The sequence below is a fragment of the Benincasa hispida genome, chromosome 9, assembly GCF_027475165.1.
Source record: "Benincasa hispida cultivar pf3 chromosome 9, pf3_genome.v1.1, whole genome shotgun sequence".
NCBI classification, from domain to species: domain Eukaryota; kingdom Viridiplantae; phylum Streptophyta; class Magnoliopsida; order Cucurbitales; family Cucurbitaceae; genus Benincasa; species Benincasa hispida.
Window position 1 is genome coordinate 98,499,372 of NC_143486.1, and position 144,179 is coordinate 98,643,550.

Here is a 144,179-nt window from a genome sequence, read left to right on the forward strand (position 1 = left end):
AAGTTAATTATCAAATAATTAATAAATCATAAATAAATATGATAACTAACTTATCATATTATATTTATAACCTATAGTTTTAATATTGCATCATATATAACACATAAACCAAAGTTCTTTTTCTCTATTTTATGGCATTTAATATAAAGCATATTTATATTAAATTTAATAATTATGAATCTTATTCATAAAAAATATATTTGAATCATATTCAAATATTTGTTCATCCAATTAAACAATAATGTATCAAATACTTATATCAATTATATCATATATAATTGAATTAATTGAATTATATCATATATAATTAAATTTCCTTTTATTAATTTGAACATTTTAAATTAACCCAAAAATCGATTCTCAACTTAAATCCATTGAGCTACCAAGGGGATTTTATGGACCTGTAGCTTGAAGCTCCAATGGTACGTGAATAACTGATTAAATTCTTTAATCACATTATCCACCATTCGTTAACTGTCGAGCACTTCACTAAAGACCAGCAGTTGCACTCTTTGCACTACAGATATATTTCTATGTCCATTGGATATAACCAATCAACAGCATGATGAACCTTCACAAATTATTCATAAGTATAGTTGGGCCAATTTACCGTTTTGCCCCTATAATTACATCTAACTCCTTAAGTACCACTGATCCCTCTAATGAACAATAGATCATATGAAGGAAATCGGACATGAGGATTTCTATGAGCAACGGAAGGATCGTTTCAAATTTAATTCGTACATGAACAACACAATTACAATCATAAAACGGAAACAGCAGGTAGAATTATCATTATCTACCAAACACGTCTCCAAAGAAAATAAATCAGATTTACTATCTTTAGAAATCCTCCTCTTATGGAGAGTAGTGGGATCTATATCAGAACCTAAATAAGCTCAAAGTTTCATTTCAGAGAACACTTCTCTTCCAAGAACCTTAACAGAGTCGGCAACAATTGCTTCCTCTTTCTGGAGTTTAACTTGGGAACTAACACTACTGGTTTTTATCATCCATCCCTTTTTGCTCGAAAAGTAAGAGTTGACGTTCAAACAAATCTTGTAACGAGTCCATGATCTCGCATGCAATGACCATGTTCTCAACCCTTTTGGCCAAAACATTAGATATGCTAGCCAAAATGTGAACTCGGGCAAATGAATTAGCCTTCATCCGCACCTCATATGTATTACGAATGTTTCGCGGTGCATCAAGGGTTAGGACTTGAGGACAATCCTCAACCATGACAAATTCGAGGTCGTTTACCACAAAATACGTTTTACAAGACTATTTCCACTGTATGTAATCGGTCAAATTCGAGGCACTAAACAGAAATACTATCAAGTTGTTGAAAACAAAAAGACATTAACCTACGTTAGGTTTTAAGCAAACACTCGTTGAAAAACATACAACACCCAATAAGGTTTAGCAAAACTAACATGAACCCCGTGTGACATCTAGTTTCGCAATGACGCTTCAAAGGTTTAGGACAAAAGTCTCCGAGGGAAGGTCAATTATCCCTCCTCTAAATTGAGAAATTCTCAACAAGTCATTAACACCAGAACAACTCTTGCTCCTATAACGACTAACCATCATTGATTTGGTCAAGAGATCATTAACTTACTTAAAAATCTCCCGTAAGTGTGATCTGCCATTTTAAGCCCTAGAGATCCATCCCAAGCAGCTAATCCGAATGGAAAAAATCCGATTGGGGAAAAACCTAAAATGACCCTATCGATTTTTGGAGTTCACCTTGATTTTGACCAACTGCACAAAACCCATCCGAAGGCGGACGCACCTAAGGCGCCACGAGGGAGTACAGAATGATCTCATGATGTGAACTTATGACAGAGACCGTAGGACGTGTTGACAGACACCCTTCACCCACTTACTGTAAACACTCTCTCCGTCCACCTTGATAATGACTCATGCAAACACCATCCAAAGGGGGATACTTCTAGGGCACCACAAGGCCAAGCATGAATCTCACAGTGTGAACATTCAGGGAGAAACTTGAGTGGAATCATTAACATATCAAATACATCTCTTCTTCCCACTGAGTATTTTATAACCTAGGGTTTAGTTTACTTAAAAAAACATGGCTAAAAATTTAAACTAAGTGACTTTTTAGGTTTGCCCAAGAGTAACTTTTACCTTGGATAGTTGAAACAATTTTTTATCATCATCCATTAAACTCTTTAACAGAGTCTTTGATCAATTATCGCATGCTTGCAAAAAATCTATCTAATTCACCTTTCCAGATAGGTTTCCAGGTAGGGATGTTCCGTATCTGTCAGCTTAAGTACCCCAGCCTAGACAGAACCCGCGTTAGACAAAAGGTCCCTTATAGATTGATTTAATACAATTTTAATCTTTTATGCCAATCAATTTAATCATATTAAACCGATTTAAAAGATTAAACTAGGTCTATCTCAATCCAATTTTAAAACCCTTTTAAAAACATGAGTTCACCCTAAGTCCGCATGCAACTCTTTCTTATCGATTTTAGTTCTAATTTCCTTTATAACACTTATAAATGGAAACAACCAAAATCAACCACAACGCCAAGCAAACACATAAAAGGCATTCATAACGCTTATAAACAACCAAAGTGTCATACTTCATGCATTGTTCATTCATTGCTACCTTTTATATAACTCTTATACAAACAAGCAATGGACCAAGTAAAACATGCTTTCATACACCCTTATACTATAACACTTATAATATAAAGGTGCATGAATATGCTCACTGCATGCCAAAAATGTAACTCTTATATTTCATGATGCATGCGCATACTTTCAAGTAATTTCGTCATGCAATATTATAACACTTATTGTTGGGTTTTATGTCCTACAACTCGTGGTTTGTAAATAGTAGAACTTATTCTGAAAATTCAATAAGTTGTTATTGAATATATTGTTTTTTTAGAAATCCAATAAACCAAAGTCCCTTGACTATTACATGAGTACTTGAACTTTATATGGAGACATACAAGTGGATCAGGTTCGAGTAAATAGTCAGAATGATCTATAGTATATGAATAAGGTTAGGTGCCTTATTCTGGTAACACTATTGGATATGGCCTACTATGTAGTTGTTACAAAGAGTTGTAAAGTGCTACAAACGAAGTGATCCTAATTCGTTCATGTTGGGACATGGGGAGTGGAGGGGTCCTGTGCATATGAGTTTTCTGTAAGATCGGACCACAAAACCAGTCACTCTTACTTTATAACATTGTTTACTGTTTAAGACTGATTATTTCAAAGCGATGACCTAGGTAACTTGACCTTAATCCTGAGCTAACTATGAACTCTTGTTTGTTCAGGATTATCCTTTGATCTACAAACGGTGAGAGTAGACCAACTATCTTTATTTAATAAGCTTACCATTTTGGGGATAAGACCAGATGAATAGCTGGGGACATAGGTGCAAGATGGAATTGACTCCTACTCGATTAGGGTTAGTAGAGAGGTTGTTCCCTTCAAATGCTAATTCTGAGTTTTGAACAAGAGGCCTCACCCTCTCATTGGCTCGATAGGAATTCAATTTGTTAATTGGATCACAAATCAATTGTTCATTAGGGGATCGATGGAACTTAAGGAACAACCTGTGAAGGGTTAACAGAGATTCGACCTAGCCGTTATTGCGAACAACCTGTGAAGGGTTAACTTACTAATTATGGTTATATCGAGTGGACATAATATATCTATAGTGGGGGGAGTTCAGCTATGAGCTTTAGTGGAATCACCCATTAGTTAACGAATGGGGGTTAGATCGGTCTAATGAGTTTAGCTGATTAATCTCGGATCGTTGGAGCCCATGATCTGTAGGTCCGTGAGATCCCCCTGCTAACTCGCAAATGGATTAGCTCTAGAATAGCATGATAAGTTAATTTAAAGTGTTCAAACTAGAATTAAATGAAATTGGAGAAATAATATTTAAATATGATTTAAATATTTGAAGATGGTATTGTGTAAAATTAATTTAATATTTGATATTAAATTAATTAGAATTATTTAAATTGTTTAAATAATTATTTATTAATTTTATTAAGAAAATTAATTTATGAAATTAATTTTGTAAAATCAATAATATTTTCAATATTAAATAAAATTGATTTATGAAATCAATTTTGATAAAATAGAAAAAAAAAAAGAAAGAAATCACAAAATGGAAAAAATTGGATTTTTATTGTCTTCATATAGTAGCTCACTAACAACCCACTTCTTCAACCTTCATTAACTCCAAGCATGAGTTGCATCTCATGCAGCAAATCTATTTATATGAATGTCTGCAATATATCGAAGAGATTGGAGTGTTTCGAAAGAAGGCAACCGATCAATTTTTCTGAAAAATTCGTGTGAAAAGAAGTTGTTCTTCTGCTGGGTTGCTGCTGTGAGTATTCTCCAATTTCCCTTAATTTAAGCTTATTTTGAGTCCCACTACTCAATCTAGAGCACTAAGAAGATAGTAGGAAAGATCTTGAAGTGGTCTACAATAAGATTCAGAGGAGATTTGCAGTTGGTTTCAAGCTTAGAGGAAATTCTTCAAAGGTATGTCTTGAAACCCATTTATTTCTACTGAAGCATGTTTTCTTTTCTGCCAAAATTAATGAATTAGAGTGCTTATGGATCCTGGTTTATTCCGCTACGCATTGGTATGTTCCAACACTTATAATACATTATGCATGAATAATTGCACAACCTAAGGTGGGTTTCAAACTATATGTCAAACACTTTGCCATATAAACACCATACAACACATGTATAATAAAAAAATGTTGATGAACGGGGAAAAATTGCCTCAAATCCTCAAAACTAAAATCTAACTATTACAAAACAAGGAGTCTCCGATTCAAACAGGCAAACCGTGTCTTGAACCGTCCGGGCGAAGCAATGCGTCTCCACTGATTGTGTATCAAATAACTCGCGATCTTCTACACAAAAGAACAAATGCTTTGCTCGATCGTTTACCAACGCTCCCAGAGTTAAACGATCGTTTAGCAACGATCGTGTACCTTTTATTATGCGATGAAGCACGAGGTACGCGATCGTCTAGTGCGCCATGCACAACGCAAGCCCTATCGATCGTCTAAATGACTACGATGTGATGAAGCACGATCGTCTAAATGATCGTTGAGGGAGCACCTTTGTATCGTATACCGCGTGATCGTGTTGTCTGTGACTATGCAATGAGCATGCTAACTACACGATCATTTAGCGCGCACCTTTTTCTAAACGATAAACATCATATACTCTCACTACGATTGTCTACCTCCAGCATCTACGCGATCGAGAAACCAACGCTAAATGATAGAGTAAACGATTTACCCCATCATTTAGCATTAGTTAAACGATAGTAAATACTACACAATCGTATAGAAAAATCTACACAATCATTTAGTTAAATCCCAACGATCGTTTGCGTGCAGCTACACGACACGACCAATTCTTGGTCTTCTTCTTCGTTAAGAATCGCATCTCCATGCTTTAAAACTTCATCATGAACGACTCGACTAATTCAAACACTTTGAATTACAGACTTGATAGCATGTTAATTACGTCCAAAAACATAGGAGCCCTTAAAAATTAACACTTTGTAATTTAAAGAAAGCTTTAACAGAGGCAATTAATCCGTAAACATTCATCAACGCCATCCACAAATTCATTTAACAATTAAACGCAATGAAGAAAACCCACCATGACTATAAAAAAAGTTTAAAACAATAGTGAAATTTGGAATATCAGAACAACCTGGCTTTGATACCAATTGAAGGAAATCGGACATGCGGATTTCCATGAGCAGCGGAAGGATTATTCCAAATTTCAATTGTATATGAACATTAACAATTACAATCACAAACGAAAACATACGATTATGCATAAAGCGAAATTACAGCATACTTTACTAAACGATCAAGGGAAGAATTCACATACCTTTGAAGACTCATGTTCAAGATCCCTCGATCATGAACACTTGATCACAGCAACACGACAACACACGAACGTTCATACACTACGACCGCTACACTGCACGATCAACACGACCATGAACACAACGATCACCAAGCTCACGAACACAACGAACGCAACGAACGGCCTCCATAGAATCTCGAATAGTGTCTAGTTGAGTATGACACCACCACAAAGGATACCTTGGTATTCTCGATGTGAGAATTCAGAGTTTGGGCTCTGTGTGGACTTGGTTAGAGGATGAGACTGGAGAAGAACAATCTTTTAAATGATTGAGCAAGTGGGAGATGTCAAAGTCTATCGTATAGGACGATGCCCAATCGTTTAACAAAAGTTATGCGATCGTCTAGCTAAAGCTATGCGATCGTTTAGATCATCGGCCAACTGAGTATCTATCGTGTAGAAATACTCCATGATCGTCTAGTCTCTCCAAGCTGTCGTTTAGTAAATCTAATTTACTTGACAACATTTTTGTGAGTAATTTCCGAGAATGGAATTCCCAATTCAACCACTACAAAATTTAGGAAAATATTTTTCCTTTTATCTTACGGTTACCATGAAACAACCAATAACCTCCCACTCAATTAGTTATTAGAGAAAAAGAGATAATTATCCAATAATTAATATTATTATAAATATACATGATAACCAACTTACCATAGTATATTTATAACCTACAATTTTAATATTTCATCTCATGAATCATATAAACCATAGCTCTTTTTCTATTCCATGACACTTAATGTAAATCTCATTTACATTAACCCTCCACTTGATGTATCTCATACACCACACCGATCATATCATATATATAAATGAATTACCTCTTGTCAATTTGAACATTTCAAATCAACATCAAGAACTGATTCTCAACTTGAATCCATTAAGCTACCAATGGGACCTTATGGACCTGTAGCTCGAAGCTCCAACGGTAGTCAATTTCTCCCTTCACTGAATTGGGACACTCTCAGCTAATCATTACACCAGAATAACTCGTATTCCTATAATGATCAGTAATCATTGATTTGGTAAAAAAATCATTAACTTGCTTAACAATTTCCCATAAGTGTGACCCTTCATTTTAGATCCTAAAGTTCTGCCCCAATTAGCCAACCGAAGGGAAAAACTGATTGAGGGAAAAACTAAAGCGACTCTATCCATTTCTAGAGTTCACCTTGATATTGACCAACTGCACAAACTATCCGAAGGGGGACTCTCCCAGAGCGCCTTGAGACCTTGCAAGAAGGTCTCACGGTGAAACCAATGAAAGAGACCACAGGACATGTTGACATACATCCTTCTCCCACTTACTATAAATACTCCCTCCATTCACCTTGATATTGACCCATGCAAACACCATCCAAAGGGGGGCGCTCCCAGGGCACCACGAGGCCAAGCATGAATCTCACAATATGAATATTAAGGGAGAAACGTGAGTGGAAAAATGACATATCATATATATCTTTTCCTCCCACTAAGTATTTTAACAACCTAGGTTTAATTTACTTAGGAAAAATACGGCTAATTATTTTTACTAAGTGATTGTTTAAGTCTGCCTAAAAGTAACATTTACTTTGAAAAGTTAAACAATTTTGATTAACATTCATTAAACACTTTAACAAATATTAATCAACAATTGCATGCTTGTGGCAGAGTTATCTAATTCACCTTGTTAGGTAGGTTCTCAGGTAGGGGTGTTCCGTTTCTGTCAGCTTAAATACCCCGGCCTAAACACAATCCGCCTTAGACAAAAGGTCCCTTATAGATAGATTTGTTACAAATTTAATCTTTTATTGAAATCAATTTAATCCTATTAAACCGATCTAAAAGATTAATCTAATTTCTAATCTCAGTAGAAATTTGTGAGCTTAGGTCTATCTCAATCATATTTTAAAACTATTTTAAAATTGATTTTACTTGAGTTTGCATGCAACTCTTGGTTATTGATTTTAATTTCTAATTTCATTTATTTATATCACTTATAAAGTAAATGAAACAAATTAAAACCGACATTGCAAGCAAGACATACATGAGTTATTTATAACAATTATAAATTAACCTAAGGTAGAGTCATGCGTCATGCAATGTTTATTCATTACTAATATATAACTTTTATATAACTAAGTAATGAACTATGCTATAGCCTACATACCATACATTCATTCAATCCTTATATTATAACACTTATAATATATATGATGCATGGATATGCTATAATGCATGCATACAAATACTATAACTCTTATATTATATGATGCATGAGTATGCTTCATGTAATTTAGATCATGCATACTAATATATTATAACACTTATAATATAAAATGATGCATGAAAATAAATGCATAACCTATTGTGGGTTTTAAAACTATATGACATACATTATGGCATATAATAAACATACAACACATGTATATTTAATTAAAGTTGATGGACTGGGATAGTGTATCTCAAAACCAAAAAACAAAATCTAAACTATTACAAAGGTTGGAGTTAACTGGTTCGAACAGGTGAATGGGTCTTCAACCACCGGCCTTTGAAGCCTCATCACTTGATCGTGTAGTAAATCCTTTGATCGTCGAGTAACACATGTCGAGTGTAAACGATCGTGTAGCAATGATCGCGTGGCTTAGGACTATGCGATAAGCATGAAAGTCCATGCAATGTGCAACGTGTTTCGAGTAACGCATGTCATGCGATCGTGTAGCTAACGACTATACGATGAGCATGATTATCTACACGATCGAGTAGCAAGTGTCGAGTATCGTATACCATGCGATCGTGTAGCTAACGACTATGCGCTGAGCATGATAGCCTACATGATCGTTTAGCGCGTATGCCTTTCATCGAGTATCAAAATACCACGTGATCGTTTACCCTCGAACGTTTACCCGATCGTGTAGCCAATGCAACACGATCGAGTAAGCTCTTTACACGATCGTGTAGCATTAGCTATGCGATCGTTTAGCAAATGCTACACGATCGAGTAGAACAGTTCTACACGAACGCATAGCCAAATCTAAACGATCATCTAACTTGAGCTACACGATGCGACCATGGTTTCATCTTCTCCATCGAAGCGAACTGCAACTTTTTGCGTTTGAATCTTCTTCACAAACGACTCAAAAACACAAATTAATACAAAATCGATTGAAAGCATAATGCCTAAAAACACAGAGGCCCTTACAATTAACTTTTTTAAATTAAAAAGAAAGTCATAAACAGAGATAACTATCCCAAAACATCGATCAACAAGCATCCACATACATTTAACAATTAAATGTAGAACTTAAAACCCACCAGAATCTGTAAACAAATTTCAATACAACAAATGGAATTTGGAAATCAGAACACAACCTGTCTCTGATACTAATTAAAGGTAAACTCAACATAAGGAGTTCCTTGAGCGGAAGCAGATCGTCCAAATTCCATTGTGATTGAACGCATACATTTATAGCCATATAAGAAGATTATGCAATCAAAGTAAATTACAACATGCTTTTGAAATAAAACAACGGTTGAGAGATTATACCTTTGAAGAACCATTCTTCAAGTAATCCCTCGATCCAACTCGTTAACGAATGCTTCGAACAAGTCACAAACACCCTTCTCGAACAAGCAGCAAACAGCAACTCGATCCTCAAACCATCAGGGACACTACCACTCGAATTTCTTGGTACACTTAGGGTGAGAACCAAGGAGTTGTGGGCTTTGACTATTTCGAGAAGTTTGCTATGCAATAGTGCTTCTTCTTCGATCGTCTTCTCCTCCAAACTTACAAATATTCTTTTAACCAAAATAGACTCGATCGTTTAGGCTATCACATAGCAAACTTTCTATCGCATAGGCTATCGAATAGACAAAGAGAACCTATCGTATATGCTTTGTGTTTGTCATGTAGATTATCACATAGTCTCACTTTGCGCTCTCGTTGTAATTTTGATTTCTTAGAAATCTTAGAAGAAAAGAAAAAATAAATTCCTTTTATTCAAATTGCTATGAAATTTTCATAACCATCAACTAAGGTAGTTTTTGAGAAAAAGGGATTATTATTCAAGATAATAAATAATATAAATAAATATGATAACCAACTTATCATATTATATTTATATATAGTTTTAATATTACATCACATACAATATAAACTATAGTTCTTTTTCTCTATTTTATGACATTTAATATAAATCATATTTATATTAAATTAACACCTATTTGAATCTTTTTCAAATATTTTTTCCTCCAAATAATGTATCAAGTACATTATATCAATTATATCATATATAATTGAATGAATTTAATTATATCAATATAATTAAATTCCCTCTTATTAATTTGAACAATTCAAATTACCCAAAAATTGATTCTCAATATAATCCTTTTGGGCTACCAAGGAGACCTTATAGATCTGTAGCTTGAAGCTCCAACGGTACATGAATAATTAATTAAACTCTTTAATTACGTTTTCCACCATCCGTTAATTGTCGGACACCTTATGGACAGTTGCACTCTTCGTACTACAGATATAGTTTTGTGTCCATTGGATATAACCAATCAAAAGTATAATGACCTTTTACAAGTTGCTCGTAAGTACAGTTGCGCCAAATACTGTTTTGTCCCTGTAGTTACATCTAACTCCTTAAGTACCACTGATTCCTCTAATGAACAATAAGTCATAGTCCCACTATGACTAAGTCCTCTCTAGCCAGGAGAGGGTGTGATCACTATGTTCAAGACCCAGAATCAACCCTTAAGGGAGCAATTTATCAACTTACCCTTGCATCGGAGAATGAGTGAATTCCGTCTTGTGAAGCTGAGTTCTCAGCTCCCCAATCAGACGAATCTCCCAAAATGGTAGGCTTGTTGAGTTGGCAGTATAGCTACTCTCACGCATACAAATCAAAGAACCGCCTTCATGAGCAGGAGTTCACAACTCATTTTAGATTCAGGTCATGTCATCTATGGTCATCTTAGTGAAATGTAAGTCTCTATTATCTACGGTGTTATATAAAGAGACTAATCATTTTGTGGTCTGGTCTTATACAAACTCTTTGTATAGGATACCCTCGCTCGCATGTCTCCACATGAATGATCAGGATCAGATCATTTATAACACCTACAAAACGGGCCGTATCAGTAGTGTCACCAGGATAAGGTACCCAACTTTATTCATTTACTACAGACCATTTACGTTATCATTTAAACAAGATCCACTTGTATGTCTCTATATACTTGTTTAAATTTACATAAAATAACCTTGAATCTTCGTTTATTGGATTGAGTATATGCTTATAAAATAACACTTATTTTATTAATAATAATATGTTTATACTATTGGGGATGATGCCCTAAACTCTCGTTGGGTCCTGTAGTTTGTAAACACATGTATTGAACAAACGCTTGTGATGTAACAATATGAGATATTTTCTTCACTATTTCTATGAAATATGATATGTTTTATTTGCTTTACCACAAACCAATAAACTAAGATCCCTGGTTGTCATTATAACTTAAGCATGTATGTGGAAACATACAGGTAGATCATGTCTTAAGTGATAACCAAAATGGTCTATAGTATATGGATAAAGGAGGGAAATCTTATCTTGGTGACACTACGGATGCAGCCCCCTTTGTAGATTATTACATGTGTTGTGACATGCTACAGATGGTCTGATCCTGATCATTCATATGAAGACATGCGAGCGGGGGCATCCTATACAATGGAGTTTGTATAAGACCGGACCATAAAGTGTTTAATCTCATTATATAACGTCGTTCATGACAGAGACTTCATTTCACTATAATGACCATAGGTGACATGACATTAATCCTGAGTGAGTTGGGAACTCTACCTTTGAGGGTGGTCCTTTGATTTGCATGGGTGCGAGTGGCCAGATTGTCGACTCAAACCTACCACTTTGGGGATTCATCTGATTGGGGAGCTAGGAACTCAGCTACACAAGATGAAATTCAATCTTTCCCCGAAGAAAAGGGTAAGTAGATAGATTGCTCCCTTAAGAACTGATTCTGGGACTTGAACGATGTGGCACCACACACCTTCTCATAGCTCGAGAGGTTTCCACTCATAGTAAAACTATGAGATATTGTTCATTAGTGGGATCAGTGGTACTTAAGGAGTTAGATGTAACTACAGTGGCACAACGGTAAATTGGCCTAGCTGTACTTACGAGCATCTGTAAAGGGTTATCGTACTGTTGATTGGTTATATTCGATGGACACAGAAATATATCTATGGTGAGAAGAGTGCAGATGTCAGTATTTAATGGGGTGCCCGATAGTTAACGGATGGTAGATCTCGTGGCTAAAGAGTTTATCAGCTATTCACATATCGTTAGAGCTTCAAGCTACAGGTTCATAAGGTCCCCTTGGTAGCTCAAGGGATTCAAGTTGAGAATCAGTTTTTGGGTCAGTTTGAAGTGTTCAAATTGACAAGAGAGAGTTTGATTATATATGATATGGTTAAACTGGTCAATTATATATGATATAGTTGACATGATGTATGAGATACGTTAATTGGAGGAAAATGATATAAATATAATCTATATCAAATAAAGGAGAAAAGGAATATGGTTTAAATGTTGCATATGATGTGATATTAAAACTATAGGTTATAAATATAATATGATAAATTAGTTATTATATTTATTTATAATTAAAACAATTATGAGATAATTGTTGTTGGTTTTCTCCATAATCGTGCGTGAAAGTGTGAGGTTGCATTCAGTTTTCATAACTGAAAGGATAAAATGAAAATAGTTTTCATTTTGGAATAGTATCAGAGTATCGCTTCTTAAGTTGTACACTGCTTATCGTTTAGCTAACGAGCGTTTACACGACAACCTCAAAGTGTTTCCTAAACGATCGTACGCGTATTTACCTAAATGATTGTATAGCTTTTACTAAGCGATCTTGTGCCCGAGCAAGATTCATTAGATGATCGTGTAAATGATCAAGCCACATTACCTAAATGATCGTGCACCTTTACTAAACTATCAAGCATAAGTCTATACGATAGACACAAACCTCTCCCACTTGCTTGGTTGTTGAATACGATCATTCTTTCCTCTTTCCCTCTACCAAATTCAACAGAGCCCACACCTCCTAGATTCTCACTCCGAGAATACCAAGGTCACTGAATGGTGGTGTCCAATTAGTTGCTTGTTCGTGTAGAAATTTGTTCGTTTGCTGAGCTACAACGAGAGATTTGGGTAGACGATTTGTTTGGCATTGCAGCGACAACGAGAGGTGCTTATCCAAGCGAGAACGAGAGATAAACAGAAGAAAAGTTCTTCAAAGGTGAGTATTTTGTTCCTTTGTGTTTAATTTGTTGAAAGCATGTCGTAATTTGTTCTGAAATGCATAACTTGTATGTATATTTATTAATGCTTGTTTTTCTGTCACAATAAATTTGGAACGATCTTGCTTCCGCTCATAGGTTCTCTTTGATAAGAGTTCCTTCACATACATAGTTTACAAACTACAAGATTACAAGGAGATTTAGGACACCATTCCCAACAGATCCTAAATCTTACCAAGAAGTCTTAAGTTCTGTAGACTCTAGCTTATGGAAGGAAGCTATTAAGAGTGGATTGGATTCTCTAATCATGAACCAAACTTGGAACTTAGTAGATCTTCCAAAAGGAAATAAACCTATTAAGTGTAAGTGGATTTTCAAAAGGAAAATGATGTCAAATGGTTCAATCAAAAGATACAAGGCTAGATTGGTAGTAGTAAGGTATACACAAAAACAAGGTGTTGATTTTTTTGACATGTATTCCCTTGTAACAAAAATAGCTACTATTAGGGCCTTGATTGCATTGGCTACTATCCATGGGCTTCTAATTCACCAAATGGATGTAAAAGTAGCATTCCTCAATGGTGATCTAGAAGAAAAAATCTATATGGTACAACCTGAAGGCTATATAGTAGTCGGTCAGGAAAACAAAGTATGTAAACTAAAAAAATCTCTTTATGGTCTTAAACAAACTCCCAAACAATGGTATGAAAAATTCAATGATACTTTGATAAACAATGGTTTTAAGATGAACTCTTCAAATACGTGTGTTTATTCAATGTTGTTGGAGCTGAGTGTGTGATTATATATTTGTAAGTTGATGATATGTTCATCTTTGGAACAAACATAGAGATGATACGGAATACCAAATTGTCATTATCTTCCCATTTCGAAATGAAAGATTTAGGGGATGCTGACGTAATACTTGGTGTTAAGATAAGAAAAACTGAAAATGGTTTTTCTCTGTGCCAATCATACTACATTGAAAAAATATTAAAGAAGTTTGATTGTTTTGATGGTCCTCCTGCAAGAACTCCTTATGATGCTAGTATAAGTCTTAAGAAAAATAAATGTGATTGTGTATCTCAGTCTGAATATGCAAACATTATAGGTAGCATTGTGTTTTTAATGAACTATACTAGACCTGATATTGCATATGTTGTTAGTAGATTAAGTAGATATACACATAATCTTGATAAGGATTATTGGAGTGCTCTTCGTCACCTGTTAAGATATACACGTAACCGTGAACTATTGTTTACATTTTAACAAATTTTCTGTTGTATTAAAAGGTTATTATGATGCTATGGGTATCTGATAATAACGAAGTCAGTTCTACAAGTGATTATGTTTTTTTACTCGGAGGAGGAGCAATATCATGGAAGTCTGCAAAACAGACTTGCATAGCTAGATCCACTATGGAATTAGAATTTATTGCTCTAGAACTAGCTGGACAGGAGGTTTAATGGCTTAGAAGCCTACTAAGGGATGTACGATTGTGGGGGGCATCGGTACCAGTATCTGTGCATTGTGATTCACAAGCTGCCATAGGTATTGCTGAGAATAATATATATAACGACAAAATGAGACATATACGTCTTAGACATGGACCTGTGAAACAATTGTTAAAGAGAGGAATTATTTCCTTGGATTTTGTGAGATCTGAGCAAAATTTGGTTGACCCTTTGACCAAAGGCCTAACAAGGAAAATAATTTTAGAATCATCCGTAAACATGGGGCTTAAACCCTTATAGGATTCTATAGCCCTTTATCTAGGTAGTAGGGGTATTCAAAAAACCCGATGACCCAAAAAAATCGATCAATCCAACCCAACCCATGCGGTTTAGGTTAGGTTATCAACTCATTTGGATCGGGTTGGGTTGAAATAAATGAAAATTTTATGGGTTGGATTGGTTCATGAGTTCATCTAATGTAACCCAAACCAACCCGAATTTGTTATTAACTTTAAAATATATTTTTTATTACATATAACACAATTATTTATACATATATTGATTTTAATTTAATTTAATTTCATATTTTTTCAATAATTTATTCTTCAACAACTCTCAAAAGTAGTTTCTTTGCACTTTAGAAAGAAACTTTTCACTACATAAATTGAAATTGAGTTGTTAATCTTAATTCAATATATGAAAATAATTAAATAAGACTTTTATATATTTACGTTGTGCTTCTTGTTAGAACAAAATTTTAAACAAATGATCCGATTAACCCGAACCAATCCAAGCCAAATATTTCATAGTTGGGTTGGGTTAGGTTCATTTTTAATAAGAGTTATTTAAGTTAAAAAATTTACCCTCGAATAATTGGGTTTTGTTTAAAAAGTCTTTCAGCTCAATCCAATCCAACCCATGAATACACCTACTGGATAGTCTTTCATAGTCCTTCATTTAGTAGGATTTGATGGAAAGAACTAAAACCTTTTAAAATTTTCATATAAATATGCATTTCGCATTAAATTAAATTTCCACATATTTTTTGCTGCAACAACCAAATCTAGAACTAATTAAGATGTGAGGGACTAGAACAAAATATTTTAAAACTTTTTGTATTAAATTGGAAATAACTTAAAATTTTAACACACAAATTATGTTCTAAGTTTTCTAAGATTTAATTTATGCATTTATGGCACAAATGTACTTGCGTTACGTACACTCATATATATAGAACACTTACCCAAATTTGCAACTTTTCTCTTCGTCTCATTTTCTTCAAGCTTAAGCTTGGCTAAGCTGTGTTTGGGTGCCGGGAAAGGATCGTACAGAAACTGGAGAATTCGATCGCTCCGTTTCTCGTTGCTGAATTTATGTCAAGTTGAAGGATTAGTCCAGATTTGATTGTCATATTTTTTGCGATAATTCATCGCCGGAGTTTGAGCTTAGAACCCCATTGATTTTCTCAGCAGCAAATCGACTCGATCTCACTTTAATTGCTTCCGGTTTCAATTTTAGGTATTCTGTGGTAACCCTCGGTTAAGATATTTTGATTTTGTTTACCATCTAGTTTTAATTGTTGTCGTAGCTTGCTCTGATTGGTGAGAAAATTTTGTCGCATTTTAGAATAGTGAAATATGTGGTGCATTCGATCTACTGTTATTAGATTGATAACTGATATAAGAATTTTAGTTGCGATTTCTCTTCTGATCTATCTCGATATTTGATAACTGATATGAGAAGTGAAGTTTGATTTCCGGATGCATACTCTCCTTTTCTAAATTTCTTGCAGCATTCGCAGAAAATGTGGTTTAAAGTAGTGGCATCTGTTTGAAGCGTCAATTTTTAAGTCTTTTCTTAAATAATTTGTGATATTACTAGACTAGAATCATCTGGATGACTTTGGTCTTTCCCAGTTTCCATTTTTGATAGTTTGGGAAAGTTAGGAATTTAAAGTTTAAGTAACTTTAGGATGGGGGATTGATGAGGCCTGGGATTTGGTAATGTCTTTGGTCTTCCTTTGTCTTGGGTTGAGAAAATTATATAAATTTCTGTCCGTTCCTAAGAAAATTTACGGCTCCATCCTTGTGATGAGCTTATTCTAATCTCATCTCTTTACCTTACAAGTCTGATAAAATTTCCACCCCTCTTTCTCTGTAATTATGTAATACAATTGTTCTTTTCAGAAAGAAAAGAAAAGAAACACCTTTTATAGTGAGGTTGGATAAGTTTTACATTGATTTATTTCTCTAATCCACATTATTTTCTTATATTCTCTAGCAACTTGTGGCTGTCAAGGTAATATGACTGATAACTACAGCAACGTAAGTGTAAGCTCAAGCTCAAGTTTGAATAGCAGCTTTCAAGACACTGAGGATGATCATACAATTGCCAGAATCTTGGCAGAGGAAGAAAACTTGAAGTTTGATAACAAGCTCGGGAAGAGACTCTCCCATCTGGATTCCATCCCTGTACTAACTTCTTTCTACTTCGTTAATTGCTACAATAATTGGATTTTTTACTCTTGTTAAATGTTATCCATGTTGTGAATGCAATGTTCTACTGAATTTAAATGGCCCATTGAATTTAAACTGTAAATACCAGTTTTAGTTAGGTAATTAACTAATTGGGTAAACTGTTCTTGAACATGAAAGCTGCTAGGTCATTGAATGTAGTACTCAAGACTTGTTCTTTTCTCAAAAAATAATGAAAAACAATTTCATTGATTGAATGAAATTGTAAAAAAATAGAATAATAATTTTTGGATTATAAACAATTTCATTGATAGAATGAAAATATCCAAGGTATACAAAAGGATCCCAGGTTATAGCCTTGTAGGGAATACAAAAGATGTTTCCAATTGTCAACAAAAAAGAGAAACTATGGCTTTGTAGTGCTGGTAAAGATTTACACCAAAAGAAAACATTGAAAACAACAAAATGGAGTACTTCTTTGGTGGATTTGGCTTTGTCGTTGAAAATCCTAGCATTTCTTTTGTCCCATATTTTCCATAAGATAGCAGGAACAATGTTGGTCCATATAATTTCTTTATCATAGTTAAAAGTGCTGATCTGTTATGATCATGGCAGCATACTCCTCGGGTTAATGGGGAGATACCAAACGTGAATGATGCAACCTTAGACCATGAACGGCTGTCAGGAAGGTATTGATTTATCTGGTGCTACATCCAAGAACATTAACTTCAAGGAACAGTCTAATGCTAAAAAAATGACTTGCTCTCATTATATTGGCTGAAGATTTGACAATCAAATTTTGACTTACTGTGCTTTGTTCTTTAGCGAGCATACAAGGTAGCTTTTATTGATCATAGTGAGTCCTTTTTTTAACAGACTTGTCACATATGGTTTAGCGGAGCTACAGATGGAAGGTGATGGGAATTGCCAGGTTTTAATAAGTTCTTTCCAATATCTTTTTGTATTGAAATTTATAATTATCCTGCATTTTATTGTTTATTCATCTCATGATATTTCAAATAACATATCTTTTTAATGTATTAATAGTTTCGGGCATTAGCAGATCAATTATTTCGAAATCCTGATTACCACAAGCATGTAAGAAAGGCAGTCATCAAACAGGTGCTGTAAATTAAACTCCACTCATGCGTCTAATCATTTAAGTTGTTCTATCGCTGTTACTTGGTCATAGATTGCTTAATGAATGTTGGTTAAAATAAATGTATATAGAATTTGATAAATGACTATTAAGTCCCCAAGGGATTGACTGACGACTGTAATATGTGAGATAGGGGTTATTGGTACTGGAGGTCTGGAAAATTTCAATTTTGTTTGAATCTTTCTTTATATCTAGCACAATAGTTTGTGGGAGGAAATCAAGTCACCTTTAGCAAATTATTTTTCACAGTTTTCAACTCTCTTTTCCAAAACTAAGTATGGAACTGAATAAGAGAAAAGCTACTGGCTTTCTGTTACTAGTTCCTTTGCTTCATTACCCAGTTCTTAGTTGTGTTTTGTCTGTGGTACTGTTTCTGTATATCAAATTCACTAGTGCAGTAAATTTTATTGAACACCGTTCTTGCCTATTCAGACCAGTATCCTGCACTTTATGAAGCATAGCATCTAACTTTCAATAGCCGTCCCTATTGCTTGTATCTCCTTTTTCCCCCAATTTCATGCTTTATTCCAGTTTCGCTTCACTTATGGTAAAAAACTTGAAAACCCACTTGCCACATATTTCTCATTGCATAATTTCCTCTTTTCCTCCCACGCCAGTTAAAGAAATTCAGAAAACTATACGAAGGCTATGTTCCAATGAAGTACAAAACCTACCTCAAGAAGATGAAAAAGTTAGTTATCTATGACTACGCTTGTTGACTTCTCCTCTTTCAAGATGGCTTAGCTTGTCTTATGAATTGAGTAACTGCTTCTTCAAATTCTAACACAAAACTTTGCATCTCACTAGATCAGGTGAATGGGGAGATCACGTTACTCTACAAGCAGCTGCAGACAGAGTATGTTGAATGCCTAATTCTTATGTAAATGCTGTGAAACTCCTTTCTATGAAATCTTCTTGCGCTGCTAGGAGTTTGGGTTAAAAGATACAATTCATTTTCCTTACATTTTCTTATGAAGGCTTTCGTGTAAAAATTTCCTTTGCCAATACCTAAGTTTCTAATATTTATAACCTCGTGTGTCATATTTGTTTCGCTGGAAGATCCTTTCGTATTCACCACAATGTGTTTCAATGCACTTAAAGCTGTTCCAGACAAATGTTCAGTGGATTTTGTTTCCCTCCACCTGTCTTTCTTCTTTTCTTTCTTCCTTTTTCAAAGGGAAAAAAATTATATCTTTTATGTGTCGGCGTATGTTGTGTACTCACGTGTTTTTGTCTTGTAAGTGTTGTAATTCCCCACGCTACTTCCTGGGGACACTATTGTTCCTTCAAATGCTGACCCTCCCATATATTTCGCTTGAAGGCTTTCCTGCGACTGTTGTTTACTCATGCAAGTGCCCAAACAGAAATTCGTGGATATATAATCATTTTTTTCATTTTTGAAATGGAAAAAACAATAATTATCTCTTTCCATACAAACAAGAAACATATATTGCAAATCAGTGACATTTCGAAGAAAAACTATGAGAAGTGAAATCAGAAGACATAACTCCAATTTGAATTTTTTATCATTCCCTGGGTATGGATTTGTTTTTATTGATGAACGGGTATATGGACAAGCACGGTTCAAATTGTGACACCTTCATAGCTGTTAGCGTTGATCTTGTGGTCTCGTATCTGCAATGTAATAGAACTCTCTTTGATGATAATTTGGCTCTCTTTTCTAGCATTTTAGCCAAGTCTTTAGCAACTCATGTGTATGCCATGTCGATATTGTTTCTGCTGTTTTGATGCTCTCTTACTATTGTTTATTTTGTGACTATTGATTTTGTTAATTTGTAGTTTGCTGCAAAAATCTGCTTAGTCACATCTTTCCGAGACACCTGTTATATCGAGATCCTTCCCAAAGACAACAATCCCAACAAAGGTAAAGATTTCAATTACATATCAGTTAAATTATTATGATTGAATTGATATATCTTTAATCTGAAGGACCTTATACGTTACCCATTAATTAGGAAGATACTTGAATTTTAAACCCTGTTAAAATATCACTGAAATTTGTGGACTGATTATCAGACTGTTATTTAGGTTGCAAGGTGGAAAAAGTTCTAGTAAGCAATTTGTCCAACACTGCCTTCCTGTTTGGGAGTTTAAACACTTCTGATAAATAATTGCGCCACTTGATAAGTAGTTTTGCAGATTCCCTCAAAAGCAGTTCTTTGTAGCATTCTAATAATTGGTAAATATGTTCTAACAGCTGGGATTTTTAAACCATTTTCATAATAACCTCCTTTTAAAAAAAAAATTAATTAATTAATTTCTCATTTTTGTTTCTTGTTTCTCATTTCTTCTTTTTAAATAATTAAAAAAACAATCTTTTAAAATGTCTTCATCAGAGTGCTATTTTCATGGAACAACTTGAAAAGAAATATTGCGCTTAGTACTAATAACTTAATATCATTTGAGAGGGACTGAAATAATCATATAGACAGCAGGACTCCTCTTGGAAACTAGATGACAACAACACCCTTGAAAGTTGAACCAAGAACGTTGCCACCAATACCATGCTTGAATTTTTGTCACATTTTTACCTCTGTACAACATATCTGCATCACAATTTAGAATATTGATTGAGGCATTATGCGTATTCCGGACTCTCAAGCCTCTAGTTCTTATCCAAATGAGTTAGTGATCTCTATATTTGATCTAATTTTGGCAATCCTTTCATGTTGACAGAACTTTGGCTGAGCTTTTGGTGTGAAGTGCATTACAATTCGTTGTACGCCAGTGGAGGTGATATATACCCAATTAGACTGCCCTGGTTGTTTCCTATTCCATTACCTTTTCTTACTGTTGGCTAAGATTTCTTCCATTAAATCTTCATTCAGATCTTCCTACAAGAACGCCGAGAAGAAAACATTGGCTTTCCCTTTTCTAGAGTAAGTAATGAAACAGTATCATCATCCCCATATCGACTTCCTCGGTTTCCTATGTACGAAATCTTGGAAAGTAGCTAACACAACAACGCCATATAGTTCTTCAATACAAAAAGATTGTTTTGTTACCTTTCTGGACGGAAAAGTAGCTCGCGGACTTGTGGAAACGGAATATATAAGGTGTAAGCATAGGTATTTATACACAAACTAGAAAAAAACAAAAAAATTAGGACAATTTATATATATTCCAAGATCCTCTTAATTGTTTGGTATAGTTTTGGAAGAATATTATGATTGAATGTTCAGCTTGCTCATCGCTCGTGTGTCTGTATATATTGAATTGAGTTTGATCTTTGCTCCTCGTCATTTTCTGTATCTTTCTTTTTTAGGAGTATTTAACTTTAAAGTTTTTTTTTCCCCTTCTGCATTTGAAACTCTTGGGAAGTATTGTAGTTGAAATTTGTACAATAAGAGGCACTAAATTACATATAATCGTGTGGGTTTGAGGTTGTTTGCAGTTCCATGTAGAAAATAATACTTTACTTGAATTATACAAGGATAATTTCAAAACTGTTAATCTATCAGTATTTTCATTTTAATGAAAATGAAAAAGTGATGTGGTAGTGATTTATAAAATAGTAGTACATATGATAAAAGTAACATATTTCACCTTTCTTTGAACATTAGTATATGTTCTAGAAAGATCATTTAAGATTTCTAAAGGTTTGTTTCAATTTTTAACCATTGAAATTCGAACTTATGATCTTCTTCCTTAGAGGTTAAGTTCAATCTTCATCTTTGTAATTATTATACTACAAAAAGTCACATTTAAATATTAAATAAGTTTGGGGAGAGAGAGGGAGATGGAATTTGGAAATTATGGAAAGTTGTTGCTTCTCTCTTCTCACCATCAATGTATTTGAGGGAAACGAAAGATTCTATGGATCGTTTGGTCTAAGATTTTACATATGTTTAAGAATATGATATCTGGGAGTAAAATACATGGAAATAAAAAATGATTGTGTTTGGTTGTGTATAGGAAATGCTATTAAAATTTTATGAACAAAAATAATGTTTGTATATAATTTATGAAATTAAGCATAACAATCTTATATAATTGTAATAGTTTAATTAGTTAAAAAAATAAATATCATTCAATATATTGATAAAAATTAATTAATTAAAAATCAATAATAATTTTAATTATAAATATTTGAAATTGAGTAATATAGAATTAAAATCAACCAATTAATATATCGTCATATTAATAGAGAATATTAAAAAAGTTTTATAAATAAGATACATAAATTAATCACAATAAATAATTAACTGAATGTAAATAATTAATAATGATTATATGTTTATAATGAAACATCAAATTAAAATTGATCTCAATAAATAATAGTTTGATTATAAAAAAAATAACAAATGATCAATCATTATTATTGAAAAATAAATTCTTGTACTAATTAAATTTAACTAATCCTAATTTACTATTTAAATATATTTTATATATTATTAGCTAATTAATTATTTATTTATGTAAAAAAATAATTGCATTATTTAATAAATTTTTAAAAAATAATTGCATTATTTAATAAATTTTTATTGTAAAATTAATTAAGTAAATAGTTTAATAGATTATTATTATTTTATTAAAATAAATGTCTATAATAATTTTTTCAAATTAATATTAATAAATTAATTAACTATACTCAACGAAATTATATATAAAATGAAAAACAGATGTAAAGGGAAAATGAGAAAACTTACCGTTTTGTCTGGAAATGAAGATGCTTGGGTATAATATTTTCAAGTTAAGTGCTAAAAACTATGAAATAAACCTGGATTTTGGATGCATGTATCAATTTTCATGTAGAAAATTCTCTAACCAAACGACCCTTTAGGAGGTAAGTACAATATGAAGGATGATAATAGGGCATGAATAGAAAAGAGGGAGCGACAAAGAATTAAATTTTAGATTTTTTTTTAAGTACAAAATTCTAGAAATTTAAACTTAGGGACTTTTGATTTTGTATTTATACTTTAACATTTGAGAATAAAAACACAAACTTACGCTTTCAATTGACCCCATTCTTGCATTATTTCACTCAAATATATTCCTCCTCTCTTGACTTTTTTTTATGTTTGAGTTAGAGAAAAATACCGTTTTCACGAATGTGTATTTGGTCTCTAAGAAAAAAAATTTAAAAGATCTCTCAAATTATATTCGCCTAAATGGACACAAGATGTTCTAAAATAAATATATCTTTAAATATCTCTCATCTTTCCCCATCTAGAGATTCTACTCGGATTGATTCATTGTGCATATTTTGATTTCAGGTCGAGAATGTCCTCTTCAACGTCCTCGGTTTCGATTTCACTTCCTGAAAATCATGTGGTTGTGAGTTTCTCTGGCTCCTTTATTGACATAAACAATTTCATATGTATGATTGAATTGGTGTAGGGGAAAAGGCAATCAAATGCATCATCAAATGTATCAGAATGACCATGAACTTGACAGTTTTTCACTCAGTTTGGCTTTGAGTTCATGTGCCGATCTTGCCACTCTAAAACAGGGGGACATCTTTTATTCTCTGGTCATAAAAATTGGGTGTGGGATTGAAAACTATGTCGTCTTTGGGAGTCTAATCGACATGTATGCCAAAAATGGCAACTTGAGTTATGCTAAATTGATATTTTCTGAAGTCCCATACCCTGATTTGAAGTGTTGAAACTCCATGCTTAGTGGGTACAACCACCATGGGACCAGATCAAGTTACAATTCTTCTTTTCTTACTTTCTGCTTGCAATCGCAGCAACTCAGTTGAAATACGGCAGTTTTTATGGAACTGTATGAAAGAAAGTAATATTGTGCCAAATTCTAAGCACTATTCTTTCATGGTAAGCTTGCTAAATGGAGCTGGGTTCATGGGATGGTGTTGTAGAGATGAGGAGAATAATAAGGGAGATAATGGTGGGAAAGGATCTGGTGTAAGTTAGATTGGGGCCAAAACACGTATCCAAGCATTTTCTTCTGGTTTGCAGATTATGCACAATGAATCAATCCGAGTAGAATCTTTAGATGGGGAAGAGGAGAGAGGAAAAAGATGAGTGAGATTTTAAAATATATTTATTTTTCAACTCATCTTTCCACATCACTATCTCGAGATTATAATTTGAGGGAACTTTTAAACCTATTCTGAACTAAAATGACCGACCAAATGCACACATTCTTAAAAACTCAAGACTAAAAAGGTATTTTTTTTCCATAAATTTCCATAGTAAAAAAGAAAAGACTTGTTTAATTTTAGCTTTGCATGAACTTCATCCACTGGCTTTTTCACCATTTCAACTAGCTACTCTACAATCTCTCTCTCTATAAACACACTGTTCCTCACTTATATCCCTCCATACACTCACAAAACGTTCATTCCATCTACTTTTAGTTTCACACAATGTTGTGTGTGTATATATATATCATCTCCTTATAATATTAACTAATTGGCATATGCGTATTCTTCTATTTACAAAAATAAGATGAACATTCTTTTAAATTGAGGACATGACATCTTTTCATTTTTTTTTAGCACAAATGCAGAAATGGAAAGACAATTATCGTTGAACTACTCATTTTAACTAACATTCTCTCGTTAGCAAAAATAATGTTGAAATAAGTTAAGTTCGGCAGAAATGTGAAAACGTTTGCTTTTTCTTCTTTTTCCTTAATATCATTAATGCATGAATTTTTTACTCAAAAAAATTTCTGGTATCTGTCAAACAAATAAACAAAACTAGCAAAGTTATCGACGTATAAGCTAGAGCTACGTTTTAGTGAAGTGGGCATAGAATGGACTGTCCCCTGTTACACAAATGCAAGTATGCACATCTGCTCTCACTTACCATTCTCTATTTTCCTCAGGATCTCAACTCAACAATTCGTTTAGGCCAATTAATGCTACATATCTAGAATTTGGGAGGCAGCGAATCAAAACTTGAACTAATTACCTATCATTAATTTATTATAACTCATCGTGTTCATTCGATTCGGGTTGGGATTCAGACTCGGACTGGGCATTTTCACTTGCTGGAATCTCTGAGTCCTTGGCTGATTGGTCACCTTGGGGTGAACTCTCATCAGTTGATGAATTGCCGTTTTTCACCTCTTCTTTACTGCTCTCTGATTCGTTCACAGGTTTCTCGATCTTAGGCTTTGGTTTGGGAATCTTGTCGATGCTAGAAACCTGTATGTATGTAGATTTTAGTTATATAGCAGTAGTATTGGAGAATGGCACAATGTGAAAAATAATTTTTTAGATCATTAGATGCCGGAGAGAAAAGTTCAAATGGGAAAGAAAAAGGAAAAAAAGAAAGGGTTTTCCTAGCATATATTTAATGGTTAAGAGGGTAGCTGTCACATTATCTATATATTGAATGAAGAGTTGGATTGTTTTTTTAGATTCAAATGGAGAGCAGCAAAATACCTTTTCTTGAATGTTAAAAGCCTTCGAGTATACATCTTCGGATGTAAATACTGGTGAGCTAGATGCCGAAATCCTACAGAGAAAAGAACCCTTTAGTCATTTTTGCTATAATGTAGTAGTACGGGTTCGTAAATCAATCCAATATACTCCAAACTAGTATTCATTTTGATAATGTTCTAAAGCAAATAATAGTTTTAGGAAGAAATAAAAGTGATCACTAGAAGCCGAGCTCAGTAGCGTGAGCTTGTTACCTCTAGCAGAGGGGCACACTAAATTTCAAAAAGGGGAATTGTGAGAGGTCGAGGCATTAAGTTATAATCTCCCCCTCTACCCTTTTTTGGAAAAATAAAAGTGCACTAGAAAGTTTATAATTAATCTACAACCAGAGTGCAAGGAAAAAGTGGTAATATAATTTTTAAAAAGAAAAAAGAAAAACACGCACACACACACACACATTGAAAAAGAACTGAGTTGGCAGAGAAAAAATCGCCCACTAAACTGTAATCACCATCTCTACATACAAAACAGCGAACCAGGACAAAACCATCCCATTCATAGCAATTAGCATATAAATTTGGGAAATCCAGGAAAATAATAGGCATCAATTCAAAAGACAACTGATAGGCAATATATTAGGAATTAGGGAATAATATTTGAAGCGTTCAAAGCACCTTCAAACGTACACATGATAAATATAGAAGCATCATATTGAAATGATAATCACTGAATAGCGTCACATTTTTCTGGGTCATAAAGTCCAAACCAAAATTCATACTTCTTTTTTTCCAATGACTTTCGAGACTCTAAAAATAATCTAGTCAAAGAATCTGAAATATCAACGTCAATTCCTCATATCAAGAGGCAAGATTAACTTCCACATTAATAGATTAATTTAGAAGTCTACTGAACAACACTTTGGGTGTTTTTGTTTAACTTTTCAAATGTTTAATTTTGAAAATAAGTCATTTTAGAAAAAATTGAAGTGGTTGGAAACCCCTCAAAATAACTTTTAAAACACTTTCAAAGTGTATTTTAAACAGTTTTTATCACAAGAGTTTAAATAAGAATGATTTTTTAAAAAAACATTTTTTCTTTAGTCAATCCAAACAAACCCTTTATTTCAGTCAACAAACAAAAGTCTGGAAGGAAGCCAGTCAAAAAAGCCCCAACAATCTAGTTCATGTCATTCTTTTGTTTCTATCCACTTGTGTATTATTTTAACAAAGTCCGTTTGTATGGAGAAAAAAAATACTCAATTCGGCTAATCAGGACAAATCGCTTATTACGGTAGATAGAACTAACCAACAGAAGTAAGTCAGCGGTAGTAATTATGAACATACCAGGATACCAAGAGAGTACATGCACAGGCAAAATAACACAAGACTTAAGAGAACCAGGGGGATGCAAGAAACTAGACATTGAGATTTAAGTGATAACTTACTTCTTCTGTTCAGCTTCCTTCTCATCCAACCAGATCTTGAACTTGTCACCATCACTTTTTACCTAGACAAGCCACACAGAAAATTTCTCAAAAACTATGGATCAAAAGAGCAATTCAAGATCAATAACTCATAAATACTAAAATACAAAAGAAAACAACACAATGCAAAACCTTACCTCCTGTATTCTTTCTTTTGGAACCCAAGGTTTCTTGGTCTCCCAATTTTGTATGATCTGCAATTGCTCAAAAAGACCAAAAGGTAAATTTCTTATTAAGTTTTTAGAAGAAACCAAATTGCAAGGATGAAAATATAACCAAAAAAAAAAAGGCTCACAAAGACAACGAACCTTGGGACCACAGAAATTACATAAAAAAGCCTCAGTTGTTGGTAATCAAACAAAAGAACAAATTTAAAATTAAAAAAGAAGAAGAAGAAATAAAGGACAGGATTAGATCAGATGAATGAATCCAAAAGGAGAAGCGTTAAAATGCACTAGACCTAAAACTTCTGTACATGTACTATATAAATTATAAAAACCTGAAAACTTCTCCGTTTTCTTTCTAACCATGAATTCTACACAACAATTAAACCAACTTGACAAGGTAATCGGCCTTTATCCTGAAAAGAAGAAACTCATACAACTTCCTACATCATGGCAATACTTCAGCCTTGAGTCATGCAGATACTGAAAGTATACCAAAAGAAAATCCACAACTAAGAAGCACAAGGGCATTTACACAAGTGATTCTAATCCTTCAAAACACACACAAAAAATAAAATAACTGAAGACAAAATGGAAGGTCCCTAAATAAAGTCAACCCAATAACCCTCCCCAAGCGTGATCAACCAAAACCTTTAAGCCTCCACAGTTCAGAGAAGAGAAAGGGAGAAACAAGGGTAAAGAAACCAGACAATTATACTATGATTTGCAAGTAAAGACGTCCCAGGAGATAATCTCTTTGCTCAGAAGAAAGATTATACTACTAATGATAAAACATAGAGAAGCAAACTTTGACCTCTCCATCATAAAGGGCACAAGAACACTACAAAGAGGAATTTTCCATGGATAAATAAGAGAAGAAACCAGGATGTTCTTAGGAAGGTATAAATATAATCTGGTCACAGAAACTACAACTAGAGCATAGAGACCAATATCATCTTTTTTAGGAACAACCAGAGAGCAATATCTAAACGCCATAATCCTTCCAGAAAAGAACCCTAATCATCACAACAGAATACTTAAAGAATGAAACAAATTAGGATAACAGAAACACCAAGAGATCAAATAATGTTGATAAGAAATATGATTATACTCCAAATCTAATCAATTCTAGTTGGATATTCTTCGTGTAAACTCTCCACGGGAGAACAGTAAGTTATATTTGTTGGCCGATTTTCTGTAAACTCCTAAAAAAGATTTTATTATATACTATTGTAACCCTGCATCTTAGAAGAGTGCACACAATCTAATATTTTTTCCACGTATTACAGAAAGGGATAAGTTGTTTTCCGAAACCTAAAAAGTCTTAAAACAGGCATTAGGTTGATGGAACCATTCAATGTCTTGCCAATTAAGATTCCACATGCATGCGCGTGAAACACAGACAAAAAAAGTAAATCTAAATGAATACACAACTAATAAATAATAAAAAGACTTACCGTTTGTAGGTCAAGAAGATATTTGCGAGCTGCTTCAACAGCCTGAGGTCTTGCAGTGAGCTCTTTCAATCTACGTTAAAAATAGATTGGTATGTAAAACTTTACTGGCCATAATGTCAACTTCGGTAACATAGCACTCTAATATTGGGATGCTAAACTCAGTCCAATTTACAGACATATAAGGCACTCCTGTCAATCTTTATAAAAAAAAAAGGGCACTCCTGTTATTCATAAGTACCTAAAGAATATTGGGTCACCAATGCCTTTTAACATGTCAAGGCGTTCTTGAAATTCTGTAGCAGAAGCATCTTCACCATCCATATATAGCCAATCTTGTACCTAAAGAAAGGGGAAAAAAGGGGGTAGTGATATAAGCTTCATGGCAAGCATCATCCCAATACCGCCAAAACAAATCCTAACCTCATCAAGTTTCTCAATAAAAGCTTGACGCTCCTCACTTGTACAAACTTGTTCCAACTCATTGGAGGTTTCAAACTGGAATGAAGAATAAACAAATCAATAAACATAGCCATAGAAGTATTGCTGCAGAAGTTGTAGAAAACTGCTGCAAAGAATAAGACGGTGGCCTACAGATGATATTGTACAGCAGTAAGGATAGAAGAGGAAACCCAGAACCAGGTTTTGAAAAATGAATAATGTGTCATTCTTGCATAAAAGAATGTGGATCTGAATCTGATTGTGATAAAATATAAATATTCCAGTACTTCTACCCTTAAAAGGTCTAAACAAGGAAGCAAATAATGATATGTATAGACATGCCCAATTACAGTAATACTCTTTGCATCTGCTGAAACACAGTTTCTAGCTTACCCTGACTTATTTATTCACAGTTTATATATTCATGTTAGAGAAATCCAGTTCATAATGTTAACTTATTTAACTTCAAAGTTTCAAACCACATGCTTATCAGATATAAATATGGAAATAAACATTGGAAAATGAGTTGAGGTCCTAAGCGATGTAAACTAGTATTTATGTTCAGATACATCCTACTCCTACACCTCGATGCACAATGATGAGTACAGTTGATCAATTATATCCATGAGGTGGAGAAGGTAAACAACCTATTAGTAAACAAGAAATTTTTGGGGAGGCAAATAGTTTAATGCAAAACAATAGATAACCAAAAACCAAAAACTGAATGATATAGTAGTTCCTGCTTTGAATTTCCTTCTTCTTTTTAGTTCCTGTTTTGACAACTTCAAGTCCTCTAATTGAAATTAATAGGATAAGAGTTGACTAATATTATTAATGCTTCCTACAAAAGATCTCATAGGAATTTAAGAATGATGAACCTCTAACCTTCTCCTTGGTAGCGTATATATATCCTTCCAAGTTATTTTTAAGCTCCGCAGTTCTTCTTCTCTCTGCATCCTTTTTGTCCAGTGCTTCTAGTTTACTTTTGGCTTCAGCAAAAGATTCTTTGGAAAGAGGAACTCCTGGCCCCGCGGTCTTCTCAATGATCTTTAAATCATATAATAAAACAAAGAATGACGAGAAGAACAAGTGTTAAAACAATATTAATCCATACCAGATTAACTCCTACAAGAGACAAGAAGTCTAATTGCTAATAAACTTAATAATTCACAATACAATAGCCACTGCACTAACCTTGAGTGGAATTCTGAAAGTTCGCTTTTTCAGCTTTTTTTCAGTAGCAAGCTCAGGTGTACCTTGTTCCTCTGTACTAGGGTTGGATGTGCTATCAACCCCACCATTTTCAGGGATCAACGTGTCATTCTTTCCTTCTGAAGTATTTCCAGAATCCTCCACTGTTGCATTGGATGAAGCAATTGTTGAATTCTCAACTGAAATATTCTTCCTAGGTACATCTACCCATTCTGATATTTCAATGACAGCATCTGCTCGATCAAAAGACAAAATTCCACTTCTACTGAGAGAGAAGTGTAATGTTGCCTTGATGGGAGATGACAAGTTCCGAGTAGAATACCTAAAGAGTACATAGAAAGAAATCACACTGTAAGATTTGAAATACAGCACATTATCTGTTAAGCTCGGGCTCAGCTTGATTAAATAGATCTGCTAGTTGCTCAGATCATTGACAGTCCTTACTTCTCACTAGTGTCCGTCAAACCAGAAACAGCATATTGAGCAAATGTGGGAACGCTGACACCAGGTGGTAGAAGATCATTTTCATATGCAAGTGAAAGTTCAAAATCCTTATTGTGGACAACTGATCTGTACATCTATGATACATGCAAGTCCAAAAGTAGTACAGTAAGAAAAATAGTTAAGAACTTTATTGAAGATTCATGTTTTAGTAGATTGATATCATTTATTTACCTTACTGTGGAGTTTCTTCATGCGCGGTACAAGCACTTGCCTGGTGCTCTCATCCTTTAAGAGATCGGGGCCATCTAACTCGACAACAAATCCATAGGGAGAACCATCCACCATTCCAAGCTTACGGTTCAATTTGATTCCATCACTTAAATTGGCAGCATGGAGAGCTGCACCAAGTACAATAGCTTCATCAGCATCCAGATGTTTGTCCAACTCATTCCTTCCAAGGAACTCCTGGAGCGTTGCCTGTCAGAAGGGGAAAAAAGGAATTGTTCTCACTCTCACAGAAAATTATGAAGACTCAACCAAAGAAATTAAAAAATTAACCAACTAAAACCAAACTATCTATTTTAAACTAATAATGAAAAAGTCAATTCCTAGAGGGGAACACAGAACATGTCTAATGATACACAAGTCTAATCACACTCATGGCATGTAGGTGCATGCCACAGGGGAACATAGAATTAAATTCATCCCAAGTCGAAATTGCATTAAGCATAAAGCTTTATCTATGATTTAGAAATTACATTTGTATTAATTGGGGTGATTCCATTCACTCTTCAATTTTTTTTTCCTTTTTGTATTGTCCTTTTCATTCAACTTTGTTTTGTTAAAAATAAAAATAAATAAATAAAAAATAAAAATAAATAAATAAATAAAAAGGGAATAGCCTTTCTTTCCTTCATTGGCTTCTACTTTTGAGGAACAAGAAAGACAGCACATACAGGTGCCAATTTTTAGTTGAAAATATATCTACCAAGGAAACAGGAGAATTCCGTAGAGATAGATTGCAGTTCTATTCCTTTGATAATTTTACAACGAAAAAGCAAAGCAAGCAGCATGTGGAGGGTGAGAATTGATAAATCCATCATACTGGAAGGTTGCAAGATGATAATGAAAAGTAAACACAGGAATAAAAGCTACAACTACAACAAAACATAATGTTTGAAATATAAAGGAAGACAGTTGACTTCCAACCTGCAATTTTGGCACCCGTGTAGCACCTCCAATCAACTCCACAGCATATATATCGTCCATCTTTAAACCTGAATGCTTTAACAGTTCTTTCACGGGTAAAAGAGATTTCTCCCACAAATCCCCACACAATTCTTCAAACTTCTCCCGTGTTATGGTGCTCCTGAAATAGAAACAGGTTACCAGGAAACTCAGAAAGCAACCGTATCCATAATTCTTAGTGCCAGGGACATGATAAACTAATGATTCCACTTATGAGTGGCAAGATGGGGATGCACTACACACAGGAAATGCATATTTGGTAAATAAGAAAGGACGGCTATCATGTAAAATGAACATAAAGACAGTAAAAATTGTTGCTTGAGTTTGTGCAATGTTTTCAGCAGTCTAGAAACCTTCAAAACAGATAACCAAGACGATTCACACTTTCTTCCAAAGTGTCCTTTTTCCCTACAGATTTAAAATATTCAACCATGATACCACAAATCAAGCTATTTTTGTTGAATACTATGGCATATACAGCATTTAAATTGCCAAATATATATGCATACATTTGAAAAAAGATTCCTTATGAAGAAATCTACTTACCTAAAATCTCGATCATCATAGAGAGATTCAACTGAAATTGGAGCGGCTGTATTTGCACTCAAAATTTCTTTAGTTCTTTTAACTTGTTTCTTCAGTTTTGCCATAGCCTTGGGATTGTTCCTTACATCCACACCATTCCCAACTTGTTTATTGAACTCATCAGCAAAATATTCAACTAGTCGTAATTCCATATTCTGGCCCCCGAGTTCTGGGTCCCATCTAACATCCTTCACCTATACGACATGCCAAACTAGATAAAGATATGGCAAGGCACAGAAGAACTAGTACAAAGAGCGAAAAAAGTGATGAGAGACTATCATTTTACCCTAATAGTGGTCTCAAACATGTAGGGAAAGAAAATTGGCATAAACATCTTTTTTCTTTTTTTTAGTGAAGAACCAAACTTCTATTAAGAAAAAAAAATCAAAGAATAAAAGGGCATTAAAAAAGGGAGGCAAACTACAGGCAACCAAAATTGTCTCTGTCATATCACTAGCCATTTTAAAACCACAAAATAGTTACCATTGCAAAACGAAGGCTGAACATTCCCAACTTAGAGAATAATAATAAGTGTGCCGATAATAAAACCTTCCATTTTTTAATCACCAAGAATAAACTACAAAGTACCAGTTTTTTGTAAAGGGTCATCGTTCACCATGTATGGTGCACTGGTGCAATACTTTATTTGCATTTCCAGGACAGTTCTTTCACCTACCAAGAATAAACTATGGCAAGGGTAACAATTAAATATAGATAACGCCATTTTCCTACTGTTCTTCTGGACATTGTCAGCCAACTTGAATTGATGTCAAACCAAGCCAAGCCCTTAGTCACGAAATTACCTAAACTCATAAGTACAAACTATCAACAAAACTTTTTTCTCTCGGATAAAAGTTCTCAAGAATTTATATATATATGTACATAGGAAGGGTCTTGAGAATCTTTTCTTCCTTTACCAATAAAAAAATTCAGACAAAAATAAACAATTTAACTCCAGCAAGTGCATAAGACATAATTAGTTTGAAAAGCAACCGATGGCTACAAAGACTCCGGTTGAGCATAATTTTACCTGAAATTGGTTGACCGACACAGTCTTCCCATACTCTTTCGCATTGTAGGACGAAAAATAAACAAGCGCTGCATAAGTATTGCTTGAACCCATATCGTAGAAAATAACATGCCTCGACTCATTGGAAAAATTCTTATCAATTCCATATTGTAGCGCTGCACCAGAATGTTCATTGATCAATGAAAGTACATTTATCCCAGCCAGTTGCGCTGCTTGAAGTAGCGCTCTTCTCTCTGCTTGCCCAAAGTATGGTGGCACAGAAACCACGACATCTTTCACCTGCACTTTCGAGTGAAACTCCGCTAAATTCGAAGCATAAGCCAAAAGCATTGCCAACAGTTCCTCAACCGAGTAAATAGTCACATTGTCATCAGTTTTGAAACCAACAGCACCCCTCGAATCTTCCACAATATCAAATGGTAAGTACAATGAGTCTGCCAAACTTTTAGTATACTTATAGGGCTTCCCAATCATGTCCCTGATTTGAGAAAACACCTTATTAGGATACCGCGCAACGAGACCAGCCGCTTCTTCGCCGATTAGACGAGTTCCCGATTGAAAGGACACCAAGGCCGGCGATTTACGCTTCGACATTTCATTGATCGCGATCGAAATTGGACTCTGTCCAGGTTTCAAATTCACGACAGCAACTTTAACCGATTCAGACCCCAGATCTATACTAGAAACCGCAGAATCCGACGGATAGAAAATTAGAGAAAAAACAAATAACAATAACCCGAACTTCATTGAGATCGACGCCATTCTCTACTCTTCAGCTCTGCCCAAACAGCAACAAAACAAGAAAAGAACACAATAAACATTCATTTCAAGACGCTTCAACCACATTATAGAACAATCAGAAAGAAAAAAACTTCAAATTAACAATCATTTACACGAGAAAACATGAGTACGAAACAGAAAATCTACCGGGAAAAGCAGATGATCTGGAAACCCGAAACGGAAAAGAGGATCAAGCAAAAAGATTAGGTAACAAACAGGAACAATGGCGACTTAGAAGGAGAACGAAACCAGCAAAACATGGATCGCATTCTCCATGGACGGAGCTTCCGTTTGTTTTTTGTTTAGTTGACGAGAGAAAATATTAATGGAAAATCAAAAGTTTTTTCTTTCTACTAATAGTATCACTGAAGACGAGGGAGGGAAGTTTGGGGATTTATTATGTAAATAAATAATCCTAGCTGGAAAGTGTTGAGCAATATAGCCAATTACTATATGCCACGTGGTAATATCTACACGTGGCGGTTAGGGAATCGTTCGGTGGTGTTGTGCTCGCCGTGGTCATGGATGTGTGTAGACAACTATTGGGAGTTTCCTCTACAGCGTGCCCATTTTTTTTCTAAACGACTATTCAATCATATCTTGACACGTGTATCCCTCCGTTAAATTGTCGTGTTTATTTTTTACGTGTATTTAGGTTTATACCAGTAACTTTATTATTAAATTTTCTTTTTGATATTTCTACATGGACATGATGGATGAATAATATTTTTAATAGAAAAAATTCAATAAACACTAAATAGACAGGTTAATTTATTTGAAATTTTTATATATTAATTTAAATTTATTTTTTTATTTTTTTATTTTTCAAAAAATATATATTTTATCGAAATTTCCATAGAATCTTTATATTTTCATTGACATCGACAGTATTAAACTCTATCCACGATGACATAAGAAATTTCTATATATAAATTTAATTAAAAAACCTACAAATAATATAAATTTCAATTGTGAAAAGTATTCTTAACTAATCACATCAAATAAAATAATTAGAGTTGCAAACAAAAATTAACAAAATCAATACAGATTTAGTAATAAACATTTTCCCCCTCTACTTAAATTATTTCTTCGAAGGTTAAGTTTGTTAATATAACTTCTGAAAGTTTGGGTATTTTTATTAATTTTTAGAATTTTTTTAAAATTATTTGAACTCTTGAAAGTTTAAGAATTTTTTTAACGGTCCCTATCAAAAGTAAGAATATATATATATATTTATGATTTAGTGTCAAACTTCTGAAAGTTGAAAGTATCTTTTTAAAAACAAATATAAAGTTCATGAATAAGTATAAATTTTAATTAAACGAATATTTAGATAAATTTTGAATTTAAAAATATAAATATCAAGTACAAAACTGCAACCTTTTAGTTTAAAGAATACATTCAAATAAAAAAAATACATTTTAAAACAACCAAATATAACTCAAAAAGTATTTGTATACAATTATAGCTCAATTCACATTCAAGTGTGCTAAGGGTCGTGGTTCGAATCTCCCTATCTCATTGGGGTGAGCATGATAGATCAAAAAATCGAATCGACTAACCAAATTGAAGTCATTCGGTTAGAGAATAAGAGGGGTCAGTCAGTGTTGATTTGAAAAATTTTCAAAGAAAAATCGATCAAAACTAACTGATGGCGATTTGATCGGAAATTTGACTTCGATCAACTAATACTGTTAGTGAAAATTTAAGTTTTAAATCAAAACAAAACAAAACCTTCTTTGAGAATCCCACATTGCTATGATTGGGAAGTGAGACCTCATTCATATACTCCCACCTTGAGTTATGAGTTTAAGCCTTAAGGGTGAAGGAACTCATGATTGTATGCAACATTTACATGCTTTCTAAATGATACAAGAGTTTAGAGTGCAGCAATGATGTAATATAATTTGTAAGGGCCCCTATGTTTTTTGGCATAATTAACTTGCTATCGAGTTTGTATTCAAGTTTTTGTTTGTTTGAGTCGTTCGTGATGAAGTTTTAGATGCAGGGAGTTGCAATTCGCTTCAAGGAATCGTTGATCGCATTTTGTAGCCCAAGCTAACGATCGTTTAGATTTGGCTATGCGATCGTGTAGAAAAGTTATACTCGATCGTGTTGCGTTGGCTACTCGATCGCATAAACGCTCGGGGTAAACGATCGTTGAGTATATGATACTCGACGCATAGTGTAACGGTCATGCTTGTCCAGGGCCTGTTGCCCATGGCCGCATGCCCAATCCAACCCCCTTCTAGCTTACTTTCGTATCCTATATTGTATTAGTTTAGTTAGCTTGCTTTCTTTGCATTTTCATTGTAAGTGACCACTCGCCCTTTTGCATATGCAAGGGTGCCAGTTGGCTTTTTGTTCAGAATGCACTATATGGGGATAAGACTAACCATCATTTCCTCATACCCGGAGTAGTACTCTATAAAGCCGTTGTTGTTGCTTATTGCTTTCTAGTCTACTACAATCTTTCTTTCTTTATACACACTCTCAAAACTTCTTACGAAAACCTTTTCTCTAAACCCGTTTTCTAAAACCATTTTCCCTCGAACGGGATTGGAGGTTGCAAGAGGCACTCGGTGTGCCATCGGCAGTCCGTATTCGAGTTGGCTGGCTTGTTCGTGAGCGGGAACAAGTGCCGCACAATCGTTAAGAGAAGCTTACGAAAGAGCGATTGTGACAGTTGGTATCAGAGCCACGTTGGCTTATAGAGGGAAGATCAGTGATCATGTCGGCGACGAAGAACCTGAACAAGTCCCATGTGGACAGATTGGTAGAGATGGAAGAACAAATGCTCTACCTGAGAGAGGTCCCAGATAATGTTCGTTTCCTTGAGACTCGGCTACAAGAAGTTGCCGAGAAAGCCGATGGAATTGATGCGGTGGTAGGCCGCCTAGACGGATTACCCGTCAGAGAATTGATGATGAGGGTAGAGACCCTCGAGACCAAAACAGTACGGTCCGGCAGCTTTGAACGAGGCGATAGCTCCTCGGGCTCTGTTGCCCACATAGAGGAGCGTGTCGAAGAGCTGGACAGCTCCCAAAAAGCAATACTTCAGATGGTAACCGATTTATCTGAAGACTTTCGATCGGCCCTGGATGTCGTCAGAGCCGAGATAGCGGATGTGAGTGCTAGGGTGAATCTCACCATCCGAGCGGTAGGGAACCAAGCCCCACCTGGGGGAGCAATGGCAGTGAGCCGAATAAAAATCCCAGAACCGAAACCCTTCTGTGGGGTGCGAGAAGCGAAAGCCCTGGAAAATTTCATCTTCGACCTTGAGCAATACTTCAAGGCGACGAACACAGTGACTGAAGAGTCGAAAGTCACAATAGCAACGATGCATCTAGTTGAAGATGCGAAACTGTGGTGGAGATCACGGTTTACAGACATACAGGAAGGACGCTGCACTATTGATACTTGGGATAGATTGAAACAAGAACTTCGTTCGCAGTTCTTCCCTGAAAACGTCGAAATCTTGGCTCGACGAAAACTCCGAGAGCTAAAGCAAACAGGGAACATCAGGGACTATGTAAAACAGTTTGCAGGACTCATGTTGGACATACGAGATATGTCTGAAAAGGACAAGGTCTTTTGCTTTGTGGAAGGGTTGAAGCCGTGGGCGAAATCAAAACTATACGAACAGAGAGTACAGGATCTCCCCTCTGCCTACGCGGCAGCCGAACGGCTATACGACCTTAGCACTGACTCACAAGATGTGAGGAAACAATCAACTTCCTCCAATGGGGGAAACAGAAATAGTCGTTCCAGTCCTCCCAGACCTGGGGGAGGAGACAAGAACACAGGGGGGGACCGTAAATCGTCCCAATCGAGATCAGGAAACAATTGGCGGGGGCCACCACAACAGCATAACAATTACAATCGGCCCCTGTCTTGTTTCATATGTAGAGGGCCACACAGGGCGGGCGAATGTCCAAATCGAACTGCGTTCAATGCTTTTCAAGCCACATTAGCCTCTACCTCCGAAGACCAGGCTGTACTGGGGGAGACGGTAACCGAGCCAGCGGTTGAAATTGAGAATCCCAGGATGGGGGCATTGAAATTCCTATCTGCACTCCAGAAGAATATGGGAAAGGCGACGGAGCCACTAGAGAAAGGTCTCATGTATGTAGACGCTTGGGTCAACCAAAGATCGGCCAAAACCACTATGGTTGACTCTGGAGCTACCCATAACTTCATGGCTGAAACGGAAGCTCGCCGCCTGAACTTGAATTGGGAAAGAGATGCAGGGAAGATGAAAGCTGTGAATTCCGCAGCCCTACCAATTACGGGGATAGCGAAGAGAACTCCGGTGAAGTTAGGAGACTGGAAGGGCTTCGTCGACTTCGTAATTGTCAAGATGGATGATTTCGACGTGGTACTGGGGATGGAATTTCTGCTTGAACATAAAGTCATACCAATGCCCCTCGCCAAATGCTTGGTCATTACCGGATCTTCACCCACCGTAGTCCAAGCCAGTATCAAGCAGCCAAATGGGGTGAGAATGATCTCAGCCCTCCAGTTGAAGAGGGGCCTGGCCCACGACGAACCCACGTTCATGGCCATCCCGATAGAGTCAGTTGAGTCCACTGAAGAGGAGATCCCCCAAGACATTCTATTTGTCTTGGAAAAATATCGGGACGTCATGCCGAAAAGCTTGCCCAAGTCCTTACCCCCACGAAGGGGGATTGACCATGAGATTGAGTTGTTGCCAGGGGCAAAGCCGCCTGCCAAGAATGCATACCGGATGGCCCCGCCAGAATTGGCTGAGCTTCGGAAACAGTTAGACGAGTTGTTAGAGGCAGGATTTATCAGACCGGCGAAGGCTCCTTATGGAGCCCCAGTACTGTTCCAGAAAAAGAAGGATGGTAGCCTACGGTTGTGCATCGACTATCGGGCCTTGAATAAGCTCACAGTCCGCAACAAATATCCCCTTCCTATCATCACTGACTTATTTGATCAGCTTCATGGTGCTAAGTATTTCTCGAAGCTGGACCTACGGTCTGGATATTATCAGGTTCGAATTGCTGAAGGAGACGAACCTAAGACGACTTGTGTCACGAGATACGGAGCCTTCGAATTCCTCGTGATGCCCTTTGGCCTCACTAATGCTCCAGCAACGTTCTGTACCCTAATGAACCAAGTGTTTCACGAATACCTCGACAAATTCGTCGTAGTGTATCTTGATGACATTGTGGTCTATAGTGCCTCGCTGGAGGACCATCGGCATCACCTCCAACTAGTCTTTGAAAAGTTGAGGAGAAATCAGTTGTATGTAAAGAGAGAGAAGTGCTCCTTTGCCCAAGAGCGCATAAATTTCCTCGGCCACGTGATTGAGTGTGGTCGGATTGGTATGGAAGAGGGCAAGGTGGCTGCAATTAGAGATTGGAGGGTACCATCATCCGTGACCGAATTACGATCCTTCCTCGGACTAGCCAACTACTATAGGCGGTTCGTAGAAGGATTCTCGAGAAGAACAGGGCCGTTAACCGAACTGTTGAAGAAGGATAGCCAATGGAGCTGGACTCCCGAATGTCAGGCCGCTTTTGAGGGCCTGAAGAAAGTGATGATTGAGGGGCCGGTCCTCGGAATTGCCGACGTGACCAAGCCATTTGAAGTAGAGACTGATGCTTCTGACTTCGCGTTGGGCGGTGTTCTCCTCCAAGACGGACACCCCATCGCGTACGAGAGTAGAAAATTAAATGATGCCGAACGGAGGTATGCCGCCTCCGAGAAAGAGATGTTAGCAGTAGTTCACTGCTTGAGGGCCTGGAGACAGTATCTCTTGGGGGCCAAGTTCGTGGTCAAGACCGACAACAACTCCATTTGTCACTTCTTCAACCAACCGAAGTTGTCGTCGAAACAGGCACGGTGGCAGGAGTGTCTAGCGGAGTTCGACTTCCAGTTCGAACATAGATCCGGGAAAAGCAACCAAGCGGCTGATGCTCTTAGCCGAAAGAGTGAACATGCGGCCCTGTGCATGTTCGCCCACCTACAAGCAAGTACGTTGAGTGCAACGGTACGAGAAACTGTCAAAACTCACTTGACAAGTGACACAGCAGCACAGGCCATCTTACAGTTGGCCAGAGAAGGAAAGACACGCCAGTTCTGGGTGGAAGATGATCTACTATACACCAAAGGCAACCGCCTCTACATCCCCAGATCCGGGGAGTTACGAAGGTCGCTGATGAAGGAATGTCACGACACACCGTGGGCAGGACACAATGGTTGGCAGAGGACTTATGCCCTTCTGAAGCAAGGCTACTATTGGCCAAGTCTTCGAGACGATGTCATGCAATTTACCAAGACTTGCCTTGTCTGCCAACAAGATAAGGTTGAAAGGGCAAAATTAGCGGGTCTACTAGAACCCCTACCTGTGCCCTCTAGACCGTGGGAGAGTGTGTCTCTCGACTTCATCACCCATTTGCCCAAGGTAGGAGAGTTTGAATCGATCCTTGTTATCATCGACCGGTTCTCGAAATATGCCACGTTCGTTCCAACGCCGAAAATGTGCACAGCCGTGATGACTGCTCAGCTGTTCTTCAAACACATTGTGAAATTATGGGGTGTCCCCATGAGCATTGTTAGCGACCGGGACGGAAGATTCACTGGGACATTCTGGACAGAATTGTTCAGAATATTGGGATCATCACTGAATATCTCTTCTAGCTATCATCCCCAAACTGACGGTCAAACGGAACGCTTCAACAGTATGCTCGAGGAATATTTGCGTCACTTTATCGACGCTAGACAGAAGAACTGGGTCCAATTGTTAGATGTGGCTCAGTTCAGCTTCAATAGCCAACAGAGTTCTGCGACCGGAAAAACGCCCTTCGAAGTGGTGTGCGGCAGACAGCCACTCATGCCACACTTGGTGGACCACCCTTATGCAGGCAAAAGTCCTCAGGCACATAACTTCACTAAAGAGTGGAGCAAAACCTCTGAGATTGCTCGCGCCTACCTAGAAAGAGCATCAAAGAGGATGAAGAAGTGGGCTGATAAGAAACGGAGGGTCCTTGAGTTTCAAGCTGGGGACAAGGTCCTGATCAAGCTACGACCGGAACAGTTTCGTTTCCGAGGCCAGAGAGACCAACGGCTAGTAAGGAAATATGAAGGTCCAGTGGAGGTAATTGAGAAGGTCGGGAGAACCTCATATAGGGTTCAGTTACCCTCATGGATGAAGATTCATCCTGTCATCCATGTGAGTATCCTGAAGCCCTATTATCCCGATCCCGAGGACGAACAACGTAACGTGCTAAGGCGCCCACCGGTCACAATGAAGAGTTCTGCTGAGAAAGAAGTTGCACGAATCCTGGATAAACGTACGCGCCGTATCGGAAGACCCAGACGAGAATTGACAGAGTTCTTAGTGAAATGGAAGGATCTCCCCGACGAAGAGATCAGTTGGGAGCGGGCCGAAGACTTGAAGAGTGCAGCTCCAGCCATCGCAGATTTTGAACAAGGTCGGTTGACGGGGTCGTCAACCAATTAAGTGGGGGAGAATGTAACGGTCATGCTTGTCCAGGGCCTGTTGCCCATGGCCGCATGCCCAATCCAACCCCCTTCTAGCTTACTTTCGTATCCTATATTGTATTAGTTTAGTTAGCTTGCTTTCTTTGCATTTTCATTGTAAGTGACCACTCGCCCTTTTGCATATGCAAGGGTGCCAGTTGGCTTTTTGTTCAGAATGCACTATATGGGGATAAGACTAACCATCATTTCCTCATACCCGGAGTAGTACTCTATAAAGCCGTTGTTGTTGCTTATTGCTTTCTAGTCTACTACAATCTTTCTTTCTTTATACACACTCTCAAAACTTCTTACGAAAACCTTTTCTCTAAACCCGTTTTCTAAAAACCATTTTCCCTCGAACGGGATTGGAGGTTGCAAGAGGCACTCGGTGTGCCATCGGCAGTCCGTATTCGAGTTGGCTGGCTTGTTCGTGAGCGGGAACAAGTGCCGCACAATCGTTAAGAGAAGCTTACGAAAGAGCGATTGTGACACATAGCACACGTGCTAAACGATCGTGTAGGCTAGAATGCTCATTCAATAGTCACTGGCTACACGATCACTCGGTATAAGATACTTGACACTTGCTACTCGATCGTTTAGACAATCATGCTCATCGTATAGTCGTTGTCTACACGATCGCATGGCATGCATTACTCGATATGCGCTGCATAATCGTGTGGACTTTCATGCTCATCGCGTAGTCCTTAGCCACGCAATCCACGCTACACGATCGTTTATACTCGATAGGCGTTACTTGACGATCTGAATTAGATGCTACACAATCAAGTGACGAGGCGTCGCCCGAACAATTTAAGACCCGGTTTTCCTGTTTGAACCGGTTGACTCGATTCCTTTCTATAATAAATAGCTTTTATTTTCTATTTTGAGGCTAATTATCCCGATCCATCATTTTTTAATGAATGTATACGTGATGTATGTTTAATTATATGCCATAATGTATGTCATATAGTTTTAAAACCCACCATAGGTTATGCATTTTATTCATGCATCATCTTTATATTCTAAGTGTTATAATATAGTAGTTTGCATGATTAAATTATATTAAAGCATGCTCATGCATCATATAATATAAGAGTTATAATATATGCATGCATCAAAGCATATTCATGCATCGTCTTTATATTATAAGTATTATAGTATAAGGGTATATTTTAGCATGTATGCTTAGTTCATTACTTGTTATATATAAAAGTTATATATATAGTAATGGATGAATATTGCATGAAGCATGACACTTAGGTTTATTTATAAATGTTATAAATACCTTGTAGATGTCTAGTTTAGCAATGTGGTTGTTTTTAGTTGTTTCATTCTTAAGGGTTATAGTCAATGAAATTAGAACTAAAATCAATAAGAAAGAGTTGCATGCAAACTTAAGCTTTAATCATATTTTAAAAGAGTTTTAAAATTTGATTGAGATAGACCTTAGGTCACGGTTCTAATGAAATTAGATACCTAAGTAATATTTTATTTCGGTTTAATAGGATTAAATTGACTAATAAAAGATTAAATATGTACCAAATCTATCAATAAGGGACCTTTTGGCTAAGGCTGGTTCTGGCTAGGCTGGAATACTTAAGTCAATGGAAACATCGCACCCCTACCTGGGAACCTACCTAGAAAGGTGTGTTGTATGTATGCAAATTTGATGATAGTCTATTAAAGTGTTTAATAATACTTGAATCAAACTTGTTTAATCATCAAAAGCAAGTGTTGTTTTTTAGCAAATTAAACAACCACTTAGTTAAAATCATTAGCCGGATTTTCTATGTTAATAAATCCCTAGGTAGAACATTCAGCGGGAGGTAATTGGGGTATATGATACTTCACTTTACCTCTACACGTTTCTCCATAAAAGTTCACACCGTGAGATCTATCCTTGACCTCGAGGCACCCTGGGAGTGTCCCCCTATAGGATGGCATTTGGGTAGGTCAATACCAAGGTGAATGGAGAGAATGTTCATAGTAAGTGGGAGCGGACGTGTGACAACATATCCCTCGGTCTCTCTCATTAGGTTGGATAAAGTTTTCGTGCATCGCCTCGAGGCACCTTAGGAGTGTCCCCCTAAAGGTTGGTCATATTTGCATAAATCTTTATCTAATCTTCAGAAATGGATAGGGTTGCTTTAATCTCTTGTCCTAATCTGCTTTTTCCATAATTGATGTGAAATCCATGTTAAGTGTAAACTTGGATATGAAAGATTTAGGAGAAACGAGTATAATTTTAGGCATAAAAGTGACTAGGTCTGAAAAATGAATTTCATTGGATCAATCTCACTATGTAGGAAAGATTCTAAAGAAATATAATTACTTTGAATGTAAACTAGCATGTACTCCTTATGACCCTAGTGTTAAGCTGTTCAAGAACACTGGTGACAGGGTTAATCAAACTAAGTATGTGAACATCATAGGCAGTCTCAGATACGTTGTTGACTGCAATAGGCCTGATATAGCTTACGCTGTAGGATTACTTTGTAGATTTACAAGCATGCCTAGTATAAAGCATTGAAATTCTATAGAAAGGGTTATGAGGTACTTAAAGAAAATCCAAAACCTAAGACTACATTATTAGAAGTTTCATGCTGTCCTGGAAGGGTTCAACGACGCTTATTGGAACTCCCTTTCAGATGATTCAAATACTACATATGGTTATAACTTTAATATAGTAGGTGGAGTTATTTCTTAGAAGTTTAAGAAACATACTATTTTAGCCCAATCTACGATGGAGTCAGAAATAATAGCACTAGCAACAACTAGTGAAGAAGCAGGCTGGCTTAAAAGTCTGCTAGCAGAGATTATCTTAGGGGAAGAGCCGGTACCAGCCATATTGATCCATTGTGATAGTACTGCAGCAATTGCAAAAGTTCATAACGTTACTACAACGGAAAGAGATGACAAATACGTCGTAAGCACAATACCATTAAAGAGTTCCTCACTACTGGTGCAGTTAGAGTGGATCATGTTGAGGTTGATGCCCTAAATCTCTTAGGGTCCTATAATTTGTAAATGTATTAAACAAACTCATTGTTTGTTTAATAAAATATATGATATTTTATTCCATATTTTTGTTACATTAACCACAAACCAATAAACTAACATCCAAGGTTATCTTGTAACTTAAACATGTATGTAGAGACATACAGGTGGATCATGTTTAGGTGATAACCTAAATGGTCTGTAGTAGATGGATAAGGTTGGGTACCTTATCCTGGTGACACTACTTGTATGATCCACTTTGTAGGTGTTACAATTATTGTAGAGTACTACAAATGATCTAATCTTGATCATTCATGTATAGACATATGAGCGGGGATATTCTATATAAAGGAGTTTGTATAAGATCGGACCACAGAATGTTTAGTCTCATTATATAACACCGTTCATAATAGAGACTTACATTTCACCAGGATGACCATAGGTAACATGACCTGAATGAGTTGTGAACTCTTGCCTATGAAGGCGGTCCTTTGATTTGTATGGGTGAGAGTGGCTAGATTGTGGACTCAACAAGCCTACCATTTTGGGGATTCGTACGATTGGTGAGCTGGGAATACAACTACACAAGAAGGAATTCACTCCTTCCCCGAGGTTAGGATAAGTAGATAAATTGCTCCTTTAAGGGCTAATTCCGGGGCTTGAACAATGTGGCGCCATACCCTCTCCTAGCCTGAGAGTAGTTTAGTCATAGTTGGACTATGATCTATTGTTCATTAGAGGGATCAGTGGTACTTTAAGGAGTTAGATGTAACTATAGGGTTAAAACGGTAATAATGGCCTAGCTGTACTTACGAGCAATTTGTGAAGGATCATCGTACTATTGATTGGTTATATCCAATGCACACATAAATATATCTGTAGTGCGAATAGTGTAGCTGTCGGTCTTTAGTAGAATGTCTGACAGTTAACGGATGGTGAATTATTTAACTAAAGAGTTTGATTAATTATTCATGTATCGTTGGAGCTTCAAGCTACAGGTTCATGAGGTCCCTTTGGTAGCTCAATAGGATTAAATGAAAATCAGTTTTTGGATCAATTCTCAAATTAATAGATGGATTTAATTATATATGATATGATTAAATTAATTTAATTATATGTGATATAATTATTATAATGTATTTGATACATTATAGATTAATTGAAAGAATATAAATATTTGAATAAGATTAAAATATTATTAATATGAATTGGATACATAATTGTTAAATTTAATATAAATGTGATTTATATTAAATGTCATATAAGAGAGAAAAGAAACTATAGGTTATATTGTATGTGATAAAAATGAGGGAGGGAGTTACAACCCCCCCCCCCCCCTTCTCTCCACGTGGGTGGTTGTGGTATTTGGTTTTTGAAAGACAAGAGAGAGTCTCCTTCTTTCACAATCTTTTCTTCGATTTTGACAGTGTGAGAAAGACAGAATCGTTCTGTAAGTTTTGATTTTGTTGGTGAACAATCTCAATTCTCCATTCTCTCTACTCAAACTTAATTCCCTTATTCCAGAATAGTCAGAGCCCACTATTCTTAGGTTCTTTACCTGAGAATATTGAGGAAACCTTTATGGTGGTGTTTATACTCTTGATCGAGGTTTTCTTGAAGAAAGTCTTCAAGACGTTCATGTACTATTCGGGGGATTCTTAAAAAAAAGTCTTCAAAGGTAAGGTTTCTAAAACCTCATGCTGTAATTTATAATGCATATCTTATTCTTGATTTACTGTAAAATTTACATTCAATGGAAAAGGGGATTTGAGACAATCTTTCTTCCGCTCACAGTTCCCTTCAATTTGGGATCCTTCAATTGGTATCAGAGCTGGGTTGTTGGTTTACTGATCTCAAATTCCATTTTTTTGTTGAATCAATTTTACAGTGATGGTGGGTATTACTCTTTCTGCATTCTGTTTAAAGTTCATGCTATGAATGGTTTTGAATATGGTTTTGTTGATGGATGTTTCGGGATAGGTTACTTAGTTTTAAGGTTTTTTTATTTGTTAGCAAATTTGGTTTGTAAAAGCCCCTATTTTGGGCATAATTTTTTATATAGAGTCTATATTCATTGTTTTGAGTCGCTCATGTTGTTCTCGAGGAGCTTCAAAGAAGAAATTTTGAGCACTGCTTCTTTGAAGAAGACGAAGTAGTTCTACAAGATCGTCTAACTACAGCTACACGATCGTGTAGCTATTCTAAACGATCTTCTAGCTTTTACTACACGATCGTGTAGCATTTGCTAAACGATCGTGTGGCTAATGCTCCAAGATCGTGTAGGTTTTGCTACACGATCGCGTAGCATTTGTTACAAGATCGCACAACAAGTTTGCTACATAATCACTGCAGAGAGTTCATTGAAGGGCGGTTCGGTTCAAGCGGTTCAAGGTCAGTTCACCTGTTTAGAACTGGATGACTCTTACTCATGTAATAGTTAGCCTTTTAAGTTTTTTTTAGCTGTTCTATCCCGGTACATTAATTGTTTGTATTAAATATACATGTGATGTATGTTTTATTAATTTATATGTCATGTTGTATGTCATATAGATTTAAAACCTACCATAGGTTATGCATTTATATTCACGCATCATTTTATATTATAAATGTTATAATATATGTATATGCATGATTTAAATTATATAGCATGCTCATGCATCATATAGTATAAATGTTATAGTTTATGTATGCATGCATTATAGCATTTCCATGCACCATTTATATTATAATTGTTATAATATATGGTTGAATGGATGTATGGAAGTATGCTATAGTATGATTCATTATCTAGTTATATAATTGTTATATATATTGGTAATGAATGGAGATTGCATGAAGCATGACATTACCTTTGGTTAATTTATAAATGTTATGATATGTCAAGCATGCAATGGATGTTTTAATTGTTTCATTTATTTATAATCGTTATAACTAAATGAAATTAGAATTAAAATCAATAATTAAGAGTTGCATGCAAACCTTAGGCTATAATCATTAGACCTAAGATCACATTTCTAATGAGATTAGAAATCTTAATTTAATCTTTTAATCAGCTTAATAAGATTAAATTGATTCTTAATAAAAGATTAAATATGTAACAAATGTATCTATAAGGGACCTTTTGTCTAAGGTGAGTTTTAGCTAGGTTGGGGTACATAAGTTGATGGAAATATCACACCCCTACCTGGGAACCTACTTGGAAAAGTGAATTAGATAGATTTGTTACATGCATGTAAGTTTGATCAAAGTCTATTAAAGAGTTTAATGAGACTTCAATCAAAACTGTTTAATCATCAAAGACAAGCGTTGTTTTTTTAGCAAATTAAATAAACACTTAAATAAATTCAGTAGCCGAATTTTTCCTAAGTTAATTAACCTTAGGTAAAACACTCAGTGAGAGAAAAATGGGGTATATGATACTTCATTTTATCCTCTACATGTTTCTCCCTACAAGTTCACACCGTGAGATCTACTTTCATCCTCGAGCCGTGTGTGTCCTCCTACGGGTGGCATTTAGATAGGTCAATAATAAGGTGAATGGAGATAGTGTTTATAGTAAGTGAGAGGGGGAAGTGTGACAGCACATCCCCCGATCTCTCTCATTAGGTTAAATAAAGTTTCATGCATTGCCCCCTAAAGAATGACAGTATTTCATGACGCTTTATTCAATCTCCATCAATGGATAGGGTTGCTTTAGTTTCATATCCCAATCGGTTTTTCCCTACGGTTGGCTCATTGAGGCAGAACTCTAGAACCTAAAATAAAGGGTTACGCTTATACATAATTGTTAAGGATGTTAACAAATTCTGGACCGAACAATGGTGACTATTAGTTGCAGTGACAAGGTGTTGTTTCTGTCTAATAGTTGAGAATGTCTCATTTCAGTGAAGGGAAACTTGATCAACTTACGGTGACTTTTGTCCTGCCTCACTGAAGCATCATTGCAAAATAGATATAAATTAAAGTACACTAGACTATTTTGCTAAAATTCTGATTGGTTGTCATAAGTGGTTTAATACCAGTAGACTAAATGTAAATAGTTTGTTCTTTTTCAGCAAATTCTTTAACATGGCTACCGCTACTTTAAGTTTACTCGCCATGGATAAATTAATGGGAGAGAATTATGCTAGTTGGAAAAATACAATCAACACAATATTGATCATCGATAATCTTCGTTTTGTCCTGATGGAGGATTGTTCTCTCATTTCAGCTCTCAATGCTCCTCGAAACGTTCAGGAAGCATACGAGCGTTAAACATGGGCAAACAAAAAGGACCAAGCGTATATCTTAGCTAGTCTTAATGAAGTCTTGGGCAAGAAGCATGAGCCCATGCTCTCAGCTCGTGAGATCATGGAGTCCCTGAGGGAAATGTTCAAACAACCGTCTGCACAGCTTAGACATGATGCTCTGAAACACATATTCAATGCCCGTATGTAAGATGAGGCGTCTGTTCGAGAACATGTTCTCAACATGATGGTCCACTTTAACGTGGCAGAGATAAATGGGTCGAGCATCAATGAAATCAGTCAGATTAGCTTCATATTGGAATCTTTACCTGAAAGTTTCCTATATTTTCATAGCAATTCTGTTCTGAACAAGATTGACTACAACCTGACCACTATGCTCAATGAGCTACATACCTTCCAATCCTTAATGAAAGGCAAGGAGCAGAAGAGTGAAGTAAATGTTGCTTCATCTTCTAAGAAGTTCCATAAAGGTTCGACCTCTGGAACTAAGTCTGTAATTTCTTTCTCCGGCACCAAAAAGCGGAAGGAGAAGAAGGGTAGAAAGGGGAAAACTAACCCTATAGTTACTGCTCAAAGGGATAGAAAACCCATCAAGGTTGCAAAGGGAATTTGTTTCCATTACAACCAAGATGGGCATTGGAAGAGGAACTGCCCCAAATACTTGGCAGAAAAGAATAAGGTCAAACAAGGTAAATATGATTTACTTGTATTGAAAACTTGCTTAGTGGAGAATGATGATTCTGCCTTGATTATAGACTCTGGGGCCACTAACCATGTTTGTTCTTCATTTCAGGGAATTAGTTCCTGGCAGAAACTAGATGCTGGTGAGATGACAATGCATGTTAGAACTGGGCACGTCATCTCGACTGTGGCTGTGGTAGTGGGACGTCTCCAGTTGATTTTGTAGAACAAATTTCTTATTCTAGAAAATGTTTATGTAGTTTCTGATTTAAAAAGGAACCTTGTATCTGTAAAATGTTTGCTTGAACGTTCATATAATATCAACTTTCTTTCTAACAAAATGTTTATTTTTAAGAATGGTGTTGATATTTGTTCTGCAAAACTGAAAAATAATCTTTATGTACTAAGACTATTAGCAACTAACATCCTCCATAACACATAAATGTTTAAGACTGCAGTAACTCAACATAAAAGACTTAAAATTTCTCCTAAAGAAAATGCCCAACTTTGGCACCTAAGACTAGGACACATCAATCTTAATAGAATTGAGAGGTTGGTGAAAAATGGACTTCTAAGTGAGTTAGAAGAAAATTCTTTACCTGTGTATGAGTCATGTCTTGAAGGCAAAATGACTAAAAGACCTTCTACTGAAAAGGGTCAATGGGCCAAAGAATTTTTAGAGTTAGTACATTCAGATCTCTATGGTTCGATGAATGTAAAAGCTAAGGGAGGTTATGAATATTTCATCACTTTTACTGATGATTATTCAAGATATGGGTACATTTATTTAATACAACATAAGTATGAATCTTTTGAAAAGTTCAAAGAATTCAAGGTTGAAGTTAAAAATGCATTAAACAGAACGATTAAAACATTTCGATCTGATCGAGGTGGAGAGTTTATAGATTTAACATTCCAAAACTATTTGATAGAACATGGAATAGTATCTCAACTCTCAGCACCTGGTACACCTCAGCAAAATGGTGTATTAAAAAGGAAAAATTGAACCCTATTGGACATGGTTCGATCCATGATGAGTTACGCTTCCTTACCTGACTCATTTTGGGGTTAAGCAGTAGAGACTGCAGCGTACATCTTAAACTGTGTTCCATCCAAGAGTGTTGCTAGAACACCTTTGGAGTTATGAAATGGATGTAAAGCTAGTTTACGTCATTTCAGAATCTGGGGTTGCCCAGCACCTGTGCTTGAGGCTAATCCTAAGAAATTGAAACCACGTTCAAGATTGTGCCTATTTGTAAGCTACCCTAAAGGAACAAGAGGTGGTTACTTCTTTGATCCTAAAGAAACAAATTGTTTGTATCGATAAATGCTACTTTTCTTGAAGAAGACCACATAAAGGAGCACAAGCACAGAAGTAAGATTGTGTTTAATGAAATTTTCAAATAAACTATTGAATCTTCAATAAGAGTTGTTGAAGTAGGATCATCTAGTAGGTCAAATCCATCTCAAAGGTTGAGAGAACCTTGAAGTAGTAGGGGGGTTGCAAACTCACCTATTCGCTATATAGGTTTAACAGAAATCATGGCTATAATAGCTGATGGTGAAGTTGAGGATCCATTGCCTTACAAGAAAGCAATGGAGGATATTGACAAAGATGAATGAATCAATGCGATGGATCTCGAAATGGAGTCTATGTATTTCAATTCCGTATGGGATCTTGTAGATTAATCTGATGGGGTTAAACCTATAGGTTGTAAATGAATCTACAAAAGGAAACGGGGTGCTGATGGGAAGGTGCAAACCTTCAAGGCTATAATGATGGTAAAGGGTTATACCCAGGTTAAGGGAGTTGACTATGAGGAGACTTTCTCACCTGTTGTAATGCTTAAGTCTATCCAGATCCTCCTGTCCATTGTCTCATATTATGACTATGAAATTTGGTGAATGGATGTCAAGATTGCCTTTCTAAATGACAATATTGAGGAGACAATTTACATGGAGCAGCCCGAGGGATTCATAACCCAAGTTTAAAAGCAAAAGGTTTGCAAGATTAATCGGTCCATTTATGGATTGAAGCAAGCTTCTAGATCTTGGAACATAAGGTTTGATACTGCGATCAAATCTCATGGCTTTGGTCAAAACACAGATGAGCCTTGTGTATACAAGAAGATCATCAACAGTTTAGTAGTTTTTCTAGTATTATATGTAGATGATATTCCACTCATTGGGAATGATGTAGGTTTACTGACTGAAGTTAAGAACTAGCTAGCGACCCAACTCCAAATGAAAGATCATCAACAGTTCAGTAGGTTCAATTTGTTCTGGATATTCAGATCTTTATAAATCGAAAGAACAAAATGCTAGCTCTATCTCAAGCAGCGTATATTGACAAGATGCTTGTCAAATATTCAATGCAGAACTCCAAGAGGGGCTTATTTCCTTTCAGGCATTGAGTGATATTTTCTAAGGAACAATGTCCTAAGACACACGAAGAGGTTGAGGAAATGAGACGGATCCCCTATGCATCGGTTGTGGGCAACCTGATGTATGCGATGTGATGTAAGAGACCTGACATCTACTATGCAGTGGAGATAGTCGGTAGATATCAATCTAATCCATTATTAGATCACTGGATTGCCGTTAAAAACATCCTCAAGTATCTACGGAGAATGAGGGACTACATGCTCATGTATGATTCTAAGAATTTGATCCTTACAGGATACACGTGAAGGAATCTCGACATGAGGAGATCCTTGAGCGGAAGCGGTCCGTCCAATTTTCATTAATTATTGAATACAAAATTTATAGTAAACAACAAGAGATATGCATTTAACAATTAAATTACAACATGCTTTTAGATGAAAAATAAGTTTCAAGAAACCTCACCTTTGAAGAACCTTTCTTCAAGTAATCCCTCATACGAGTCACGAACATAACTCCTTCCTCGCAGGTCTCCTTCTTCACGCACGGACATGACCAGTCGAGAACCCTCTATATTCTCTTTTGGGATTAAAGACTCAAGCAGGAGTTGTGGGCTTTGCTTGAGTCCTAGGAAGAGGGAAGGAGATGGAGAGGATGGGAGAGAAGTTTTTTTTCAAAGAAACTTTCTTTTAGATTGTGAATTATGTGTCAGAAAACTTGGAAGAAGATGATCTCTCAACTTCTTTTTTATCACAAGTTAGTTATTGAGAGAATAATGGGAGGGAGTTATAACTCATTCCCTTTTATTAATTTCAAATAAATTAATAAAATAGAATATATAATAATAACTACTTTATTATATATACACACACCATATGTTATATCAAATATAACATATAGTTTATAGTTTTATATTGTATCAAATACAACATAAACTATAGTTTTGTTCTGTCTCAACAATACATGACATTTAATATAATATCCAAATATTTTATTCCTCTCAATATAAATCATATTTATATTTGGTTACATGAATCTCATTCATATAATTGGTATTTGAATCATATTCAAATTCCTCTCATAATGTACCATATACATTAGAATTAATTATATCATATATATAATTAATTCCCTCAATTAATTTGAATAATTCAAATTAGTTAAAAGATTAAATCCCAGTTGAGCTACGGAGGGGACCTTATGAACCTATAGATTGAAGCTCCAACGGTACTTGGATAATTAATTAAACTCTTTAATTAAATTACCCAACATCTGTTAACTGTCGGTCACTCCACTAAAGATTGACAACTCACTCTTCGCACTACAGATAAATTTCTATGTCCATTGAATATAATCAATCAACAATACGATGACCCTTCACAAATTGCTCGTAAGTACAGCTGGGCCAAAATATCGTTTTGCCCCTGTAGTTACATCTAACTTCTTAAGTACCGCTAATTCTTCTAATGAACAATAAATCATAATCCCACTATGATCAAGTCCTCTCGAGCTAGGAGAGGGTATGGCCACTATGTTCAAGATCCGAAATCAGCCCCTAAGGGAGAAATTTATCTACTTGTCCCTGCATCGAGGAATGAGTAAATTCCGTCTTGTGTAATTGAGTTCCCAGCTTCCCAGTCAGACGAATCCCTTAAATGGTAGGCTTGTTGAGTTGGCGATCTGGCCACTCTCACCCATACAAATCAAAGAACTGCCTTTATAGGCAGGAGTTCATAACTCACTCAGGATTCAGGTAATGTTATCTATGGTCATCCTGGTGAAATGTAAGTCTCTATTATGAATGGTTTTATATAATGAGACTAAAGGCAGTTCTTAATAGAGACTTACATTTCACCAGGATGACCATAGATAACATTACCTGAATCCTGAGTGAGTTATGAACTCCTGCCTATAAAGGCAGTTCTTTGATTTGTATGGGTGAGAGTGACCAGATTGCCAACTCAACAAGCCTACCATTTTGGAGATTCGTCTGATTGAGGAGCTGGGAACACAGCTACACAAGAAGGAATTCACTCATTCCCCGAGGTCAGGGTAAGTAGATAAATTGCTCCCTTGAGGGTTGATTCGGGGGCTCGAACAATGTAGTGTCACTCTTCTAGCCCGAGAGAGGTTCATTATAGTTGGATTATGATCTATTTTTCATTAGCGGGATCAGTGGTACTTAAAGAGTTAGATATAATTATAGGGGCAAAACGGTAATTTTGGCCTAGCTGTACTTACGAGCAATTTGTGAAGGATCATCATATTGGTGATTGGTTATATTCAATGGACACAAAAATATATCTGTAGTATGAAGAGTGCAGCTGCCGATCTTTAGTGGAGTATCTGACAGTTAACGGATGGTGAATAATTTAATTAAAGAGTTTGATTAATTATTCATGTACCATTGGAGCTTCAAGTTACAGGTTCATGAGGTCCCCTTGGTAGCTCAATAAGATTAAATGAGAATTAGTTTTTGGATTAATTTGAATTGTTCAAAATAATAAAGGGATTTAATTATATGTGATATAATTAAATTATTTTAATTATATGTGATATAATTATTATAATGTATTTGATACATTATAGATTAATTGAGAGGATATAAATATCTGAATAAATTTAATATAAATGTGATTTACATTAATTGTCATATAAGAGAGAAATGAAACTATAGGGTTATATTGTATGGATACAATATTAAATCTATAAGTTATATGTTATATTTGATATAACATATAGTTTAATATATATATACTAAATATATATTATATTTAATATATATATATATATATATATATATATATTAAATACCATTTTTATTTTATTTTAAATAAAAATGAGGGAGGGAGTTACAAGTCCTTCCGCCTCTTTTCTCTTCATCCACGTAAGTGGATGGTTGTGGAATTTGGTTTTTTAAAAGACAAGAGAAAGTCTCCTTCTTTCATAATATGTTCTTCGATTTTGACAATGTGAGAAAGACAGAATCGTTTTGTAAGTTTTGATTTTGTTGGTGAACAATCTCAATTCTTCCTCCTCTCTACTAAAACTTAATTCCCTCATTCCAAAATAGTCAGAGCCCACAACTCCTGGGTTCTCTACCTGAGAATACTGAGGAAGCCTTTATGGTAGTGTTCGTGCTCTTAATCAAGGTTTCCTTAAAGAAAGTCTTCAAGACGTCGTGTACTGTTCGAGGGATTCTTGAAGAAAAGTCTTCAAAGGTAAGGTTTCTAAAACCTAATTATATAGCATGCTGTAATTTATGTAAATGCATATCTTATTCTTGATTTACTATAAAATTTACATACAATAGAAAATGAGATTTGGGATGATCTTTTTTCCCATCACGGTTCCCTTCAATTTGGGATCCTTCATATCATATATGAACGGATGAAAACTTGGCACATCCTTTGACGAAAGGACTGACTAGAGAGAAGGTTTTCAAAACTTCAGAAAAGATGAGACTCATGTTTATAGATAAGGATGGCAATGGAGCTGGGCCGGGTCGGGGATGGGGCGTGGGGATTTTTAATCCCCGTCCCCACCCCATTCATCGTTGTGGGGAGTCGGGGTTGGGGTGGGAAATCCCCGTTCGAGGATTCGGGTCCCGCGGGGAAAAATCCCCCCTTTTTATTTTATTATTTTTATTATTTAAATTAAGTAAATTTAATATTTGTATTAAAATTATAAATTTTATATAGGAAATTAGTATTATTGTTACATATAATTCTTTAAATTAAACATTACATGTTTTTTTTATTATACATTAATAAAAATTAAATTTATTATATTAGATTTTTAAAATTAAAAAAGAAAAAAAAAACTAAAACATACCGTCAGTAATATATATATATATATATATTAACAATTAAAAAAATCAGGGCGTGGACGGGGATCAGGTTTGGGTCGGGGACGGGGCGGGGATCCCCTCCCTTCCCCGTCCGAAAATTTGATTTAAATCCCCGGTTTGTCCCCTGTCCCCAGTCAAACTGGGGATTCCTCGTCCCGATCGGGTTGAGGACTCGTGGGGACCTGACCCTGCCAAAAATTTTGCCAGCTCTACTTATAGAGAGATGAATCACCTGTGAGGAAAAGCTAACCTATAGACTGAAGATCCCAAGAAACAGGTTCAACGAGTAATAATTGATCACAAGTGATATGAAGCAAATCATGCTAAAAAGAACATAAAGTTCCCCTTCCTATGACTTAGAGTCTGTGCATGATACCGTGAAGTGTAAGAAAGGTCAAACATAATTCTTAATGAAATCTATACTTGATATCAAGTGGGGTACCTAGCTACATGAGTACTAATGATAGACTCACCTATGTGAATGTGGAAGTAGGGGTTGCTTCCTATGGAGTTTTTGGCAAACTCTTTAAAACATTCACTAAATCGGGATACACGTGCTAGACAATAAAGCACAGACTTTTGAACTACACTCTAGTAATGTTGTGTGTGAGATGTTGTTAGAGATAGAGTTCAAAACCAAGAGTTACTATAGTATATTCTAAATCATCTACACTACGTAAAGGTTCAAGTCGTAAGACATCTTTACTTATGCACAATGTTGTATAGATTGATATTGCTTGATGAAAAATGTTTTTCTTATGATTTTAAATTTTCAAGTGGGGGATTGTTAGTAAAAGTTTAAATTTTAAATAAAAAAATGGCTTGTTTGAGAATCCCACATTGCTAAGATCGAGAAGTGAGACCTCATTTATATACACCCACCTTTAGTTGCGAGTTTATGCCCTAAGGGGTACTTATTTTTAGAGGGAGTGAGGAGACCCGCTAATGCGGGTATGGTGGATATCCCACACGCGTGCGTCGTTGTTCGGGCGTGGCGTATGATTTATTAAAGATAACTATTATTTTATTTTTTTTATTTTATTTTTATTATTAAATAAAAGAAAGGGTCTTATACCTCTTCGCTCAACTTCCTGCATCTTATGTGTGGTCCTCGCGCACATTCTAGCTCATTTTCCTCTCTCGATTGTTTCCTATACGTTTTGGTTTTCGAGCATATCAGTCCTAAAGGGTGTGTGTTGTCCAATCGGGTACAGTACAGTTCCGATTGAGACAAATACATTTATTCTAGGTTGTTTTATCCTAGGAATATCGTGATAGTTTCGTAGAACTGCTTGCACATTTGAATAGAGCCACAAAACGTCTTAAAGAGAGCAAGATTCGCGATTCAACCTAATTTCTGTTTTATATATTCTATTTTTTGACGACCATCGTTCGTGAACGTTTGTTGCTGTCATCTTCTATCGAAGGGTAGCGGTTCCAACTAATGCTCACCCCTTAATGGTACTAATATATATATATATATTTCGAATATTTCGATTTCCAGTATTTCCCAGCCCTCGGTATATCCCCCCCCCTTCTCTCTCATATTGCTTTTCACTCTCTCCTGCTCCGGCGGTAATCATCACTCTTACAACTTCACAGTCTATTTTCTTCATATTTCTCTAATTAAAACACCCATTTTTTTTTTGTTTTTTCCCCCTCGAAATTACTGCTATATAATAGCTTTGCTCTCAATTTCTGCCTCGTTTTTGTTTCTAGCATTTAGAAATTTGCTATACATCGTCGTTGTAATTGTAATGACTATGCTTCCAGCTTTTTTTGTTCTGATGGCACTGATATCATGTTTGGTTTCTTTTTCAAGGCAACGAGCCAGCTAGAGCATCGTCGACTTGATGCTTCAGATGCTTCCGGCGGTTTCTACTCGTTTTTGGGAGCTATCGCAAATGGGTAGGTATTTGTTTTCTTTTTCATTTGAGATTGGAGTTTTGTTGTTTTGAATTGTAGGAATAGGGTTCTTTATTGCTCCACTGTTGTTCACTAATTGGAGGCTATGTTCCTCCGTAACTGCGTAGAAGCTACGGCCATTTGATTCTAATTGAATTCTGAAAGGTGTGTTGTTGTTAAACAATGGTTTGAGCTTATTTCTGACTGATTTTGTTGCATGCTTGTAGGTATCTTCATTGGTAATGTGGAGTTTACGAGCCTGCACCTGTCTGCACTAAGATCATATACTCCTCGAGTACAGGTTTACATGCTTATCCAAATCATCTCCACGAAATTTCAGTGTCCTGTTGCTTTATTTTCTCTTCATTTTAGTGATTCTGTTGATGAAATGGCATGCTTGGCTGGATTTTGGATCATTTACCAAGACATGTTTATATTACCAGAACATGATCTTGGTTTGTAATCCTACTTTGAAATCATAAAGTACTCTTCTAAATGGTTTAAAACATGAATACTCTTAGTTTAATTAAATGAGTGTTTCTGTTTCATCCAGACATGTTAGCATCGTGTATTTGTCAGTCTCTCTGCTTATTTGACCACTTTAAAGTTTTTATTCTTTCTTCAATATTTTTGTATCTCGGACTCTAACCACATCCTTTTATGTAAGTCATGATTTCACTTTATACTTGAAAACAATTTCTATTGATTTATAATGGTTGTCCTACCTCCTGTGAGAAACTCTTCAAGACAAATAAGATCTTGCAATATTCTTCTATTGCAGTTTGCGCATAAACTGTTGTCTCAAAAAGTGCCAACAGCATTAAGGACTTTATCCTATACCAGTCAGGAATATGGAAAAGGTCCTATTTCGAAGAAACGAGAAGTGTATCGCCAGAATGTGGATCTTCCAACCACATTGCCTAAAAAGAAAAAGAAACCCTATCCCATTCCCCTAAAGCAAATCAAGCGGGCTGCAAAAGCTGACAAAGAGCTTGCACAAAGGGGTATAGAGAAACCGCTTGAACCTGGGAAAAATGGTTTACTTGTCATTGATTTGGTACCTGTTGCTCATGAAGTACTGGATGCCTGGAAAATTTTGATTAAGGGCCTTTCACACCTTTTACATGTTATTCCAGTATATGCTTGCAGGTTGATCGTTTTTGGTCAAGAAGTTTCACTATGAAATAGTCTTGGCAAGCTCGTTTGGCTGTGTCCTAGTCTTCCACTGTGTTAAATTTAAAATTCATAGTTATGCTGAATATCGGTTTGTCTTTTGATTCTGTGTAGGGAATGTTCAGAAGTTCATGTAGCCCATTCAGGCCACCATATTCAAGATTGTCTTGGTCCTACCAGTGCAATGCGTCGAAGCTTCCACTCATGGGTCACAGGTTCTATCAATGATGTCTTAGTCCCTATTGAGTCATACCATCTCTACGATCCTTTTGGTCGGCGCATTAAGCATGAAACACGATTTGAATATGATAGAATTCCAGCTGTTGTAGAGCTTTGCATCCAGGCCGGTGTGGATATACCAGAGTATCCTTCACGTAGGAGAACTAAACCCATCCGAATGATTGGAAAGAAAGTAATTGATCGAGGTGGAAATATTGAGGAGCCTAAACCTTGGCAGGCTGCTGATTCTTACCCTCTTCTTGATTTCGATACACAAAGGGCTTCTCAACGATTTGCGCCTCCTCTACCTGAAGATGTCCCTAGAATTGCCCAAGAAACGATGGAGGCATATGAAACTGTTAGGTATGGTGTTAGGAGGTTGATGAGGAAGTACACAGTGAAGGCTTGTGGGTACTGCTCCGAGGTTCATGTGGGACCATGGGGTCATAATGCTAAGCTATGTGGAGAATTTAAGCACCAATGGAGGGATGGAAAGCATGGTTGGCAGGATGCAACTTTAGATGAAGTACTGCCTCCAAATTATGTTTGGCATGTTCGTGATCCAAAAGGCCCGACATTGATAGGTGCATTAAAGAGGTTTTATGGTAAAGCTCCTGCTGTGGTTGAAGTGTGCATGCAGGCAGGTGCAACGATCCCCGAGAAATACTTGCCCATGATGAGGCTTGACATAGTCCTTCCTGACAGTGAGGAGGCACGCTCTGTTGCATAATTGTGTTGGCCAGAGTCGTGACAATTTCATCTACACAGGTCTGTCCCAAGGCCTCTATTTTATATCTTCGATTTTTTTAAGAGGAAAATTTTAAAACGCTGAAAGCTGATGGAAAGACAGCTTAGATGCTACATTAAGAGCAGTTAGAAAAGTGAGGATATTAGATGTATACTAAGGTTTGACTAGATTTCCTTGTTAGTGTCTTCCTTGATCCCCTGTTTGTATAGTTAAGTTTTCCCGACCTTCAAATATTTAAATACTTGATAGATACTACTTTAACATGGTCATTGGATCCGGAAATCGATGATTGTGAAGTTCAGAGATGAAAACATGAAGAAGGGAGCCTCTTGCTGTTATGCTGTATGTCAGTGATCGAGCAATTGGAAATTTGGAATGTCAACAAGGGGCAGTTACAAAAAGATTATACAAGTTTTTCTTGCCTTGCTGTTTGTTATCTTATCAAAGATGATTCCTGTGGCTGGATTTCTCTTACCAAACTCATTTTCAAGCCTTCCTTAAACAACAAAATTAGAACTTCATGGAGGAACATTGAAATGTTACCGTGGCAACTTGATGAGAATGAGAGGAATTGAAGGAATTTGAAGACGAGACGAGAAGACAGACACCTTGTTCTTGTGTTCAGAAGGCCCCTTTTTGTAGAATTTAGTATCAATATTTGATCATTAAGGGTTTAATGACTTTGATTGGGAATTTTTTCAAATTTGAAAATATTCTGCAACTTTGAAAATACAACTTTGTTTTTATTAAATTCTTTATTTTAAAATTTATGTTTTCAAATTTCCTACCTACATGCCCAACAAGAAAATTTCATAGAATCACCCAAAACTTCTCTATGACTTACCCATTCTTAAAAACTTTATTGCCATGGACCTTTTTGTCATATGAAATACCATATTCACCCCTAAATTTAAAATATCTTAACTTGCCTACCTCCTTTTTTTTTTTTCCTTCAGCGATTCAACAGATGTATTCAATGCAACGCCAACATACTATCAGAGCATTTATTCTCAACTAATATTCTATCGACAACATTGAATGTTATTGATATCAAGAATGAAAGGTCACACTCTTAGTTAATCACTTTCAGTCGAACTGCCCAACTTATTCTCTCATTGTTCTCTTAGAGTTTCAGTCCAACATTCTCATTGTCGATCGCTTCATCTTTCTTCAGTTCATTTTGTCTTTGGATACAAAAAATTCATATTCGTCAGAATCAGAAACAGAGAGAATGTAAGTGTTTACGCAGTATTTTTCTTCCAAGATTACTTTCATGGAGATATGAAATCGCTCGTCATAATGTAAGTGATCGTTTAGTATTATATAAACGATCGTCTAAACGTTCATTTACATTAATATAGGTGACCGCTTATAATTTGCTGCGTGATCTATTATAATTTGTTAGGCGATCTATTATAACTTGTTGGCCTATCTATTATAACTTGTTGGGCGATCGCTTACCTTAGAAGCAATTTGAATCCAATTGTGAATTTTCTGATTTTAGATCAATGACGGTAGCTCGCACCTTTGTACGATTTGGTGGGGAATGGGACCAGTCCAGAAGCAATTATGTTGGAGGTCATATGAAAGGTCTAAAGGTTAGAAATGATATAATGTGTAGAGAATTAGTGAATATTCTGCAACAACGATTAAATATTGACCTGAATATGTTTAATGTACACATCAAATGTTGTTACAATCTATTGGTCTCAGTTCCCTCAATTGACATAGTCGATGATAAAGATCTTATCTCTTTTTAGAAGGTAGTGATGCATCTCGGATGCTTTATTTGTATCAGTTACATCTCATGAAAGTTATGTAGTAGACATAGATAATATGCACCAACAATGCAATCCAACGATTCAAACCATTCCAACTAGTCAAAACTGTAGGTTTGCAACTATTCCAACACATAATATTCCTACATGTCTTCATTAAATGAGAATATTGAACCATGTAACCTGGAGGATGACGGAAGTGAAGTTTGGATTGGTCATAACATCCAATATAGATGTACTCCACAGTTTGATACTGACCCTGTATACGAACAATCTTCAGGACCACAAACAATTCCAACACATTCCATTCATGTTCCAACCCCACCTGCTCCTATCCCACAAGAGGCGATGCCCTTAGTTCAAATGTATTCCACTATTCCAATCCAACTATTTAAGATATACCCACATCATCGGATAGCCCATCATATGACGACCTTATCACAATACCCCATGACTGTTTGAATGATGTGATATAAAGATTGGTCAGATTTTGTTTTCGAAATATGATTTATCAATTAATTTGTCGATGCTTGTAATAAGAAAGAATTTTGACTAAAAGATCAAGAAAGAGCTTACTAACTTGATGGTTTTTTGTAGAGGAATGTAAGTGGAAGGTTCGTGAAAAAAAAAAAAAAGAAGTGATTCCTTTAAAGTGACGAAGTATCCAAATGTCCATACATGCACTCTTGAAATGCAAATGGGTAATCTGTTGGGGTTGATGCCCTAAATCTCGTAGAATCTTGTAGTTTGTAATTGTATTGTACAAATATAAAATATGAGATGTTTTATTTGACATTTAGTAGCATTGAACTCACAAACTAATAAACGAACATCCAAGTTTATCTTATGTAGCTTAAATATGAATGTAGAGACATACATGTAGATCATGTTTAAGAGATAACCTAAATGGTCTGTAGTAGATGGATAAGACTGGATATCATATCCTAGTGACGCTACGAGTATGACTCGCTTTGTAGATATTACAATTGTTGTAAAGTGTTACAAATGACTTGATCCTGATCATTCATATGGAGACATGTGAGTGAGGTATTCTATACAAAGGAGTTTATATAAGATCGGATCACGAAATGACTAGTCTCATTATATAACACTGTTCATAATAGAGAATTACATTTCACCATAGATGACATGACCTGAATCCTGAGTAAGTTGTGAACTCATGCATATAAAGCGCGGTCCTTTGATTTGTATAGGTGAGAGTGGCCAGATCGTCGACTCGATAAGCCTACCATTTTGAGGATTCATTTGATTGGGGAGCTGGGAACATAATTACACAAGAAGGAATTCACTTCTTCCCCAATGTCAGGGTAAGTAGATAAATTGCTCTCTTAAGGATTGATTCCGGAGCTTGAACAATGTGGCGCCACTCCATCTCTTGGCTTGAGAGGGGTTTAATCATAGTTGGACTATGATTTATTGTTCATTAGACGGATTAGTGGTACTAAAGGAGTTAGATGTTAACTACCAGGGCAAAACGGTGATTTTGGCCTAGTTGTACTTATGAACAATTTGTGAAGGGTCATCACATTGTCGACTAGTTATATCCAATAGACAAAAATATATCTGTAGTGTGAAGAGTACAGACGTCGGTCTTTAGTGGAGTGCCCGACAGTTAATGGATGTTGAATAATTTAATTAAAGAAGTTTAATTAATTATTTAAGTACCGTTGGAGCTTCAATCTACAGGTCCACGAGGCTCCCCTATAGCTCAACAGGGATTAAATGAGAATCGATTTTGGATTAATTTGAATTGTTTAAATTAATTGAGGGAATTCATTATATATGATATAATTTTGATATAATTACTATAATATATTTGATATATTATAATATAAAGTTTATTTGGGAGGAAATAAATATTTGAATATTGTTCAAATATTAATTATGTGAATTAGATTCATATAATTAAATTACATTAATGAGAGAATGAAAAACTATAGGTTATATTACATTTGATACAATATTAAACTATAGGTTATATGTTATATTTGATATAATATATAATTTAATATATATATTATATCATAAAGTGGTTATCATATAAATATATATTATTTGTTTTATTAAATAATTTTTTTTATTAATGTAAATTTTTGAGAAATAACTTTGGGAGACCCTTTTTTCTTTCTACTACGTGAAAGTGGGGTGTAGATGAGTGGTCATCTTCTTCCTCTTAAGTTTTACCGAACTCACAGAAACACAATCTCTGAGAAAAAGTTCTCAAGTTCTCTGTTCTTCCCCTCTTCCTTTCTCAAACTCTATCCCTCTCTTTCAAAATTCCAAGAGCCCACAACTCCTTGGATTCTCATCCTAGAGAACAGGAGGTTCTGATTGGTGGTGTCCAAATTAGGGTTTCGAGTTTGTGGCCATTTTGGAGAAGGAATTACGAGAAGATTAGATCTTCAAGGGTTAGTTCATCTTTACCTTTTTTCTCTCTCTTTTTTAAAATAAGCATGTTGTAATTAAATTAATGCATAATGTTTTTGTTCAATTCTGTAAAATTCATGATTCTGTAAAATTGGGATTTGGGACCAATCCCCACTTTCGCTCAAGGACCTTAACCGGTTCTTTCATAATCATCAACAAGTAAAAATTTTGGTTATAGGACACTTAATCAAGTCCAAATATGAATATAAGCTAGGGGTAGGCTTATCGTGCAAGAGAGTATGCATTGGTGTTCGCTTGAGAGTTGTTAAAAGGATCATATGATCTTGTTAGCACATATGGCAAGACACTGAAGCTTGCAAATCTGTGAACGTCTTTGAGGTTGATACTTTAAGTACTTTAAGTAAAAGATAGACAATACTTTAAGTACATCTTGATGGCATTCGACCCGTGTATTAGGAGATTCTTGAATTGCATATGCCCTGTAATCATTGTTGACGGGACCCATTTGCATAAGAAATATAAAGGTATGTTGTTAGTAGCAATGTGCATTGATGGAAATAACAACATATATCCTATCGCGTTTAGTATTGTAGATTGTGAGAATGTATAGACTTGGTTCATGGCTCATTTGAAGGCTTCGATTGGAGACATTCCGAATTTAGTGATTATATTAGATTGTCACATCTTTCCATTGGAAAGGTTGTCTCAAGTATATTCCCCGAGAAATTTTATGTCCTATGTATATACCACATTTGGAATAATTTGGTGGACATATTCAAGAATAAGGACATAACCCCACACTTCTATCTTGTGGCCAAAGCTTATAGGATGTCTAAGTTTAAGATATCATGGGCTAAACTCCATTAATATCCTAGGGTGACAACCTATCTTGAGGAAGTTGGATTACAACGGTGAGCAAAGGTTTATCAAATCCGTTGTAGGTATAACAAGATGATGACGAATATAGTACAATGCCTTAATGAGTGTTAAAGATGCACGAGAACTTCCAATCAAAAAACTATTAGAGTATATCCGTGAGTGATTGCAGGGTTGGTTCTATGTCCGACGTACACATGCAATGGTATGTACAAACATCGTAACTAATTATGCAATGATTGTTCTTAAGGAGGCAGAATTAATGTCTAGAACACATTGTGTTTTTCCGGTGGTCATACATATAATTAACGTAGGCGATGGATATTGAGGGAGAGAGGGGTTGGTTGATCTTTGTTCACGGACATGTACTTGTATGGAGTTTAATTGCGTGGAGATCCCATACTCCCACGCAATAGCTACGACAACCCTTCGAAACATTAATGTTCAAACAATGTGTGCAAAGTGGTATACCGTTGAGTGTGTGCTTACCACTCACACCAAACCAATCTACCCAGTTGGACACAGACAAGAATGGAGATGAAGACCAAAGTTCGAAGACTTTGAAATTCTACCACCACAAATTATACCAAATGTCCGTTGTCATTAAACCGTTAGAATACTTTTTACTGAAGATGAGCCATAACAAATCCACATGATGTGGTCAGAGAGAACATAACAAGAAAAGTGCAAACAGACATTAATAACACTTTGCACGGTCCATTTAGGTTGTAGGTATGTAATAGGAACTAAAGGATCGCCCATCATTAAGAACAAGATCGCCCATCATTAAGTAGGAGATCATCCATCATTAAGTAGGAGATTGCTTAGCACAATTGGGCGATCACTTAGCAAATAGTAAATGATCGCCCAATGCTGGATATACGATCTTGTAATTAATTGTATGCAATCTCATACTTATGATGGACAATCTCGTTTCAGTGCCAGTGTTTAATGTAATTGTAATGTTTTATTATCATTTCAGTGTTACAATTGGGCAATATACTGTTTTCTAAACAATGACATATGTTATTGTTTTAAGCTATTCCTATCCTTATTTGCAAGATATTCTACAAATTTAGCAAAAATATCTCACAGTTGAGATTTGACAGTTTGGAGGGTCACCTTCGATCGCTTCACTTCTCACGGCCCGTACTTAAATTTTCAATTTTTTTTTTTTTACGACAATTAAGATGGATGGTATTGATCTGGCCACCAGTTGCCAACTATCATCTAGGATGTCACTACCGATGTAGTTTGGCATGGAGTCGAATACGTATATCGTGCATGAATATAAATCAATGATAGTCATGAGCCAATGTTATTTGATGTTGATTGGTACAAAAATGAGCTCCACCTCCGTCAATGTAGGCCTGTACTCTTCATGTTGTCCAAGCACATAATCGAGGAAATATTGCCTGTCTGCCCACAATCTACTATGTGCTCCCTAATTCATCTAGACTACCATGTTTCTGTCCTCCATCATCACTCCACCCGGCCGACCTTTGATGAAATTCCTCCTGCCTCCATGATGGCATCCTATGCCTAAAAAAAAAAAAAAAAAGAAGAAGGATATTATATAAACCATGATACTAATATCCAAGGCATAAAAAGTAATTCTGTAACACCCCGTATTTTTTTCTCTAATATTAATGTACTTTCAGTAATTTTGTTAGGGGAGGGTCTTTTTGGAATTTTGGAGTTAAGTGTAAGTACGAGAATTTAATTTTGATCTTATACAATTAAATTAATGGCATGTTTTATTTTTACTTTTTGAAAAAAAAATGAAGTTAATAAAATAAATTGGAATAAGGAAAGGAATAAAATAGAGTTTATTTTATTTCCTTTTTTAAGTTTTATTATTATTATTATTATTATTATTATTATTTTTTATAAAACAAATTAAACTTTTCTTCTTCAACCTCACTGTCCACCCCTCCTTTCGTGGAAACCCTAGCCGCCGTCGCACCCTTCGAGCCGCTCAGTGCCGCCTCCCAGCCGATCTCCTCCGCGCGTCTCGCCGAATGTTTTCGTCCGCGAGCAACGCGTGCCACCAGCGTCCCCAACTGCACGATCTCTCCTTTCTCAGTCGTGTGTCTGCGCCTCTCCTCGTCACCGACTCTTCACGCCGGAGTTTTGCACGCCTCCGCTCACATCGCGTCGGTCGTCGTCGACTCTCAGCCGTCCGCGGGTTCCAGATCTAAGGTCGTGCGCGTTCTTCATCGTTTGTGGGTTCGGTGCCGTTGCCAGATTTGTCCAGTCGTCCACCGCTGTCTCCTTCAGCCAAGTCCTCGACAGCAGATCGCATCGTCCTTCTCCTGCGCATCTGCAAGTCGCCGCCAATAGACTGGGCGTTTCGTTCATGGGTCGCCGTGCTGTTCGCGAGTTTCCAGCCGCTTGTCCGCCCAGATCTGAAGCTCAGCCGTTTGCGAGCCCGTCCGATGACGACCAAACCCACCACGTCAGTTTCTTCTTCACGTCCTCTATTCAGTCACTGCTCAAGCGTCATCTACTTTTGCCAGGATCTATGGATTTAGATACCCATTTACTTTTGATACTCATTGTGTTTCATTTTTGGATTAAAGTTTTATCGGTGAAGTTGGAGTTTGTTTCATCGAGTTTTGTGTATTTTGTGTCTGAAGCTCGACTATAGTTCGACTTGAGCAAACACTTCGAGTAAGTGTTTTGGATGCTTTGATGTGAATTTTTGATTTGGGTTATAATCTTAGGATTGGAGTTTAATTTTGATTTTTCACTATATGGTTCGATTCAAGATTCTTTTTAAGTAAGGAAGGGAATAAATTTGTTTCGATTTAATTTTGATTTTTCACTATATGGTTCGATTCAAGATTCTTTTTAAGCAAGGAAGGGAATAAATTTGTTTCGATTGAGCTCAAACTCTAGGTAAGTAATCTTACTACTGGAATCGTTTTCGTGTCAGGTGATACACTGTAGATTTAATATTGAGATCCTTGCAGCAGTTTTTTTTGAATAATTTTGATTGTTATGAGGTTGGATGGACTGCTTATGAAGGATATATATGAGCATGTGGTAATATATCGAAATATGATTATGTATGAGCTTGATTTAGAATTTTATGAGTTATATTAAATGATGATTGACATGACCCTTGAATTATGAGTTAAGTAGCACTCCTATTGGAATGCCTTAAAACTAGATGAGAATTAGACATTTGCTGATCTATATAGTTATGCGATTTATTAAGAGAATGTGTAGACTATATGATATATTACGAAATCTCGAATACTTTATTGTTTACATGATTTAGTGCATGAAAGTGATGTTCTACAGTTGATCCATTTAAAACTAGATTAAATACGTATGTTGAGGTTAATTAACATGAGATTGATGATGAGAAGATTTTAGGACTCATGATGATGTGAAGGTTATATGTAATATGAAGTTAGATGTAATATCTTTTCCTTTCCATGAAAGTGATATACGTCCAAGGGCGTTAGTACATGAAAGAGATGTACTAGGGCTAGTGTGTATGAAAGTGATACATACTTAGAGGGTATTGGGGTGTACAAAAGAGGCACATACTCAGTGGGTTATGAGGTGTATACATAACCATGTGTACGAAAGAGGTATACATTCAGTGGGTTATGTGTATACGAAAGAGGTGTATACGTACTGTATGTACGAAAGAGGTACACATTCAGTGGGTTATGTGTATACGTACTGTATGTACGAAAGAGGTACATGAGTGAGTTATGTGTATACGAAAGAGGTGTATACATAACTACGTGTATGTAAGAGATTGTGTTTCCTTCGGGATTCACCAGTGGTTGTGGGTCCTACGGGACTTACTAGAAGGAGTGAGCATACCTTTTCATGTATGTACGTGTCCCAAGAGGACTAGAGCAGTTTATATGTTCCACTAGGAGTAGGCATCTAGAGGACATAGATGCCTAGCTTGATCCCAGTAGTGGGGTTACTTACTGAGTATTTTTTTTTCATGTTTATGTTTCAGGTAAGAGTAGGGATGTGCTGGCGAATGACGAGCGAAATTCGTGATCGAGCCATTAGGACCAGTTTTATGCTTCCGCTCATGAGATTTAAACTTTTTTTCATGTTTTTCTTAGCTTTCAATGTTGATGTTTAAAACTTACTATTAAGAATCGCTTCCAGATTTAGTTATTATCATTTATGATTTATGAGTACCCTACCGTTAGTTTTTAATATTTGAAATTAAATGCAAAGTCTTTTAAATTTACCTTATTTAATTAGCATTTATTTCACCATAACAGAGTGTCGTTTTAAGTCTCATGCATGCATGTGTTTAGTAACGACCTAACTTAAGTCCTAGGGGGTTGGTACAAATTCCATGATTGTTAAATTCGTACCATGAACCTCAAACCCACCACTGTGAACAAATATTTGTAGAGGTTAGGTTTCGAATGCAACTTGTAGTGCACGTGCATCAATAGAAAGTCCATGGTCTAAGACATTTAAATAACGGACAATATCATTAGAAATATTAACTTACGTGATCGTATATATAAATAAACGATAATTGATAAAGAAGTAGGCGATCGTTCAAATTAACCTAAACGATAATAGATAAAAGGTAGGCGGTTGTTTAGAATAATCTAAATGATAACATATAAAAAATTGTGCAATCGTTTAGATCAATCTAAACGATGACAAATAAAGAAGTAAGGCGATCGTTTAGATTAATATAAACAATGGCTTATAAAAGCGTAGGCGATCACTGAGATTAACCTAAACGATTACTTATATTAACGTTAGTGGATATGAAATATATATAGATAATAAGAACACTCACATCTCCAATCACCTACGTATTCTTCTCAAATGTTTTGAAGAATTCCTTAGTCCTGAAGGTGTATAAGGTCGTCTACTCTTCATATTTTGTCTTTGAATTAGCTCTCCGTTGCTTGTATGCATTTCATAGAGCATCGTGCACCGGGAACAATGGATCATATGATTGAATATTCCTTATTGGAAATCTGGAATAGGGACCAACAAATTGGGATTTATAACCCTATGTGGGCGGTTTTAACTCGCGTGCAACTGGTTGAGATCCTTTAGGTTGGTCTATTTTCTCTGAAGATGGTTCAGGCTTAGTACGTTCCCCCTTAGTTAATTTTGTACCCCCATCCGTGGCTTCCTTGTTACTCGAAGAGGTTTTGGGCCTTTTGACCTCATCAGGTAAGAACTTCTCTGGCTTCTTCCTCTTGCGGCGTTCAAGGCGATGGTTTTTATTCTGTACAAAAACTTTGAGTGAGTGACCATAATGACTTGATAAGGATAAGTAAGTTTATGTAAAAATGGTATCTATATTATTAGTCCTACCTGATTTCCATTATCAACCCCGATTAGTGCATCCCTGACTGGAACACTTAAGTTTCAACGATATGAACTAATAATTCATCTCCTCTATATGAACTAATAATTAACCATTAAGTGGCCTCTCAAAGTGAATGGTGGTTGTTCTATAACCATTGCACTTATCTCTTCGATTGTTGGTGGTTGGATTTGAATCGTTTCACTCATCATTAGGGGTTAATTTGGATCTCCAGGTTAGTGCGATTGGGCTACTTCATCAATGGTTGGATGTGCAATTTGGTTTGGTTCATCATTCGGCTCCATCATCTTGGTCACTAATAGTTGGGAGAGCCTCCATCAACGGTTCCTTGGTAGTTGGAGGCTTCTTAATCGTCTGTTCCTCAGCAGTTGATGACTCCTTCGTCGATAGTTGGGAGCCTCCATGGTGTCGTTCCTCGATGGCTGGGTCAAGTATACTAGTCTCATCATTACCGCTATCCACCACCCATCTTGACTTTTATCGTAAGGTGTCTCTTCATCCTTATCATCCCCTTGATTACGAGGGATGCCTCCATGATTATCACCTTTATTATGGGGAATCCATATGTTATTTTCCTGTAAATGATAACACAAGTAACAACATAATCAGAATGACCTAATAGATTCTTTAGTAAATTACTAAGAGATCGGTTACAACTACTAAACAATCATATATAACATACTAAGCGGTCATTTAGTAAGTATTAAACGATCACGTAGTATTTTATAGATGATCGTTTACTAATTCATATGCGATCGATTACTAATTCCTATACGATCATCTGATTAATATCATTCTGACGAAGGCAAAGTACATACCTCACTTCAAAGCTGAATGAGTAACTTTATCTCATTTAGTTGTTGGTTAATGTTTTCATACGACTGATGGACCATCACCATTAAGTTGAATTCCTCTCTCAGACGTCTATAAGTCTTCCCTCTCTTGCGTCTACGTGAGGACTTGGCATGCTTATCTAAAGATTCCAACTGCCTCTTACTACTCTTATGACGGTTGGTTGGTTCCATATTACATGTATGGGGCTCTATAACTAGCTGATCTAACCGAATGGGTTCATGCTCGAGAATATGTTGATTGAATAGATCGCCACGTCCCCTGCACGTCTCCTGATGCTCAAATTCAGCAGTCTCATTCAGGGCATGTTGGTCAGTAAGGACGTCGTCATCACCGCCCTATGTGGCATCATCTCAATTCTTCCTTGGTGAACCAATTGCATCAGATCAAATCCTTTTAGTCAATCCTCCTTATACCTCATTTCATTTGTTATCGGTACAAATCTAGATATAACAATAGTCTGTATATAGACGATGATAACAAGTCAATATAGGTGATATAGACGATCGTTTAGTAAAAACATAAACGATCATCTAGTAAAACATAAATGATCATCTATTAAAATATAAACGATCGTCTAGTTAAACATAAACGATTGTCTAGTAAATTAATTGTACACCATCTCTTGGTCTTATAGTAAATAATGCTTACTTTTTTGGGTTGGAATACATTCTTCTCCAACATCTTGAAGGATGGAGCTTGAGAACAAGTCCACCTAAGCATTCATGGTACTGCATTCTTGCTAACTTTTGTTGCTATGAATTTACTTGATATAGACAATACCTCGTAAACCCATACCTACATTATGGAAAAACATTGTTATATATACATAACTTACAAATTCGTATAGATTGAAGTAGATGGTATAAGTATGTACATGGAATGCATGTGTAAATCCCTTTATACAATAATATGTGAGATGATTTGGATTTTTTGCTTTCTTTAATCCGTGTGCCTCTTTTTTCCCGCCCAATATGTTCTTCAAACTTTCCAATGTACACTTAAAGATGATAGATGATCAGTCATAATGTCTAAATACTTCAGTGTCATCAAAGACCCAAAATGTCTGGATATCGAACTGGGTTTTCTTATCTTTCCCCATCAAAACCACCTTGAAGTACAATGCTAATGCCACCTTAATGACATCTTCATCATTTGTAAATCTGAAATTTTCAAATGCTGACTCAACATCCTTGCAAAATTGCTCATTACCCTTTTTACCCTTCAGTCCAAACAGGAGGTATCGTAGCCTCTCACTGCTAGTATCTCTTTCGATTCTTTCCTCGGTTGCCACAACTCAATTACGAAATTAAAATCATCTTGGGTGAATGCTACCTTATTCCTCAGGATGTTGAAGCTTATGATATCTGGGTTCTCATCTATGACCTCTCTTAATAAAAAAAAATGATGGAAAATCTGCCTGTTGAACACAAGATCCATGTCTGGTAGTGGACCAAAGCATGTCTTCCTAAACATGTCCATCTATTCCTTTGATATATTCTTCTTAATCAAGGCATTTGTTTTGCCAATGTGGACTAGGCAAGAGACGATAGTAGGGAAATATGTATCAAAGGGATTTAATGGGCCATCTTAGATAGCAAACATACAGACAGTTAAGTGATCGTCCAACAAAAATTAAAGGATCATTTAGTTTTATGTACGCGATCATTGAGTTTTAGATAAAAGATCATTTATAAACAGGTAAATGATCACATAGAATATGCTAAACGACGTGTAGCATATGCTCAATGATCGCTTAGTATAAGTTAAACGATCATTTAGTACAAAATATGAAAATTACGAAAACCTAAATCCACGAATCGTTTGATCATTTACAAAACGAACACTACCCCGTAAACTCAGCGACAGTTAACCCTGTTCTAAAACATCCCTCATTATGTACTAAACGATCCCTAAATATATACTGATCCATGCCCTTGTGGACCTAATCATTAAGATAATAACGGAAATCACAGTGCATTGAAACACAAGAGAGCAACGTACCTTTCTAATTAAGAGAACGATGGAAAATGGGTCGAAACGTTCGAAAAACAATTGAACACTCGGAGAAACTTAGAGAATAGTGAAGGTGCAACAAGAGAAAGCAAGTAGAGAAGAATATGAACAATCTGTGAAGAAAGAAAAGTGAATGAAACGCACGTTCCCATTCCCGCTTGCTTAGCTGCTTCATTTAAATCAGGGGCAAAAATGATGTTTCACATGTGGAAAAAATCAATTAGAAGGAAGTTTTTAAGAATGGGTCACTCATAGAGAAGTTTTGGATTTTTTGGTCGCATTCTATGAAATTTTTCTGCCCATCGTTTCGATTATATTGATTTTTTTGTAATCTTTTTAGCAAGTCATCTAATTTCCATTCCTCACCATTCTTTTTCCTCATCAATACAAGTTTCTTTTGTTTCCTCTCATTTCTATACATATCTCAAGAATTGCAAGCTGAACTTGAAATGTCAACATCCTTAAGAGAACTACCTATAAAAAAGGTGTGAGAACATGGAAAAATCTCCAAAACCGCTCTTCCTCTATCTACTCACAACTGTTCATTATCAGCAGTTTCTCACAATATATCAAGTATATACCTATAATCCAACATCCACTCCGTGTTTCTTATCTGTGCAGTAACAGTTTTCAAGATGTTGCAAATTTCTAGCCTCAAGCCTGGTGGAGCTTCAGATAGAAAACAGTGCACTTGATAGTCAATTTCAATCCAACTGCAGCCAGGTTGCTTCTCAGCCTTATTTTCTTTCATTAATACCCTGACTCTTTCAACCATATCCCATCTCCCTGCCTCAGCATGCATGTTTGATAATAGTACATAATTTGAGGCATTTTGTGGTTCAAGTGCTAAAAGCCTCTCAGCTGTATACTTGGCTAGCTCCAAATTCTGATGTTTCCTACATCCCCATAGCAATGCACCCCATATTTTTGCACTTGACATAGTTTTCATCCCTTCCACTATTTCCATGGCTTCTTCTAACCTACCCACCCGACCAAGCAAGTCAACCACACAAGCATAATGTTCTGATGAGGTTTTTATTGAGTATGTTTCAGTCATGCACTTAAACAAACTCAAACCCTGATCCACAAGACCACCATGATTGCAAGCAGATAATAAGCCAGTGAATGTAACTTCATCAGGAATGATACCTCTTATTGACATCTCTTCAAAAAGCCCAAGAGCTTCTTTTCCACACCCATTTAATGCATATCCAGCTATCAAAGAATTCCATGAGACCACATCTTTATTATTGGTCTCAGCAAATACATTTTCAGCTTCAAGGACTCTTCCACTTTTTGCATACATTGTCATTATTGCGTTTTTAACAAATAAGTCAATACCAAAACCAGTCTTGATAACGAGATGGTGAAGTTGAATTCCAATATTCAAAGCTGCAAGATTGGCAGATGCTCGCAAGCAACACACAAAAGTTGATTGATCAGGCTTCTCTCCTTGCTGTTTCATCAATATGAAACAATTCAGTGCTTCAAAGTATAATCCGTTTTGTACATATCCTGTAATCAGAGAATTCCAAGAGACAATATTCCTCTCTTGCATTTCATTAAATATTCCGAGTGCTTTGACCATTTGTCCTGATTGAGCATAACCAGCAATCATAGTATTCCATGAAACCATGTCTTTGCATGCCATATCTTGAAACAGACAGAGAGCTTCATCCATTCTTCCACAATGTGTGTAGCCAGTGATCATGGTGTTCCAACAAACACTATCACGCACAGAAATTTGACTAAAAATTTCGTTGGCTTCATCCACTCTACTACTTTGTACATACCCATTGATCATTGCTGTTTGCGCTGCAATATTCTTATAAGGCATTAGATTTAAAATTTCCCTTGCCTGCGAAAGCTTACCAACTCGAACATACCCGTTGATCATAGTAGTATATGATACAGAGTCCTTTTCTGGCATTTCCATAAATAGCTTATAAGCGTCGTCAATTTGGTTGTGTCGTACATAAGCTCCAATCATAGCATTCCAAGAAACCAAATTCTTACTTGGTATCTCGTCAAAGAGACTCCGAGCCTCAGTGATCCTACCGTAATGTGCAAAACCAGAGAACATCGTCACCCATGATACCACATTTGGGGTTGGAATTTTCTTGAAAATCATCCAGGCAGAATCCAAATCACCAACCCCAATATATCCATCAACCATTAAATTCCATGAAACGACATTCCTTTCTCCCATGGCTTCAAAGAACTGCAGCCCCAACTGCATTTCTCCGTTCTTGGTGTAGCCTGATAACATAGAATTCCAAGAAACTATATTCTTAACCAACATTTCATCAAATAGCTTTTTTGCCTCGTCAAACCGTCTCTTCTTAGCATAACCAGCAATAAGTGCATTACAACAAACTGTGTCTTGCTTGTCGGGAAGTAAATTGAAAAGTTCCTTTGCCTTCTCGAGCTCACCAATACGTGTATAACAAGTTATCATCAAAGTCCACGAGTAGAGGTCTCTCTTAAACATTTTATCAAACAGTTTGGCTGCATCCTCAACCAACTCATTGTGCAAGTAACCCGCGATCATGGAGTTCCATGAAACCAAATTTCTTTGAGGCATTAGATCAAACAACTCACGTGCATTTTCTATCCTTCCATTTTTGGCATAGGCGGAGATCATTGAATTGTACGTCACAATGTTCTTCTCAGTCATCTGTGAGAAAACTGCAACAGCTTCTTCAATGCGACCTGATTTTCCCAACTGGGAAATCCTTAAATTTTGAGTAAAGACATAGCTTCCCTTCTCCCCAATAGACTTGACGTTGAATTTCATATCTCGAACTGAACCTTGTCGAACTCTTTAGAGACAAAACGCCTTCTCTGTTTGTGGACTTGAAATTGAAACTTGCAACTAAGTTGGATTCTTCTCCTGAAAAGGAAGCATTTCTTTCAGCAAAGAGAATGTAACAACTGATTTAAGACCAACAAAGAGTGGGTCAATGATGAAACTTGTCGAAACGGAGGGAAATGATGGTGCGACGGCCTAGGCAAAGACATTCGAAGTCGGGCTCGCGATGCAAGTCAGATTTGTGGGTCAAAACTCGCTGGCGAGTAATCACCGGAGAAGAACGCTCAGCGTCAATCTGCGTGGGTTGTCGCCAGTGAGGCCTAGTCGCTCGTGGCCTGAGGAGGGAACGCATCTCAAATGCGTGGGCTTGCAGTGTGGGTAATGTCGTCAATGCGTGGGTCGGGCGAGATTGGTCGCCGGAGTCTGTATGTCGTCTCGGAGGCTCGCCGCTCGTGGTACGCGATCGCCAGAGAACGAGACTGAGTAGGGGGTGGCGGCTGCGTCAGAGGAGGGAAGAATATGAATTCCGGTTTCGTTTCGTTTCTTTTCTTTTTTTTTTTCACTTCCAATTCCTATTTATGACCTCATAAAATTTCTTGCAATTTTTATTATTCTTTCTAAAATTCCAAATCTCCAACTAATTTAACATCATTTCAACGATGTAACATTCTACCAAATGAACATAGTTTAGTGGTAATTAAGTTTTCTTTTAAAAAAATACTTCGAATCTAATTTTAAAAAAATTAGCTTAAAAAATACTCCATTTAATACAATTAACCTAAGATTATATTGGTGATGAACGAAAGATAAACATTCATAACTGACAATAATTGAATTGCTTTTGAAGAAATAGACGTATTAACTTTTACCATTGAACAAGAATGGAGATTTGAATTTTACAGTATGTTGAACTACTAACAAGAAAATTGAATCTACTAACACCTCTTTGCTTATATTTCTTTTATAATTAAAAATGATTAGAAAAAGCAAGAATTAAAATAATTTAAGTTGAATAAATTTGAAAAGTCTTACGTTAACCTAAAGATAATTCAACTAGTTAAGACATAAAAAATGTAATTATATATGTTTTGATATTATAAGCATCCGAACCAACTTACACGTGTTTCGACTATTCTCACAAGATAACCTACTACTTAGTTACCAAGATAACTCACTAGATATTAAATTCTAGACAAGAAATAACACTACTTAAACCCTTTCTCTAAGCATATTTATTATTTATACACCTCTTGTTGATCATTAATTAACGTGCAAGCTCATGGTGGTTAACATACATACAAATATATATATACACACACATACACTTATATAAATTATTTTAAATGACGAAATTGCTGAAAAATATTTATAAATAATAACAAAGTATCACAATCTATCTGCGATAAACCAAAATAGAATGTGATAAACTACTGTATGTGTCTATTATGATAAAGATAGATAGTAAAATTTTACTATATTTATAAATATTTTGATTTATTTTTCTATATTTGAAAAAACCTATATATATATATATATATATAAACCATTACTTCAATTTTAAGTAAATGCTAAAATAACATTTTGTATCTATTAACCTCTCTAAGCTAAATATATATTTGTTTAACATCAAAGCATTTGAACAAATTTCATTAGATAAGTATTCGACTTTCTCACATTTGATTATTTAGAAAATTCATAAAATTTTAGAAAAAAAATATATGGCCTTCATTTTTTGAACCTATTCCCTGTAATTAAGTTATAAATTGAATAGAAATTTATGCAAATACAGTACAAAACTAACCCAAAAAAAACAGAGAGAAAAAGATAATCCATCTATATAAAAGAATAGTTAGTTAACATATAATAGGAGTTAGTTTTCGTACCCTTCCCAAACCTATTATTTCTTTTTCAATGTTGATTTTGCTCCTAAAACATCTTCTATAACAAAAACTTGCAATACGAATGGAAATGTAATCACAAAATTGTCATAACCACTTGATTTTAAAATAGTTAAATCACTTTTATCATTTTCAAAATAATTCGAAAAATACTTTTTATCATTCAAAACATTTAATAGTATAAGAATGGATTTAAAAGTGTAAAATTAAATATTGAATTGATTTTAAGTGATTAAACCATGTTTTTCAAAGTGATTTTAACCACGACAAATTTGATTTCAACTATTTCAAAATCACTTCCAAATATGCACTTAAATGATATTTCGACCCCCGATTTCATGTTGATGGAGTGGGTTATTAAAGCCTACACCATGTTTGAGATTCTAATAACGAACAATTAACTACAATATTACTTTTTCTAGTTCCTTTTTATTACTGTATTTACTATTTTCTACTCATCCTCTTTTTCCCTTATTATCACCGTGTTTATTATTTCCTACTCATACTCAAATAGTTTGTTTCTCAAACACAGACCATTATAACCTATAGACTATTACAACTCACAAACTATAATAACCCACTGAACATCCCAAATATTCCTTAATTCTATGGACAAACTCTTACATCTCAATTTGTGGGGTGAGGTTAGAGGTTTGAATTTCTAACATTAAACTCAAAAGAGGAGATGGGAGATGTAATATTCAAAGAAAGAGGAGGAAAAACAGCAATGTCACTAAAGTACTGTGTCAAGGGATCCAACATCATAACTTCTAAATACAGAAGCGTTCAGCATCAAAACATCGGAAACAGTTAAAATTGATATTTTCAAGACGCAAACACCTAGAAAGAATGCAACAATCGACTCATAAAAACTCTCCATGCAGATACCATCTGTTATTTGGATGCTGGAATGCCACTCAGAAAAAAGAGAAGTAAAATAACTTCGACTTCTATGGGCAAATTCTCTGACAAAAAGAAAAAGAATATGTAATAAATGTAGGAACTCGCACTGTGGGAGAGTGAATTAATGTGTCGGATCCTCTGTAGCTGATTTTTTTCTCATAGTCCAGAATGCAGCATAATATCGATTCTGCATAGATGGTAAAATTCTACATTTTAGGTATGTTTGAATTGACTAGAGAGAAAAGTGTTTTTCAAAAAGATCATTTTTATTTAAACTCTTTTGATAAAAACTTTTAAATTACATTTTGTGAGTGTTTCAAAAGCTACTTTAGTTTTTTCTAAAATGACTTATTTTCTAGATTGAACACTTTTAAGTTAAACCAAACACACTTTTAATGCAACCAAATAGAGGAGAAACGAGAGTTCTAAACGAATAAGACAAGAGCAGAGTCCAACTATCTTTCTAGGCATTTGAAGATCGAATATCATGAATTTGAGTATTTAAGAATCAAAACATTATGACCACATTTTGTTGATCTTAAAGAGTCAAAAAGCTTACTTGCATCATTGATCTAGGATTTGTTGTGTATGTCGTCTCAACTGTCCTTTCCTTCTGTAAGATAAAAGAGTCATTTTTGAAGTCCATGTTAGCATGTTAACACATATGGGACAGAAAAATGACTATTATCTACACCTAAAGTTACCTCAAACACAAAGCCGTAGTGCGATATAATTTTCTTCACATCCTCTAGGCTTGGTTCAATGGACATTTCCTGAAAAAAGAAATAATTGAATTGTTCGAACTCTAAGAGCCTTCCGGGGCAGTTAATTAAGGGATGAAAAACGTACATCTTCTTGACCATACATATCTGCGAAATGGTATAGCAGGGGACCCAGATTTATCCACACCTGTCACTTGACTTGTTAAAATATGTTCGGAACTAATTTGTTGTTAAAAACATTTACAAGAGAGAGGACGCTCTTACTCCTCCTTCTTTCAAGATTCTGGATATGACCTCTATATATTCAATAATATTATGAGCAGTATCAATGAAAAAACAAGTCACAACTGCATCCCAAAGTCCTGCGTATGCATCCCAAACATGAGGGGAAAAAATTACTGAGTTTAACGGAAATCAGCCAATATTCAAACTATCATGCACATAATCCCATAAAAAATAGTTTTGCCAATGTCCTTAATAAAGCTACAGATTCAATCATTCGACAACTATCATTACGACGGTGAAGATTAGAAGTCAAAGTGCGATTTTTACAGGTATCCTAATCATATAAGCAGATAATTCATAGTTTGGGATACAATTTGCTTACCTACTTGGCTTGGATCGCTGTATACTTCAACAAAATCACCACCGCACATTGAGAAACCTTCAGTAATCCCTGCGCTGCTTTGGAAAACAATGATGTAAGGGGGGAGTGAAATGCCAATCTAGCATACAAGTTGATTGTTGGTTTGAATCTTATGTCAATTTCTTAACTTTTATTCTTACTGTATCCATGAACTTGGTTCTAATTTAGTACTTCACAGCTTTCATATGTTCTATTTTATTACTTAACACCATGATGTGACTTCAAATAGTAGCTCGTGTAAACCATTACACATCAAATAAATAAACAAAAACATGTCTATATTAGGATTATGATAAATAGTTTGCAAAAAAAAAAAAAGAGAGAGAAAATGTTGCTGTCTTTTTTATACATATAAAAACAACTGCTTTCATTGAGAAAAAATGGAAGAAAACATAGGCATACAAGAACCAGCCCAAAAAAAACCCACTAAAGGAAGAAAACGATGCTGTTAAAAATAACAGCAACAACATAGTTTATGTACCGAGAAATTGGACCAGAAACGAAGACAATATAAGACACCAGATACCTTGCAGGATGGATATCTGGTATTGAAACAGGACGAAGTTGATCACTATCTGAAAGCGAGTTGCTATTGCTGTGGATCCAGGGATATATTGTCCATTCACCAACCTTTTGGGTACTAAAATTCAAGAAAGCCATTTCATTACAAATCTGAAAGTGAATTGTTCTGATTTAGCAATAACATGGTGAATGCACCAAAGTAAAAGGTTTGACATAAAAGCTTTCTTACTGATTAAGAATAAAACTGGAGCATATCATCATGTAGTACGAAAATTCATTCCCCTGACTTATAAAACCTGTTTTGTAGTTGAGCAAATTAACTGTGGTTGATTTTCTATACAATCAGATACTAATTAGAAAAAATTGCACGCATACCTAAACATGAAATCTCTAGAGCCAGTCGTCCAAGTCCAGCTCCAGGGACTAAACAAGCAGGCGGACTGATGAACATAATGCCCAGGTTCAGATTATTTAATCTGCTGATCATAACTGAATCAAAAAGAATATTCAGCATACCTCTCTTTTTTTCGATCTGGAAAGAGGGAATCTAGCTCTTCAAGGATAGGCTTATAGCACTGCTCACGCTCTTTTTGACCCTACATCAGATTAGAGAAGATTGTGGATTAATATTTTTTTAAACGACGAAGTCTCAAAAAGATGATCAAAACATACCTCAGCAGCCCAATCCCTGACTATGTTCCTTATAATACAACGGACCTATGCAAGAAAGAAAATGACCCATCAGTTCCAAATTTGACTACGATTAACTCGAGCTTCAAATAAGAAAATGGAAATAGTGTTCTCAAGTTCATGTCTTCTGTTCTCATTCAGAATGTTAGTAAATAAATAAAATTTCATGGAGTTAGCTCCTATGGATGAACCTTATCCACATCAACCAATGGAACATTCAACTGTAGAGATGGGTCCAGCCACTCATGCGATGATGAACAGTCCTGCATGTATCACATCAATATATAAGTTAAAAACATCAGAATGTCCATTTTGCGTCAGAAAGCATCCAAACTACATGAAATCACTGAAAAGAAAAATATTAGGGCAAAAGATGTGTTGTTGAGCTAGATAGAGCTGACAGTTCCAAGGATTTCATCATCACGGTAGAATACTGAATACATAATGAGATACGTACTAATCTGATTTTCACAACATGGTCAATGACAAATTTTAATGAAGTTCAACATTCATAGCTAGTTGTAGAGTTATGCAAAGAATGAAAGAAGTTACATTTCCATTGCAATCGGAAACACAGTGTCCACTGTGTTTATCTGTGATTTCCTTCTCTTCCAAATGTTGATCATCATTCGGATGAGCAGGATCATGGTTCACACCATTTTCCACTTCCTGTCATATGCAGAAGTCAAATTTTCTCATTTTTTAAGGAAATGGTCTTTTCATTGATTTAATGAAAAGAGCTCAAGAGTTGGAAATGCATTTTAATCAACCACTAATAATTAATTTTTACAAAGTCTACTGCATGGTTATCTGTGCACTACCCAACACAAATGATAAACAATGATGGGTAAACTGATCGTGCAATTTTCTTTATATAAGAAACAATTTCATTGATGAATGAAATACTCCAAAAAAATACAAAACAGCCTTATTCACTGGGACTACAAAAGATGTTTCCAATTAGCAATAAGAAAATTTAAATTCTGGTTTTTGAGGGGCAGTAGATCTAAAGACCAAACAGTCGGTGAAAATAGAGGATTCTAGGATATCTTTGGATGATTTAGCAATATCCTGGAAGATTCTATCAATCCTTTCTTCCCAAATCTTTGATAAAACCGCACAAGTGAAAATAAGCATGCATCTACAAAAATAGAACCCTATAAACTGATCATGCAATATTAATTTGAACTTGAACATAAGCATGCATCTACACAAATAGACATTTAAGAAAGTCATTTTTCACATTGTTGCTGAACCTGGTTGATAGTTGATGCCTTAGGCGAGTCACTTGCACCTTCAGGACAGCAGATTTGTCTGGATTCTAAAGAACACATTCTTCCACTTGTTGAGGTTGGCTCACCAGAACATACATTGCTCTCCCGGGAAAATAAATAATCATTGACATTCCTTTCTCCTCTACAACAAAATTGATCATCATGGGCATGATCAGGACATGAATCATCACAACAATCAGTGTCTTGGCTCATATCAATTGGAGGTTCAAATGCCTGTTATCAGTTTCAACATAGGGGAAAAGGAATACAGTCCACGTTACTTAAATCAAATGGAGATCTTCTTCACAAGACTCAACCCTTACCATACATATAAGAATGTTGTTACCTTAAAACAAGACCAAAAAATTAAATGTGCAGAGGAAAAGAAACTGAAAATTTAAATGTGTCAAATCATATTTTTTAAAAAAATTCATGGATATACTAAAACTGGAATTGAAATTTCATTAGACATAAAAATCAAATATATAACAGATAAATTATTTTTAATTTTTTTTAATGTCAGAAATCTATTTGATATAAAATTTCAAATAAAATTGAAAGCTTAGATACATTTAAGCCTTTTTAAAATTCAAGAAATTATTACACATTTTTTAAAGTTCATATAGACCAAATAGACACAAACCTCAAAGTTCAAAAACTAAACTTGTCATTTAACCTAACTTTTTTTTCTTATAAGATTCTCTCCAAAAGTACATTGCAAATGGTTTTTTTTTTTTCATTTTTTTTTCTTTTTATTTTTCTTTTTCTAAGAAAACAATGGGTACATTACAACTGGTGAATCAAGTGAAGATATAATAGTTCAAGTTTAACAACTAGTTTTTTTTTTTAATATCTGTGAGTGTCTGGGCCAGCTTCCGCACACATCGACTAATCTCACGGGACAACCCACCTAATCCTACAACATTTGGGTGTCAAAGGAAACTCATAGCAAATTAATTCCTAGGTAGATGGCCACCATGGATTGAACCCTTGACCTCTTAGCCATTTATTTTAAACTGTCTCCTTTTTAAGTTTAACAACTAGTGAGGGTGGGGATTCAGACTTCAAACCTTTCAATTGAGAATGTATGCTTTAACCAGTTGAACTATTCCCAAGTTGGCAATGAAGATATGAAATATCATTTATCATTTCATTGCTCTATCAAATCTATTCCATATGGTTGTTCTTTCAACTTTTGAAATCGATAAATGTAGAAATTTAGAAGTATGTAGTATTCCATCATCATTTTCTTTCTATAGGAGCTCTTGACGTAATTCTACTATAGGGATTACATAGATGAATTTTCATTACTTACAGAACGCAAGAGTGCATACCTGAAGCATGTTAAAGATGAAATATGAATTCGTGGAAATACACCTGCAAAATTAATGTCAATTGATTACATTCTGTGAAATTTCTATAATATCATACTCAAAAGAGTTGAAAGTAATCATTGCAACAGCTTCTCCACTTCATGTTCAAGAATTTACCCAGTTATGACTAAAGTCTCATGAAGCTAACAGTGGCCCGCTTGAAACATTGTTTATGAACTATCTTATAAGAGAAAATAGGCTTAATATATATGATATAAAGGCCAGACAATCAATTCACAGGCATTTATTGAGCTCAACTTATTAGGAGAGGAAAACAGAAAGAATTCCAAAAGCCTGCAAAATGGAGAGATCAGGAATAAAATATATGCCAAACGCTGTTCTTTTGTATGGAAGTATGTCTTCCCTGACACGCATATTCAGTATTTTGCATATACACCTACAAAGTGTACTTTTCATTACATCCTCCAGCACGGTCACACACACAAAACTTCATAAAGGAGAACCCCTTGGACCAACAAATTTGATTTTTCAACTATCTGTGACTATTTTCCCCAGTAACAAGCAGATATGTTTTTCTAACCAGAAACTACATTATCCACAAGTAATGAGAGGTGAGATCCAACCTAGCTTGAGAGAGTTACAAAAACCAACAATAATAATAATAAATAACAAAAACCCTCCAATTGCTATAATAATAATATAAAAATGGAGAATAATTTTACAAATGAATATAAAAATTTCTAGCCCAAGAAGAGCCATGAAACTGCAGCCTCTCTCCCATTCATTGCTCAAGTTCCCAAAGAATCCTACAAAAATTCCCATGCCAAGCCATCCAAATCTCCCATGAAGTAGGAAAGATCTTTTATTGCATTGAGGGTGTCGAATAAAATATATCCATCAATGCGCTGGTATTTTAAATTTGATATTAATATAAGGAGTCGATTACTAATTTCAATATTAAGTAACAATATTAACAAAATTTCAAACTCGTGAACAAAAATAGTATCTTAAGGAGTGTAAAATACTTCTTTTGGATAGGATTAAGAGTGTAAAATACTAATTCACTAATTCGGATAAATTTTATAACTTCACTCCTTTCTATGACTTTTCGAAGGATATTTGAGAACATCAATATTGCATTGAAATTTCTATAAACATCTTTGAAAAATTATATCTAAATATTTCTATCCACATCAATATTTAAATCTTGGGTAGGACCAACCGCCGGTGGATTTAGATACCTTCCAAGTGACAAGGAGCCATGGAATTGAGTAGGAAACAAAAATCCTACAAGTGCTTAGGAATCAATAACAGCAGTTCCTCAATAATCTTTCATCAATAATTTACAGTTTTTTTTGGCAAGCTTCAAACTACGGTGCAGATCTACAGTTGCAAAAGAGCAATAATTGCTAAAAGGTTACAAAGGAATAAAAAACCATAAATGTGGAATTTATTTTATTTCCTTCTTTTCTGCCTCTTTTTTTTCTCTCTCTCTCTATCTCTCTCTTTGGGATATGTTTTCATACTACATCACAGTTCCAATACTTCTTCACTACTTTTTATTGGGCGGTAAGAAAAGAATAAAAATTTGTACCTTTAAAACACGCCTTTGAAGGAAGAAACCACTTTGTCATGACCTCTGACCTTCTAATGTACATGTGGGTCTTATTTTGTTTAATTTCAACAATCTAAAGATGATTAAAAATGGTCATTTTCATGCATATGATTTAGGGGTAGCTGATACATGAAAAAGAATTCAAACAATTAGCAATGTGTTTATCAGTCTACATTATCGAAGTTCCCTCGTTCAAAATAAATAAAAGCAATTAAATAGTTAAAAATATATATATAGGTTTGTAAAAGCTAAGAAATTAATTGATACAAGATTCTTTTCAGACCCCTGTATGGCTGTACCAACCCCAAAATAACCAGAGATAAGGGAGACTCCTAGAAACTCATACAGCCCCTCTGGTCTACAATAAGAGAGAATTTTTTAGACTGCACTGATGAATACATATTTTTCTTTTTTACCCTTTAAGACTTAATTTCCTTTTATCCTTCAAGACTTAATTTCTGTAGGTAGTTAACCTGTAACGGAAAGTAATAAAGAATCTAATAATTAATCTAATCTTCTATAATTTACTAAACAACAGAACCTACTATTTTGCACCAATATCTTCTACATCCACCCGTTCTATATTCACCAAGTTCACAATTGTCTCTACCATCTGACTTCAGACTCAAAATATTTAATAAAGTGAGCCAAATTCTTATATGCGGTATCCAATCACTGAAATCAGCAAATGTCCTTGAAAAGTACTAGAGGGATCTAGTTATACATATACAAAAACTAGAGAACCTAAAACCAAAATGGAGAGAGTTGTTTGATACTTGATAGCATCTATGAAGGAAATGAACCAAATGTCCTCCATTATGAAAAACACTTCATACTTTGATTAGTCAAATATAAACGTTAAGGATAACCTAAGATGCAAAATATATAAAATTTACATCAGCAACAGGTTCTTTCATAAGGACCAGTTTCTCTTATAATGAAACTGAACAAACAAGAAAAACGGGAACCAAGTCCATGACCACCAAAGGAGGGGGGAAAACATGAGACACATAAAACTAATGATAAAAAACATTCTCTCCCAAAGCTTTTAATATTCCAAATCATCCAAAACAACGTCATTAAGAAACATAAAGGCGATTTGATATCCTCTGCAATGATTACTTTTTTATAATTGCAAAAGCAGGCCAAAGATATGAGCAATTGATATTCTTGTCTATAAAAATCTAGCTATTTCAAATCTACCTTTTAAGTCTCTCAAACTTCAAGGGAAAGTGTGATAGTAGAGCCTGCACAAGCAATCAACGGGTCGATCAACAGACAAGTTAGAATACTTGAGAGAGAGTGAAAAGATGATAAGATGATTGCTAGTAAAAATTATTACGCAAGGGTAAGTGTTGAAAATGGTAAATGTAAAACCAACTTGAAAACATTGTAGAAATTGATAAGTAATAGCCATTTCTCCTCATCCCATAGCTCATAGTTATTTGAAAATGTAGTCATAGCTAAAGAGAAATAACCATTGTTTTCTCCATCACCCCTTTGCTTGCAAGTGTTAGATAAGGTTTCCTAGTTCTGTTGGGACACATTGGTGTATACCAAGAAATATAGGGGATTTCCTTCTTGAAGCTTGTGGCAATTTGAATCTGAGTGCTAAGTCTACCCTTGTTGGAACTTTGGTCCGACAAATGGTAAAATCTTGTGAGGAAACTTTAGAATGAGGAGATGTTATGGGCTGCTTCACTTGGTAGACCCCAATCCAAGCTCCTTTGATAGGAATATTAAGAACTTTCCACTTTTACTATCCTATCAATGGGGAAGCCTCCTGTTACTCATATTTACTTTGGAATTGATTGACGTTTTAGCGTCCTTACGTTTCTTATCTCTTTGAAGAATGTTTGGTTTGAGGATAAATAGGAGTAAGTGTCGTGTTATGGGGATCAATTGTGATGATGAGAAACTTCAAAGATGGGCTCAGTTGGTTGGGTGTGAAGTTGGTAGTCTTCCCTCTTCCTACCTTGGTCTTCGTTTGCAAAGTAATTTCAAGTCGGTGGCTTTATGAGACCTAGTGGTGGATAAAGTGCGAAGTAGGGTAGCTGCTAGGAAAAAAGGCTTCTTTTCTAAAGCTCGTAGACTTACCTTGATCACATTTGTTTTGAATGGCATTCCTATTTACTACTTTTCTCTTTTCGGAGCATCGTGGGGTGTGTGTAAGAGTCTAGAGAGATTGATGCGTGATTTTCTCTAGGAAGAGTGTGAAGAAGGGAAAGGAAATGGGTTGCACTTGATTAGATGGAAAGTTATCAAGGTTGATTTCCTTAGGAGGCTTGAAATTGGGAATTTAAGATTGCGTAACAAACCTCTATTAGCCAAATGGCTGTGGTGTTTCTCCTTTGAGCCCAATGCCTTGTGGTAGAGGATCATTGTTAGTAAACATGGTCTCATTCTTTTGAATGGCTGTCAAAGGGGGTCAAAGGTACTCACTGGAATTTGTTGAAGGATATTTCAAAAGAGCTCCCTTGTCAGGATTTGGGGCCCATTGGTTCTCATGTAAGTCTTTCGTTCTTAGAGTCATTGGGTGTTTTATGTGCTTTTGTCACTTTTTCTTATTCCAAAGAATTGGAGCTTATATGATTTTTTTTCTGTTTATGAACACGTATTTCAAGCTGACTTTTTTAGGTCCTAATGTACTTTCATTCGATTTAATAAAAACTGGTTCCTTTTTTCTTTTTCTTTTTCTTTTTTCTCTTTTATTCTTTTAACATGAAACAACTTTCTCATTGATATAATTTCAAGGGTTACAGATTGTCAGAGGGAGAGAGAGCAAAAAAAAAAAAAAGTACAAAATCAAGAATTTAGAAGCAGATACAAGCAAATAAAAAATGGTTTCTGATTAACAAAAACTAAAAGTTTCATATTAAAAGGAGGAAAAGAAGGAAAATTTAATTACCCGTTACTAGAAACTTCCCATGAGATATCATGCAATTAAAGTTTTTTTTATTGACCAAAAAGAAACCATTAAAATTTATTAGCATGGAGGGACGAGTTTGTATCCTTTTTTTTTTTTTTTGATAAGAAACAATTTCATTGATTAAATGAAATCCATTGGTATCTATTGGTACACGAGGACCCCAATCATAGGGTGTACAAAAAGACCCTTTCAAAGGGAGTGCAAAAGGTGTTTCTAATTTGCAACAAGGAAAGAAAAATTATGATTGTGTATAGCCTGTAAAACTTTGCACCAAAAAAAAGCATTGTGTATGATGGTATCAATAATGTCCTTTGTTGTCTTAGCCTTGTCTTGGAGATTCTAGCATTTCTTTCATCCCAAGTCTTCCACAAAACAGCACAAATGATGCTTAACCAGAGGCGTTCTTTGTCAGTTTTGAAAGGAGTCCAGCCAATTACTAGGTGAAACCAACTTTGCAAATCATTTGGAAGGACCACATACCAGGTGAAAGCAGAAAAGACTTCCATCCATATCCCTCTAGAGAAAGGGCAATCAAAGAAAATATGTTGGGCATCTTCATTGTTCATTTGACAGAGGCAGCACCATGAGGGAGCTAGGTGGATCCAAGGGCATCGTTTTTGTAATCTATCCATAGTGTTTAGACAGGAGTTAGTGATTTCCCATAGGAGGAATCTAACTCTCTTTAGGCAGGGACAGCTCCACAATTTCCTGAGAAGGCCGGTTGAAGGTGAGAGCGGGTTGGATATGAGGGAAGAGTATAAAGATTTTGTACTGAAACCAGTGTGGCTAAGCTTCCATATCCATTGGTCTTTTCTATTAGTAAGGTTCAGACATGGAATAAGATGAGTAAGAGCAGCCCATTCTTCAATCTCATCTTCTTTAAGATTTCTTCTAAAGTTTAAGGACCAAGAACAATTTGTAGCATTCCAAGCCTCCTTAATAGAAATATTTTTTGTGGTAGATAGCCGATAGAGCCTAGGAAAGGTCAGTTTTAGGACAGAACCAGCAAGCCAACAGTCTGTCCAAAACGCTGTAGAGGAACCATCACCAATCTCACACTGTATATTCCCATAGATAAGGTCCAATTGATGCAGGATGTGTTTCCAAGGGCTTCTGGTTGATAAGCTTTTGTGTTCGGCAGCCTTGAGATCAAAATGGTGTGTTCCATATTTGGCTTTGATTAAGATCCTCCAAAGGGCATCTTTCTCGAAATGAAAACGCCAAATCCTTTTAGCAAGGAGGGCTTTGTTTTGTTGTTTAATATCAGTGATCCCCAATCCCCCTTCATCCAAAGGTTTCTTCGGTTTGTCCCATTTTAATAAATGAGATAGTTTGCTATCCCTATGACCCGACCAAAGAAAGTTTCTAAAACATCTGTCAATGGCATCAATAATTTCCCCAGGGGCACGGTAGAGGGATAAATAGTAGATAGGTAGATTAGATAAAATTACTTTCAGAAGGATCGGTCTACCTCCTTTTGAAAGGAAGTTGTGTTGCCAAGAGTGAAGTCTCTTGTCAATTTTGTCTAAAATTGGCTGCCAAAAGGTAACTGTTGTTGGTTTTCCATAAAGGGGCAGACCTAAATATGTGGTAGGCCATATCCCTGACAATCAAATCTATTGGCAATAGACACCACCCAATCATCCTTGCAATTGATACCTAGGAATTCTGATTTTTGTCTATTGATGTTGAGACTGGAATCAAATTCAAAAAGAGAGATTAAATTGACGAGGTTTTCAATCATCCTCTCATTGTTAATGGAGAAAAGTAGAGTGTCATCAGCAAAAAGGAGGTGATTGATGTTGTGAGATGAGCTTGGGATTGAGTATCCACTAATCAAGCCTTTTGTATCCGCCAAAGTGAGGATTCTGCTAAGACTATGCATGATGATAATGAACAAGAAGGTGATAATGGGTCACCTTGTCTAAGGCCCCTAGTTGCTTTAAATTTCCCCCTAGATTTGCCATTTATAATGATGGAGTAATTTGTGGTAGATATGCAGTCTTTAATCCGTTGTCTCCATCTTGTGCCAAAACCCTTTGCAGTTAACAATGCATCAAGGAAATCCCAATCCACCTTGTCGAAAGCTTTCTCAATGTTGAGCTTGATGGCCACCCCTTTAATTTTCTTTGCATGCCGATCTTCGATGATTTCGTTAGCAATCAATGAGGTATCCAAAATTTGTCTACCTTCCACAAAGGCTGATTGATGGACTGTGATGGTAGATGGAAGGATTTTTTTGAGGCGGTTTGATAGAACCCGAGCAATAATCTTGTAAAGGCCCGTATTGAGGCTGATAGGTTGATAATCTCCCACCTTCTTGGCATCAACTTTTTTGGGGATAAGGCAAATATAAGTTTCGTTCATGTTGGCATTGATGATTCAATTCTCAAAAAAAATCTTAGAACACTCTAATTAAATCAGTTGTTAGAGTGTTCCATGATTTTCTAAAGAATTCTTATGTGAAACCATCAGGCCCTAGAGTTTTGTTAGTGCCTAGAGCCTTGATTGTTGTCCAGATCTCAAGTTCTGTAAAGGGGGCCTCCAAAAAAACTTGCTTGTTCTTGGCTGATAGGATCCCATTCCAGAGGATAAGGAATAACTCGATTACCTAGTTTTCTGGTGAAGAGATTTCTGTAAAAAAGAGATGAATTCAGCCTCTATATTGGTGTCTTTAACCAAACTTATGTTCTAGTCATTGAGAATTTCTGTAATACAATTTTTCCTATTTTTTGCAGCAGCAAATTTGTGATAAAAGGATGTGTTTTCATCACCATTGATCAGCCAATTTGTTTTGCACTTTTGCCTCCACTTTAATTCCTCATTTGCGTTTAGGGAGAGGAGCTGATTTCTAATCAAATGTCTTCTATCAGCAAGATCACAAGTTATGGGATCATTTTCAGATTCCTAATCAATGGAGGCCAATTCCTTTTGTAGAGAAGCTCTCTGTGTTTCAATGTGCTTTGATAGCCAACTTCAGACTCTTTAACTTTTGGTTAAAGCCATGGCCAGGATGCCCAATTAATGGGTGGCTGCTCCACCATGAATCAACAAAAGGGAGGAAGTCTTTGTGGTTTAACCACATATTTTCAAATCTGAAAGGTGCAGGACCCCAATTTTGGTTGCCAAGGGTTAAAAGAAGGAGAAAATGGTTTGATGTTGGCCTGTCCAATCTTTTCATGGATGCATCACTGAATTTTGATATAATAGAAGCAGAACAAAGGAAACGATCAATTCTTGTATGTGTGGGATGCACGCGTAAATCAGCCCAGGTATATTTCCCATTTGTGAGGTGGATATCAATGAGTTCCCGCTGGGCAATAAAGGAATTGAAGGCCAACATAACTCTATTAGGTCTGCAGCCATTAGAGTTTTCCTGTGGCCAACGAATGAGGTTAAATTCTCCCCCAATGATCCAGTTTTCATCCACAAGGCAGAAGAGATCATGGAGCTCAATTATAAAATGTTCTTTTTCAGGATCATATGGTGGGCCATAGACACCTGTTAATCAGATATTGTAACCATCAGCAAGATTGAAAAGGACAGTGAGGGAATATGCACCTTTTGTAATTGAAGAGGAACTAAAGGATGGGTTGTTCCACATAATAATAATGCCTCCGGAAGAGCCATTTGCATCCATAGATGTCCATTCGATCCCTCTAGAGCTCCAAAGAGATTTAATAAAAACAGAGTCAATATTGTGACTTTTGGTTTCTTGGAGAATAACAATTGTTGGGTTGTGCTTGGTGATTAGTCTTTTGATGGTGGCTCTTTTCTTCCATGATCCGAGATCTCTGACATTCCAAGAGAGAATTAACATTGAGATGATTGTGAGCCCTCCCTGTTCAAGGCCTTAGCCTTCTTTCCATAAGAAATGGAGCATTCCAAATTCTTGACTTCACGTAGGCCCCTCCTTTGTTTTTCTGTATTCTTTCCTGTAGGCATGGACCGAATACAGAGGCCGCATTATTCAAGCCAGGGAGCCAAGGCAGCAAGGTGTGACATAGGATTCATGGGCTCTGAGTTATACTAGGGTGGAGGGGAAGAGAGAAAGTCTGACCAATGTGAGTCTTTGTGGTTGGGGGATCCCAGGGCACTCTGAAGAGGGCTAGTGAGGTAGCAATCAGGAATGTGGGATGATAGTTGTGGAGTATTTGTTGCCAGCAATGAAAGTAGATTGTTTATGGTTGATAGTAACATTTTTTGGTTCGATGTGTGGGATTTTGGACGGGGGTGGAAGAACGAGGTTTGGTTGGGAGGAGGATGAGGTGGGAACTGTTGAATTGTTTCCCACAAAAGGGATTGTTGTTGAAGGGCAATTGGAATTCTTCTGGTATGTAATATTGCCTCTACTCCGTAAATTTTGTCCTAACAGAGTACTTTTCCTATGTAGGATCAACATCAACGAGAGAATTTGAAAATTTAACAATCTTCGTGCCCATTTTTGCCGGTAGATTGGCCAGAGTGCCATGGATTTCGGCAATAACCCCTATATGGTAATCTGCAATAAAAAAACAAGTAAATCGAAACAGCTATGGCCGATGATGATGTTGAGGGAAGCAAAATCTTTGTCAGGAGGAAACCAGAGTGGTTTCACTTGACTTTGAGACTGGTCTCCATCAAATCCATTCTGTTGAGGGTCTTTTTTGCAACTTCCATTAGACCTCTACAGGCTCCCCAAATGTATTGGAAAGTTTCTAAGGTCCATTTGTCAAAAGGGAGTCCTCTCACTTTTATCCATCCTCCACAAGGGGGACAACTTGTTCTTCGTGAAAAAGATTTTGGCTCCAGGGGGAGAAAAGGACTTTGTAAGAACTGATCTTTTGCCAACCATTGTATTTTCCAAGGATTTTGCTTGTTCCATATCTTCACATCTCAGGATGGCCTTGTTGGGCTGAAATGGTGAAAGAGATCCATAGGCTGTGATTTCTGCTTGTATGGCCTTTAGTATTTTGAACCAATCGTCATGGAAGTTTTTCCTTCTGATAACCACAATATTGTGGGTGAAGATAGGTGTCAGGGTCGGTGAGGATTGGGTTGGTAGAGAAGAGAGAATGGTGGTAGTTGGTTGGTTAATCAATGTTTCTAGCCTCATTAATTTCTTCTCTTTGTTGTCTTTATTCTCTTGCATCTCTTGCTTCTCTTTGTTGTTCACATCAGCCGTATTAAAGGGAGCTTCCTTGTAGGTGGGTTGTTGGCCAACATTATTGTTGGTGGTGGAGTCAAATCTATAAAAAGTGGTGAGGTCTGTGAAGAGTTTCCAGCCTTTGCGTTGTTCACCTGAGGGAATAATGATTCGATTTCTCCCACCATTGTAGTCTAGTTTCACCAGTTCGATGGAGAAGCCTTTCTTGCTCGAGATTTTTTCTGTCCAGATGACTTGATCATCAACTCTGATTTCCTTGAAGAATTTTTGGTTTAATGGGGCAGTGTGGAGGGTTCTGATGGCCTCTGTGATCCATCGGAGGGTGCTCCAGCGGATAGTAATGGAGAAAGACTTGTCTTTTGTTTTCTCTGTTATGCAGACTTTTGTGCCTCGAGAAGATGGGTCTGTCGATCTGGAAAAGTTTCTTTTCAAAGGAAATCGTGCGGGTAGGTTGTGTCATGTTGATGAGATGGTTGGTTGTTAAGCAGGAGGAGCATGGCAGCAAGCATCTTCAGGTAGGTCATGGGTGGGGTTTGGGGAGATGGAGGGAGGAAGAGGGAGAGAGGAAGGAGAGAGCGTTTTCAGATTCTGATAAGGAGAAGATATTTTTGTTCTTGTTTGAACCTTTTCAACATTTTGTTTACTTTCATGAAATCAATGAAAAGTTCATTTCTCACTCAGAAGAGCATAATGGCACGTGAAATCACAAAGCTTACAATAATTATGACTTTATTTTACCAATATTATTTTAATTTATCTCCATTAAATAATTCTCTAAGTAACTTTGAAGATCGAATAGTTTATAATTATCAGAAAATCAGAGGTAGATTTTTACCAGTTAACTATAATCGAATTACAGAAGAAATATCTGGATACCTTATGGGCAGGAGGAAGCTTACTGAACGATCTTTCATATCTTTTCACGTCTTCTTCTGAAGCCTCTGGATAGCTGTATCAAAATCCATGCATTACTTCAACATTCAATATACGAATGTTGCACAGAAATATCCACTTACAACAAATGTGATTAGTCAAGAAACAAGGGAAGACAAAGATAAGAAGCAAAAGGACAGCATTATCAATCCAAATTATAGCTATCCATTATTTACATTTTGTTTTTCACATTAAGTCCTTAAAACTCAAAGATTCTAACGCGTTTTAACGAATGGAAATAGTTTCTGTAAGCACCTGCCAGTTGAAACAAGTCAATATTTCAATCTCAACGATTCCGTCCGGCTTAAAAGCTTATACTACTATCTTAATTCACAGACTTCAATAACATTTCTGAAATTACATAATTCAAAGCGACGCCCAATACTCAGATTGAAAGAATACTCATTTAATAACCAATATGCGCATGTATACATATATGATTCAAAGAGAAGAAACTCGATCGCAATCCAGTATATGAACAACGATAAACAAAACGTACTTGAGAAATGCACTGACAATCCGACGAAGCGATTTGACTTCGAGGGCTTCTTCAAGCTTCCTCTGACGAGTTCGTTCTTCATCTTCCTCTTCTCTTACTCCGGACATGTTCCTCCCCAAAGATAGTCCAACGCCGAGAGTTCACTGGTTTGTGTGAGTCAAACGGCGACCCAGCAGAGACCTAAACGGATGAGAGACAAGAAGACAGCTCACGCGGCGGGCACTAGTTATTTACACGCAAATTTAAGGTGCAGATTTTGTTTTTTTTTTAAAAAAAAAAAACTTTTTTGGTTCGGTTTTGAACGGTTACACTTTTTGGAAAATGTTACATTTTTATCTTTTAAGTTTTTAAGCTTTTTTTTTTTTTCCTCTTATATAGTCTACTTTATTAACTATTTTATTTTTAATTTTTATTTTTAAAGTTAAGTTTATATCATCCATAGTTCTTATTATATTTACATTAAATATATTGATGGAATGTTTACTCAAATTCTAAAAAAAAAAAATTTAAAAACTACCTTTTTTACTTCTCAAAATTTGACTTGATTTTTTAAACCATTGAAGAAAAGTAGATAATAAATGAAGAAATTTAGAGGTGAAAGTAGTATCTATAGACTTAGTTTTCAAAAACAAAAACAAATAATAAAATGGTTAATAAACGAGGCCTTAGTTTTTAGATCTCAATAAATTTTAAAAAATTAATTATAAACTCTTTTAATTTAAAGAAATATCAAGATTAAAAGTATCGAAATTTTTTAACCAAATTGAAACTATCTAGGAATTGGAATAAATGTATTTATGTTAGTCTGTTAAGCCGTTAGTTTGTTCCGTCTCGATTTGTTAGTTCTGTTCCATCTCTATTTGTTGTTCTGTTTAGTTCCTTTTATTCATTCTTGTCCTACTATATAAAGGGTAGATATATTGTACTTATTTATGAGTTTTTGCATTTTAATAATAGTTGAGACTTTGTTTATTCAACAAGTGAAATGGTATCAAAGCAATTTCTGCTTACATGTTGAGATTTGGCCGATTTGTTCAATTTTTCTTCTTTCTTGTTATAGTTCATCTTGGTCATCTACATTTTTGAATGGATCTTCATCATGACAACACCAGAAAATTCATCAAATTTCTCTGCGAATTCTTCTCTCTTGAATATAGATCTTAGGGGCTATTTGAGACACTTAATTGATATAAGATGTTTGAAGTTCATATGTTTGTATTTAAGAATATAGAGTTGTTTTGTCTGAGTTGATATGTCTGTGTTTGGGAGTGCATATTTGTTTTGTCTGAATTCATATGTATATGTTTGGGTATGCATAATTCATATATCATAGATATCTTATGCAATTTTTTTACTCTAAAATAATCTGCTTGTATAAACACTATTTTTTTAAAAAATGACTTTTTTATTCAGTAATCATACCCATCATAGTTTGAATAGAATATGTATTGCAAATTTTTTTTTCTTCTTTTTCTTCTTCAAATATGGTATAGAGTTCAATTTCAAATCATTCATTCCAAACCTACTTTTTTAGATAAAGCCAATGGATTTTACAATTTTCATTTATTGAATTGTTAAGTTCGACCTAATTAGTTGGATTCATGTCACGAATAAAATGGAGATAAAAATAAAGTTGGACCACCTTAAAAAATATGTATAATATGATGACCTTATACATGGACATTGTACATCATTCTTACAAAATTATGCGTCTTTATCTACATTCCATGACCCATTTGTATGTAGCAAAATATGTGTGTGTGTGGACATATAATTTGATTATCTTGTACACCCTACTAGCTTTAGGACAAGTAGGAGATTGTTGGGATTGATGTCCTAAATCTCGTAGGATCCTATAGTTTGGAAACCTTTACGAACAAGTTCCTTTACGAACAAACTTGTAAGTGATTAATAATATTTGATATTTTATTCACTTCATCTATGAAATATGGGATATTTTAGTTGCATTAACCACAAACCAATAAACTAACATCCATGGTTATCGTTATAACTTAAACATGTATAAGGAGATATACAGGTTGATGTTTAAGTGATAACCTAAATGGTCTGTAGTATATGGATAAAGTTTGGTACCTTATTCTGGTGACACTACGAGTATGGCCCGCTTTGTAGGTGTTACAAATGTTGTAAAGTGATACAAATGATCTGATCCAGATCATTCATGTATTAGCGGGGATATTCTTGTAATGACCCAACTCCCTAGAACTCAAGCTAGGTCGTTACTAAACGAATACATGAATAGAAATTAAAACAACATTATTTTTATAGTGGAATAAATGCTAAATAAATAAGGTAATTAAAAAAACTTACATTAAATTCAAATATTTAAAATCCAAGGATAGGGCATCCATAAATCATAAATGGAAACAAATAAATCTGGAAAAAAAAAAAAAAAAACTTATCAGTAGTCTCAAATCTCATAATTGAAAATTTAAAACATAAAAGAAATATTAAAATACGAGCAGAAGCATTTAAACTGGTCGCAGTGGCTCGATCACGAATTCCACTTGTCAATCGCCGATGCATCTCTACCCTTACTAGAAGCAACAAAATGAGTATAAAATATTCAATAAGTAACCCACTACTAGGGTCGAACTAGGCATTTATGTCCTCTAAATGTATTCCTCTGGTGGGGCATAAATGCCCCTCTAGTCCCCATGGGACACATATCAACATGCAAAACTAACTTCTCATCCTATTGTAGTTAAGTGTATCCACTACCTTTAGTAAGTCCCGTAGGACCCACGACCTCTAGTGATCCCGAAGGAAACACAACTTCTGGTGAATCCCGAAGGATAACACCACCTCTAGTGAATCTGGAAGGAAACACAACCTCTTGTGAACCCCGAAGGATAACACCACTTCTGGTGAATCCTGAATGAAACACAACCTCTAGTGAATTTCAAAAGATAACACCACCTCTGGTGAATCCCGAAAGAAACACAACCTCTGGTGAATCCTAAAGGATAACATCACCTCTGATGATTCCCGAAGGAATCACAACCTCTAGTGGGTAACTAACTAACAGTAAGGACGCTACTGCTACTGCAACATCATAGCATGGCTCTATAACATACATGTACACCTCAGATTCTCAAATCAAACATAATCTCATAGGATAACCTATACTCGTCTCATGCTAGCATTCAAACATAATCTCATAGAATACATATACTCATCTCATGCTAGCGTTCAAACATAATCTCATAGGACAACACATACTCATTTCATGCTAGCGTTCAAACATGAATAACACATACTCATCTCATGCTAGAAATCAAACATAATCTCATAGAATAACACATATTCATCTCATGCTAGAAATCAAATATCTATATGCGCATTTAATCCCTCAGGTCCTCATATCGAAGAAGAAGTACATCAATCATACTATCAACTTATCTTGCTAACATACACCTAGTGTCTGGCCCACGGACAGTTCCAATAGTAAGATTGCTTACCTCAAGATTAGGTCTAGATGACCAGCAATCCAAACTTTATTTCAACTTGAATACAATCCTTTAATAAATCCCTAAATGTTAATCAATTTTAATTTCAACATTAGGGAGCTAATATCAAACCAAGTTACCCAAATCCAAATGAGTGTTCAAGAATAACCATAGGAACCACAATCTTACCAAAACACTTGCTGAAAATGATCTCAAACTCACTAGTCAGCCGCTTCAATAGTTTTCCAAACTTAAATCTAAAGCCAAAAATATAATTCAGATAAATTAAATTTCATTCCAAACATAATAGGTATCCCATCTTCTACCCAAAACTTCACAAAATAGATTTTAACCAAATCTAAGATTCCGGCGAAAAACCAGCGACGGCAGTGATGATAGAGATCAGCCGGTGTGCGATTGGATACGCGACGTTGATTGGCGGCTGGAGCGGATGGGTGGCTGCTCGGGCACGCGGGGGGTCGACGGTGGTGTGGCACAAGGGAGGCAGGCGGCTGGGATGTGGCTGCGTGAACACTGGACGATCGGATCTGGTGCGGGAGCAGGCTGGCGAACGAGGCAGTGCACGGAACTGGCTCAGCACGACCGCCGAGGCAAGGTAGCAGGTGAGAAAAACGCGGCGAGGGAGGGGCGGCGACTCGGTTGCTGTAGCGGCGCTGGACGGCTCGATCTAAGGCGGCGCGCTGGGATGCGGCGCTGGGCAAGAGAAGTTAGCTGGCGAGATCGACTGAAGGGGGGTCGGCGTGCGGCGCGCGGATTTCAGGGGGGGTTCTGGTTTCGAAAGAGAGGGGAGAGACACGTGGGGAGGGGAAGAAAAGAAAAGAAAAGAGAAAAAAGAAAGGAAATAAAATAAAATTTTTATTTTTATTTTATTCTTACCTTATCTTATCTTATTTTATTTTATCCCCTTCCTTCCAACTTTTAACCCTTTTTTTCTCTTAAATTTTTAATTAAAAAATAATTTAACTAATCTCCTTAAAAAAAGAATTAATTATTGACATTAATTTCAAATTAAATATGAGCGACATAGATTTCCAAAATTACACTTAAATTTCCAAAATTCCAAAAATACCCTTTAATACCATAAATTACTGAAATTACATTTAGAACAAAATTCGGGATGGTATAATTCTATACAAAGGAGTTTGTATAAGACCGGACCACGAAATGTTTAGTCTCGTTAGATAACGTCGTTCATAATAGAGACTTTCATTTTACAAGATAACCATAGGTAACATGACCTTAATCCTAAGTGAGTTGTGAACTCTTGCCTATGAAGGCAGTCCTTTTGTATGAGTGAGAGTAGCCAAAATGCCGACTCAACAAGCCTATTATTTTAGGGATTCGTCTGATTGGGGATCTGGGAACTCAGCTACACAATATGGAATTCACTTCTTCCCCGAAGTAGAGGTAAGTAGAGAAATTGTTTCCTTAAGGGCTGATTTTGGATCCTGCACAATGTGGCACCACACCCTCTCCTGGCCCAAGAGAGGTTTAGTCATATTGGGACTATGAACTATTGTTCATTAGATGGATCAGTAATACTTAAGAAGTTAGAGATAAATACAGGGGAAAAACGGTAATTTGGCCAAACTGTACTTACGAGCAATTTATGAAGGGTCATCATACTATTGATTGGTTATATCTAATAGACATATGTAGTGTGAAGAGTGCAGCTATCGTTCTTTAATGGAGTGTCCGACAGTTAATGAATGGTGGATAATGTAATTAAAAAGTTTAATTAATTATTCATGTACCGTTGGAGTTTCAAGCTACAGGTCTATAAAGTCCCTTGGTAGCTCAAAGGATTTAGTTGAGAATCAATTTTTGGGTTAATTTGAATTGTTCAAATTAATAAGAGGGAATTTAATTATATATGATATAATTAAATTGATCCAATTATATATGATATAATTGACATAATATATTTGATACATTATAGTTTAATTGGAGGAATAAATATTTGAATGTGATTCAAATATATATATATTTTTAATGAGATTCATAGTTGTTAAATTTAATATAAATATGATTTATATTAAATATCATAAAATAGAGAAAAAGAACTATAGTCTATATTGTATATGATGCAATATTAAAACTATATATTATAAATATAATATGATAAGTTGGTTATCATATTTATTTATATTATTAATTATTTAGATAATTAATTCATTTTTCTCTCTAACCACTTTAGTGGGAGGTTAGTTGGTTTTTATGCAAAATGGAATAAATAAAATATGATTTTATTATTCTAAAACTAAGTTACACGAATTGTGTAGATTTTATACGATAGATTGATAGCCTATATGATAGACTTTGAGATCTATACAATCGAGTGATCTTGCTATATGATAGTCTTCTTTTTCTTCAATCGTCTTCCTCCTCCAAACTCACAAACTCCCTCCTAACAAAATAGTCAGAGCCCACCACTCCTGGGTTCTCACCCTGAGAATATCGAGGTCTCCAATTGGTAGTGTCCTCTCCATTTGGTTCGAGTTTTTATTGTTATTTGTTTGGAGAGTTCATGACTGTTTGAGTAATTCGTGACAGTTCAAGGGATTTACGTGAAGAAAATTTTTTCAAAGGTATAATCACTTGAACCCCATTTCTTGTTCAAAAGCATGTTGTAATTTCTATTAAGATGCATAATATGTATGTTTTACGGTAAACGTTTATTTTCAACCGAAATAGAATTTGGATGATCTGCTTTCGCTCATGGATCTTGTAAATCGAGTTTCTTCAGATATATATATATATATATTTGCCAACAAATGGCTAGGTCCAGTTACAAAACATAAAAGCAATTTACAAACCTACAGAACGTAAGTTAGTCTTGCCTAACATGTGCATGCAATACCTTCTTCTTAACGGTAGGGAATGGATAGAAAACGTTTGTTCTCTAAATATTATTAAGGAAAGATCTATAAGGGCCAATTCATATGATCATCCTCATCCAGATCTTCAACTTGGTTGGCCTGTTCAATGACTTCTTGTCACCTCCCAAACTCTAATTCATATTTCTCTTTTTGTCATTGGACAAGTTTCTCCATTTGAGTTTCTTGGATACCCATCGCCATTTGTACAAAATCATGCATTTTAGATTGGAAGGAAGTTCTCTTTCATTTACTTCCTCTCGTATCGTTGTTCGGTCTAACAAACATAATGGTAGGTGTCCATGAGAAAACCTCATTCATGCCATCAACTGTCAATATGTTCACGTCAGGTAGATTTTTTTGGTGCTCACGATCCTGTAATCTCAACCCAACATTTACCATATGTTCAGCTATTTCAGATGCCTGATCATAAGGAGTTTGTCAACCTTCACCAGTAGCCCTATCCTTTCCAAACACATAGAACAGTTCATCATAGTGCGTATTGAAGGAACTCTTATCAAAGAGAACCTATGAGCGGAAGCAAGATCGTTCCAAATTCATTGTGACAGAATTATAAGCATTCACAAACATACAAACATGTTATGCATTTTAAAACAAATTACGACATGCTTTCATAAATTAAATACAAAGGAACGAGAGACTTACCTTTTGAAGAACTCTTCTTCTGTCTTTCTCTCGCTCTCATGAAACCTTGGATCAACACCTTTCGCTGTCACTATGAATCGTCTAGTCACAAACAAACTTCTTTATGAACAAGTAACAATTGGGACACCACCACTCCGTGACCTTGGTATTCTCGGAGTGAGAATCCAGGAGGTGTGGGCTCTGTTGGATTTGGTAGAGGGAAGGAGGAAACAACGATCGCACTCAACGACCAAGCAAGTGGGAGAGTATAGAGTATATCGTATAGACTGTGATGCTTGATCATTTAGTAAAGGTATACGATCGTTTAGTAAAACATGTGTGATCGTTTACACGATCGTTTAAGGAAACTCACTAACCACACAATCGTTTAGTAAAAAACTATACGATTGTTTAGACAATGGCACGTGTACACGATCGTTTAGACAAACACTTGAAGCTGTCATGTAGTCTCTCATGAGCTAAACGATAGGCAATGTACTCGAATGAAACGATATAACGATTCCTATCCAAAATGAAAACATTTTTCATTTTATCCTTCAGTTATGAAAACTAAATACAACCTCCCACTTTCACGTAAGGTTATGGAGAAACCACCAACATGAAGGAAATTGGAAACGAGATTTCCATGAGCAGCGGAACAAGACTATTCCAAATTACAATCATGAATGAACATATATTTACAGTCGACTTCCATACAAGCGGTTATGCAAATAATACAGAAATTACAACATGAAAATCTCAAATGAACAATGAGAAAAACTCTACGCACATAGGCAGAAACATCTCCACGCTCCGTTGCGCGACTCTGATCGAACAATAGCAACCACGAGCGCTCACTTTACACGACCGCAACGATCTCCTCGGTCACGAACTCCTCCGCAATAGCGAACGGCCTCCGAGCACCACGAACGACCTTTAGAAAACCTCGATGGTGTCGAGTTGAGTCTGACACCACCAATAAGGCGACCTTGGTATTCTCGATGTGAGAATCTAGAGGGTGGGCTCTGTTCGAACTTGGTATGAGGTAGACGAACGAAGGAAATAACGATTGCATACACGACTGGGCAAGTGGGAGATGACGGAGACCTATTATATACGTCGATGCCTAATCGTTTAGATAAAGCTATGAGATCGTATAGCAAAAGTTATGCGATCATTTAATCTATCGTTTAACTCGGTCTGTTGCGTACAGACTCTACATGATCGTTTACTTGGGCCCACGATCGTCTAGCAAAGTTATGGGTTCGTTTAGTAAATACTGCACGATCGTTTAGCTCGCCCAACCATTGTTTAGTAAATTTGAATTTACTTGACGACTACGTGAGTTTCTTTGCGCTGAGAGAAAAAACTCAAAACATTTTTCAATCCTTTGTCAAACCTTCCTTTCAAAATAGGAAACCACTTTCCTTTTAAACTATGGTTACCATGATCCAATAACCACCCACTACTTTGGTTATTTAAAAGAAAAAGAATTAATTATCCAATAATTAATATTATTATAAATATAAATGATAACCAACTTATCATACTATATTTATAACCTATAGTTTTAATATTTCATCTCATGAAACATATAAACCATAGTTCTTTCTCTATTCCATGGTGCTTAATGTAAATCTTATTTACATTAATCCTCCACTAGATGTATCTCATACATCATACCGATTATATCATATATAATCAAAATACCTATTGTCAATTTGAACATTTCAAATCAACACGAAGAACTGATTCTCAACTGAATCCAAGCTACCAAGGGGACATCATGGACTTGTAGCTCCGAAGCTCCAACGGTACGTGAATAACTAACTAAACTCTTTAGTCACGGGATCCACCATCCGTTAACTGCCAAACACTCCACTAAAGACCGACAACTGAACTCTCTTTACCACAGATATATTATGTGTCCATCTTAACCAATCAGCAGTGCGACAACCCTTAACAAATCACTCGTAAGTACAGTTGGGCTATTAACCGTTATGCCCCTGTAGTTACATCTGTCTCCTTAAGTACCACTGATCCCTCTAATGAACATAAGTCATAGTTCTACTATGACTGAGTCTTCTCTTCCAAAGACAAGTTGTGGCCACTATGTTCAAGCCCCGGAATCAGCCCTTAAGGGAGCAATCTTTGTACTTATCCCTGCTTCAGGAAAGGAGTGAATTCCATCTTGTGGATTGAGTTCCCAACTCCCAGATCAGACAAGTCTCTAAAAAGGTATGCATTTTAAGTTGGCAATCTGGTCACTTTCACCCATACTAATCAAAGGACTGCCTTCAAAGGCAAGAGTTTCCAAAACACTTAGGATTGAGGTCGTGTCACCTATGGTTGTTTAGGTGAGATGCAAGTCTTTAGTATCAACGGTGTTATATACAGAGTCTAATCATCTCGTGGTCCAGGTCTTATACAAACTCTTTGTATAGGACACCCCCGCTCCACGTATCCACACAAATGTTCAGGATCTATCATCTGTAGTAGTTTACAACACTTGCAAACCTCTACAAAGCGGGCGGTATCTATACTGTCACCAAGATCAGATATCCCACCTTAATCCTTATACTATAGACCAATTTAGGTTATCACTTAAGGCATGATCCACTTGTATATCACATATACATGCTTAAGTTCACATAAGATAACCAAGGAGCTTTGTTTATTGGATATGAGTAAATGTCATAATTAAATAACATTTATTTTATTCATTGAACAATGTGTATCTTTACAAAACAATGAGACTCCAGGAGAATTAGGACACCAATCCCAACAATCTTCCACTTGTCCTAATGACTCGGGAGACTAATGTACAATATATTATAAAAATTTATAATAGACAATAAACTAAAGCATACCCTAGTATCATCTCCCACTTGTCCTAGACAAGATGCCGCATGTCCTACAAACCCAGACTTTCCAGGTGACCCTCAAACACTTTAGCCGTAAGGACCTTTGTAAAGGGATCAACAACGTTGTATCCCATAAAGATCAAATCCTTAGCTCCATACATAAGAATGTAGACCCTTGTTCTTTGAAGATACTTGAGGATCGTCTTGATCCATTCATCTTTGTCAACATCCTCCATTACTTTCTTAAAAGATAACGGACCCTCGACCCCATCATTCGTAATGACATTTTTGGGCTTCAGTCAAACCCATGTAGCGATCCGGAGGGTTTATAACCCTTCCACTACGTCGAGGCAGTCTCAACTGTTGAGCTGGTTAACTAGACGTCCCGACCTCAACAACTCTTGTTGATATGTTGGCTTGTTCAACAACTCTTGTTGAACCTTTAGAAGTCTCAATCTCATTTGAGATCTCACGTAAAACGAGTTTACTTCGTGGCTTATGATCCCTCATATGATCTTCTTCCAAGAAGATAGCATTAGTGGAAACAAACACTTTGTTCTCACTTGGATCATAGAAGTATTCTTCTCTCGTTTCCTTGGGGTAGCCTACAAAGAGGCAAACCTTCAAACGCGATTCCAATTTCTTTGGATTAGTCGCTAGCACATGTGCCGGACAGCCCCAAATCCTGAAGTGGCGTAAACTACCTTTACAGCCTCTCCATAACTTAGAAGGTGTTTCAAAAACACTTTTCGAGAGAACGTTGTTCAGGATATAACATGCAGTATGCACTGCATAACCCTAAAACGAGTCTAGAAGATGAGCATAACTCATCATAGACAGAACCATGTCCAACAAGGTCCTGTTTCTCCTTTCTAATACACCATTTTGCTGAGGTGTACCAAGGGCTAAGAGTAGGAAAGCAATCCCATGTTCTATCATATAGTTCTAGAATTGAAGGTTCATATACTCTCCATCACGATCAGATCATAGTGTTTTTATCTTCTTACCTAACAAGTTTTCAATTTCAGCCTTATACTCCTTGAACTCGTCAAGGGCTTCAGACTTACGTTACATTAGGAAGAGATACCTAAACCTTAAATAATCATCTATGAAATAAATGAAATATTCATACCCACCTCGAGCTCTAACATTCATCGGACCACAAAGGTCTGAATGTACAAGCTGAAAAACTTCCTTGGGTCTGTAACCTTTTCCATTAAAAGGTCATTTGGTCATCTTGCCTTCGAGGCATGATTCACATACCGGCAAGGAGTTTTCTTCTAAACTCTTTAGAAGTCCACTTTTCACCAACTTTTCAATCCTATTGAGGTTGATGTGACCTAACCTTAGATGCCAAAGATGGGCGTTTTCCTTTGGAGAAACCTTTGATCTTTTAACTGTTGTTGCTGTACTGAACATTTCAGTGTTAAACAAGGCTTTTATGACTAACAATATTAGTATATATAAGTTATTTTCCATTGAACCATAACCAATCTCCATTCCATTCTTGAAAATAAACACTTTATTCTCATAAAAGGAGACGGTATAGCCTTGTTCTATGAGATAAGAAATCGATATTAAGTTCCTCTTGATAAGAGGAACTACAGAAACATTATCCAGTAACAGATAACGTTTCTTGTCAACAAAAAACTTCAGCCTGCCTACAGCAACAACTGAAATAACCTCACCGGTATCGACTCGAAGAGTCATCTCTTCCTGTGACAACGTTTTCCAGGAACTAAATCCTTGGTAAGAGGAACTGACATGATAGGTAGCACCTGAATCAAGGATCTAGACAGAATCATCATTCTCTACCAGACATGTCTCCAAGACCAATAAATCATATTTATTTTCTTGTCTCCTCTTTTGGAGAGTAGTGGGATGGAGGCCGTTTGTCACGAAATTCGTTTCACACGATTCTTTCCACTGTAAGTAATCGATCATTTCTAAAAGCTTTAAACGGAAATACTAACAAGATGCTGAAAAGAAAACACATTGACCTACGTTAGGTTTTAAGTAAATACCCGTTGTAAAACAAAACAACATCCAATAAGGTTTTAGCAAAACTAACATGAACCCCGTGTGACATCTAGTTTCGTGATGACGCTTCAAAGGTTTAGGACAAACGCCACCGAAGGAAGGTCAGTTATCCCTCATATGAATTGAGAAGTTCTCAACCAGTCATTAATACCAGAACAAATTTTGTTTCTATAACGACAAGCCATCATTGATTTGGCCAAGAGATCATTAACTTACTTAACAATCTCCCGTAAGTGTGACCCGTCATTTTAAGCCCTAGAGGTCCGTCCCAAAAGGCCAATCCGAAGGGAAAAATTCCGATTGGGGCAAAACCTAAAGCGACCCTATCTATTTTTGGAGTTCATCTTGATATTGACCAACTACACAAAACCCATCCGAAGAGGGACGCTTCCAGGATGACACGAGGGTGTACAGAATGATCTCACGGTGTGAACCAATGATAGAGACCATAGGACGTGTTGACACACACCCTTCACCCACTTACTATAAATAGTCTCTCCGTCCACCTTGATATTGACTCATGCAAACACCATCCTAAGAGGGATGCATCCTGGGCATCTCAAGGCCAAGCATGAATCTCACGGTGTGAACATACAGGGAGAAACGTAAGTAGAATGATAGACATATCTGGTATGCCTCCTCCTCCCACTGAGTATTTTATAACCTAGGGTTTAGCTTACTTAGAGAAAACACGGCTAAGGATTTTAACTAAGTGACTTTTAGGTTTTTCCAAGAGTAAATTTTACCTTGGAAAGTTGAACAACTTTTGATCATCATCCATTAAACTCTTTAACGGAGTCTTTGACCAAATCGTCGCATGCTTGTTGAAAATCTATCTAATTCACCTTTCCAGGTAGGTTCCCAGGTAGGGGTGTTACATTTCCGTCAACTTAAGAACCCCAGCCTAGCTAGAACCCACCTTAGACAAAAGGTCTCTTATAGATAGGTTTACAACAAATTTAATCTTTTATTCCAACCAATTTAATCCTATTAAACCGATTTTAAAAGATTAATCTAGGTTACTAAACTCTTTAGAACCACTTGACTTAGGTCTATCTCAATCCAATTTTAAAACCCTTTTAAAAAAATTTTAGTTCACCCTAAGTCCGCATGCAACTCTGAATTATTGATTTTAGGTCTAATTTCCTTTATAACACTTATAAACGGAAACAACCACAATGCGAAGCTAACACATGCAAGACATTCATAACAATTATAAACAGCCTAAGTGTCATGCTCAATGCATTGTCCATTCATTGCGACTTCTTTTATATAACACTTATACAAAACAACAATGAAACAAGCAAAACATGCTTCCATTCACCCTTAAACTATAGCAATTATAATAAAAGGATGATACATGATAATGCTCAATGCATGCAAAATATAACTTTTATATTTCATGATGCATGCGATGTTATCAGGTAATTTCTTCATACTAGATTATAACATTTATAATACATGATGCATGAGTAATTGCACAACCTAAGGTGGGTTTTTAACAATATGACAAACACTTTGACATATAAGTACCATACATCACAAGTATAAACAATAAAAGTTGATGAACCGGGTGAAATTGCCTTAAAAATACAAAAGGAAAACTAACTATTACAAAGACAAGGAGTCTCTAGTTCAAACAAGCGAACCGGGTCTTGAACCGTTTGACAAAGCATCGCTTCTTCAACCATCCATCGTGTACTACGCACCTTTGATCGTCTACACGATAAAATAAACTCTTTTCTCTATCGCTTATCAGTGCTACTAGAGTTAAACGATCGCTTAGCATTACTATACGGTCGTCTAGAAAAATCCAAACGATCGTTTAGTTATTACTACATGATCATGTACCTGTACTAAGCGATGAAGCTTGAAGTACACGATTGCTTAACACGCTCCGCATTACGCCCGCCTTCCACGATCGTCTAAGCGACTATGATGTCACGAAGCACCATTGCCTAAGCGATCGCTTAGCTAGTGTCTCTGTATCGCATACGCACGATTGCATAGGTAGTAACTAAGCGACGAAGCTTGCTAACTACATGATCGTCTAACGCACGCCTTTTACTAAACGACAAGCATCGCATGCTCCCACTACAATCGCCTACCTCCAGCGCTTATGCCATCGCAAAACCAACGCCACACGATATGGTAAACGATTTACCCCATCGCTTAGCATAACTAAACGATCGATTAGAAAATACTACACGATCGTCTAGAAAAAAATCTAAACGATTGCTTAGTAAAATCCCTATGATCATTTACCTGAGGCTACACGATCCGACCAACACTTGGTCTTCTTCTTCGTTGAGAACTGCATCGCCATGCACCAAAGCTTAATAACGAATGACTCGACGAACTCGAACTTTTCCAATTATAGACTCAATTGCAAAGTTAATTTCGCCCAAAAACATAGGGGCCTTTACAATTAGAACTTTGTAATAATTAAAACTTTAACAAAAAATGCAATCAAACCCAAAATGTTCATCAAATTCATCCACAAATGCAAAAAATGGTTAACCACAAATGCAAAAACCCATCGTGATTGAAAAATGGCATTCAATTCAGATCTGTAATTTGGAATATCAGAGAACCTAGCTCTGATACCAATTGAAGGAAATCGGAATCGAGATTTCCATGAGCAGCAGAACAAGACTATTCCAAATTACAATCATGAATGAACATATATTTACAGTCGACTTCCATACAAGTGGTTATGCAAATAATACAGAAATTACAGCATGAAAATCTCAAATGAACAATGAGAAAAACTCTACGCACATAGGCAAAAACGTTTCCACGCTCCGTTGCGCGACTCTAATCAAACAACAACAACCACGAGCGCTCGCTCTACACGACCATAACACCACAACGAACACAACACGAATACTTTGCGCTCGTCCTCAATGATCTCCTCAGTCACGAACTCCTCCGCAACAATGAACGGCCTCTGTAGTACCATGAGCGGCCTCTAGAAAACCTCGACATTGTCGAGTTGAGTCTAACACCACCAATAAGGCGACCTTGGTATTCTCGGTGTGAGAATCCAGAGGGTGAGCTCTTTTTTAGACTTGGTATGAGGCAGACGAACGGAGGAAACAACGATCACGTACACGACTGGGCAAGTGGGAGATGGCAGAGACCTATCATATAGGTCAATGCCCAATCATTTAGATAAAGCTATACGATCGTTTAGTCTATTGTTTAGCTCGGTATGTCGCGTACAGACTCTACACGATCGTTTACCTTGGGCTAGTGATGCTTGGTTTTATGAAGTGAAAATGTGGATGATATGAGTTGATGAAATTGCGTTGTGCACTCAAGTTTCCCCAGCGAAATCCAAGTGTAAATTCCTCTGAGTTTCCTGGTAAGTCCAGGGTCAAACTCAGTGACTTGTGAAAACAGATTGCATTGGTAATTTTTATGAAAATCTTGCGGTAACCGAGAAAATAAATCGTTGGTTTGTTGTTGATTGCGTTAATGAGAAAATAAACAAATGCGGTGGATTTGAGAAAAGGTAGTTGTGTGATAGATGCAATGAGTATGCGATGAACGGGTTGCGAAAATTTTTAGCTAGCGTTACTTGGGAATATGTCAGACTATGCAAGCATGTTACAACCATACACAGCAAGTCATTTTCCAATCTAAATGCGATGCTTCTAAGTCTAAGACGCATGTGTTGAATGCAAAAGTGTCCATAGAGCTTATTCCTAAGTCTCTACTCTTGTCCTATGCGATGATGCAAAATGCATGAAAGCAAGGTGACCGCATACAATCATATCCTATATCTAGGATGCATGCGATGCGTTAATAACAAATAATGCTCATTCCTAAGTGCCTATTTCTTGTATTATGTGTTCTAATCTGACTCTCCCGAGCCTAGATTCTAACCTGACCTTCCCAAGTCTAGATCCTGTCCTTAGACTACCCTCCCGATTATCTCTAATGGACGAATGAAGCATACATAATACAAGATAATCACAAAGAATGAAGATTCCCTAGTTGTGCTAGCTAAATGCTTCTCAACCCATTCAACTGATTTAGCTACTCATGCGTGAATAATAGAGAGTGAACAGATATAGAGAAGGTAATTCCATTTTTATAAATGAGTTAAGTACAAAATGACAATGGAAGTTAAAGGTAGAGAGCCTACTAGCAATTCCTTGCTGATCGAGGCTTTTACACTGAAATCTCTATTATGTTCTAAAGATGTTCCCGCTTACGCAGGCGTTGGCCCTCTCTTTGTCTTTGAAGCTTCCGACGCTCTCCCAAGCTTACCGGAACGATTTTCCAGCAAAACTTACTCCTTCGCGTCTGCCTTAAAATGAAAGAAAACTATGAACAAAAGCGTACGAACTGAAGCATGAAATCTCTAACTGCTCAACCCCTTCTCTGAAGAATGCCCTTGGTATTTATAGAGCATCCATGGTGAAAGGCAGCTTCTCTCTCATGGTTGTACAGATGGGATGACTTTAATTCCTGACTAATGCGCCGAATAATTGTCACCGAAAAGTTTAATGTACTTTGTGACCATTATCGGCTGTCAACTTAATTCGGATTCGACTATCATCAGCTTTATGTCTCATCGCACTTAATTAGCCTTTCACCCGGATGCGCCCACCATGTTGCACTGACCAAGCTGCGGTAATCCTTCTCGGGCGAATGTTTGCAAGTACGATCAACGCAAAGCCTTAAGGTGAAGTTGCGCTCGACCAATGATTTCCTATTATTGCAATTCTTGCATTGCGTTAATGCATATTCTGCAAAAAAAATACAAAAATCAACAGCTCTAATGCGATAAACGCATGCGACTACAACATCATGAAAACGATGCTTAATGGACGCAAGTTAACATATTTCATCAACGCAATCCAACATTGTTTAGGAACTTAACACTATGATAATGTGCATTTCTGCCCGTTATCACACCCCCAAATTTAAACAATGCTTGTCCTCAAGCATAAGCTAAAGATTCCTTTAGCAAGTCAACCGCAATGTTCTTTTCCTAGATTTCTCAAGAATACTCCATTCAAATCCTATATACCAGAATTTCCTTAAGTCTTATTCAAATCTCTTCTTAAAATATTTCTAAGACCTAGGGACTACAAGCTTACCTTTCAAAAGGACTTTACTAAATTCCGGAACATCACATGAGTTATTTAAAAAAAGAAAATTTTCTACCGGGGTATCAAATGATTTTATCCTTGCATAAAAATTTTCTTCATTGATATTTTTTTGTGACCTTGCGCTGATCCAAACGCCTTGCCTTCGTTTTGGCTTGCCTCCACAAATGTCATGCGGACATCCAACTATGAGCAATGCACTATTTCTCAGACTAAACTTATACCTATTTGGCAGTAGAGTTGCGGTCATTTATTTATGCGTTGATCCGGGTGACTTACTTTCGTTTTGGCTTGCCCCCACGGGTGTCATGCGGACATCCAACTTCGGGTAAGTGCCTTTCACAACTTAACTCTTATCAACATGGGTTTCACATTGCATTGACAGTGGAGTTGTTATTTTAATTTTTTTTCCAGAATAGCAAGGTTGAAAATAAATACCTCACCCCCAAATTTAAAATGCGACAATGTCCTCATTGCCAAAAGATTGAAATGAGTCATGCGATGTTCTTAGAATGCGTTGTAAAGAGAGTTTGAAATAAAACTAGCAAACCCCTAACTTCTAGAAATATTTCATGAGGTGATTATCTTAAGACTAAGTTGACTCTAGTATATACGAAAGAAATTGAAGTATATTTTTCATCATTGAAATCATACTTGGCAAAGAAACAACATATGGTAAATTACTAAATTTATCTATGTAAAATGATTGCGGTGATCAAAGAGAACGCGCTGATAAAGCTTTTAAAACTAACATGCGATGTGATAGTGCAAAATTTGAAATAAAGATAAGGAAGAGTACACCCCCAAATTTGCGTTGTCGCCCGCATTGTGTATTGACGCATCCATCTTTGCGGCGATCTCTCTTCTTTGGATTGCGGTGATAGAGTGAGATGATTTGCTACTTCAAGTAACATCTCCGCAATCCTTTGCCTTAATCGATGTAAACAAACAAAAAGAGGGTCAAATGATTTAAAACAAAACAACAAGTTTTTTTTTTTTTTTAGAGAAATAGGAATAACAATAAGTAAAATGCAGATAGATAAATGATGATAGAAGTAATGAAGGAATGAGAGTTCAAGAAACAAACAAAGGGTATTCCGGGTTTCTCAACTTCATGGAGGCCTTTTCTGGCTGGAAATCACCTCCGCAATATGCCTTAACTCGTTGTCCATTAACCTTAAATATCCGACTTCCATCCTCAGTGCTCAACTCCACCACACCATGTGGAAATATTTCTTTGATGATGAAGGGTTTGAACCAGCATGATTTTAGTTTTCCCGGGAAGAACCGCAGACATGAGTTGAAGAGTAAGACCTTTTGCCCGACTTGGAGGTTTTTACCGCATATGCGTTTGTCATGCTAGCGCTTGGTGCACTCTTTATAAATCTTCACATTTTCATATGCGTTGATCCTCCATTCTTCTAGCTCGACCAATTGTGTTTTTCGCGCTTCTCCTACCTTCTTTAAATCAAAGTTCAGCTTCTTTATCGCCCACAGTGCCTTATATTCCAGCTCCAAAGGCAAATGACACGCTTACCAAATACCAACGCATATGGGGACATACCTATGGGTGTTTTAAATGCGGTCTGGTATGCCTATAACACATCATCAAGCTTTGTTGCCTAATTTTCGTTGCTATCATGATTCGCACTAGGAGTGTATTGTATAAAATAAATTGGAAGAATACGTTCTAAGTATAAATGATGCGTTGATGCTTTGATGCGTTTATGTGATAGTAACGCGTTGGTGCGTTAGAGATATGCAACAGAACGCACAACACTCCACTATTGACGTTCAAGTTTTCCTAAACCAGACCCAAATATAAATCCAATTTAGGTTCCTGGTAAGTCCAGGGTCGAACTCAGGGATTCAGTTAAGCTAACGCAGACCTTGCGTTGTAGATGTTGTAGGGGTTTCCTAAAATATATGAAGAAATGTGTTATTTACACTAAGGTGTTGTGCTTGTGCAAGAAGATACAAAATAGTTGAGTAGTGAGTGATGAATCATGCGAAAATGGATTTTAATGTAAGTGGTATGCGTCAATCTAAGATGAATGTGCACAAACCAAAGTGTGATGTGGATGAGATGGGATGATTTTCTTATCTTTGTTTATGCGTTAGACTTTATTCAACACTTCTCAATGCGAATAACATACAAAACTTATCTCTAGGATGCATGCGTCGAACATATAATGCAATAAACACCAGTAAGTATATCTCTAGATGTACTAGGCATTCTACTTGATGCGGCTTAGTTATTCTCTCGAATAATCTAAGTTAAAGATGCTTTTACCAATTGATCAAGATGGCTTAAGTGTTTGAAATGAGATTTTGCGTAAAGTACAGATGCATTCAACATAAACAAGAAATAAACAATGGCAAAGTATGATGGATCAAATATATTAATTTTATAAAGAAACAGATTGTCTTTACAAAAGTAATATTTAATCAGATGAAATGAAAGCGATAAATGAGATGAAAGGAACTGAGTCAAGCCGTAGAGTACAATCTCTCGTATGTCTTTGGCTCAATCTAGTTGTGTACAATCACTTGTATAGGAGTTGGACGAAGTGTCTTTCTCAAGCTTGAATTCCTCCGCTCCCTGACCGGCAGTGATGGTGGTTTTCAACCCTTCTGATCATCTTGGCACCATAGCACAACTTCTAAAGAACTAAAACTATGACTACGCTAATTATGAGAGTGAGGATCTTGAAAATTTCTATGTATGTATATGTATCTTTGGAGGGACTTCATCTATTTATAGGCGTTGGTCATCTCCACTTGGTAATGGGCAACATTAAAGTCCATGCTCTGGTTAGCCACCTGACACTCAGAAGCTTTTTAGACGCCACCTGCTACAGGTGCCCATACTTGTAAGTGATGATTTGACACAATCAGCCTGGATCAATGAATCTTCTCTATGTTGAATTCCCTCCGACGCATGGCCCATGCATTAAAACTTTTGCCTACGACACTTCTTAATGATGCATTAGCTTCTTGTTGAAATCCTGCAATACAATGCGTTAGTGCCGCGATATTTGGTAATAAAACTTCTTTTGCATGAGTTTTCTAATGTTTGAGTAATCCATGCGTTTCATCTAAAAGTGAGGAGAATTTATCATTAAAAACCTTAGTTGTTCCAACTTGAGAGCAAAAATAACTTGTATTTCTACAAGTTATCACCTAATCTGTTCGTAAAGGCCTTACTACCTTCTCAAGTATCAGCTTAATTTCTTTATTGGACACTTCAGTCTGACCATCGTTTGCGAATGGTATATGGTGGCCACTTTGTGGAGAATGCTGTATTTGCGCAGTAGCTTCTTGATATTGCGGTTGACAAAGTGGGATCCCTCATCACTTATGATGGCACGGGGAGTGCCAAAACGAGTGAAGATATTTTTCTTCAGGAACTGGGAGACTACCGCCGCATCACTTGCGGCGCATGCTATTGCCTCTACCCACTTGGAGACATAATCGACGACTAATAAAATATAATGTTTACCATTCGAATGAGGGAATGGTCTCATGAAATCAATCCCTCATACGTCGAATAATTCAAGCTCCAAGATAGTGTTCATTAGTATTGCATTTTTCCATGAAATGTTACTTGTGCGTTGGCACCGATCAGTTTTCATTGCGTAGTCAGCTGCATCCTTGAATAATGTAGGCCAAAAGAATCCACACTGCAAAACTTTGGTTGCGGTGCGTGACCTCCAAAGTGCCCACCATATGATGAGTCGTGGGATTGTGATAATATACGTTGCTGAGCAGTATTTGGTACGCATAATTGAAAAATCTGGTATGCACCTCTTTTATACAAATTCGGCTCATCCCAATAATAATGTCTGCATTCACTTTTGAGCTTCTTCTGTTTGTGATAAGTGTAATCTTCAGGAAATTGCTCACAAACCAAATAATTAACTATTTCTACTTACTAGGGAAATTGTTCTATATGGAACAACTGCTCATCCGGGAATATGGCACTCACCTCAGACTCATTGTGGTCAACCTCAGGATTTTTCAGTCTAGACAAGTGATCCGTAACTTGATTCTCTGTCCCTTTCTGGTCAATTATTTCTATATCAAATTCTTGAAGGAGGAGAACCCATATGATCAACCTCGGCTTTACGTCCTTATTTGTCATTAAGGATTTGATCGCCGAATGATCAGTGTGGATGAGCACCTTTGTTCCCAATAGATATGCCCAAAATTTTTCCAACGCAAAAATCACTACCAGGAGTTCTTTCTCTGTAGTGGTATATTTTGTTAGGTTTAATGTTTTACTCACGTATGCGATGGGATGCAAAATTGTTTTTCTCTTTTGCACTAAAGTTGCTCCCGTCGCATACCCGTTTGCGTCGCACATGATTTCAAATAGCAGTGCCCAATCCGGCGCAATCAATATGGGTGCAGTAATCAGCGCATCTTTCAAAACTCTAAATGCGTTAAGGTAGTTATTGTCAAACTCAAATTTTCTGTCAGCCTCTAACAATACACTCAGTGGTCGTGCTATCTTAGAAAAGTCTTTGACAAATTGTCTATAGAATCCAGCATGCCCCAAGAAGCTTCGCACAGCCTTCATGCTGGTTGGAGGTGGAAGTTTTTCAATTGCTTCAATTTTTGCTTTGTCCACCTCTAACCCATCCCGGGAGATCTTATGTCTCAACACTATGCCCTTCTTAACCATGAAATGGCATTTTTCCCTATTGAGCACAAGATTCGTCTCTTCACATATTTTCAGAATCTTCTCTAAGTTAGCTAGGCAGACTTCATAAGTGTTCCCATAAACGGAGAAGTCATCCATCAATATTTCCACTGAGTCCTCGAGATAATCTGAAAAGATAGCCATCATGCACCTTTGGAACGTGCTTGGCGCATTGCAGAGGCCAAACGGCATGCGGCGAAAAGCAAATTTCCCATATGGGCAGGTGAATGTGGTTTTGTCTTGATCTTCTGAAGCTTCATGATTTGATTATATCTGACATAACCATCCAGGAAGCAGTAAAAATCATTTCCAGCTAGTCGGTCTAGCATTTGGTCGATGAATGGCAGAGGGAAATGATCTTTCTTTGTGGCCGCATTCAGCTTGCAGTAATCCATGCATATGCGCCATCCAGTGATGGTCCTTTGCAGTATTAATTCGTTGTTCTCACTCGGGACTATCGTCATTCCACACTTCTTCAGCACACATTGCACGGGGCTGACCCACGTGTTATATGCTATAGGATAGATAATGCCCACATCTAACCATTTGATAATCTCCTTCTTGACGACCTCCTTCATCGTAGGGTTGAGTCTGCGTTGATGTTCAATTATTGCTTTGTGGTCATCTTCAAGATGAATACGGTGCATGCAGTACGCAGGGCTAATTCCTCTAATGTCGGCGAGCGTCCAGCCAATTGCTCGCACATGTTTCTTGAGAATGCTCATCAACGCATTCTCCTGGTCTTCGTTGAGTGTAGAGGAAATGATCACTGGCAGCTTCTCATTTTGCCCCAAAAAATGCGTACTTTAAATGGGTTGGTAGGTTCTTCAATTCAAGTGTTGGTGGTTCCACTAGAGAAGGTTGCGTTGTTTTTCTTTGATCTGTTTTTGTTGGCTCTACTTGTTGCTTTGCGATCATCTCTTCTTCCTTGTTTGTTTTTGTTGTGATCGCATTGCAGGCAGTAACGGATTCGCTGGCATCCTCTTCTTCATTCTCTTCATCAAAATTTTCTTCTTCAATTGAATTCTGGTCATCATTAGAGTCATGTAGGTCTTCTTCATCCGTAAACTTCATGACACGAATTATATTAAACTTGAGCTTCTGTCCGTTGATATTGAAAGTGATTTCCCCTTTATGCACATTAATTTGAGCACGACCCGTTGATAGAAAAGGTCTCCCCAGAATGATGGACACATCCTTGTCGGCCTCATAGTCTAAAATGATGAAGTTAGCTGATATGATAAATTTGTCAATAGTTATCAGCACATCCTTCACCTTTCCTTTTGGATGAACCAAATATCTGTCGGCTAGTTGAAAAGTCACGGTTGTGGGCACAAGTTGCCCCACATTCAATTGTCTAAAGATTAATAGAAGCATCAAATTTATACTGGCTCCCAAGTCATATAGGGCTTACCCGATTTACAGTCCTCCTATAGAGCAAGGAATAGTAAAGCTCCCAAGATCACTCATTTTCAGTGGAATTATTGATTTGGAACTTTGCATTAACGCCACCGTGGCAAATTTTTCAGCTCCCCTCTTCTTAGTTACCATATCCTTCAGAAACTTGGCGTAGGCAGGCATTTCCTCAATCGCTTCACTGAAAGGAATATTAACATGTAATTGCTTTAACATAGATAAGAAGTATTGTACTGTACCTCTTCGTTCTTTTTCTTCCTTAGTCTCTGTGGGAAAGAGGGTAACTAAACTTTCACGGTTCCCATTTCAGTTGGCTTCGAGGTCGACGCAACCTCCGGTTCTACTACTTCGTTTTCTCTTTCTTCTTCTTGCATCGCCAAAATCTCAGATTCAACTGCAATGGAAGTTGTTCTACTAAGCTCCTTCTTTTCTCACTCCACAGTCTTCCCATTGCGCAATGTCACAACCTGACATTGCTCTTTACCTGATCACCCCGCGTTGCGTGGTACTTGGTAGGTGGAAAATACTTCTTCATAAATTTCTCCACTACCTGTTCCCAAGAAGTGATCTCTCCCAGATCGAGAGAATATGCCCATTTCCTAGCCTGATCACAAAGAGAAAATGGGAATAACGTTAGTCGAACTTCTTTGACATAAATGTTCGGGAACACAAAAGTATTATAGATTTTAATAAAACTTCAGAGGTGGGCGTGCGGGTCCTCGCCACACCTTCCTCCGAATTGACCTGCAGTCTGGATCATCTGCAGCATCACCGGTTTCATTTCGAATCTGTTTCCGTTGAGGGCAGGCCTCATGATTCCTAGAGAGAAATCATAGAGGTTTGGCGATGTATAGTCCTTGATTGGTCTATTGCAATCGTTTGCCAACAGAATTGGATTCGCCATGACATTATTATCATTTCGTGCTCCATTTCTAGGTTGCTCCGCCATCTCTTCTTTATCTAACTGTGGTTGCTGTTGGCGGTCTCTCAATCTTCGTCTAAAAGTCCTTTCAATCTCTAGGTCGTAATTTGCCAGAGATTGAGAGTCTGCAAGGAAATCAGAAAAATTACCGTTAGCACTCTATTTTGTCAAAGTCCCCGGCAATGGGGACAAAAACTTGATACTTGGTTTTATGAAGTGGAAATATGGATGATATGCGTTGATGAAATTGCGTTGTGCACTCAAGTTTCCCCAGTGGAATCCAAGTGTAAATTCCTCTGAGTTTTCTGGTAAGTCCAGGGTCGAACACAAGGACTTGTGAAAACAGATTGTGTTGGTAATTTTTATGAAAACCTTATGATAACCGAGGTAAATAAACCGTAGGTTTATTGTTGATTGCATTAATGAAAAAATAAACAAATGCGGCGGATTTGAGAAAAGGCAGTTGTGTGATAGATGCAATGAGTATGCGATGAACGGGTTGAGAAAATCTTTAGCTAGCGTTACTTGGGAATGCGTCAGACTATGCGATCATGTTACAACCATACACAACAAGTCATTTTCCAATGTAAATGCGATGCTCCTAAGTCTAGGACGCATGTGTTGAATGCAAAAGTGTCCATAGTGCTTATTCCTAAGTCTCTACTCTTGTCCTATGCAATGATGCAAAATGCATGAAAGCAAGGTGACCGCATACAATCATATCTTATTTCTAGGATGCATGCGATGCGTTAATAACAAATAGTGCTCATTCCTTAGTGCCTATCTTTTGTATTATGTGTTCTAATCTGACTCTCTCGAGCTTAGATTCTAACCTGACCTTCCCAAGTCTAGATCCTGTCCTTAGACTACCCTCTCGAGTATCTCTAATGGACGAATGAAGCATACATAATACAAGATAATCGCAAAGAATGAAGATTCCCTAGTTGTGCTAGCTAATTGCTTCTCAACCCATTCAACTGATTTAGCTACTCATGCGTGAATAATAGAGAGTGAACAGATATAGAGAAGGAAATTCCATTTTTATAAATGAGTTTAGTACAAAATGATAATAGAAGTTAAAGGTAGAGAGCATGGTAGCAATTCCTTGCTGACCGAGGCTTTTACACTGAAATCTCTATTTTGTTCTAAAGATGTTCCCGCTTCCACAGGAGTCGGCCCTCTTTTTGTCCTTGAAGCTTCTAGCGCTCTCCCAAGCTTACCGGAACTATTTTCCAGCAAAACTTACTCCTTCGCGTCTGCCTTAAAATGAAAGAAAACTATGAACAAAAGCGTGCGAACTGAAGCATGAAATCTCTAACTGCTCAACCCCTTCTCTGAAGAATGCCCTTGTTATTTATAGAGCATCCATGGTGAAAGGCGGTTTCTCTCTCATGGTTGTACAGATGGGACGGCTTTAATTCCTAACTGATGCGGCAAATAATTGACACCAAAAAGTTGAATGTACTTTATGACCGTTATCGGCTGTCAACTTAATTCGGATTCGACTGTCATCAGTTTTATGTCCCATCATGCTTAATTAGCCTTTCACTCGGATGCGTCTACCATGTTGCACTGACCAAGTTGCGGCGATCCTTCTCAAGCGAATGTTTGCGAGCACGATCAACGCAAAGCCTTGTGATGAAGTTGTGCTTGACCAATGATTTCCTATGATCGCAATTCTTGCATTGTGTTATGCATATTCTACACAAAAATACAAAAATCAATAGCACTAATGCGATGAACACATGTGACTGCAATATCATGAAAACGATGCTTAATGGACGCAAGTTAACATATTTTATCAACGCAATCCAACATTGTTTAATAACTCAACACTATGATAACGTGCATTTCTGCCCGTTGCACGTTATCAGCCAGCGATCATCTAGCAAAGCTATGGGATCGTTTAGTAAATACTGCACGATCATTTAGCTCACACCTGCACGATCGTTTAGCTCGCCCAGTTGTCGTTTAGTAAATCCGAATTTATTTGACGACTATGTAAGTTTCTTTGCGTTGAGAGAAAAAACTCAAAACATTTTTCAATCCTTTGTCAAACCTTCCTTTTAAAATAGGAAACCACTTTCCTTTTAAACTCATGGTTACCATGATCCAATAACTACCTACTACTTTTGTTATTTAAAAGAAAAAGAATTAATTATCTAATGATTAATATTATTATAATAAATGATAACCAACTTATCATACTATATTTATAACCTATAGTTTTAATATTTCATCTCATGAAACATATAAACCATAGTTCTTTTTCTATTCCATGGTACTTAATGTAAATCTCATTTACACCAAGAACTGATTCTCAACTGAATCCAAGCTACCAAGGGGACCTCATGGACCTGTAGCTCCGAAGCTCTAACGGTACGTGAATAACTGACTAAACTCTTTAGTCACGGGATCCACCATCCGTTAACTACCAGACACTCCATTAAAGACCGACAGCTGAACTCTCTTTACCACAGATATATTATGTGTCCATCTTAACCAATCAGCAGTGCGACAACCCTTCACAAATCACTCTAAGTACAACTGGGCCAATAACCGTTATACCCCTGTGGTTACATCTGTCTCCTTAAGTACCACTGATCCCTCTAATGAACATAAACTATGACTTAGTCTTCTCTTCCAAAGAGAAGTTGTGGCCACTAAAAAGGTAGGCATGTTGAGTTGGCAATCTGGCAACTCTCACCCATACTAATCAAAGGACCGACCTCAAAGGCAGGAGTTCCCAAAACACTCAGGATTGAGGTCGTGTCACCTATGGTAGTTTAGGTGAGATGCAAGTCTCTAGTGTCAACGCTGTATATACAGAGTCTAGTCATCTCATGGTCCAGGTCTTATACAAACTCTTTGTACAGGACACCCCCGCTCCACATCTCCACATGAATGGTTAAGATCTACCATCTGTAGTAGTTTACAACACTTGCAAACCTCTACAAGGCGGCTGTATCTGTAGTGTCACCAAGATCAGGTATCCCACCTTAATCCTTATACTATAGACCGATTTAGGTTATCACTTAAGGCATGATCCACTTGTATATCACATATACATGCTTAAGTTCACATAAGATAACCAAGGAGCTTTGTTTATTGCATATGAGTAAATGCTAGAATTAAATAACATTTATTTTATTCATTGAACAATGTGTATCTTTACAAAACAACAAGACTCTGGGAGAATTAGGACACCAATCCTAACACAATAATTATCTCATAATTGTTTTAATTATAAATAAATATAATAACTGACTTATTGTATTATATTTATAATCTATAATTTTAATATCATATCATATGTAACATTTAAACCATAGTCCTTTTCTCCTTTACTTGATATAAATCATATTTATATCATTTTCCTCCAATTAATGTATCTCATACATCATGCCAACTATATCATATATAATTGAACCAGTTTAATTAGATCATATATAATCAAACTCCCACTTGTCAATTTGAACACTTTAAACTGACCCAAAAATAGATTTTCAACTTGAATCCATTGAGCTACCAAGGAGACCTTATGGACTGTAGCTTGAAGCTCCAACGGTACATGAATAGCCAACTAAACTCTTTAGCCACGAGATCCACCATCCGTTAACTGTCGAACACTCTACTAAAGACTGACAACTACACTCTTCTAACCACAGATATATTTATGTGTCCATCGGATATAACTAGTCAACAGTACAATAACCCTTCACATATGCTCGTGAGTACAGCTGGGCCAATTTACTGTTTTGCCCCTGTAGTTACATCTAACTTTTTAAGTACCACTGATCCCTCTAATGAACAATACATCATAGTCCTACTACGAGTGGACACCTCTCGGGCCATGAGAAGGTGTATGGCGTCACATCGTTCAAGCCCCAGAATCAGCCCTTAAGGGAGCAATTTATCTACTTACCCCTACTTCGGGGAAATAGTGAATTCCATCTTGTGTAGCTGAGTTCCCTGCGGTACGCAAATTTCAATTTTGTCTAAATAAGCATGTGGAAAAATATGGATAATGATGAATGTGATCATGCAAGCTCATGTTGTTATAAACTTGTTGACTTGGGATGGAAATGGAATGTGGATGCTGTGATATACTTATTCATACTTTATGCGATACTACTTCTAGATATATGCGTTATTAATGGAATGTTTGTAGTATGCTATGCGTTGTCACAAGTTTCCTTGCACTGAAACCAAGTATAATTCCAACGCAAGTTTCTCGAAGTGATCCGAGGTCAAACACAGGGATTGCTTAGTTAATGCATTACATTCGTGATATATGCGACCGGGGGTTTTTCAATTAATAAAAGTTGTGTTTATACAAGTATCTAAAGTTGCGGTAAAGTAAAGTTGCGATAATAAAATAAAAGTGCATAAAAGTAAACCTAAGCTATTATGATACAAGATACAAGATACTGAAACATGATACTGAGTTTGAGACTGACTATGAAGATTATACAAAGGGTCGTGTTATGCGGTGGAAAGTCTTTATGTATGAAACAGAAATAAAAAAGAAACTAGTATAAACATCGCAAGTTATTAATTGCGTTAAAGACATAACTACGGTTCCGCTTTTCCTTGGCGTACACCTCTCGGTGATCGGCCCTGTTCCTATATCTCTGTGGTAAAACAGGGATGAACGTAATGAACGCAAGGTTGCTTCCATCTCTAGAATTACTTCTCGCTTAGTTAACACATTCTTCCAACCTTCTATCGATAGAAGGAATGACATCTTCACTTCTGTTCTCACAGGTGAAGATTCCCTCTAGCATGTTTTAGCTAAACATAGTTATTTCCTTAACACAGATTAATTTACTTATTACATTCATGCTAATTATCAAGGAATTAAGAAAACATCGTGGAGAAAGAGAATTACGGAGGAACGAAAATAGATAGAAAGATGGAGATGGAGATGGAAATGATCATGACATTCGATACTAATATTTAGCGTTTGATACATGGTGTGAGTGATAGACTAAGAAGATGAATACAATTGATGATAAAGAGATAGAAACAAATACAGAAGAGTGTTAACGTCTTGACACAGATTTGGACGGTGGATTTGCTTACCGGTGTATGGAATGGATAAAGAAAAGAGCTTCCCTCTCAGGCTTGCTCATCCGGTAGAAGTGACCTTGGTACAGAGCTTCAACAACGGGAATTGAAAGGATTTGCTCTGAGACTCACATATCGGCCTTGTCTCTTAAATCTTCCCGGATCTTCTCCGATCAGGCTCTTTAGACCAGTCTCTCTCTCAATATACAAATATCGAAATATGCCCGTATCAAGTATATTTTCCAATAGAATTTCAGAGGCTATTTATAGGCTCAGCTTTGACTCTCTACAGTGTGGACCCCACTTTATTGTTATGGCAATTCTGAAAATAGTGGAGTGAATATTCCTTTTGTTACGCGATCAATCCCGTTAGAAATCCACAACGGTCAGCTGTACACGTGTCTGGATCCTCCGCAATTACATTGCTCTTTTGCATCTTCGATCGTGTGCCCGCATGCAGTATTGATTTTGATTACTGCATGCGGTTAAGATTGCGTTGATCGCTTAGCTCTTAATCGATTGTCGCATGCGCCGTCATTGCGTTGATCGTCTATTCATTTCTAAATGATTGGCGCAATGCGATGTAGATGCATTGTTCTTTTTATCTTGAGCCATGAACGCATGCGGTGACTTGATTTCCTACAAAACAGACTTGAAATATTCTTTTCTACCATCACAATGGTGTCAGTGGGTGTATTGACGACAATTTATAATTCTTGCAGTTCTTAGCTAATTTCTCTACAATTGATGCAACTTTCCTTTCTTTTGGCCGCAATATCTAAATAAAGCAGTATAAATAACTTGTATTTCTACAAGTTGTCACCCAGCTTCCCAATCAGACGAATCCTCAAAGTGGTAGGTTTGAGTTGGGGATCTGGCCACTCATACTTATGCAAATCAAAGGATCGCCCTCAAAGGCAGAAGTTTCCAACTCACTCAAGATTAAGGTCATGTTACCTATAGTCATCTTAGTGAAGTGAAGTCTCTGTCATGAACAACGTTATATAATGAGACTAAACACTTCGTGGTCCGGTTTTATACAAATTCTTTTGTATAGGACACCCCCACTCACATGTCTCCGCATGAATGATCAGGATTAGACCATCTGTAGCACGTCACAACACTTGTAACTATCTACAAAGCAAGCCGCATTCGTAGTGTCACCAGGATAAAGTTTCTCTCCTATATCCATATACTATAGACCATTTTGGTTATCACTTAAGACATGATCCACTTGTATGCCTCCATATACATGCTTAAGTTACAACAACCAGGGATCTTAGTTTATTGGTTTGTGGTAAAGTAACTAAAACATCGCATGTTTCATAGACAACAGTGAAGAAAATATCTCATATTATTACATCATAAGTGTTTGTTCAATATAGGTGTTTACAAACTATAGGACTCAACGAGAGTTTAGGGCATCAACCCCAACACGTACATGGTTTATGCCGCATACCATTCACGTTCAGATGAAACTATAAATGAGAATAAAATGTCTTAGAAGAAGGACATAAATGACATTTTAGTATACTACAATATATTATCTTATACTGTCACATGTACGCTGAAGGGAATCCAATTCTCGCGGAAGCATGTGATCGCCTTACAATTTTGAAAAACGATTTTTGAGAAAATAAAATTAGTGAACTCATGAAAATATTCAAAGGATAGACGTACAAAAGGACCTAAGCATGCTTCTAATAAGAAGAAGGGAGGAAATGAACTCACCCTTGTGAATTATTTTCCTTCACATTTTTCCCTCCAAAGGTCACGAATAATCTTTAGCTTCTCAACGAACAAGAACACCACCTTTAAGGCTACCTTATTATTCTCTTAGAATAAAAAAATGTTTAAAAGTGTGGTTTCCAAGTCCTTTTGATGGAGGAATTTTCAGGGAGAAAATCTTTTTGGAGAAAAGAGATTAGAGAGGAAGGGTGAAGACTAGGTCATTTTCCACAAAAACAAACCTTACCCTAAGAAGGGTTATGATAGTATATCTATAGGGAGAGAGGGTAACCTCCAAACATTTCCACTTTCCTCCTTTTAGCTAATTAATTAATTAACCATTATTTAATTGATTAGCATACAAATTAAATAACTATATAATAAATCAAATTTAATATAAAGTTAATTAATTAACTAACATACAAATATTACATACTTATATGCATATATCTCTTTATTAATCAAAATCATATAAATCTAATATTTGAATCTCATTCAAATACATCTCTCTTATAATATAGTTTGTGATATGAACCAAGACGCCCTTGTATTACCTCCATGACCAATCACACATTCAAGAGCCAAGAAATTACAATTACCGTTGAATTCTCACATTCAAGCAAAGGTGAATTCAATTGAGGGAATTCAAACAACAACATCTGATTAGAAATTTATAATTAATTTCAGTTGATGCTACAAGATGAAATCAATTGAACTTTGTTAGTTTATTTTAATTTGAAAACATACCTTAATTTTTGGATTTTGTCATTATTTGACTCATATGTTTTGTTTGGGTTTTTAGTTCTTTTTAGGTAGGGGTAAAATGTGATGGAATGTATGAGCATGGAACGGAAGCAATCAGAATCAATAAATACTCTAATTACACTTAAATTGAATTCTAAAAGCATGCAAACAACAATTTTTACAGAATAAGGTTTCAAAAAGTTATTCCTTTGGTGAATCGTCCAAATCCGAGCTGCTTTCCACGAAAATGAGCTTCAAATCAGCAGTAGACCACCAATAGTGTTTTCTCTACTATTCTCAGCCTTGGATTTGAGTGATGAAACTCTGATTTGAAGAGAATTGTGAGAAGGATTGGAGAGGGTTTGGAAGGGAGAGATTTTTCTGTAGAATTTCCTCAATTCCAATAGCTAGCTCTCTACTCCTTTGAAATCAGATGCTTTTATGTATTATATCCATGCAAGCACTTAAGGAGACAGCCCTAAGACACTTCAATTAGTACATTGAAGTGGGCTAGGTGTTAGTTTAGTGATCAATTCACCTCATAACTCATAATTGTGGATTTTTCCACTAACACAAGTTAATCCTCAATTTTGATTTAATTAAAAATTAATCAATTCCAAAATTCAATTTCAAAAATTGAATTGAAAAATTAAAAATTAATTTGATTTTAATTAATTAAACAAAATTAATTAATAATTTAATATCAAATATTAAATTAATCAAATGCCTAATTTTAAACATGAATCTTATTCATATAATCAATATTTAAATACTATAAACTCTCTAATTTCGTTTAATTTCGATAGATTAAACGTTAATTATATCAAATATAATTATTCAAACCCTAGTTACAATTTGAACACTTCAAATTGAAAATCCTAAATTCAATTTGAACATTTCAAATTGAAATTCAATTTGAACACTTTAAATTAAAATCATTTCAAATTCATTCAAATTTACTAATCTAAGGAGTTTATGTTTTACGAGCTAGTAGAGGGACCTTATGGACTTACAGATCATGAACTCCAACATTTTGAGATTGATTGACTAAAACTCTTTAGGCCGAATTAATCAATATTTGTTAACTATCGAGTCACACCACTATAGCTCGATAGTTGCACTATCCCCATTGTAGATATATTTATGTCCACTTGATTTAACCATAATCAGTAAGTCGATCCTTGACAGGTTGTACATAATAATGGCGAGGTAAAATGTTGTTTTACCCCCGAAATTACGTCTTACTCCTAAAGTTTTGTTGATCCTCTAATGAACAATTGGTTTATGATCCAATCACTAAACCAGATCCCTCTCAGGCCAATGAGAGGGTGGGGCCCCTTATTCAAGATCTGGATTCAACACTTAAGAGAACAATCTTCCTATCCTTAAATCAGGTAGGCGTGAATTCTATCTTATACCCTATGTCCCTAGCTATCTACCCAGTTTTACCCCTGAAATGGAAGGCTTATTGAGCCGACACTATTAAGCCAACCCTCACCTATGCAAATCTAAGGATAATTCTGAATAAATAGGAGTTCATAGTTAGCTCAAGATTAAGATTGAGTTACCTAGGTCATCTATGTGAAATAGTCAGTCTTAAATAGTAAATAGCGTTATAAAGTAAAAGTAACTTATTTCTTGGTCCGATCTTCTGCAAACTCAATTGTATAGGACGTCCCCACTCCTCATGTCAATACATGGACAAATCAGGATCACTTTGTCTGTTGAGCCTATCTGCATGGTGATCACGTCTCCTCTGTGTACAATCTCCTTGATGAAATGGTACTTTCGCTCGATGTGTTTTCTACGTTTATGTTTCTAAGTTCCTTTGAGTTTGCAAATGCTCCACTGTTAACAAAATATAGGGTGACTAATAGGTGCATATTTGGAACTATTTCCAAATCAATTAGGAACTTAACTCTTGCCTTGGCTTAATTTGGCTCGTGCCAGATAGAGAGTTGCTCTTATGCATTGATCCTAGCTACTTACTTTCGTTTTGGCATGCTCCCACGGGTGTCATGCGGACATCCAACTACGGGTAAGTGCTTTTCACAACTTAACTCTTATTAGCTTGAGTTTCCTCTTGCGCTGACAGTGGAGTTATTATTCCCGAACCTTTTTTTTTTTTTTTGAGAAATGCATCGCAATGTAGTGAACGCATTCTCCAGGACCACTGCCACCCCCAAACTTAGAGATTAGGAACATTCTCGCCGAAAAGCTAAAGACAAACTCATTGGAAATTCGGTAACAAATGTTTGAGCAGAGGTTTACACATAATAAAACTTAGATTGTCAAATTTTGAAGAAGCTATTAAAAATGAGGTGAGCCTTGCGATGTTTAGTTAGCAGATGTAGTGAATTATATGTACCATCATAGATGCATCACAAAGGTAGGCAAGCGGAACAAAGATAATTTCAAAAGGATAACACGTACAAGATAACAAGAAAAGAACCTTCGAGTAGAATAACACTTGTGACCATGCCTTAGAATTCATGCGGTCAAAGCCATGCGTTGAATGATGGAGAGGATTCTTCTACTGTAACTGCGCACCGAGGAGAATTATTGTCGCACCTACAAGGAGCAAACACACCACATCTAAGAAGGCAGTCGCATGTCCAAAATAATAGTAAAAATAAACTAAACTAAAAAAACAAGGTAAAGATAGAGTAGAAGACGTCCCTGAAGAAATTGGAGTGAGGTCACCGCAAGGAGTCTTCCATGCAGGAGATTGATCTTAACTGCTTAGGTCAAGAGGCTAGCCCTGACCATTGAAACTTCCAGCAATTGTTGGGCGCATGCTGGTCGCTACGTGTTTATAACTACCTTGAGTTCATGCGACTGATTGCCCTTCTATCTTGGGGTCAATACTGGCTTTCGGCGCATCGCCTACACTTCAAATATTGTTTGCAGCTTGGTCACACAAGCTACAATACTCCCAAGGTAAAAGGTTACCTGCAGAAACATAAAACTCAACAAACTATTAGCTGCCAAGTCCCCGACAACGACACCAAAAACTTGATGGAGTGGGAATGGAGGTAAATAAATATGCATTTATCGTGCATTCTCTATGCGTCAATGGTCATGCGTCGGATATGCAATATGCGTCTAAGAATGTATGTAATGACCATGCGTTCCTGCCACAAGTTTTCATGCTCTCTCGTCAAGTATAACAAGATCACAAGTTTCTCGGGTGATCCGAGGTCGAACTTAGGGATTTGTAGCTAAATGTTGTGAAGTAAAGTGTTTGCGGTGAAGAATAAAAGAATATTGAAGGTTATGGACTATGTGCTACTCCTACTCTTAACTAACAGATCAAGCAGTAGAAGTATGACTATGAGAGATAGAGACACGACAACTGTTAAAGCATAATAAGATGCATGGGAAAAATAGATAAAATGGCGGGGATGTTTTCACCGCATCAATAAGCTTGATCGCAAGGGTAACCCCAACCAACACAAGTTATGCGATTATGCTACACACACTTTACAAAGACGCGTGCAATGTATATGTGATAGTGTCGAGAGGCCTTATGTCTTAGTCTTTATTCTTGCTCACGTGCTCTCACACATAAACAAGATGACTGCGTACCACTGTGTCCTACTTTTGAATGCATGCGATGTGATCGCATACTTTCATCTCTTATCTATAGGGTGCATACGTTATGTTATAGAAAACAGAGCTTATCTCTAAGCCTCTATTCTTTCCTATACGATCCAATCTGACTCTCTCAAGCCTAGATTTGATTTTTAGACTACTCTCTCAAGTATGCCTAAATGATGAATGATGCGCTCATAAGACAAGGTAATCATATAAACATGGTTGACATAAGATTATTCCTATCTCTAGGAACACTGCTTATTTTGCTTAATGCGTTCAACTACTTACCCACCCAGGCAGTTGGTCGCTGTTGATTCTACTCATAAACAAACATTACGTCTGTTTATAGACAAGCGTTGCTACAACTTCACACTCGGCAAATAGGATTTTCTCACAACACTCACGCAACGCACACCTCTCGGTGGTTTGCAACATGCTTTATATGTCTATGCTGCATGATTAATTATGCGATACTCTAGTAGTCTTACTTAGTTGTGCGATGAAAGTAAAGGATGATAAGAAGATGAAGATGAAATCGAAAGAAATAGAGAAACACATTGATCACAAAATGTATTAATCTTTTAAGCCACAATGTAATACAATACAAAGATAGAAAAGATATGGAGGGCTAAATGGAAGCAATGTCTTGCTTCCATCAGATGTGTGTCAAGGCTACCGGTGGTGCCATGGATGGGCGGTGGAGTAGTCTCTCTCGAGATCTATCTCCGACAGAGCTCCGGTCCTCACTCGAAATGGTTGAAGGGATGAAGAACTCTCAAGACTATCTTCTCACACTTTGGTCTGGATCACAAGAATCTGCCCGAAGGCAGGGAACCTTGGATCTTTTGAAGTTGGGCTCTAAGGCTTCTATTTATAGAGCTTGATCACCGACAACATTAATGGCCCTCTCTGAAATTCTGCAGCTAACAACGTGATGGACTTTCTCTGAATCTCTACTGCTAATGGTGTGGTAGGTAAAATGTCAACATCACCTTTTGATACTCCCGAGGTATGTGTTCATGCTTGGGTTCCAGAGTATCATCGCATTCCACCACCCTTGCGGTCATCCCTCTATTATGGTTATACTCTGTAGCCGCAACCTCTATGCGATGGACGCATGCAGTTAATGGCCGCAACATCCATGCGTCGAGCATATGCAATCGCGTATGCGACGCCTTTGCAATGGCGAGATTCACCACAGCGATCAATTCCTGCGTTAGCTACAAAAATAGACAATTGGACGTAAAATAACGCATAAGAGTGGGTTAGCCGAGATTTTCATTGCTGATCGACGCAAGCTCACTTTCTCATGAATTCTTAGTACAATCATCGCATATTCTACTTAACAACCCTCATAATTCTAAATAAAAGACCTATAATAACGTATATTTCTGCCCGTCATCAGAGTCAGCAATACAACTTTGCTTGATACTTCTTCACACTACTACTCCTTCATTTAAAGTAAAAACTGACCCCGAAGTTGATTTCCTTGAATCAATATCGATATGAAAGTAAGAATCAGTATATCCAATAAGGATCAGATCCTTAGTTTCATACATTAGCATATAGTTCCTCGTTCTTCGAAGATATTTGAGGATGTTTTTAACGACAGTCTAATGATCATACCTGGATTGGACTAAAATCTGCTGACAATTCCAACTGCATAACATATGTCGGGACGAGTACATAACATGACATACATTTACGAAGGCCCTATCGGTTAAAGCGTTCGATGGTCAACTAGTGAGACTAGGACTACGAGACAGTTAGAACTAGGATAACTGGGAGAAATAATGGGTATCTGATGCCCTAGTTTATTGTATTTATTCTCTCATTGAACTCAACATTGTGTATATATTTGCGGGAAGAAGAAAACCCTTTGTAGAAATTCACAATTCTAGCAAAATTCTTTCTTCAGCTGTGAAATTGAAGTACATCAACTCCATTTCAAGGTCCATGACTTTAATCCATTGGTCCTTATCCACATCTTCCATTGCTTGTTTGAAAGTTAATGAATCCATTAAGCCATTATCTCATATAATGACTTGAGTTTCAGTTAAGCCCATGTACCGGTCAGGTTGTTGCACAACCCTCCCACACCAAACCCATGTATCGGTCAACTTGTCCCTAAAAAGAACTTAGAATCTGGGCATAATTAATCATAGAACAAACCATGTCTAACAAGGTCCTATTTCTCCTTTCTACCACACTATTTTGTTGAGGTGTGCCAGGAGCTGTGAGTTGGGACTGAATTCCATGTTCTATCAAATAGTCTTAGAATTTTAAGTCCATATACTCACCACCTCAATTTGATCAAAGTGTTTTAAGCCTTTCATCTAATTAGTTCTCAACCTCAACCTTATATTCCTTAAACTTTTCAAGTGTTCCAGACTTATGATGCGTTAGGTAAATATGGCCATACCTTGAATAATCATCAACGAAGCTGATGAAATATTCATACCCTTCTCTAGTTTTAACATTCATCAGACTATAAAGGTCTGAATGTACTAACTCCAAGGGTTCTTTGGCTCTAAGACCTTTTCCAAAAAAAAGATCTTTTGGTCATTTTATCTTAAAGACAAGATTCACATGGAGGTAATGAACTGTCTTCTAACTGATTTAGATGACCATTCTTCACCAATCTCTTAATCCTATTAAGATTGATGTGACCAAGTCTCAAGTGCCAAAGATAGGCATTTGCAAAAATTTTCCGTTTCTTATTTTTAGTTTCAACTGTTTTAAACATTTCAATGTTCAAAATGGCTTTAACCTCAGTTGGTTTTAACATGTACAAGTTATTTTTTAGTTTTGCAGAATAAATTTTGATATCTTTTGAAGTAATGAACACTTTATTCTTTTCAAAAGAAACTTTGTAGTTTTGTTCCAGCAAACATGGGACATATATTAAATTCCTTTTCATAGAAGGAATGTAATAAACATTTTCAAGTAAAATATATTTATCTCCTATAAATAACTTCATATCTCCCACTGCTTTAGTTGAAACAACCTCCCTGGTCCATACCTTAAAGGTTGCTTCGCCTTCTGTAAATTGTCTCCAGGAACTTGTTTCCTGAGAGAAAATACAAATATGATTAAGTTGTACCTGAATCTATTGTCCATGTTTTTTTTTTTTATCGTTTTCCACTAAGCATGTTTTGATGACAAGTAAATCGTATTTACTATGTCGTTCGATTTTTGCAATCTCATCTATATAGTTCAAAACTTTAGATGCGAAAGGAGATAGAAGACATTCCTTTGTTAGAACTTGTTTTGAATCATTGCTAGTAATTTTGATTTGCATGTTGAATTGTTATTCTCATTAACTAAAGCAAAAGCGAGTATTATAGAAGAATTCGACATGCTGAAATTTTAGTCAAAATCTTATTGATAAAAAGCAACTAAATCCAAATCAAGTTTTAGAAAAAAGAAAGTAATAATGTACCCATAAACATTATGTATTTTCAATGATACTATAGTGACTCAGAATAAGTTCTACCGAGAGGCAGTCAAAATACTCTTTCACTAAAGCAAGATTTAATCGACTAAATAATATCTCCAGAATAAATCATATTCCTATAGTCATTTAGTTATTGTTATCGGTTAGAATTACTAACACTTAGTAATTCTGTAAGTGTAACCCTCCATTTTCAGACTTCAGAGGTCGGCCCTAACAATACTACCGAATTGGAGAGTCAAGGTTGGAAATGGATCTAAGAAATCCTATCCATTTACGGAGTTTGAGTTGTTCCGAATCCTATGTTACAACCCTCCGAGGGGATAGCCGTCATTAAATGACTAGCAAGAGCCACCTAAAGCTAACCAGCAGGTGCAACATAGGAATCTCATGGTCCAAACCAACGGAAGAGACTGCATGACATATTGACAAATATCCTTCACCCACTTACTATGAACTATTTCCCCTATTCACCTTGATCTTGACCCATACAAACACTTTCCTAATAGAGGTTACTCCCAGGGTGACACAAAGTGTCGTATGAATCTCACGGTGTGAACTTTCTAGGATGTGAGAGTTGAAATCAATATATCACACAGTGAGCTATTACGCTTTCTTCAAAGGATGGCTGCTTCCAAGCCTACCTCCTAGTTGTCATCGCTCGATCACTTCCTTTTCAAATTTTACAATGAACAATTTCCCCTTATTCACCTTGATATTGACTCATGCAAAACACTCTCCAAATGGAGGTTATTCCTAGGTGACACGAAGTGTCACATAAACCTCACTGTGTGAACTCTTTAAGGACATGAGAATTAAAATCAAAGCATCGTATAATTCATTTTGTTGTTAACAACTTCCCCTATTCACCTCAATATTTGATTCATGTAAACACTTTTCGAATTGAGGTCACTCCCAGGGTGACATGAATCTCGATGTGAACTTTTAGGGATGCGAGAGCTAAAAAAAGGATATCTATGTTATTAATCTCTCACTGAAGCGTTCTAACAACATATCATATATGTTATTAAATTCCCACTGAAGCGTTCTAACAATATATCATATATATTATTAAACTCCCACTGAAGCATTCTAATTATACGGGTATATTTATACTCAGATTTATTGATGACATGCAGAAATGCATGTCATCTTAGGCCTTTTACTTAGAATTACGAAGGTTGTTAGGCAGAATATGCGTCGATCATGATAGGAATTCACAAGAATATGAGCTTGTGTCGATCAGCATGTTGAATATCAACTAACCCATTATTTTGCGTTAATTATGCGTTCAATGTTCTATCTTTGTAGCTAATGCAGGAAATGAATGCAAACGTGGAAACCGGACCACCACATAGACGACCGCATGCGAAGAAACACTCTATCGCAAAGGCATACACATCGATCAACGCATGGATGTTGTGGTAATCAGCCGTATGTGTCCATCGCATGGGAGTTGTGCTTGTCAAGCGAATGCAGTCATCGCAGAGAGTTGCAGTATTAAGCGAATGTGGTCATTGAATGATTGCGGCTGCGTGACAATGCAACTAATATGATCAACGCAAGGTAGGTGGAATAAACGCATCAACGCATCTACCTCGAGAAAATCCAAAGATGATGTTGACATTTCACCTACTACGCCATCAGTGGTAGAGGTTCAGAAAGGACGAACGCGCTGAACGTCAGACTCAGAGTAGTCCAATTAATGCTTTCGGTGACCCAAGCTCTATAAATAGAAGCCGATGAGCTGAAATTCAATCATCCAGAGATTATCCCTCAACCGGGGATTTTCCCCGCGATCTAGAAAAAATGCATGAGAGGACGCCTGAGAGTTCTTTACTTCCTTCATACATTCCAAGTGACGACCGGAGCCTTCGATCGGAGTTAGATCTCGAGAGAGTCAGCTCCTCCGCCCATCCATGGCACCACCGGCAGCCTTGACGCACATCCGCTGGAAGCAAAGTTTTGCTTCCAGTCGGTCATTTCTTTTCCTTTCTTTTTCTATATTGTATTGTATGACATTTGGAATTAAGGGATTAATACAATTGTTTTCAATGCATTTCTTTGTTCCTTCGACTCCATCTCCATCTTCTTGCTTTGCATCATTACTTTCATTGCAACACTTAATGGGATTACTTGGGTATTGCATACTTAGTCATGTGGATTAGAAATATGAAGCATGTAGCAACCCACTGAGAGGTGTGCGTTGTGCGAGTGTGTGAGTAACCTTATTTGCTTAGTGTGAAGCTGCTGCAATGCTTGTCTATAGGTTAACGCATTGCTTGTCTATGAGTGAAGTCAGCAACAATCAACTACTCGAAAGGGTAAGTGGTTGAACGCATTAAGCAAGGTATGCGTTGTTCACTTGGGATAGTAACAATCTTGCGTCAACCAAGTTCATGTGTTTGTCTTGTTTTATGTTGTGCCCAACACCACTTTAGAGCTACTCGAGAGAGAGTCTAAAGAAAGAACCTAATGACTCGAGAGAGCTAGGTTAGAATCTAGACTCAAGAGAACGAGATTAGATCGGCATAAGCAAGAGATAGGGACTTAGAGATAAGCTCTGTTTGTCAACACTGCATCGCATGCACCCTAGGAATAGGAATGATGATATGTGGTTGCCTTGTTTGTGTAGCATTGCATAGACAAGAATTAGAGGCTTATGTGTAAGCCCTATAGACACATCTGCACATACATCGCATGCGTTCTAGCATTAGAAGCCAGAGCATTCACACCGAGAGGTGGTTTACTATTGTATGAGTGTTGCATGATCGCATTAGTTTGCATTGACTAGGGTTGCCCTTACGGTCACTCTTAAGTATTGCAATGAATTCATCTCCGCATTTTATCTATTTTCCCATACATTTATTCCATGTCAAGGTTTGTCGCATCTCTACCTTTCATGCATATTCTCATTGTGTTTTCTGTTAGATAAGAGTAGGAGTTGGATTAACTTAGCAACATCCCCTCCATTCTTTTATTCAAACTGCCACATGCACATCACTACAAACATATAGCTACAAGTCCCTGTGTTCGACCTCGGATTACTCGAGAAACTTGAGTTGGAATTATACTTGGTTCCAGCGCAAGAAAACGTGTGGCAGAATGCATGGTCATCGTATACATTCGTTAACGCATTTTTCATTCCAACGCATGACCATCGACGCATGACCATCGACGCATGACTATCAACGCATATCTTAGGAACATGCATTGCATATCGCATCCAAGGAAAGTTGGTTGTCGAGTAAAATTGACTTCCAGTTTCCCGTCATCATTTATTTCGGCTAATTAAACAACCCTAAGTTTATGTGGTTTATCCATATACACTTACAAATGAATTTTAACCTACGATGTCTAGGTGATAAACCATTTTATTACCTCACACTGTTCATGTACGCTTATAAAACCGATTAATAATGCTCAATTATTCAGCTATAATCCCCAGGTAGGAGGTGTTCCGTAGACCATCAACTTAAAAACCTCTAACCTTAGACAGGATTATATACCGGTTGGGTTTGTAACCATGTTTTATAAGATAAAAACCTATTTTAACTATTAAAATAGGTATTTCACCTACGTGAACATGCAGTTTATTTTTGTTTAATGTCTAATTCAATTTTATAACAAATTATAGAAAAAAAAACATGATTTACATCCATAACATTCAACAAAAGCATTCAACATTTAATATAACTCTTATATTAAATAAAAGAAACCCTAAACATGCATACTATATATTATAACTCTTTATAACATATATCCAATGCATGTAAGATGCTTCTCATGGTGGGATTTTAAATCTATATGGCATACAATATGCACATACATGTTTTAATTTAAATATAACATACACCACATGCATAAATATTTAAATTACACTGATATGGTTCAAGTTTGGCATCCTAAGCAAGTAATAATAACTAAAATATTACAAAATAGGTAAAAAAACAACTTCAATTCTGATTTGGACTCCACAACCGACCCAAACAAGACCACTAGAGCTTCAAAAGATGTTGAACTGGACCAAACCGAACTGAATCGAACCAGATGAAGCCAGACTGGTCGAAGGGTCACCTCTCGCATAAACCGACTCACGGACGCGCGCTGCTCTTAGTTGGGATGAACAACGTCGTGAAGCTGCATCCCAGTATTGCAACGTTGTTCATCATTATGCCCAAAGCATTGCAACGCTTGATGAACAACGTCGTGACGCTGACAGGCAGAAGCTTCAGTCCAGAAATCTACAGCTCGACCATGCTTGCTTCTATCTTCTATTACAGCCTAAAAAAAACTCTATTGACTCCAAATAAATTACAAACTCTAGGGCACACATATAAGCTCATCAACCAAGAGCCAATTACAAATTTAACTTAGGAATCAAAGAGAAATCTAAAGCCAAAATTGATAAAAACACCATATGAATCCCAAAACATGCAATCAATTATATTTAATCAGCTTCAGTCCAGAAATCTACAGCTCGACCATGCTTGCTTCTATCTTCTATTACAGCCTAAAAAAAAACTCTATTGACTCCAAATAAATTACAAACTCTAGAGCACACATATAAGCTCATCAACCAAGAGCCAATTACAAATTTAACTTAGGAATCAAAGAGAAATCTAAAGCCAAAATTGATAAAAACACCATATGAATCCCAAAACATGCAATCAATTACATTTAATCAGCTTCAGTCCAGAAATCTACAGCTCGACCATGCTTGCTTCTATCTTCTATTACAGCCTAAAAAAAACTCTATTGACTCCAAATAAATTACAAACTCTAGAGCACACATATAAGCTCATCAACCAAGAGCCAATTGCAAATTTAACTTAGAAATCAAAGAGAAATCTAAAGCCAAAATTGATAAAAACACCATATGAATCCCAAAACATGCAATCAATTACATTTAATCAGCTTTGGCATTAGATATCATTTTTATTCCCAAGTTAAATTTGTAATTGGCTCTTGTTTGATGAACTTATATGTGTGCTCTAGAGTCTGTAATTTATTTGGAGTCAATAAAGTTAAAATTAGGCTGTAATTGAAGTGAGTAGCAAGTGTGGTCGAGTTGCAGATTTATGGACTGAAGCTTTTGCCCGTCAGCATCACAACGTTGTTCATCAAGCGTTGCAACGCTTCGGGCATAATGATGAACAGCGTTGCAATGTTGGGATGCAGCATCACGACGTTGCTCATCCTAGCCAAGAACAGCGCGCGTTCGTAAGCTAGTTTACGAGGGAGGTGAATAGTTCGACCGGTCTGGCTTCTTCTTATCCGGTTCAGCCTGATTTGGTCCAGTTCAACATCTTTTAAAGTGCTCTGGAGGCCCGATTTGGGTCTAGTTCGGGTCAGTTCGTGCGGTCCAGATCAGAATTGAAGTTGTTTGTACCTATTTTGTAATAATATAATTATTATTGCTTGTTAGAATGCCAAATTTGAACCATATCAGTGTAATTTAAATATTTATGCATTTGGTGTATGTTATATTTAAATTAAAACATGCATGTGCATATTGTATGCCATGTAGATTTAAAATTCCACCATAGAAAACATATTACATACATTGGATATAGTTATAAAAAGTTATAATATATAGTATGCACGCTTAGGGTTTCTTTTGTTTAATATAAGAGTTATATTAAATGTTGAATGCCTTTGTTGAATGTTATGGATGCAAAGCGTGTCTATTTTTATAATTTGTTATAAAATTGTATTAGACATTAAAATCCATAATAAAGATAAGTTGCATGCTCACGTAGGTTAAAACACTTATTTTAATAATTAAAATAGGTCATTATCTTATAAAACACGGTTACAAACTCAACCGATATATAATCCTATCTAAGGCTAGAGGTTTTTAAGTTGACAGTCTACGGAACACCTCTTACTTGGGGATTATAGCCGAATAATTGAGCATTGTTAACCAGTTTTATAAGCGTACATGAGCAGTGTGAGGTAATAAAACGGTGTATAACCTAGGCATCGTAGGTTAATCCATTTATAAGCGTTATATTTGGATAAACCACATAGACTTAGGGTTTTTTAATTAGTCGAAATAAACCTAAGTATAAATATACCCATATAATCTTTAGAACGCTTCAGTAGGAGTTTAATAATATATATGATATATTGTTAGAACACTTAAGTTGGAATTTAATAACATATATGATATGTTGTTAGAACGCTTTAGTAGAAGATTAATAACATATACGATATGTTCCTTTTAACTCTCGCATCCCTAAGAGTTCGCATCGAGATTCATGCTTCGCATCGTGTCACCCTTGGAGTGACCTCCATTCGGAAAGTGTTTCAAGAATCAAAGATCAAAGTGAATAGGGGAAGTTGTTAAAAGTAAAATCAAATATACGATGTTTTGATGTTAATTCTCACGTCCTTAAAAAGTTCACATCGTGAGATTCATGCGACACTTCGTGTCACTTTGGGAGTGACCTTCATTAGGAAAGTGTTTGCATGAGTCAATATCAAGGTGAATAAGGGGAAGTTGTTCATTGTAAAATCAAATATGTGATATATTGATTTCGACTCTCACGTCCCTAGAAAGTTCACACCGTGAGATTCATACGACACTTCGTGTCATCCTAGAAGTGGCCTCCATTAGGAAAGTATTTGTATGGGTCAAGATCAAGGTGAATGGGGGAAGTAGTTCATAGTAAGTGGGTGAAGGATATGTGTCAACGTGACCTGCAGTCTCTTCCGTTGGTTTGACAGTGAGATTCTTATGTTGCAAATGGGCTATAAAAATACTATTATATATATATATATATATATATATATATATATATATCTACAAAGGCTAGTTCGGTTCAATTTTGGCCGATTTTTTGAAGTATTGAACCGTGACTTAACTAAATTGGGTGATTCTTTGAAGTCTTAAACCATTGGTTTCAATATTTGTGAAGAAAACGGATCAAACTAATCTGGTTTATTTTGTTGAATTTTGTTCAATTTTTGCATACCCCTAGTTCCAACTGATTTAAATGATGCTTCAACTAATATATTTGTGGATGTCACCCTTGCCCACGAGCCAAGAAGATCTAAGAGACATCATTGTCCATTTGCTTACTTGAAGGGCATTCGCTGCAACATCATATCTCAAAATCCTATATCATCTATAGCTTCCTTTTTCTTCGGTAAATATCTTTCATATGATGTCTACTCTTCAACTCATAAGCATTATTTGTTAAATATTCCTACCTTTTTGAGCCCACATTCTATCATCAGGCAGTGAAGTTTAAGGAATGGAGAGATGCTATGGATAATGAGATTGCAGCTATAGAGAGAATAAAAACTTAGACAGTGACCTCTTTGCCAACAGGGCATCATACAGTTGGTAGCAAATAGGTCTATCGTGTGAAGTAAACATCTCATGGCCTTATTGATTGATATAAAGCTAGGCTTGTGGTGAAAGGATATAATCAACAGAAGGGAGTTGATTTCTTTGATACTTTCTCACTGGTGGCTAAGATTGTTACAGTCAAAGTTCTCCTTGCTATAACCACTTCTTTTAGATGGCCATTAGTTCAAATGGATGTCGACGACACATTTTTTAATGGATACTTGTTTGAGGAAGTGTACATGACATTACCTTTGGGATACAAGATTTCTCAAGTACCTAAAGAGGGGGAGAAACTTGTTCGTCACTTAAATAAGTCCATTTATGGACTTAAACAAGCTTCCAAACAATGATTTGTAAACTTTTCCACTGCCTTATCTTCACACAATTTCATCCCATTTAAATCCAATTACTCATTTTTTACCAGAGGCTACGGTGATACCTTTGTTTCTTTATTGGTGTATGTCAATGATATTATGTTAACCTGTCCATCACCTACAGAGATTGACTAAGTGAAAGGTATTCTCAAGGCTCATTTCCTTCTGAAAGATTTGGGACAAGCTAAGTACTATTTGGAGTTGGAGTTGTCTCATTCTGATCAAGGATTAATGTTATCTCAATGGAAATATTATCTTCAAATCTTTAAAGATACAGGATATCTTGATGCCAAAGCAGCCTTGATGCCTATGGATCCAAATCTTAAACTTTCAAAAGATAGTGGTACTCTGCTTTCGAAAGATGATGCCTCTTGTTATCAAAGGTTAATTGGGAGGCTTTTTTATTTGCAAATCTCTCGAACAGATGTTTCTTTTTGCCATTTATAGACTGAGTCAATTTTTACAACATCCTACTACAACTCATTTGAATGTTGCACACCATCTTCTAAGGTATTTGAAATGTACACCTGAGCAAGAAATTTTGATTAAACCAGTAGTTAAATTTCATCTTTAGGCATTTGTTGATGCTGATTAGAGTTTGCCTTGATACAAGACGTTTTGTTTCTGATTTTTATATATTCTTGGGAGACTATTAACCTCATGGAAATCCAAGAAGCAACCGACTGTTTCAAGATCTTCAGCAGAGGCTGAATATAGAGCATTAGCTTCTATAACCAGTGAGCTCATATGGACTTCTCAACCACTATCGGATTTGAAGATTGATTGCTTACTTCCTTCCACTGTGTTTTGTGACAACCAAGCAGCTATTGCAATTGCTTTAAATCCAACGTTTCATGAAAGGACTGAACACATTGAAATTGACTATCATTTTTTCCGGGACAAAGTTGTTGATGGCTACCTCAAGATATTACCAATAAGATCAAAGTTGCAGCTAGCAGACATGTTCACAAAAGTCTTATCCTCCTCTGTTTTGTTTGGTATGTTAAGCAAGTTGGCATCCTTGATGTTCACCTTCCAACTTGAGGGGAAGTATTAATGAATTGGAATAAATTTATTTCCTTAGTCTGTTAAGTCGTTAGTTTGTTCCGTCTCCGTTTGTTAGTTCTGTTTAGTTCCTTTATCCAATTTTGTCATATTATATAAAGGGTAGATATATTGTACTTATTTATGAGTATTCTCATTTAATGAAAGATGAGACCATGTTTATTCATCACGTGAAAGAAACAAAACTCAATACTAAAAAATAAAAACTTATAGTTACTTTTGGGTAAATAAATCTAAATCTAGATTTTATAAATGAAGCATTTAAAGCTTTTTTTTTTAAAAAAAAATTACAATTGGGGATAAGGAGATTCAAATTACAAACTTCTAGTTATTAGCACACTTTATACCAATTAAATTATGCTCGCGTAAGTATTTAAAGCTAACTTTTATCCTTACATTTCATATTTATTTAATTAAAATAATAGATATTATTGATTTGATCGACATTCTACAATTTGCTCAAGTTACTATTTTAGGTGGTAAAATATCTCATATAGAGGGTGTTTGGCTCATCAATATGAGTTGAATTGAGTTGGTACAATATACCAATTCATTGTTTGGCCTACCAACTTTAAATGTTAGTGGAGTTGGGTTTGTATATTTTACTAACTCGCCCCAACTCTATGTTTTCAATGACTTCATTCATTGGCTACCGTTGGTGACTACCACTGCCACACTCCGAGAACCAACTCCAATGACCACTTTAACACAGTCAACTCTGATGACCAGTTCCGAGCTTCGACAACCACCTCCGATGACCAATTCTTGGTTTCGACAAACCACCTCTGATGAAAACTTTGGCAACCACCTTTGCGTTACCAAGTCCAACAACCAATTTCAAGCTCCGACAACCACCTCCGACAATAACTCTAACGACTAACTTTGATTACCACCTTTGCACAACTAACTCCAACAACACTTTCCAGGCTCCGGTGATGCGTGGTTAATGCGATGAAATAATGGTGTATAATGCAATGGTGGTGTATGCATTGTGCATGCAAGTTTTCTTAGCAAGATCCAAGTATAAACCCTACTAAGTTGCCTGGTAAGCCCAAGTTTGAACACAGGGACTATGGAAACAGTATGCGATGGTAATTTCAGATCCCTTTGCGGTGACAAATAAAACAATGCGTTGGTTGGTATGTTGTTTAAGGTATAAAGTCTATGCGGTGGAATTGAGGAAAGAGTCAATAACAACAA

The 144,179-nt window shown here is 36.4% G+C and overlaps 5 protein-coding genes and 2 long non-coding RNA genes across 15 annotated transcripts; 2 read left to right on the forward strand and 5 right to left on the reverse strand.

Annotated features, from left to right (window-relative positions):
* The first annotated feature begins 15,884 nt into the window (after positions 1-15,884).
* Positions 15,885-21,631, forward strand: LOC120086659 (Cysteine proteinases superfamily protein). 2 transcript variants are annotated; one of them, XM_039043399.2, is made up of 10 exons: positions 15,885-16,253; positions 17,016-17,206; positions 17,825-17,898; positions 18,086-18,140; positions 18,257-18,331; positions 18,986-19,059; positions 19,176-19,224; positions 20,169-20,253; positions 21,066-21,122; positions 21,218-21,631. In XM_039043399.2, the coding sequence occupies exons 2-10, from the start codon at positions 17,039-17,041 to the stop codon at positions 21,265-21,267; spliced, it is 687 nt and encodes a 228-aa protein (XP_038899327.1). In that variant the 5' UTR covers positions 15,885-16,253; positions 17,016-17,038; the 3' UTR covers positions 21,268-21,631. The 2 variants fall into 2 exon arrangements, with proteins under 2 accessions (XP_038899327.1, XP_038899328.1); XM_039043400.2 differs by lacking the exons at positions 18,986-19,059; positions 19,176-19,224 and having other exon boundaries at positions 15,951-16,253.
* A 3,328-nt stretch (positions 21,632-24,959) lies between these two features.
* LOC120085806 (heat shock protein 70 (Hsp 70) family protein) lies at positions 24,960-34,963 on the reverse strand. Its single transcript, XM_039042004.2, has 15 exons — positions 34,735-34,963; positions 33,808-34,585; positions 32,739-32,971; positions 32,154-32,313; positions 31,176-31,421; positions 30,945-31,078; positions 30,483-30,822; positions 30,174-30,335; positions 29,271-29,345; positions 29,089-29,189; positions 28,851-28,920; positions 27,367-27,423; positions 27,191-27,252; positions 25,750-25,822; positions 24,960-25,509 (listed from the first exon to the last, which is right to left on the reverse strand). The coding sequence occupies exons 2-15, from the start codon at positions 34,567-34,569 to the stop codon at positions 25,288-25,290; spliced, it is 2,697 nt and encodes an 898-aa protein (XP_038897932.1). The 5' UTR covers positions 34,570-34,585; positions 34,735-34,963; the 3' UTR covers positions 24,960-25,287.
* A 22,784-nt stretch (positions 34,964-57,747) lies between these two features.
* Positions 57,748-69,564, forward strand: APO1 (APO RNA-binding protein (DUF794)). 5 transcript variants are annotated; one of them, XR_005484045.2, is made up of 8 exons: positions 57,748-57,831; positions 58,079-58,164; positions 58,389-58,462; positions 58,943-59,310; positions 59,449-60,321; positions 61,258-61,364; positions 61,476-61,534; positions 61,806-62,023. XR_005484045.2 is itself a non-coding variant. In XM_039042055.2 (6 exons), exons 2-5 carry the CDS (start codon positions 58,110-58,112, stop codon positions 60,281-60,283), a joined length of 1,332 nt encoding a protein of 443 aa, XP_038897983.2. In that variant the 5' UTR covers positions 57,748-57,831; positions 58,079-58,109; the 3' UTR covers positions 60,284-60,321; positions 61,806-62,023. The 5 variants fall into 5 exon arrangements, 3 of the variants coding, with proteins under 3 accessions (XP_038897983.2, XP_038897981.2, XP_038897984.2); XR_005484044.2 differs by having other exon boundaries at positions 61,258-61,534; XM_039042055.2 differs by lacking the exons at positions 61,258-61,364; positions 61,476-61,534.
* Positions 66,315-68,291, reverse strand: LOC120085839 (uncharacterized). The gene is made up of 2 exons (XR_005484046.2): positions 67,284-68,291; positions 66,315-66,906 (listed from the first exon to the last, which is right to left on the reverse strand). It is a non-coding gene; the product is annotated as an uncharacterized LOC120085839 (long non-coding RNA).
* Positions 69,565-73,862: 4,298 nt separating the features above from the next.
* On the reverse strand, positions 73,863-77,030 carry LOC120085315 (uncharacterized). Its single transcript, XM_039041244.2, has one exon. The coding sequence runs from the start codon at positions 76,377-76,379 to the stop codon at positions 74,142-74,144; it is 2,238 nt and encodes a 745-aa protein (XP_038897172.2). The 5' UTR covers positions 76,380-77,030; the 3' UTR covers positions 73,863-74,141.
* Positions 77,031-79,002: 1,972 nt separating this feature from the next.
* On the reverse strand, positions 79,003-95,744 carry LOC120085925 (uncharacterized). Of its 4 annotated transcripts, none has more exons than XM_090318047.1 (19): positions 95,506-95,719; positions 94,950-95,022; positions 87,202-87,245; positions 85,978-86,071; positions 84,384-84,426; positions 83,032-83,191; positions 82,328-82,444; positions 81,967-82,038; positions 81,758-81,802; positions 81,602-81,681; positions 81,461-81,525; positions 81,315-81,381; positions 81,090-81,203; positions 80,525-80,598; positions 80,182-80,279; positions 80,045-80,104; positions 79,900-79,968; positions 79,755-79,808; positions 79,003-79,382 (listed from the first exon to the last, which is right to left on the reverse strand). In XM_090318047.1, exons 4-19 carry the CDS (start codon positions 86,039-86,041, stop codon positions 79,317-79,319), a joined length of 1,248 nt encoding a protein of 415 aa, XP_090174173.1. In that variant the 5' UTR covers positions 86,042-86,071; positions 87,202-87,245; positions 94,950-95,022; positions 95,506-95,719; the 3' UTR covers positions 79,003-79,316. The 4 variants fall into 4 exon arrangements, with proteins under 4 accessions (XP_090174173.1, XP_038898172.1, XP_038898171.2 ...); XM_039042244.2 differs by having other exon boundaries at positions 83,032-83,283; XM_039042243.2 differs by lacking the exon at positions 85,978-86,071 and having other exon boundaries at positions 83,032-83,283; positions 95,506-95,744.
* Positions 95,745-97,774: 2,030 nt separating this feature from the next.
* LOC150034249 (uncharacterized) lies at positions 97,775-99,859 on the reverse strand. The gene is made up of 2 exons (XR_016531916.1): positions 99,165-99,859; positions 97,775-99,058 (listed from the first exon to the last, which is right to left on the reverse strand). It is a non-coding gene; the product is annotated as an uncharacterized LOC150034249 (long non-coding RNA).
* Between the last annotated feature and the right edge of the window lie 44,320 nt (positions 99,860-144,179).

Excerpts from the sequence above, each read along its gene's own strand:
- LOC120086659 (XM_039043399.2), top strand. The coding sequence starts at position 17,039 with ATGACTGATAACTACAGCAACGTAAGTGTAAGCTCAAGCTCAAGTTTG. Across the intron at positions 18,141-18,256 it reads AAGGTGATGGGAATTGCCAG|TTTCGGGCATTAGCAGATCA; the intron begins GTTTTAATAAGT and ends ATGTATTAATAG. Across the intron at positions 20,254-21,065 it reads AGACAACAATCCCAACAAAG|AACTTTGGCTGAGCTTTTGG; the intron begins GTAAAGATTTCA and ends TCATGTTGACAG.
- LOC120085806 (XM_039042004.2), bottom strand. The coding sequence starts at position 34,569 with ATGGCGTCGATCTCAATGAAGTTCGGGTTATTGTTATTTGTTTTTTCT. Across the intron at positions 32,972-33,807 it reads TGTCGGTCAACCAATTTCAG|GTGAAGGATGTTAGATGGGA; the intron begins GTAAAATTATGC and ends CATGTCGTATAG. Across the intron at positions 28,921-29,088 it reads GGTGACCCAATATTCTTTAG|ATTGAAAGAGCTCACTGCAA; the intron begins GTACTTATGAAT and ends TTTTTAACGTAG.
- APO1 (XM_039042055.2), top strand. The coding sequence starts at position 58,110 with ATGCTTCAGATGCTTCCGGCGGTTTCTACTCGTTTTTGGGAGCTATCG. Across the intron at positions 58,165-58,388 it reads TTGGGAGCTATCGCAAATGG|GTATCTTCATTGGTAATGTG; the intron begins GTAGGTATTTGT and ends GCATGCTTGTAG. Across the intron at positions 58,463-58,942 it reads CATATACTCCTCGAGTACAG|TTTGCGCATAAACTGTTGTC; the intron begins GTTTACATGCTT and ends CTTCTATTGCAG.
- LOC120085315 (XM_039041244.2), bottom strand. The coding sequence starts at position 76,379 with ATGAAATTCAACGTCAAGTCTATTGGGGAGAAGGGAAGCTATGTCTTT.
- LOC120085925 (XM_039042243.2), bottom strand. The coding sequence starts at position 95,612 with ATGTCCGGAGTAAGAGAAGAGGAAGATGAAGAACGAACTCGTCAGAGG. Across the intron at positions 81,204-81,314 it reads TCCAGTTTTATTCTTAATCA|TACCCAAAAGGTTGGTGAAT; the intron begins GTAAGAAAGCTT and ends CTTGAATTTTAG. Across the intron at positions 79,383-79,754 it reads ATCCTAGATCAATGATGCAA|AATCGATATTATGCTGCATT; the intron begins GTAAGCTTTTTG and ends CCATCTATGCAG.